General features: G+C 46.5%; 1 protein-coding gene across 2 annotated transcripts; it reads right to left on the minus strand.

Moving 5' to 3' along the window:
- Nucleotides 1-62620: 62620 nt before the first annotated feature.
- Nucleotides 62621-121226, minus strand: ICE1 (interactor of little elongation complex ELL subunit 1). 2 transcript variants are annotated; one of them, XM_072807377.1, is made up of 19 exons: nucleotides 120912-121226; nucleotides 108212-108270; nucleotides 107520-107554; nucleotides 104903-104921; nucleotides 104053-104164; nucleotides 102498-102574; nucleotides 101343-101380; nucleotides 99089-99171; nucleotides 98852-98891; nucleotides 98714-98770; nucleotides 91462-91548; nucleotides 88092-88501; nucleotides 80957-85750; nucleotides 79549-79717; nucleotides 76662-76822; nucleotides 72696-72886; nucleotides 70505-70611; nucleotides 64557-64655; nucleotides 62621-63688 (listed from the first exon to the last, which is right to left on the minus strand). In XM_072807377.1, the coding sequence occupies exons 1-19, from the start codon at nucleotides 120993-120995 to the stop codon at nucleotides 63507-63509; spliced, it is 6804 nt and encodes a 2267-aa protein (XP_072663478.1). In that variant the 5' UTR covers nucleotides 120996-121226; the 3' UTR covers nucleotides 62621-63506. The 2 variants fall into 2 exon arrangements, with proteins under 2 accessions (XP_072663478.1, XP_072663477.1); XM_072807376.1 differs by lacking the exons at nucleotides 107520-107554; nucleotides 108212-108270; nucleotides 120912-121226 and having other exon boundaries at nucleotides 88137-88501; nucleotides 104903-105016.
- Between the last annotated feature and the right edge of the window lie 6016 nt (nucleotides 121227-127242).

Below are 127242 nucleotides of genomic sequence, written 5' to 3' on the forward strand. Positions count from 1 at the left end.
CAAATTAGTTGCAAACTTCCACTCCAGTTCACATTGTCTTTGCAAAGATGCTCAGAGCTATAAGTTCACTATGCTCATTAAACCAAATGTCAAAATTTTCTTCTTTTAAATGCTAATTAAGTCCCTGCAATTCCCCAACTTCCTATAATTAAGGGGACTATTTGGTAACAGACAATAATGAAAACTGTAGCCACAGAGTTCCAGAAAAGATGTGGATGGGAAATAAGCCTGAGGAGGTACAGTCAAGATGGGAAGGAAAAATCTGAAGAGTCCATGGTGTGGAAACCAACAATGAGATAATTGTATCAAGAAGGGGGCACTGACTTCTCAAATGCTGCACAGAGATTGAAGCCGGTGATAGCTGAGAGGAGGTTCACAGCGGCCATTTCTCTTAAGTCAGACCAAGCCCACAGTGAATTTTGGAACATTTATTGTTTCTATAGTTAAGTCATAACAAATATATGGGAACAATAAACAAATATAAAAATTTGACCTATGGGGTATACTTTCCTACCTGTGAGAGGCTAGAAAAGTAAAAGCGTGATCCATTGACTATTCCTTTGTCAAGAAATTCCTTTGGCCAGAGCAACGTCTCTTATTTAGCCAAGGGGACCTGTTGCGTGAAAAACAAACAAAAAACAACCCAAAAACCAAAAAACAAGTGAGTGCTTTGGGATTCTATACATGTCAGTTCTTTCCCCTTAGAGTGAAATCCCCTGGAGGATCACAAAGGTGACTGGGGTTTTTGCAGAGAACGTTTTACAAGATGATTCTTACAAACTCATTGATTATCTTGCCTGTGCCGACATGTTGCCTCTTGTTCATGTGACCACAAATTAAGGATGTGATTATTTAGCACAAGTGGAAAGAAGGGAAAATCTATTTTCACTTTACTATCTTCGTTTAAAAGCTGTACCTCGGGGATCCCTGGGTGGCGCAGTGGTTTGGCGCCTGCCTTTGGCCCAGGGCGCGATCCTGGAGACCCAGGATCGAATCCCACGTCGGGCTCCCGGTGCATGGAGCCTGCTTCTCCCTCTGCCGGTGTCTCTGCCTCTCTCTCTCTGTGTGACTATCATAAATAAATAAAAATTAAAAATAAATAAATAAATAAAATAAAACTGTACCTAATGAGGCTTAAACCAACAGGGAAATGGATTTTGTCAGATTTCTATTTGCAGCCCTATTTCTTAATCTCCTACTTGCTGCCATCCCCACCCACCATATTAAGGCTATCCTCTGGGGTCAGCTTCACCAACAACCATTAGTATTTCCAAACTTTCGGTGCCATTCAGATGTTGTTTTGTTTTTGCTTAATGAAAGAAATAGCCTCACCTTGCACATAGTAGACTGAATTCCATTTTAAGAAAAGAGAAAAAGCATGGGATATAATGAACACTGGGTATTACATAAGACTGATGAGAGATGCCTGGGTGGCTCAGTGGTTGAGCATCTGCCTTCGGCTCAGGTCATGATACTGGGATCCTAGGATCAAGTCCCACATCGGGTTCCCCGCAGGGAGCCTGCTTCTCCCTCTCCCTGTACCTCTGCCTCTCTCTGTGTGTCTTTCATGAATAAATAAATAAAATCTTTTTTTTAATGTGCAAAAAGCTAGGAATGTAAGGACCAACTCCTATCCAGCTCTCTGGGTGGCTGGCGCCTGTGCTGTCCAACCTGCTCCTCCCACCTTCAGTCTGGTGACAACACTCAACACAAATAACCTTAAAACTGGGGCTATATATTTATATATAAAAATGTGAACAGTAATCTCTCTCAATAAAGTTCCAATCCTCAACTGCCGGTTTTGGAATCTGATGTTGAGTTAATGTTAATATATGTTTTAAACAATTTTTTCTAATGGGAAAATTAATACGTATTTTCATCGTAGAAAAATTGGAAACTGGGGATCCCTGGGTGGCGCCTGCCTTTGGCCCAGGGCGTGATCCTGGAGACCCGGGATCGAATCCCACGTCGGGCTCCCAGTGCATGGAGCCTGCTTCTCCCTCTGCCTGTGTCTCTGCCTCTCTCTCTCTCTCTGTGTGACTATCATAAATAAAGAAAAAAATATATTTAAAAAAATTGGAAACTATAGCAAATAGAAAGATGAAATTTAAAATCACTTTTATTTTTAATATCTAAAATGAACCACTGCTAACAGTGTATATATATATATATATATATATATGCACACACATAGCATATATGTGTACATATACATATGTACATGTATACACATGTAGATATATACATATAATACACAAAATATGTAATAATACATACTTTACATATGTACATGTATATACATAAATATGTGCAATAAAATATGCAATACATACATATATACACTATAAATATATGTATGGAAATAAAACAATAAATGTTAGCAGGAAGTCTCTTTATATACATAATACATATAGTAGATATCTACAGATATCCATTATTAAATATTATCGCATGCATATGTGCACACCCATACATTTGTCTGAAAATAAAATCGTGTGTTACTTACCAAACTAAAATAACCTCTTTCCCCATGACTGTGAACATGTTGCCATTCCACAAAGCCCCCACATCGCCTCAATGACAATTCTGCTTTGCTGAGCCCACCTCCCTCCAAACAATTGTATCATAGCAATAATAACACCTAGCTGCACTAGAGCTTCTGTGGGCTGACATTGTTCTCAGCAATTCACATGCATCGGTTCATTTAAAGCTCAAAGCAACCCTGCGAAAATGTAAGTGGGGAAACCAAGGCACAAAGCCCAAAGGTACACAGATAAAATGTGTTAGGCCGTTGAGACGTTGTGATAAAATCTGACGCATATACTGGTCTTCTTCTCCAGTCTCCTGCACAGAGCTCCTACAACCCTTGCATTTCATGGATGGTAAGAGCATCTCTTGTTCTAACGTGGTGACTCTTGACGGCCTCCAGGTAGCTTCCAGGTGGAGACGGTCATCAGAAAGACCAAACTGATTAGACGCTGGGAACGTTCAGCCCCACCCACCTTTTTCAGGGGGAAGGAAGAAGGACTGGATTTTGGATTAATAATCATTCATCATTCATGTGATGAAATCAAAACATCCCTGAAAGGGAGACAGAACATGAGAGACTCCTAACTCTGGGAAACGAACTAGGGGTGGTAGAAAGGGAGGTGGGCAGGGGGTGGGGGTGACTGGGTGACGGGCACTGAGGGGGGCATTTGATGGGATGAGCACTGCGTGTTATTCTATATGTTGGCAAATTGAACACCAATAAAAAATAAATTTATATAAAAAAAATCCCTGAAAGACAGGGTTCAGAGGGCTTCTGGGTGGGTGAGCCCATCCCTGTGCCTGGAGGGGGCCGCACTGCAGCTCCACAGAGACAGACCCTCCTGGACCTCGCCTTGCATACCTCTTCATCTAGCTGTTCATGCGAATCCTCAATGACATCCTTCCTAATAAACCCATGAAAATAAAGTATTTCCCTGAGTTCTGTGAGCCTTCACAGCAAATTGTCAATCTTGAGGCAAGGGGAGTGGGGGCCTCTTCCTTAGAGCCAGTTGATCAGAGCCTGGGTGAGAAAGTGAGATCTACAGTTGGCTCCTGAAGTGGGGACAGTCTCATGGGACCGAGCCCTCCACCTGTGGGCTCTGCGCTAACTCTGAGCAGTCTTGTGCCGGAATTGAATTAAATTGTAGGTTGCCATCCACAGAGAATTTCAGAATTGCTTGGTGTGGGAAACCTGTACATTTGGTAGGTTTTCCTATCAAAAGTCATAAACTCATAGCTGTCTCCAATTTTATTATGAAAAATGATACAATGAACATCTTTATGGCCAAATATTCACATATATCTGTGAGTCTTTCTCTAGGGTAACATTTTTTTATAAGCACAATTGCTGAGCTTAAGTATATATTTATTTTAAAGACTTACCGTGTGCATCTCCCTGAATTGGGCTCCATTGTGTTTCTTAATTTGTGGGCTGGTGAGGGGGACAGGTTACATATTATTATGTGCCACAGTGAACTCCTCTCCAAACAAGTGCTCCCTGCCAGGGATGTGAGGTTCCTTCTCTTCCTGAGCTTCTCAGGGTAGGTCAAGCTGAGTCAGCAATGTTGCTCATCAACAGCACAGGGCACTGTGCCCTCTGCAGCCCGGGACTGGCCCTTGACCAGCATCGTGTGCAAATGCACCAGCCTAGAAGCTCCGCCAGCTTGTTGGGAGGACCCGCCATCGAGGTCTATCAAGGGCTTTATTGGAAGAGAGCCCCTTGCTCGGAGCGCCTGTGGATGGCGGCTATGAATGCAGATCGATATGTGAACGGACACCAAGTCTATTTTCATCCAAGCTCCAGCATTCAGGCACCTGTTCAATTTATGGTCCTGCTCAGCAACCCTTTTCTTTCATTTCCCATTTACCAGAAGCTTCCAAGTATAATGTGCTCTGCACTGAATTCAATCAATATCCACATTAACATCCTTTCAAAAGCAACAGCCCATCAGACAAAGTTCTCACTTCCTGTGACCTTGGTCTGCATGCGGGCTGGGCACGTGCTCAGAGCCGTCCTTATGACTCCCCCTGCCAGCATGGAGTGGGCATCATCTCGCAGATAACACCCAGGTTAATTAACCTTTAGGTGAAAATGCCGAGGATCCCTGTGATACTTACTTCCTTCTCGCTCATTACATTCAGCCCGAAAAGCAGCAAGGAGCTGCAATAAATGCATTAATTAGGAAAATGATTAAATGCAGTTGCCTCTATTACCTTGGCAGTTACTCTTCTCTGCAAGGTGCTTGAAAAGTCACCCTCATTGGGGGGGCGTCCATGCAGGGGAGAGGCAGCTGTGAGAAGCCCGGGGTCCTTCACTCTCTCACTAAAAGATGAGCTCAAGATCCTACCAGTCTCGCAAAAGCCCAGCCCAACACCCAAAGAGCATATTCATCTGCTCTTCTCCCAAGCCGCCCTGTTGAGAACGTCTCAGAAGAGGGCATGGACCTTCATCACTTTGCACAAAGTACGGACCATGTCACCCACAGGTGAGAACGCTCACTGGCTGTCTAGCACCCCAGGAGGATGGATAGAGACTTCCGTGTGTGGCTTGAGTGGAAGTTAATAACAATTGGTAATTTAGGGCAACGTTTCCAAGCTGACAGATCTCCTTACCAGGAAGACACGGTCAAAGCTCAACAGCATTCTTCCAGAATGATCCTGCCTTGTGGCCCCAGATGGTGTGTTGGAAGCCAGTCTACGTTGCCCAATCAGGAACCCTCGCCAGGATCCAGCTCATTGCACCCAGCGGACAAACCGTCCAGGGTACCACTTTCCCTCTCTGGGTGATCCTAGGGGGCCCCTGGGATGGTCTTCCTCCCCTTGTTCCCCTTCCAAACCAAGCCTGGCACCTCCCACCTTTCCTGACACCACCGAACTCCCTCCTCTCAACACAGACATCCTTCACCTTCCCACCCACCACCTGCTGAACTTCCTACAAATCGCACTGCGACGCTCTGCCCCTGAGCCAACATTCACCTGCATGCATGCCCACATCATCCCCCAGAAGGTGTCTACTGCATAGTAGGTGCTCAGCAAATGTTCATAGAACCTGAATTAGGGACGCCCAGGTGGCTCAGTGGTGGAGCATCTGCCTTTAGCTCAGGTCGTGATCCTGGGGTCCTGGGATTGAGTCCAGCATCGGGCTCCCTGCAAGGAGCCTGCTTCTCCCTCTGCCTGTGTCTGCCTCTCTGTCTGTGTCTCTCATGAATAAATAAATAAAATCTTAAAATCTTAAAAAGAAAAAAAAAAAAGAACCTGAATCAGAAGCATCATGTATAGCATCTTCTATAAAGATTTAAGGACAAAGAATCGCTGTGCTTCGGATTCCAGGTGAAGATCCTAACTAATGTGTGTAAGCAGAGCTGATTGTGTCAACGAGCTGACATAGGTCAGAGGTGGGGGGGGCAGAGAAGCAGCCGCTGCCGCACCTCCAGGACGATGCTCCTCGGGGAGGGCCAGCAAACCCCCTCACAACACCCCCCTCTGCCTTTGCCTCCCTCCCGGGGACCCCTGGCTTCCTGCCACTCCACCCTGTCCTCCCGGGGCCTTATTGAAAAATACAACTGAATCTAATTAAAGGTAAAGTCTGAGACTCAAGGATTTTGACTTTTACCACTTTCTATGGGGAAAAACAATACAAAATTGTTAAAAATTAAAATCATTACCAGCAGTGACTGAACATCTCTCCCCCTGACTTCAGTTCTAGGCATTTGCTGTTGACAGAAGCGCCGCAAGCCCGTCTGCATCCTGCTCCCTCCTGCCCCTCATCCTGCACCCACGCCTTGGCTGGGGGGACCGGGCAGTGTCCAGCCACATACTCGCACCTGTATCTCTCCAGGACCCCTGTGAGGGAGCTCCAGCTCCAGAAGACTGGCCTTCTCCTCTGTCTGAGTGGGGAAGGCACCGACTCACTTACCTAGCTCCAGAGTGGTTTGCTACTGTATTTGGGGAACAGCACCAAGGGCCCCAAATCCTTGGAACAGCTCTGAGAAAGCCGCAGTTACTTCACAGCCAGAAAGCTCACTGGCTTCGGGCCTCACGTTCACAGAAATTACAAGGGAAGCCAGTTCTCCGCCACGAGGCCAGTCCACCCAGGACAGAGCAGCCCTGGTGCTGGCAGCGTGGGGAGCACCGAGGCCTCAAAGCCAACCTTGGCCCTGTCGGGGTTGAAGGGGTGCGGGCACATTGCACTGCCTTGTCCCAGAAATTCACTGCCGTCCCAGGCGCCAGGACCTCAGAATGTGACCTTGTTTAGAAACAAAGTCCTTGTGGATACAGTAAAACTGAGATGAGGCCACAGTGTGCCAGGGTGGGCCCTGATGCGAGATGGCTTGCGTCCCCTGAAAAGGGTAATTTTGGACACAGACACACACACACAGTGAGAACGCCATGTGAACATGAAGGCAGAGATTGGGGTGATGCTTCTACAGGCCAAAGGACACCACAGCTGGCCAGCAAAGCAGGGAACCCTGGGGTGAGGTCTGGACGCCCCCTGCTCACAGCTGCCCAAGGACCCCCCTGCCCACACCTTGGCCATGGACTCCAGCCTCTAGAAGCAGGTGATGAAGAGCTGCTGCTTCTGCTGACCCATCTGTGTGTATGGTCACTGCGGCCCCAGTGAGCTAACCCGGGGCTCTGCGTGAGGCTCCTACCCCGGCTTCTCCCGCACTCCGGCCCCGAGCTCCCAGAACAGGCTGGAGGCTGTTGCTGCCACTCGGCTGCGTCTCTGGAGCACAGCCGTCCTGTGAACCTGGCCTGAGGGGTCCCTGCAGCTCAAACTGCCATCCTGGGGGCTTGGACAGAAAGGGCAGTGGGGGCCCCGAGAAGGGAGATAGCATGACCCCAGGAGTGCTGAGAAGCCAGCCCGTCCCTGCCACCTCTCCGGGACAGGGGGATCGTCCTGTTCCAGGTCGCAGAGCGGCTGCAGGCGGCAGACTCCTTGGTCTCGTCTCCATCCCCCCCCTGCAGCTCAGCCCCGCCTGCCCCGACTGCACCCCCAGTGCTCCCGCCTTGTCCTAGCTGCACCTAGTGGACATCTCCTCCAGGAGTTGGGGCACCAGGCCAGGCAGCTGCTCAGATCCGGGCACTGCCCACAACCAGGAGCCTCCATGCGGCCAGGGGGATGCTGGGTCTGAAAGGCAGGAGGTGAGGACGGCCCTCTGGCCCTGCCTTGGAGCCCCGGGGCCCTGAGGAGGAGGTTCAGCGGGTCTGTGGTGGGGGGTGCAACAGCCTCCCACCCCGTCAGAGCAGCCAGGGGCTGCAGCTGGACCCCAGGCCAGGCTAGCGGGCCTGCTCCCTCTCAACAGGGCCCACTGCAACCTCAGAGGCCCTTCTCTCCCCCAGGGCCAGCTCTTCAGCCACAGGAGGCCCTCAGGACTGTGGCCTCCGGGAGTTCCACTTGGACAGCGAGTGCAGGCTGAAGCAGCAGGAGCATGGCACCGTGGGCGTGTGGGAGGAAAAGGGGCAAAGCTGGCAGGGACCCCGGGGATGTCCCCACAGAGCCCCCTGCAGGCCCTGGGGCCCCCTGGATCCTGCTCTCCAGCCCAGCTGTGGCTCAGAGCCAGTCGAGGACACGCTTCTGCTTGGGACCTTCACTTACCAGGTCCCTAAATTCATTGCCTGGGCATCCTCTTGGGAAATATTTCCACCCCAGGACTCACCCCAGCAGGAACATCCCAGGCTCCACCTCACCTGGCGCTGGGTCGACAGAGCTATTTCCCAAAAGTGTTAATTTTTTTAATGTGTACACACATTCAAAGTGCACTCCTGCAGCCGCTGAGTGGCGGTGTGGCCACCACCAGGCCCTGGCAGGAGTCCCCACTGGGCCATGGAGCAGGTATGCGCTGAGTCTGCTGAAAGGGGCGCAGACCTTTAGCCCCCAGCCCAGGGAGCTGGAGTCGCCCCTTTCTGCCTCCTCAACCCCAGGGGGCCCCCAGCCCGGCGGTGAGGTCTAGCTGGGCTCACTGAGCTGGGGAGACAGCTAGACGGGGTGCGTGGCTGCGTGGCTGCGGACTTCTGGGGCCCTGCACCCCATCTCTGTGTCCTGGAAGGGGTGTGCTCCCAGTGAGCACCTGTCTTAAGACGACCTGGGCTCGGAAATGAGCTCTTTATCACTCATGTGAGCCAGTGTCACTGCGCGGCGGCTCTGACCTTCCCAAGGCGCTGACCTTGACACTGCGCCATCTGGGCATCAGTCACCCCCCACGTCCCTGTGCCTTCCACACTGGGGGAGGCTGTTTGCAGCAGACCCGCCTGAAGGCAGCCTTACTTCTTCCTGGGAGTCACACCTATGTATTTTTGACATTCTAATGACTCTTAAATATGCATAATCATTTTCAAGAAAGGCATTCCACACTTTATAGTCACTTGCATAAACCAACCAATTTTGAGAGCTCGCCCCTGAAAAGGGGGCACAAGTGAGCTGGAAATTTAATTTGCTCTCACATCTGCTGTCATTACGCCGGGGCCTCCTGGGCTCGATGACTGTCCAGGACTCATATGTTCTAACGCCTCGTTTTTGTTGTGACTGTTTTTAATTATCAGCGCTTCCACCAGAATGAATCACCGCTCAAAATTCCAGCGGGGGAATCATTTCTTTCCGCTGAGCTGAACGGAACCGAAGCACATCGGGCAAGAAACGCAGATGCTCAGACCGAATCCATGACACGAGCGGTCCCTGCCTGCTGCCGGGTGTCTGGTCCCGCACGGGGACGCCGGCCCAGCTCTGGGACTCCGACCGGCCCGTGCTGCCCAAGTCTTCCGAGAGCGGCTGTCAAAGCTCGAGGAGCAGGGCGGTTCCAGGGATCCAAACGTCCCCTAGGTTTACACGGGCCACCTCTCTGCTTGGAGGCCACGCCTTTCCCTGTCTTTGCTCTGCAATGAGTTGCAATCGACAAGTCAGTGTCCTTAAGACAGGTGCCCACTGGGAGCACACCCCCTTCCAGGACACAGAGACGGGGTGCAGGGCCCCAGAAGTCCACAGCCACGCAGCCACGCGCCCCATCTAGCTCTCTCCCCAGCTCAGTGAGCCCAGCTAGACCTCACCGCCGGGCTGGGGTCCCAGCCAGAGGATCAGGTACGGGAGCACAGCCCCATGGACTAGGTAGGGAGCACCCACCCCTGGGGCGGTGGGGCGGGGCTGAGGTGGGCTTGCAGCCTGGAGCCCCTCTCCCCATCCTGGGGGGTCTGAGAACCCAGACTCCTACTGGCCTTCCCCAGGTCCTTAGAAAGCACAGTGGCCGAGGCTGAGGGAGAGGGTGTGTTTTGCTCAGCAGCTGTAACCCCACCTGCCCTGGATTATAACCTGCTCTGACTGTGAACCTCTGCAGGGGGCCTTGCCAGGTGCCCAGAGCCCCATGGCTGCCCCGCCCTGGCTCCTCCCAGCAAGGCCTTCTCACAGGGCTTGTGTGAAGTCTGCAAAGAAACAAGAGCTCCGGGGGATGCCTGGGTGGCTCCGTGGTTGAGCATCTGCCTCTGGCTCAGGGTGAGATCCCGGGGTCCTGGGATTGAGTCCCATATCAGGCTCCGCACAGGAACCCGGTTCTCCCTCTGCCTGTGTCTCTACCTCTCTCTCTGTGTCTCTCATGAATAAATAAATAAAATCTTTAAAAAAAACAAACAAACAAACAAACAAAAGAGCCCTGGATCGTAAAAAAATAGACTGAAAATAAATTCTTGTTTAAGAAAAAAAATTTAAAAATAAAAAGCACCAGAGTGACCCCAGTGTGTTTTATATGACTGAGGGGGGTGTCACTGTTTTCTTTGACAATACAACGTCGAGGGTTAGTAAGGATAAAAGGTGCTGTTTGGCTTTTGAGGGATAGTTTGAGGCTCCCACAGAGCCGGAGTCCTGAGAGGAGATGGCAACCCTGCTCTGCTTCGGCCCCTTTGACATTTATATCGTTCATTCCTTATTCCTGCACACGGTCTGGCAGCCCTCCTGGGCTCACTGGGTGCTGAGGGCATGCAGACAGCAGCAGGTTCCCTGGGAGCTCCTGGAGAGGAAACAAGGTGTGGCCGCAGGAGCAGCAGCAGCAGCAGCAGCCATGGGCTGGAAGGGCCATGAGGCCGGTGGCAGAGAACAGAGTTGAAATGGAGTTATGGTGGAGGGTTTGGTCGTGTGGCTCGGTGGAAGATGAGAAGCTTCCAGAGGCAGCTCCTGGTAACAAGAGCTGAGAAGAAGGGACAGGCCACAGGTGAGCACAGACACAGCATCTAATCCAGGATGTCGTGGATAGAAGAGGTACAGCTGGAAGTCAGGATGGAGACAAATTGCGATGGCTGTGGCTAGCTCACGGAGGATTTTGGAGCCTCTGAGGCTGCAGGCAAGGGCACGGTGTGAGGGAGGTGGTGGTCTCTGTGATCAGTTCTACAGGCCGTGGCCGATGAGGAGCTGGAGCAAGGAAGGGAGGCCGTGGCCACCAGGAGGGCCCAGCATGGGCCAAGCCACTGCCCAGCAGCCCAGCACGCCCTCACGTGAGGTGGCCACCATGTCCTCACACTTCCGAAAGTGTGCGATGCCCATGTTAGAGACAAGCACGCAGCACACCAGCATTTACCCTTGGGACGTTCTTCCCCAAAGACCATTTCCACCAGTTACTTCACAGTGAGGTGTTAGAAATTAAGAATACTTGGGATCCCTGGGTAACTTAGCGGTTGAGCGCCTGCCTTCAGCCCAGGGCCTGATCCTGGAGACCAAGGATTGAGTCCCGCGTTGGGCTCCCTGCATGGAGCCTGCTTCTCCCTCTGCCTGTGTCTCTCTCTCTCTCTCTGTGTGTCTCTCATAAATAAATAAATAATTTTTTTAAAAAAAGAAATTAAAAATACAGGTGTATTCCTTCCTGTAGGACTAGGTGATGTGTTAATCTGGCAGGTAGGAGAAAGAAAGAAAATAAAACATAACTGAAGCTTGAATGTCACTCGTTGCATGACACATGGAGGTTCAGGGCAGGGATTTATTTGGGGAAAAAAAACGAAAGCTCAGTTATTAGGCTTATGAGCTTTATGATTCAAAATTTAAAAAGAGCATCCAGGATGCTCAGGAAATAAATTATGTGGCACAAGGGGCCAAGGCTTGGAGATGAGGGCATAGAGGTTATGGGTGTAGGTCTGTGCAGAAAAGTGCTGCCAAGGTCAAGAACCTCAGGAATCAGTTTCCAGAAAGAGGGAGCAGTTCATTTTATCAAATGCCTTAGAGATCTGGAACGTTAAAAAATAAAAATAAAAAATAAAAAATATTTACTTTGGTGATTTTGCTTTAACCCAAGTAGAAAGAATCCATGCCTCCCCCCCTCCCACCCCCACAGGTTTATTAGGACCCTGTTGGATACCATGGAGGAAACCAAGCAAGCAAAGGGCTGCCGGTCAGAGTTCTCTCCTTCCAGGAGCCAGTGCAGCCTGGCCCCCTCCTGGGCCTGGGCTGGATTCAGTGACTCACCTCCGAAGAGTCGGGAGGGGACCCAGGTGTGAAGGGCCCTGCGCACCACCCCCCGCCCCCAATCCCCAGGGCATCTCCCATCAGCAGGGGACAGGAGTGGCCAGCTTGCTGTGTGAGCAAGGCCGAGGGGCGCATGGCCTGGGATCCCCTGCAGGGTCTCCCCTCCCTGCCCGCCCCCTGCTGCACCCATGCCAGGGGTCCCTGGAGAGCGGCGCCGGGGGACAGCAGTCTCCTCTGGTTCCCTGAGCCAGCACCACCACACACACGCTCCTGTGCAGACACAGGTGACCAGAAAGTGGGGCCCACCCAGCTGCAGGCGACATTCTGCAACCAGGTAGGACCTGGGCCACTCAGGGCACTTCCTCCGCCTCAGTCCCTGCAGGAAGCTAGAGGGCGGCGATGCCTGGCGCGTCTCCTCCCTCGCCCCTCGCTGTCATCCCCAGCTGTTCACTGACGGTGCTGGGTTCAGCGAACCTTCTATAGAGGGCTCCAAAGACCCCGCCCACAGGGGCACCCAATCCTGCGCTTCTGTGCCCATGTCACCTGAGCGTCCTGGATGTTGTCACCGCCTGCTTTTCTCAGGCCGTTTCTCTTGGCCCAGGGAAAGCCTGGGCGCCGAGGCTTCGGGCGAGCCCATCACGCGGAGGGCTTGGGTGCGCAGCTTTGCTGGGCCTGCACCCCTGAGCCGCCCCCCTCCGATGACATGGCCTCCCCACGCGTGTGCATCTCACTGAAAGCTGACAGTGACTTGCCTGGTCACAAAGCCGAGAAGTGACCAGGCCACTGCGGACCCCTGTGGACCAGGCCCAAGCTGTGACTTCCCGCCTGTCCCCCCGGAACCCCGCCTCCCGGAGGTAACCACTGTCCGCACTTTTATAAACGAGTCGTGGCCCAGACTCTCTCCCCTATGACTATGTGCACACACTTTCAACGAAAATACCATACTGCACAGATTGTGTTTAAAAAAATAATTTATTGAGGTGAAATTCACATAACACAATTAGCCATTTTCACGTGAAGGATTTGGTGGCCGGTTCGAAGATTCATTGTTGTGCGGCCACCACCTCTGTGTGGTTCCAGAACATCTTCATCCTCCACAGGAAAAGCCACTGGTCATTAAGCATTCTTCTCCTGCTTTCTGACAACTAGGCTACCTTCTGTCTCCGCAGATCATCTGTATCTTCTGGACACGTCATACAAGCAGAGTCATGTCACATGCGACCTTTTATAGCTTTCTGCCTTCAGCTGGCACTACACTTGAGAGCCTTCGTCCACTTTACAGCATGGACCAGCACCTCATCCCCTTCTATAGCAGAATAAGATACCATCATGCGAGTCTACTGCCTTTTATTCAGTCGTCTGTCGGTGGACATTTGGGCTATTTCTATCTTTTGGCTTTGTACATGTCCTGATGGCCACAAACACGCACTTGTCATTTTCAATCTTTTTGAGTCTATCTCCAGGCAGGGAGAGGAGGGGTCACGGGATAGCTCTATGTTTGACTTTTTGAGGAACTGCCAAACTGTTTTCGACAGAGGCCGACTTATTTTCTCCCCCCGGCAATGTGCAAAGGCTTTAATTTCTCTACACCTTCACCAAAGCATGTTATTTGCTTTTTCTTTTCTTCTTTTCTTTTCTTTTTTTTTTTTTTATAATTACTACAGGCATACTGGAGGGTGTGACATGGTATCTCATGGTTTTCATTTTCATTTGGTAACTACTGATGTGTTTCTTCACATGCTCAGCCATTTGTATGTCTTCTTTGGATAAATATGTTTTCACATTCTTATGTTTTCACTTTCCTAATTAGGTTCTTTGTCTTTTTTGTTGAATTCTAAATGCTCTTTACATATTTTGATGTATATATCAATGATCAATGTGTAATTTATAACCATTTTTTCCAGCCTGTATATTGCCTTTCCTCTTCTCCATGTTGTTCTTTCATGCACGGAGTTTTTATTTTGATGAACTTCAAATCTTCTGGGATTTTTTGTTGTTCAATTCTTTTGGTGTCATACCTAAGAATCAATCCATTGCTAACCCCAAGGTCCTTAAGATGTACCCTGATGTTTTCTTCTAATAATTTTATGATTTTAGCTCTTACATTTAGATGATTGGTCCATTTTGTGTTAGTACCTGTATGTGGTGTAGGTAGAGGTCCAACTGTTTCTGCATGTGGAAATCTAGTCATCCCAACATCACTTCTTCAAGAGCTGATCCTCTCCCCGCAAAGAGGTGACTATTGAACGGTCTTGGCAACCTTGCTGAAAATCAGTTGACCGCAGGTGTATGTATGGGTTTATTGTACACTCAGTTTCATTCCATTGGTCTGTCTACCTCTATGCCATTTTTATTACGGTAGCTGCATATGCTGCTTTTTAAACTTTTTTGGCTTTACTTAATAAATAGAATAAGTTCTGCAAGGAGATAACTGTAAATATTCTCCTATAATGTCATCAACCAACCTTTTATGTGTAAGTTGTCCACATGTCTTTATTATCAAGATCAACATCATAAACATGCCTGCAGTTGCAGAAATGAGATAATCCGCAATTATTCCTCAGGATAACTTTCTCCTAGTGGGATCCCTGGGGCCAAGAGTTTGCAAGGCTCCCAGAGCTTGAGTAGCTGTTGCTGCATTCCCTTCCCAAGAAGCTCTGCTAACTTGTCCTCTGTCTCTGGACTGAAGCCACCAGCTTGAGCCCTGTGTCTTGCTTTCTCTTTGCCCCAGCCAGACTCCAAGGATAATTGTCCCCTCTTTCCTTTTATTTCCAAATCTGTTCCATATCATCTCTTCTTTTCATTTTTAAAACTAATCACATGTTGGAAACTGTAGCACTTTCTTCATACTTCTTTAACCCAGAGATTGAAAAAGTCAGCTCTCTGGAAAAATCCCGAAAGCCCCATTCCAAATGCAATGGCTCAGCAAGGATGGTGCTTCGTCACGAGTGCCAATTGGCTGTTGTGAAGCCACTGGGCGCAACAGGAATGATGGGTCCTCGCCTCCCTATCAAGCAATATCAGCTCCCAGTAATTGCCTTTAGAATGGAGACGATGGATTAGGGACCAATGGTGGAAACCATCTGGCATGAATAGTTACTAGTCTCAACTGAATTACGCCTGCTAATAAGCCCTCGGGAGCCCACTGGGCAGGGATGACTCAACAGAGAGAAAGAACGCCTCCTTCAACACCAGAGATTCTCCTTCCTCTGTGTCCCTGGAAAAAAAAACCACAATTCTGAAAACTGTTGTTCTGTGGCTGACACCTTGTCCAAGCCACATGGGCTGTGAAGTTTCGCCAGAAGGGACATGTTCTTTGTGACAAAGTCTGAGCAGGGGTTGCTGGATGGCAGGGGATAGAGAGATTACGAGAGACATTCGAGTGCCTCTGCTCTCAATGCTCGGTGTGCTCGGCGGCTACATCACCAGTGTCCTTTACTGACCACAAACACCAAAATACTCCTCTGTTCAGCATCGACGTGCAGAAGGGGTCACCATGCCAGGAGGCTCCTCACACAGCTGAGTCATGAACAACCACAAAGAAGAGAGTAACCCCAGCTGGACCACCTCTGCCTGGCCGGACACCTGTACAGACCTCACCAGCAGATCGGCCGACCCCTTGCTCACCGTGTCCTCCCCACGGCACTGCAGGACGCCACCATGGCCACAGCCGGCCCACACACCGAGGAGTGCAGGTGGCATGTGCTGGCTAGATGCTGCCCCTCTGGGCTGTACAGGATCACATCTCTCCTCCCCCTGTCTCTCTCCTCTTATCCCTTTCCCCAAAGGGACACGTGAGGAGAGAGGGGACAGCAAGGGGAGAGCGGTAGATCTTAGTACGTTTTCTTGGCCTGATTGTCCACAGGAGACAGAGACGAGGATGGGCTCGTAGGCAGCTCTGAAGGGAAGCTTTCCTGTCTGGAAGGAGACCATCCACTTGGATCAAGCGGGCACTTTTGCCCAAGACCAGGCTCTTTAAAGGCTATTACACAGAATAAATAAGAAATTGGAAGTAAGGGGAAATGGGAAAGCAGCTAGGAGTAAGTAGGGTAAGGAGAATGTGCTAGACGGCAGGATAGAGGCGTGGGCTGCGATGAACTCAGGAAACGAGTAAATATAGACACAGTTTCCGTTTATAGGTTCACCTCACAACACACTCTAAAAACTATCATCTCATCATCTGCTAACTACAGCTCCGAGGCAGAAGGCATCGGGCCTCTCCTCCAGAAGAGCCAGTGAGGGGAGCCCCCCGTGGCCCGAGCAAGGTCACCCAGCTCATTAGCGGCAGGCGGTAGCTGCCACAGGCCTCCCGACTCTTGTTGGCATAGCAGTTAATGCCAAAAAGACAAAAGCAGAAGGAAGAACACCTTTAAGAGCTGGGATATAAAGTAGAAGGGATTTAGCAGAATGATGTGGAGCAGGGGCCCCGTTTATGCACACCGAGGAGAAGCGCTCTGAGCAGAGGAAGAGAAGCGTGGGGTGGGCCACGCACGAACAGGGCCGGAGGACGCAGCCATCCATCCGCACGGCCTCTGCAGTTGAAAGCACGGAAGCCAAGTCCAGAGAGCAGCACACAGCAGGCAAAGAGAAACCTCCAGATGGAGCAAAGAAAGGACAGAGCTCCACAGACGACCGTGCCAGGGTCCTGGGCGGGCTCAACGTGGGAAACTTCGTGGGGCTGGGGGGCCACTGAGGCAGAGGTGACCCACCTCTGAGACTCTGATCACAACTTTATGACCCTTTGGGCCAAAGGAGTCTGCTGGTGTGCCCTGTTTAAAAGTCCCTTGAGAGAAGAATGTGAAAGTCCACCCGAGGATTTCCACAGGAACCCTCTGATGGGGGAGCACCTGCCACGGCCAGTGTTTTCATTTTAGGGCCTTGCATTCAGAAAACATGGTGATTTGTTTCCCTTGGAGAAAGATCAGAACAGAGTGGCTTTTAGGAGCCATTAATCTCCGAAACCTCATTCACTATTCTGTTCAAAGAGGGCAAAAACCAGAAACAGATTTCAAAGGAAGGCTCTTCTAATGAGCGGAGACAGAGAGGCAGCCAGGGAGCAATAAGCCCTGAGCCCGTCATCAGCCACAGTGTTAAAAAGTGTCCCCAGATAAGTAAACGCTCTGAGTCTAAGCATGCACGCACCTTCCCTGGTGCGGCTCCCTCTCTCCAGAGAACCCCCGTCCCACCTGTAATTTCTTGTTGTTTTCTGTCCCTCCCTCCCACTAAGACCCAAACAAGAGGTTCTGGGAATACGAGGTCTGTTTATTTTATCTCACCCCGTGTTTCTCAAGCAGAGATGGCCCCACACACATACCACTCAGGGGACATTTGGAGTGTCCAGAGATGTTTTTGATGGTTGTGCCTGGGCAGAGGTGGAGTGGTTCTATGAGGTCCGGTGGCGGGAGGCCGGGAATGCAGCTCACCATCCTACAATGTCCAGGACGGCCCCTAGGACAATAACCCAGGCCAAAATGTCCACAGAGCCGAGATGGTGCCAACTGAAAAAACACGAATACACCGGAGCTAACCACTGCCACCTCTGATGTCAGAACTGGTCACACTCAAGCCCTGGGGTCTGTCTTCTTTCTGCCAAGTACAGGATTCCAATATTCACACGTCCAAACAGGGACGCGTGTAGGTGTTCGTCTACAGCTGAAGCATCATCTTCCTGCTCAAGGTGTCCCTGGTGGATAAGGTAGGCCTTCATCACGCTGTGATCTGGGTGGGGACAGTTCCAGAACATGTGAATGCCTGGGGGAGGGATGTGCTGTAGAGAACTAACTTCGGCAGAGCCCACACATCAGCTTTTTGGACAAGAGTCCCGGAGGCCTACATTCCTCCCTGCCTCGTGCGCTGCCCTGCTTTACCAAAGTCAGCTATCTTCTGGAAGCCTTATCCTGTCCTGATTGGCAACAGGATCCCAAGAAAACAAAGGCTTTTCTTTAACTCCAGGCAAGAAGCTACAGGGAAGTTGGAGTCCAGGATGTGTCTACAAGAAGAATGAGTTGTGTATTTTTTAAAAAATCACAGTGAAAACAACAAAATAAAGAGCTGCTAAAAATAAATAGGAATGTAACAAAAGGCTAAAGGTAGAAAGCACCCAAATATTCATCAGGGATGGATGAGTGAGCAAAAGCAGCCTGTCCACATCACTTCCTGACAGAGAGGAACTAACCCCTGACGTAGGCTGCAGCATAGACAAACCTTGAAAATCGGACACTAAGTGAAAGAAACCAGACACAGAGGCCACGTGTCATAGGATTCAACTTATATGAAATGTCCAGAGTAGGCAAAGCAGTTGAGACAGAAATGGATTAGTGATTGCCAGGGCCTGGGTGAGCAGGGGTTGGGGAGTGAGCATGAACTGGTAAGGGTTTCCCTTTGGGGCAATGAAAATATTCCCCAACCGGGTAGAGGTGATGATGGCACAGCATCGTCAGCATACTCAAAACCACTAAAATATAGACCTTCAAGTTGTTAAATGGTGGATTTTATATTTTATTCACTTACCTCAATTTTTAAAAATGAAACATGTTTTGGGACCCTTCATTTGGGAAAATCTGATGCAATGAGTTCTCCTGAATGGGAGGCAAGGTAAGTATGAAAAACCATTCAGAAGCTGTTGACTTGTGAAAAATAAAGCCAAATAAATAGCAAAAATGATCACAATGCCAGGTGTTTGTGGATGGTAAATTCCATCGTCCAGTCTTGGCACTGGTTTTCCCAGTCCTGGGACAGTATAAATGAATACATGCCAATGAACATAAGTCAGTCCCTGATGACTGGCCCGGTGTATTGTTCTGTCATTTTCATCTTTAATTGCTCCATGCAGCTTTATTTCACTGTGACTCAGAATTGAGTGTAATGACGGTCTATGTCAACCCTCGGCACAGGTTGCAGGCCTATCCACTGGGACCCGGAGACCTCCCTCCCCAGCCCTGTCTCCATCACTGGCATCAATGAGTGTCCAACCCTGGAGTCGAAACCTTGTCTGCAGATGGTCCCGGAGAGGATACACAGTGCGGTGAGATGTCCCCTGTTAAGCCACCGTGACCCTCAGCAAAGTGAATAGCATATGGGGCAGGTAGCCAGCAGCTGAGGTACCTAATCCATACTGTGCTTCCTACAAAAGCCTGGGTCAAGCTGGAGACCTCAAGAGCCTGCATAGAAAGAAAACAAGAAGGAAAGTCATAGCCATTCTGAAAACTAGGTGGTTTTCAACAAAAGAAAGTAGGAATGGGCTAGGAGGCATTCCGAGTGGGAGGTGATGAAGCCCTGAAAGCCCGACCTGGAACTCAGTCTCCTGTCATCCTGTGGTTAGACCTGAACTTTGTCTACACACCCTAGCACCTCCCATTTTTGCTAATGCTGCCAGGAACATTCAGAGTTCCAGAATGTTCTAGCAAATTGTCAATCCCACAATCAAATTCACAGGGTCAGTCATGGCAGAAATGTGGAAACTATTTCGACCAAGATGTTCTCTGCAAAGGAGGACAGGTGTGTCCAGACAGTCAGACTTTAGGCAGAGTCCTTGCTCATTTTTATATCTCAGTTGTATGTGAATGTGTTTTTGGCATTTGGCAATGTTAGAAGATTAACTGAGGCCTATTAAAATGTTTAAGAGTTTATTAGAGCAAAAATCCATTCAAATCGGCAGCATCCAATCTAGCAGCTAGAAAGGAGTTCCAAGGTCCTATATAAAATATTTTTATAAGCAGAGGGGAGCAGAAACAAGAAAGTTATACTGACAGGAAAAAAAAAAAAAACGGGTTGGTTATTGCAGCGTTGCTTTCCTTTAGGGGATGGAAGGGGTTGTAGAAAAGGGAAAAAAAATCTCTTCTGCCCTCCAAAATTCTTCTAGCTGGTCTAATAATGAGATTGACATGACACAGATTAACAAGAGAAAAAAGCCCCAAAGTTTTATTACATGCACTCAGACACCCAATAATGAAACTGAGACACAAAGAACTGACCAAGGCAGATAGTTTCTAAACTTTGTAGATGGACAATAAATCTGTGAAGAATTGAGAAGGCAAAAATAACAACTTTGGGAGCTTCAATTAGTAAGGAATTCTAAACAGAATCTCAGCTTTTACTTTTAGCCAAATGTAACAAAGGGTGTTTTATACAGTCTTCGGGGATCAGAGTTCCAATATCTCTGGAACTGGTTAAGGGTGTCTCTTTATTCCTTCTACCTTGCACACGGGAAGTTTATTTCCTGCTTTCTGAGGGCAAAGTGAGGGTTAGAGTATTCTTTTTATACTAGCTGTTCTTAAGTATCTTAATTCAAAACAAATAATCAGTATGTCAAAGTGGTGCAGCTTGGGGCAGGGTCTTGGACCCTACAGGGTGTATTGCGCCCATCGCCTACCGAATGCCAAGGCACTGACTTCTGATTGACTCACTTAAGCTTCCTCTTCTGGGAGAGCCCAAACTAAGTAAGTTAGTTCTTGGTTTGGGGATGTGGGGCTTAGCATCAGCAACTCCATTTTGCGCTATTGTCTTGTTTTCAACAACAGGCTAGGTTATTTTTTCTGGTCTGGAGCAGGGTTTAAAAATTACCATAGCCAACTGGAAGTTATCCAACCATAAGAAAAAAGTTTCTATCTTATGATTGTCTTAAATGCTAAAATAGGTTTTGTTTTAAATGTTCAAACCACAGCAGAAGGCTCTAATGAAACGGAAAAGGGAAGCAAACTAATATATAAGAGTTCAAAAATCAGAAACTGTTCTAGGCTCCTCAGGTGTGGGCCCCCATGCTTGTCTGAAAAAACACCTGGGGGGGAAACAGAGGGCCGGCCACATGCTGCATCCAGCTGCTTCAGTGATTCGCTGTCTCATAAACACAGGCAAACACCTTGCTTTGGGAAATGCCCAGACCCGTGTGCTGAGAGAACACAGCAGGGGGCATTCACACTGCATTCACCCTCCTGCCTGTGTTCACACTGACCTGAAACCCCTCACTGTCTCCTTAACTTCCTCCTTAAGAAGGAAGACTGGGATCAAACATTCAGTTGTGCACTGGAGCCAGGGTCAGAAGACTTCCTCCAGGTACAGAGGACAGGACAGTGTCAGTGTCCAAGCCCAGGCCCTTTGCTAAGGGGTGAGGTCACCTGCCACAGGGCCCCGCTCTGTGATGGGAGGACCTTGGCCTCTAGAGCCGAGACCGGAAGGGAAGGGGGTAGGCTAGTGTGTAAGCTGCAGTTGACAGGTTGACGTGGATCCCAGGCTGCTCCCTGCCCCCTGAGGAAGGGGAGAGGAAGGCCAACCTAGACTTTGGGGTGTAGGTGGGAGCATGTAGGGACTCCTTTATATATCTGGAAGATGTGCGTGTGCACGGTGCCCCTGTGTGCACATGTTTACATACATATATAAGCACATAACTAAGGTGGATATACTACTTAGAATCAGCAAGAGCTGTTGTGCAAAGTACCACGGACCAGATGGCATAAACAAGAGAATTGGATTTTCTCCCCATTCTGGAGGCCAGAAGTGCAAGATCAAAGTGCTGGCAGGTTGGCTCCTCCTGAGGCCTCAAGGAGACTCTGTCTCGTACTTTTCCCCTGACTTTTGGTCTGCAGGCCATCTTTGGCCTTTCTTGGCTTGTGAGCACATCACCCCAACCTCTGCCTTCATCCCCCCTGTGGGCATGCCTCCCTTCCTTTTTCAACATCTGTCACCATACAAGGGTACAAAGTTTATTCTGTGATGAGAATTTTAAGATCCACCCAACAGTAACTTTCAAATATGCAATACAGGATTGTTAATTATAGTGACCTTACTGAAAATTACATCCCTATCACTAATTTATGCTGTAACTGACCCTCTTCAGACAGTCTGTGCACTCCCCACCTTCCCATAGGTATTTAATGCTTCAAAATATACTCTGACAGTAGCTTTACCTAGATTCGGAGATGTTGTATTTTCATTATCACAATCCTCATCAAAATCGACAATTTTAATCTATATTTCCATTTGGACCCAAGATTTCTTTAACAGCCTCAGATAGAACAATTTTCCAAAGCCCCCCCTCCCATTTTTACAAGGAGGGGTCAGGAGCCCATCTACTCCAGGACGACCTCATCTTAACTAAATATACCTGCAAGGACTCTATTCTTCAATAAGATCACATTTTGAGGTGCTAGGGGTTACTATGTAGAGAGATGAATTTGGGGGAGGGGCACAATCAACCCATAACACCTCCCAACACAAACCCATTCATTCACAAGCACAAACACACATAGTCAGCCATATACTCTCCTCATGCTGTCTGGTTTTATTCTAAGAAACATGTATTCCCACCATGGGCACGTATCTTTTCTTGACCCTTCGGAGATCCCTGTGCTCTGGGGCTACAAGCTGCAAATGTCTCCGAGAAGGACAAACTTGGATTAATCCAGAAGACCACAACTCACTTCTGGCTTTCTTTTCCATTGCCATATGTCAGTGTATAACTGTCCCCACGCCATCCAAGCACCAGTCCCTGGGGTTTCTTCAAACCCAACAATCCTGGGTCCCCTGGAGATGGGGGTGAGGAGATGGATGGTCCGGCCTCTGAGGTCCTGGATGCACACCCTTACTCTACTATGAATTAATGGAAAGAGAGTCATGGTCTAACTGTGTGCTGTGATTTCTTCTAAAACTTTACTTGTGCCTTGAATGGAATCCATCACTCCTGCATGCATTTGAAATGCTCTAATATGCGCCTTGTGGGCCAGTTACCACACAGAGAACAGGGCTCGCAGAGACCCACAGGAAGCAGCCCTGGGTCCTCAGTCTTCCATGTTCCTTCTGCCTCTGGGACTCAGTTATTCTAAACCGGCTGACAACACAGCTCATCGTGTTTCTGACAATCCTGCCACGTGGAGGACACGGCCATAGGCATGCATGCTTTAAGGCCTGCAGAGATGTCTCTCCATGCAGAGACAGACACATACATACCAGCCCACACCCACAGCCCGTGCAGAGGTTGGACTCGTTGGGGTGCACAGAGGCAGGACAAAGGCCGAGGGTGCTACACCTCCAGCCCACTGGGCACTTACTACGCAGGCCTTCAGTTGCCTGCTGTCCGTCGGCCTCCCCACCACACCTTGTGAGCTGTAGCCACAGGGCCCCCTGGTAAGCAGCTTCCCTCTGGTCTCAGCACCAGGAAGCACTGGCGGGAGACGAGATGCAGGAAAGAGGGGTTGTGTTTTCTCCATTTCCTGTGTTAGACCGTGTTTCTGCAGGGACTGGGGTCCCTTCTTCACAGCTCCCACTCCTGCTCAGCTCAGATAAAACCCTTTTCTCCTTTTTTATTGATGGGGAAAATGATTCATGATACTTGTGAAGATGGTAAGGTGGGCTTCACTCGGAGGGACTCTTGTAATAGCCTCCAGGAACCCCCACAGTGGGTTTTTGTAGTAGGAGAGGGAGTTTGGGCTCAACTCCGAATACGAGAAGGAAACGTGGGAGTCTACAGCCTAGGAGGGATTCCAGCTCACCTAGACTGACAGGACTTTTTCTGGAGGCAGGCCAGGGGGTCTGACGTCACTGGGACAGTGCAAGTAAGGAACCAGAGCAGATATTGGGGGTGACCAGACATGCACAGTGGACATCTGACTAAACCAACTAACAGGACTTTTGCTAAAATTATGTGATGCAGACGGACACGGAGGTCCGCAAATTGGGGTCCAGTTGGGAAGAGGGCTCAGAGAGCCCTGACTGGAGTGTAGTCAAGGAGGGACACTTCACCACCTTGGGCCTCCGGGCCTGGGGAGTAGCGGTGATCTTCCCTCATTGTTTCCTTCAAAGAAGCCCACACATCTGAGAACAGATCTCTCCTCAAGGTTTTCCGAACCATCTGACTTGGATTTTTTCCTCTGCCAGGACCTCAACTGATCCATGTCTGGGAGCCAGTCCTGTTGGCATCCACCATGGGCATCGTCACTGGCACCCAACATGAGTCACTGTTTTGTGTCTTGTGTTACCCTTCAACAGAAATCTGAAGCTGTCCCAACAGCAGACAGATCTCTCCTTCAGAATGGAGGCCCGTGAAACGTAGATGCTCCCCCTCAACCACGGGGTTGCCCGTGTGCACTCAAGGCCTCCAAAATCAGTGGCTTGTGGATAGGAAAGATTCATCACTGTCATCCCTGCTTTTGAAAACAAGTCTGCACATCATATCCGAGCATTCCAGCTGTGGAGAGCAAAGTCAGACGAAATCAGACCCTGAAGACAGCTGGGAAGAGGCTGCCCGGCCTTCAGAGCCAGGCTCGCGCTCATTCTTTCCCTCATGAACACAGATGGTCTTCAAAGGCGATCGCTCCGCTCTGGCCGGGGGTGCCCACACTTCCATCCTGAGCCTCCTTTTGTCACTGACAACAGCACAAGCACATGGGCCCAGTGCGCAGAGTGACCCATCTGGTCTTGCTGAGAAAAACCGCCGTGACACACAGGTTAAGTAAATCAGAACTGGGTAAAACATGGAGGTGGATGCTTGCTGCTCTTCTCACAGTCAAGGAGTAAAATGATATCTTTCTTCTGCTAATCTTTCTTCATTGACTCCAGAGATCAACAATAGCCAAACTAAGTTAAGTACTTTATACCCTGGTTGTTCTACAGCCAGAGACATAATCCATAGCCAAGAGCTCGGTAGGGCCCTTCCTTCTCCACCCAACCTTAAAAGATACTTTTCCAAAGGATGTGACAAGGACCGAGGGCTTTCTCCGTCCCCCCGGTCATTCCAGCCCCATCAGTCTTGTCCCCTGGGTGGCCTGTCTAGTTTTGCTGCACTTCCTGTAACTCAAGAGCCCAGCATCTCCCTGCTCCGTGATGACAGCCACCCTGGTTGCCAGTTGAAAAAGCACTTAGCCCCCCACCCTCTGTCCTTGTGCAACACGGAATGAGAAGTTGGCCTGCAGAATTCATGCTGAGCATCTGAAAGACAAACCACCTTGAAAATGAAGACACTTGGAACCTCCCGAGGTTCCTCTGTGATCTAGAAATCCAACACAAAGCTGAAAGATGCCTGCTCTAGAGGAAGAAAAAAAATGTGTTTAGTGGAAGGCTTACATGAATAAAAGCCTCAGGTTCTCAGCTGGAGCAGAGTGCTGGCAAGACACAAAATAATATCCTCACCCACGCGCTGGAGCTGATCCAGCACCCACGTGTCCACGGCACATCTGCACACCAGACAGTGTGACCAGGTGACAGACCAGAACCGTAGCGAACCATGGCCCGTGAGCCAAACCCATGCTGCCTCCTATCGTTGCTGGTTGTCCATTGAGTATTTTCAACCATTTAAGATAATATCAGGCTTTGGTCTTTTGGAAAACTGGTCTAGCATTCAATAGGGGTCATGAGAACACTGTTTCTAGATGAAACCAAGTTCCACTTACAAAACTTTTCCCCTCTATTAAATGTGAGGATGTCTGTGGAGGCTTGGGATTAACTCAGTGATCTATTTACAAATAAAATGTTTTTTCATATATACTATATTAGGCAGGTTCTCCAGAGGAACAGAACTGTAGGAGGTATGTATAGACAGAGAAAGAGAGAGAGATTTATTTAAGTAATCGGCTCATGTAATTGTAAGGCCTAGCCAGCCTGAAATCCTCAGAGAAGGCTGGAAGGCTGGAGACCCAGGGAAGAGTTCACACTGCAGCTCAAGCCTGAAAGCCATCTGCATTCCTTCTTCAATCTTTCCTCCTACAGCATTCACCTGATTAGATGAGGCCCACCCACATTAAGTAAGAAAATATACTTTAACCAAAGTCTAATGATTTAAGTGTTAATTACTTCTGAAAAGTACCTTAATAGGGACATCTAGACTGGTATTTAAGCAAACATTGGATATCATGGCACAGCCAAGCTGACACATTAAATTACCAATTACAGGACGCCTGGATGGCTCAGTGGTTGAGCGTCTGCCTTCGGCTCAGGGTGTGATCCTGGAGTCCTGGGATGGAGTCCTGCATCAGGTTCCCCTTGGGGAGCCTGCTTCTCCTTCTGCCTATGTCTCTGCTTCTCTCTGTCTCTCATGAATAAATAAAATAAATCTTTAAAATAAATAAACAAATAACCAATTACACATACACACATGTACATAGGTAAAATCTAAGTAGTAAAAAATGTCCATAGACTGTGACACTTGTCTACTTGCAGCTGGTAACATATTTGAGTTTTCTGGGCTAAAGTCCTATTAAATAAAATCAAAGTCAATAACATTAGACATTCTTCATTCATAAGAATAAATACTTCTATGTACCCAAGTTGTCCTTTCTGGAAATTGAGGTGATTCAGTTTGCACAAGATGCTTTAACCAAGTGGTGTAGTGCAAACGGAGGGCACAGGCTTTAGAGCCAGCCTAATCTGAGTTCACACCTTGGGTCCTTTATAGACTCCCTATATGATCTTATACAACCAACTTAATCTCTTTGGACTAGTTTCCTAATCTGTCAGGTAAGCACAGAAGCATATAACTCCCAGAGCAATGTGAAGAGGAATGCCTGATATCCACAAGGGAGCACAAGGGAGCCCATGACTGTGGCTCAGCAAACAGTAGCTCTAAAAGTGAGCCGGAAAGGGTTTCAAACCTTTGTCTACTGTGTGCAGTGTAACAAAGGTAGACTCAGGTGAAGGATATAAGGATATCTGAGCAGTAAAAGTATCTGAGCTTCAAGGAGGAAGGATGGAGCAGTGGTGGCCAAGACTCTGCAGTGTTTCTAGGCAGGTGGAGACATGAAAAATGCAGCCAGATGGTCCAGTGCCAAGTTTAAGGGGATGACCATCCCCATGCTGATTTCATAGGCAGTTAATAGCAGAAAACACAATCAAGTTGGCACAGTATCTGAGTGTCATGAACATTCTAGAGCAAAAATACTGCAATGCTGTCATGAGAGCTGTCTTTTTTAGCATGATCATAGCTGCACAGAAGGCAATTGGCAGGTAGGTTCAATTGCTTTCCCATGTATTATATGCAAAATTTCTATGAAATAGATTTATCTCATAAATGATTAAGATACTGCTATACAGGTGAGTTCCAGCTCTAATAATACCAGACTAATCCTTCTCAATGAGAACAACCATAAAATCTGAGAAAATATTGTTGAAATGTATTTAAAGTTGTCATAAAACTAATACAGCAATAAAAAATTACAGAATTGAAGCATCTGGGTGGCTCAGTGGTTGAGCATGATGCCTTTGACTCAGGGCGTGATCCCAGGGTCCTGGATCAAGTCCTGCATAAGGCTCCCCATGGGGAGCCTCCTTCTCCCTCTGCCTGTGTCTCTGATTCTCTCTCTGTGTCTCTCATGAATAAATGAATAAAACCCTTTTTAAAAATCATAAAACCAATGTTTGAGAGAAAAATTAAACAGATGAGTCTAGCATTTGGGGACATTTACCCTAGAAGCTTCTATGAGCAGCAGAACACGTAGTGATGACCAGAGCCTTTGACAGATTCTCAGGGATCAAGATAGAAACTGGAATTCAAGGCACTCCAGGCACAGAAGATGGCTCTGTAAACACCTAGGTATCATGTTGAAACATCGAAGACTTAATACCTAGGAATATAAGTGGGGCTCCTGTGTGGCTCAGTCAGTTAAACATCCAACTCTTGGTTTTGGCTCATGTCATGATCTCAGGGTCCTGGGATTGAGCCCAGTGTTGGGCTTTGCACTCAGGGGGTGAGTCTGCTTTAAGGATTCTCTCCCTTTCCCTCTGCCTCTCCCCCTGCTCACATGCTCTGTCTCTTTTTTCTCTCTAAAATAAAAATAAATTTAAAAAATACTAGGAGTAAGGGTAAATTAGAAGTAGACTGACCCTCAAAAAAAGACAGTAGTCAAGCCTTTATCTATTCATGCCTCTGAGAGTCAAGGTAACCCTAGCTTTGAATCCCCTTCCCTAGTTATGGTCCTCTGTGTAGGAAGAAAGCATCATACAGAGACTCAAATTATCTCTACTACTTTTCAAATACAATGCCTACACCCAGTCAAAAATTACTACGCATGAGGAGATAAGGAAACATTATTTAAAACACAGAGAAATTCAACCCACAAGGGATCCAGACAATGGTATTGTCAGACACAGGCTGGAAAGTAACAAGACTTAATGTGCTTAAGGAATGAAAGAACAGGCTGAGAATTTTTGCACGGACCTAGAAACTATTTTGAGAATTTTGTAAAGAGACACAAACCATTTTAAAAGCCCAAGTGGATCTTCAAGGACCAAAAAATTACAACGACACCATGTTGATGAGTTTAATAGAAAATTATGAAGAGCTGAAAATGGAATTAGCAAACTGACAAGTTGGTCAGAAGAAATCACTCAGGCAGCATGATGAAGATGATGGAAAGAACATAAGAGGGGCAGGGATATGACAAGAAAGTCTCCATTACCTGCAATTGAAGATCCAGACACAAAGAGAAAAATAAAGAGGCAGAGGAAATTATTATAGTTTTCCAAAACTAATGAAAGACCTAAAGCCACATATTCAATCAGCTCTACAAACCCAAACAGAGTAATTGCAAATACCCCTCACCTAACCACAACGTAGGAAAAGGTAGAAAACTGAGAGAGAAATCAGGTGGAGAAAAAAGACAAATGACTTTTAGAATGGTGGCAGTAAGAGCTACAGCTGACTGGTTTCTAGAAATGATGGAAGCCAGGAGAAAATCAAGTTCTCAACAACAACAAAACCAAAAATTTATTTATTTATTTATTTATTTATTTATTTATTTATTCATTCATTCATTCATTCATTCATTTATTTATTTATGATAGAGAGAGAGAGAGGGAGAGAGAGGCAGAGACACAGGAGGAGGGAGAAGCAGGCTCCATGCCGGGAGCCCGATGCGGAACTCGATCCCGGGACTCCAGGATCGTGCCCTGGGCCAAAGGCAGGCGCTAAACCGCTGAGCCACCCAGGGATCCCCCCTCACTGATATTTTCACTCATTTTCTCTTCCTTCTCTTTATTCGCTTTCATTAATTTTTATATTCCCCAAATGAATGAGACCATATAATGTTTGTCCTTCTCCGATGGACTTATGTCACCCTCCAGTTCCATCCACGTCAAAGCAAATGGTGGGTATTTGTCGTTTCTAATGGCTGAGTAATATTCCATTGTGTACATAGACCACATCTTCCATACCCATTCATCTTTCGATGGACACTGAGGCTCCTTCCACAGTTTGGTTATTGTGGATATTGCTGCTATGAACATTGGGGTGCAGGTGTTCCGGCGCAAAAACAAAAATTTAAATTAAAGTTCTAGGAAAAATATATCCCAAGAATGAAAGTAAAATTAAAACGTGTTGGGACAAAAATGGACAGAATCTATCAGCATGAGAACCACCCTGATGGCAAGGCTGAAGGAAGTCCTCCCAGTGGGAGAGAATGACTCCAAGTAAGACCTGAGATAAGCAAGAGGAGGGTAAACTTCAAACAAGTGAACAAATCTAAACAGAAGTGTCCATGCCAAGTGTGAATAATATACAAAGTAAGTGACAACAATAAGACAGGTGGGGCAAGGCTACATGCTGTCAGGGCTTCCTACCTTTTCTGCTGTGGCTGGAAACAAGTAAAAGCACTAATTTATATTAGACGTGGTAAGTCACGGTGACTGTTGCATTCTCAAGGGTAATCACTGGTTTAAAAAGAGTACATAATGATGAAGGTAATGAGGACAGGGGAAGGAACAACTTAAAAAATACTTAACCAGTTTAATAACAAAAAAAGAGGCAATCTTAGAAAGAAAAACATCTCTTCCAGATATCCAGGAAATCATTCACCAATGAACTGCCAAACATTGATTATAGAGCAGGCGTGTCATTGGCCCAGAAACCAGTACCTGGTAAGAGGACACCAGGTTCCCTCAACAGTTGGACTCTGTCTCTTGACCAGTACCAGAGAAAGGTCACATAGAACTGATAATGATATGAGATAATGATATGTATATCTCTGCCATACTATAAATGCGGGTCTCAGGAAGTAGACAAAAGAACATGGAACTTGAAATCACAATGATCATTTAGACCCAGTGCAACCATTAAATTACATTGTTTTAGAAGGCATTTTAACAAGAAAGATCAGGAAGAGATAATATGAAAATGATATATTCGTCATTTTTAAAAGATTCTATTTATTTATTTATTCATGGGATAGAGAGAGAGAGAGGCAGAGACACAAGCAGAGGGAGAAGCAGGCTCCATGCAAGGAGACCGACGTGGGTCCCCAGGATCAGGCGCTGGGCTGAGGAGGCGCTAAACTGCTGAGTCACCCAGGCTGCCCCAGTATTTATCATTTTTTAAAGTCGCAGGAAACATTACAATTTTATGGTCTTATTCATATAGATTTTAAATGAAATGTAGATGGTTGTATAGTCAGAAATCCCATCAGGGGTGGGAGTGGATGAACCACAGAAAAACAAAAATCTGGTAAGAAATCGGGTGGGTCAAATTCTCCCCGAGAACCTGTCCTAGCTTTGGAATTTCTGAGATTTTGAGGGACTGAGAGTGTCCTCAGAGAGACAACATAAGGATTCCCAAAATATCCCGTGGCTTTAGGCTTAGAGAGTAAGTATGTAAAGTTGGCCCTACTGGTGTCTACTCAGGAATCACTGCCCTGGGCTCTTTCGCTCTGGTCCGTCAGAAGAAGCTCTGTTCAGTTCAGGAAAGAGCAAAGCCATGATCACCAATATTTTTGCCTCAACCCACTCTTTCCTCAGGAACTCTTAGAGAGTCCATCTAACCTCAGATAGTGTAAAGCACTGGGATACTCCTGGTGGAGACTTGCCTGTTAAGCTCCCTTCATCTTCTCTCATCCTCCTCTGTGCATTTTGTCTCTCAGTCTCAACCTCTCATCTCAAGAGGCCATCAGACAGGGATGGATGGCATCCTGACTTCTACCCCACACATGTGAAGATAGTCCATGAGAGGGCCCTTCCAAGAGTCCGTGTTATAGCTTTTCCGAAAGAACTATCTCAAACAGGAATAAGACTGCATTAAGGGATTTCCAAGTCTACTAACCAGGCTCATAATAGTGACTAAATCCTAGGGCTTGAGGCTTAAATTTGAGTAAGTTCTACAAACAATGACGATCACCATCATTATCTGTCCTTATCCTCATCACCATTGACACCATCATCATTACCATCACATCATCATCAATACCATCATTACCATCATCGTCACCATCAGCACTATCACCATCACCATCATCATAACCACCATCATCACGTCACCATCAACACCATCATCGCCATCACCACCATCATCATCATGTCACCATCAATACTGTCATCATCATTCTGGAGCCGGTACACTATTTCTTCCTTCTTTGTTTTTTCAACCTCCCACATTCCTGAGTGCTCCCCCTCAGACCTCCGGAATCCAGTGTGCCCGACCATGCCCATCCCAGAGGCACTGGCAAAGTGGTATGCTTCCCATCCCTGGCCACGTGAAAATGGCAGGGATGCACGTCAACAGCCACTGTGTGAGCCAGACACACCATGGACAAGCCTGAATACATGGCTTTGAGCTCGGTGGACACCGAGCAGGAGGACCCCAGTCCCAGGAAGCAGTGTGACCAGATGGCTAAGAATAAAGATATTAAGAAACTGGCTGCCTGTGATCTTGAAAGTGCAACTGACTCATGGCCATGGGGAGCCTTTTTCCAGACTTTCGCCTTGATGTTTTGAATGGAGCTCATTGTGATGCATGGCTGCTCTGCTTATTTATAGTGATGAGATAAAACCCAGGTGAGTTATTTGGCAGCAGGGAATGCTGCTGTTTTTAATCAAAGCAAATAAAAAGACAATCTCTTTATTGGAAAGATGTAACCTCAAGGCCTTTTACAGACTGCAGATGTGTGCACCTTAATCTTACATTCCTTTGAAAAGAGAATGCTCTTGAAAAGCAATCTATATATTCCTAATTTCACAAGGAAATACTTGAATAGTTCTGTCTTTCTGAATCAGAAAAGAGAAGAAAGGGGAAAAAATAAGCTGGCTGTGACATAGGAACCGTCTCATGTCACCAGCTGGAAAGCCACATGCTGGGGGAAAACCAAGTTCAAGGCCACCAAGCCTCAGGCTGCTAAGAGGCAAATTCGATTTTGCAATATAAACATGACAAGTCAAGACAATGACTGAAATGTGGCGATGCAAAGGATGGACAGACCAGCAGAACCCAGAGTGTCTGGGGCGATAGCTGCAGAGATGCATACTGTCCGGAGACCTCACTCCCACGATGAAAGGTGAGGTTGCACACCACCCGGTATCTGCTGCGCATCGTCAGTGGGTGATGGAGGCATGTGGGTAATCATGCTGGAAAGCAATAAAAAGCACATCAACTTCCGTGTGTGCTCCCAGGGAGATATGTGAAAGGACAAGTGCCCCGGCTGAGCAGACAGGAGCAGCACAGTCTCCTGCCAAGCAGGGCAGAGGGATGAGCTGTCTGGTGGTGTTGCTAAGGAAAAGCTTTTACTCTAAATTGCTCACTTCTCATGGCTTTCTCGATGACAGTGTAGAGAAAGCATATCTTGTCGCTGGGTTTCTAGTGTGATTTCTTCATCCAACCAGGCTAGAAAAAAAAAATAGTATTTCTAAATTTCTCTTTATTTTTTAAGAAACTGGTATCTGTGAGTGTAGATATAATTTTCCCATTCTTCTTTGGTCTTTTTACTATTCTTGCATGACTCTTACCACCAAACCCAGTGATACCTCAAGGAAGTTTTAATTATGGAAAGAATGTCAGCCCAGCAAGATGAGCATAGCTGAGGGGCACCAGGACTCAGAGTCTGAGCCTGAGAAGATAGGTGGGCATGTATTTATAAAGTATGTACTGGGCAAGAGAGTGTCTCCCCAAAATCCACATCTACGCTGAACCTCACAATGTGACTTCATTTGAAAATAAGGTCTTTGCAGAGGTGCCATTATTCAGAATGAAATCATTCTGGATTGGGCTGGGTTCTACCCCAATGACTGGTATCCTGACCAAAAGACAACAGCCACAGAGACACATGGGGAAGAAGCCATGTGACGACAGGCAGAGAATGAAGTAACATGTCTACCAGCCCAGGAACACGGAGGATGGATGGCCACCACCAGAAGGTGGAAGAGGCCAGAAAGATCCTCCCCTTGAGCCTTCGGAGGGAACAGGGCCCACCAAACACCTGGGTTTCAGCCTTGTGGCCTCCAGCAATGAACAGAATACATCTGTGTGGTTTGAAGCCATCCAGTCAGTGGTACTTTGTTACCGCAGCCGTAGGAAGCTCATACCTGGGCCCTCAGCCATCTGGAAAATGGAGTCCACACAACAGCAACTTCCAAGGACTCCTACACACTGAGCATTCAGGTGCTCTCTCAATCTGTGAAGGGAAGAAACTGCTGGAGTCGACTAGGAATCACCATCTTGAGTGACTCCGCCAGCGCCTGGAGTCCTGACAGATGCCCTGACCTCTACTTCGTGCCACCATCTGCCGGGCCTCTGCGGGGGCCGCATCCCGTCCAGTCTTGCGCAGGCTGGTGGAAAACGATTCTCTAATCATTTAACCTGCAATTCCAAAAGCCTGGAATGGCTTTTGTTCCACAGTCAATGGCCTTGAGCTCGGATTCTGGAATTTTCAGCTAGTGTTTCAGGCAGCCTCTGCATCTACTGTTACTTCCATGCTGTCTCTCCTTCCCTCTCTCCTCTCCCACCCCGGCCCCTTCTGCTCCACTCAACCTAGCCAGGCCCCTCGCTCTGTCCGCAAGGCTTCCTCCGTCCCCCTTCTCCCCTCACACCTGCTCTGTCCCATCACAGCCTGGAGCAGGGTTCGTTTCCTAGGACTGCTGCAACACAGCGCCCAAAACTGGGACCTTAAACCAACACAGTTCTACTCCCCCACAGCTCTGGAGGCCACACGTGTGCAGTTGGGGTGTCGCAGGTCCCTGAAGGCCCCAGGGAAGGATCGCAGGCCTCTTCCTGGTTTCTGGCATTGCTAGCCATCCTCGGGGTTCCTTGGCTTGCGGTTGCACCACACTGGTCTCTGCCTCTGTCATCAAGTACCATCATCCCTGGTGTCTCTCTTTGTGTCCCCCTACAAAAGAACATCTGTCCAAGGAGTAGGGTCCAACCTATACCTGCATGGCCTCCTCTTAACTCAGTTACCTCCCCCAAAGACCTCATTGCCAAATAAATGCACATTCACTGTGCCCTAAGAGGGTAAGACTTGGACACCTCTTCCTGGGGACACAAGTCAGCTGACAGCCCCGAGCTGATTGACACGGGGGCCAGCTGGCCCTCTCCCACACTGCCACTCCTCTCATCACAGCTTCCCGTCTGCAGGTCTGCATCGAGCCCAGGGGTAGGGCCACTGAAAGCTCTGTTTTCAAACTGTGCTCTTGCTAGCACAGGGTCTAGCCCTGGCTACCTCTGGGCCCCCTCACTGCACCCCACCTGCCCTGCTGTTCCTGCGTGCTGACGCAGACCCCCACCTCCCCACCCACCCATAGGAGAGTCCCTGGCTGGCGCTTCTTCTGTGCTGTGAGTCTCACCGAGGAGAGTCCCAAGTCTTTGTGGTGATGACACGTCGATGCTAGCCAGGGCCTCCCTCGCCCAGAGCTGTCCCAGAGCCCGTGTGTCATGACTTGCTGACTTTGCTTGCCCAACTTGAGCAGGTGAGGCCAGGGAAAGAACTCCTGCCACCGCAGGGCTGCTCATTTGAGAACTAGGCTTGGTCCGCTCAGGGGCTGGGGTCAGCAGCTGCATCCTGCGTCCCTATCTTCAGAGTATTTGCAGTGTGTAGGGAGTTCCCTAGAGAGAAACAGGACCTGACGCATAATAATAAAAGCTAAAAATAGCCACTAGTTATGGAGGGTTCGTGAGGGCAGGGCAGCACTGTAATGACCTGAGCACATGCCTGCGCTACGCTGTTAAAACCTTGCTAGAGCCTGAAGGGGGGCTTCTGGATCTGATGAGGAAGCTGGGATCGAGGTGACGTGATCTGCTCAGGCTCACGTGAGTACTAAGGGGCCCACAGTGTCTGATCCTGCACCCTCAGCCACGGCGCCCCTGTGCCTGCATCCTCAGGCAATGGCCAGCTCTGGATGCTCCTATGTCTGCATCTGTCCCAGCTACGGGAAGAGCTTCCAGTTCAGCTGCATACCCCTTGCCTCTCCACCATGCTGGCAGCACTGGCCGCCGGCTCTCCCCGAGGCAGAGGCTGCAGCCAGACATGCCCCAGTGGATGGGGTCAGATCCAGGTGACAGCCAGAGCCAGAGCTGCAGACGGAGGCTCACTGGCAGCCAGCCCCATTGCTGACCCTCGTGCCAGTGGCTGTGTGGTTCTGGCATTCTGAGACTCCAGGCACCTGCTAGTCCAAGTGGGTGGACATGACCTCTGGGCTGCTGTGACTGAGCAGGTACTGGAGTTACCATCGTCCTCCTCAGGACCAGCAAATCACAGCACCCATTTTGACTTTGAAGAAGAGTTCTGGGATCCTCATGGTCCTGAATGAGCTTCTATCTCACCTTCTGGGCCTCAGTTTCCTTCTACGTAAAATAAAGAGACTGGATGATGTTATATTTAAGAAGCTTGCTGCTCTTTTCTGGTCTTTTGACTATAAAATCTCCATCAAGACCAAAGCTGACTTTGTCCCAAATAGGGATGAACAAATGCAAACCATGTGCAAGAGACTCTGGGCCAAACACATGCTGGCCTCCCCCAAACTCTGGCCTCCCTGCATGCTGGCCTCCCTGCTAGTCCTTAAATTTGCCAGCTCCACCTGAGCCTCGAGACCTTTGCCTCTGCTCCTCCCCCTGCCTGGAACAGACCGCCTTGCCCCTGGATGCAACATGCCTGGCCGCTGGCCCCTCCTCTTCCTTCAGGGCCAGGGGAGCTGGGCAGTCCTGGGGAGGAGTGGCTATAGTCAGGATATATGTCAAGGACACAGCTCTCAGGACCTGCTGAGGGACTGGGACGTGGAGGGTATGAGCAATCAGTGTGCAATTACTCTGAGTTCCCTGGGCCCGGGCAGTGGGCAGGATGGAGCTGCCGAGTTCCATGATATGGAGAGCAGGGGACAGGTAGCAAGGGCATGCTCAGGGGTTGTATCTGGACATTTCACATCTAGGATGCCACTTGGACTCTCTGGATAGCCACTTAAGAGCTGAAAGTCTGCAGTCAACATATATGTAATGGCTGGAGGTGCAAACTGGGACCCAAGAGTGAACGTGTGACATTTAAAACCAGGAGAATGAAGTGCCAGCAGAGAGAGGAAGAGGCAGGGAGAGGAAGCAAAGGCACAGAGGAGACTGGCCAGGTGGAGGGGACTGGAGCTCCAGCGAGCACGGGGCGTGCAGAAAGACAGGAGCTGGCAACTCATTTCACCACCCTCTGAAGTGCTTTTCCTTCTTTAATTTGAGGAAATAGGTTAAGTAGCTTGCCCAAGATCACTGAGCTGGTGAGACATTGATTGGGGATTCAAATCCAGGTTCTGTAGACTTGAGCAACACTGGCCTTTCCACCACAATATCCTTACTACTTAATAAAGGGTGGTGCATGTTATATGGTTATCACACCGTATCTCAGAGGCTTGGGCTTCCTAGGCCACTGTATCAGTCACAACACTTCAGCTGCACTGCTTTTGTGGATTTTCTTTGTTTTTTATAAAGTGCGTTGTGTTTTTTTTTTTTTAATCAAATATGGGAAAATGAGTCCTGACATGCACAGCTAGACAAACATCACAAAGTGATAATTACCAATGAGCTTCTTGTATCTGTGAGTCAATGTCCTTCATTGGGAGGACATTTGGGAAATGCTCAGCCATCACTTGTTTGAAGATTGTTTCTGATCTGATCCAATCTCTGTTTTCACCTTCAGGGGTATTGATTCTATCAACATCCAACCTTTTCATTATGCTGCTTTGTCCCTCTCCTCTTTGCTGTATTTTCCATTACTTACTCTTTCTATGATTCAGTCTGGATATTTTCCTTATCCTGTCTCCAGCTCTCCCACAATATTCTCCAACCCAACTTTTGATTCTCAAACAGGTTCATCACAATTATTTTAAAGTCTATGTCTGCTAATTCCAATATCTGGAACCCCTGTGGTTTGGTTCCTGCCACCTGGCTTATTTGTGTCACCCCTGTTTGTTTTCATTACACTATCATTCTGTGGGGAAGACAGCCTCTCACTTTGGCCCAGTGGCCAGGGTTGGGTGAATTTGAAGCGGGACTCCTTATTCAGGAGACCTGAATGGTTTCTGGTCTTAGCCCTACTTTTCCATGCTGTCCTGCAAGATTCTTACCTGGTAGCCTGGGGGTCATTCCAAGGACTTCTTCAGGATAGTCTCTGAGATCCCCGGCCCAGGAAACTGTTGAGAACACTACAGATGTTCAGATGTTTGGCTGCCAAGCATCTTGGTGGGAAAGTGGCACCTGACCTCAGGGTTTCCTCAACACCTGCCATCCTTCCAAGGTCCCAGCCCTCAAATCCTGCGGCTTTGGGAGCTCTACAATGGCCACAAACAGAGAGGCCTTTTTCCTTTTTATTGTGTTCAGTTTTCTTAGTGTTCTCAGTTGAAAGGTTGGTCTTCATTAACTAGACTTCCATTCCCAGATATAGAAGTCTCTTCTTCGCTGCTTACAGCAGGATCACAGAGGTCCTCCTATAGGCATTCATAGCCCATCAGCATGGCAGATGCCTAGAAAGACACAGCTCATGGTGCCATCCCCATAAGTAAAAACACAAATGACTACATGCAGTGCATTAAGTACATCCTTTCAAGTAACCTCCTTAATGAAGCTTTTTTTCCCCTGCTTCCTTTTGTGTCAGAAAGTGCCTAAAGATTTCATTTCTTATGAAACTAGTAGATCTCTCTTGGGTTTTGTCATGTTGAGTTCTTAGAAACTGTCCACCTCTCATTAAAACATGCTGATTATAAGTTTCTAAATAGCAGTTGGGGCAGGATATGGAGTTTCAAGATGGACAATCTAACCTCAAACTTAATGAATGTATTTTCAGGGGGAATAAAGAACTCTAATTAAGAAAGTGAAATGACAGATAAGAGAAATAGCATCAAGCAAGTCGATCCTTCATAGCCTAATTTACTACCCATTTCTTCTTGAGATGCAGTGTGGAGGATGAGAGCCAATAATTAGTTTGAGTCAAAGCCTTGTTCAGAGTCTCCCTGTGCACATTCCCCCCCACACCGGGCCTCATCACTCTCAGGACCGCACCCCCAGTCTGAGCATGAGTGCTGGGAAAGGAAACGCAGAAGGGGAGCGTGTTGTACAAAGTAGAGATGGGGCTGGGGGAGCTGTGTCTGTATAAACAAGCAAAGATATGCTCACAAATGCATGTGGGCAAGAAGGGGAGAAAAGCCTGCACACTTCCTGCCTAATGATTATTTTAGGTCACTTAGAAAACATACTCTCAAAAAAACATTTATCTCATGTTCCAAATCTTATCAACGAGCACTGTGTAGAGAAACATTCTGAGGCTGAATCAAGGTCAACGGCAAAGGACACTACGATAAGGAGTGACATCAGCTACAAGCTTGTAGTGCACAGGAATTTCTGTATTTGCCATTTCTCCCATTAAAATATGTGTACAATGACAATTATTCCAGACTTGCTGTGGTGTGTCAGGATGCATCATTATTTTTTTCACTTGTTTCTAGAGCAACCTCATGATGTAGGTAAGACAGGCATCATAAATCCTATTTACAAGTAAGAAAGCTGCAATATGGAATGCCATCGGATTTGACCCCAACACCCCCAGCTCCTTACTGACTGTTGCTCCCATTTCTATTCAACTTTCCCACAGTTGTAAGGAAGACAGCCGGTGCCTGATAACCAGGGCATCATGTAAAAAAAAAAAAAAAAAAAAAAAAAAAAAAAAGGACCAGGCAAAGATATTCACAGCATTGGTCTCAAAGAACACAATAAATATTCTCTAAAGAATAGCAAAGAATTCTTCCCATTCATGATTTTTTTGAAAGACGTATGCACTTACTTAAGAGAGGGAGCACATGAGCCAGGGGAGGGGCAGAGGTGAGAGGTATAGGGAGAGGGAGAAGCAGACTCCTTCTGACCAGAGAGCCCAACATGGGGCTCGACCTCACAACCCTGGGATCATGACGTGAGCAGTAATCAAGAGTCAGATGCTCAGCCGACTGAGCCACCCAGGCATCTCCTGTCCATTCATGTTAAAAAATTAAACATGTAATTCAAAATCTATTATAAAACATAATTAAAATATAAAAAATTATGAATGATCATGAATATAGCCTTTTTTCATATTGCTGATGGAATACCACAAATGGTTAATGCTCCAAACATATAAGAAAATATAAAAGGTGCCATCAGGATTGAAAACTTTAGCTGCTAATCATTGTGCATACCCAAAAGCAAGGCAGGAAAAAAGCAGTTCAACTCAGTAAAATAAATATTTAATTGACCATATGGAAAATGCATAGGATATAACCTATGCATAGAATATACTAGTATATAATCTAATATGGGTTCGATAAATGTACAAATAATTATAATCCAAGAAAAGACATGATACATGATGTTGGAGAGACACAGAGAAAATATCACAGGAGATCACTGAATCAGATTTTGAAATAAGCATTCAGAATGATGACTAAATAAATGAGCATGAATTTCACTTTTATAAATATTTAAAATTTACTTTCAAATTCAAGAAGGAAAAAGAGAGAGAAGTGTTTCTTTCAATTCTGTGGATTGAGTCTGTTCCTATTTTCTTTTTCTGGATTCCTTAGATGGATATGAACAAACCAGGTTGCTAATGTATTCACATCTACACCCAGGAACCTTTGTAGGACTGTATGTAACAAGCATTCAGTAATAAACCAATTTATCTCAAAACTCATGACATGGATTTTAATTTCTGCTTACGGATCTTCAGAGGTTAATAAATGGGACAAAGACTTCTAGAAATGACCTATAGAAACCAAGAATTGATATAATTCCTTCCACCTTAAATAGAAATATCTCTAGACTATTCAGCATGGACTATTATTATCCACCTTATTTTATAGCTGTCCTGGAAACAAGATATGAGAACCCCTTGCATCAAGCGTTTTGGCACTAAAGCTCCTTTGTGTTGTGAGCTCTACTTTTAAGGCTGAACACATGTGCACCAGACATATGGAGAGAAACTCTAGGGCCGCATTACTAACTTCTAAAGTTTCTGATCCATGGACTGTCTCGACAGTGGGATATCTGTTGTTGTGTCTCCCCTCAGACCTTCCCCTCAAGTCAGGCAGGCTGTGACTGCTTCAGTCAGGCAATACGGTGGAAGTGACACCACCTGACTCTTGGAGGAAGGTCATGTAAGTCATGCAGCTTCTGTGGGGCCTCATAGAACCCTCTCTTGGAATGCTCCTTCTCAGAGCTCGGTCCCATGCAGTGAGAAGCCCATGCCTCATGGAGAGGCACTATGCGGGCACTCTGCTCACCATCCCAGCAAAGCCCAGCCTTCAAGCCACCTCAGCCCAGGCACCAGACGTCTCAGTGAGGAAGCTTCTAGATGCTTCCAGTACCAAACTCAGGTCACCCCAGCCATTCAAGTCTCTCCAGATGAGACCCCTGACCTTCTGTACTCTGTACAATTTCCTGACCCATAGGATTTGTGAACATGATAAATGATTGTTGCTTTACGCCACTAAGCTTGGGCTTGTTTGTTACGCAGCACTCAGTAGCAAGAACACACACTAAGATTTTGGCCATGTCACTCCAACTTCTCTGGTGCCCATGTCACAACCCTTATCTATCCTGAGCTCATAGTCTCTGTCAATCCTTATTCAACTTTTCCACCTCACCACTCTCCCAGCCTGCACTATTTTTCAAAATATTGTCATATTCTGTTGTATTTATATTTTCATTTTTTAAAGATTTTATCTATTTCTTTATTTTAAAGAGGGAGAGAGAGCATGTATGAGAGCAGGGGGAGGGGCAGAGCGAGAATCTCAAGCAGACTCCGCACTGGGTGCGGAGGCCAACGCAGGGCTTGATCTCACAACCCTGAGATCATGACCTGAGCCAAAACCAAGAGTCAGACACTTAACCGACAGAGCCCCTCAGGTGCCCTTATTTTCATTTTAAAAACCATCCTATTATTACATTTAGATTATTTTCCATCAGATGCACTTAGGGGTGATGCCATCATGAATAGCTTTTTGTGTGATTTTGTGCTTGAGTTTGGGATTGGTTTTATAAGGCAGATTTTCAGAAGTTCAGTTACTAGGTTAAAGAGGATTAATGACTTAAGGCTCTGGAGGCACACTGTCAGATCTGTTTTCAAAGAGTTAGAACAATTTAGAGTGACACCAATAATACATGAGCATATCTGCATCACTGTACCCTCTCCAGCTAAATTAAGTTTTAAAATTAAGAAAAGTATTAATTTGAAGCATCAAATGCACAGATTAATTTATCTCTCCAACACAGTAGATGTGAAAAAACAACAAGAGCAGCTAGAAAAACAGGCACATTGCAGTGTGGGCTGAAAACCAGATGAAGTAGGAGTTAGAAGTGAAAAAATAAAAGCAAAAAATATAATGGTAATTGTCAGATCTGAGGGAGAGAGAGAAAACAAGAGGGAATAATGTAGCAGGAGAGAAACTCAGAGACCGTGGTGAGACCTCCGTGCATGGGGAGAGAGAAACAAAAATAGAGAACTCCCAGCAGCTGGGTGCATCACTGTGTCAAGTAGGATTCTGAGGCTCCATGAGAGCCCCTGGGGGCTGAGTACCGGGGCGTGCTAGACAAGACTCTGTGTTGGAGGGGTTTTCAGGATTGCTGTGTCTGAGGAGCAGCCCAGGTATTGGAGACACCCAGACAAGAGTCATTAACAGAAGAAGAGAAAAAAATGCCGATCAGTGGTGTCACTAGGATAGAATTCCCACCTTGTTGGTCATCCTATCGCTTCCTCGGAGGGTAGTTAGACATTAGAACACAGGCTTTAGACAAGTAGCATTAGGAGAAAAAAAATTACAAAAAAAGATTTGGAATGGGAGTGAATTTGGCCAAAACTTCTATTCAAATACCCTTACCATTGTTTTCCAACTAGCAGCTCATCTTCTTTCAGGTAAATTTAGCTCCTAGAATGAAGGAATTTATGAGAATATTCAAAATAGCATTTTAAAGAGTGTGTTCCTTGAAATCCCACTGTTTAATGGCCAGCGTGCTGCGCTGTCCTATTTTTTCCCGGATACCAAGGGTGTGTGATAAAAACATCTGGTCTATGTGAGCTGGGTTTTGGCAGTAGCACATTATGTAAATAAATATCTGCTTAAAATGCATCACACCATTGCAACTCATGTCATCAGCTACCCAGTTTCCCAGGAACAATATGAAATAAACCACCAATTAAGCCTTCTCAACAGGAAGAGAACAATAGATAGAATACAAGCCAGTCGTTCTGACTCTGTTCTGCGCTGGCATGCAGCACCCATGTAATTCAGGGCACTCGATGCTACTGGACTTGGAGAAAGAAATGCATCTTCCCTGGATCACATTCATGTCCTTGGCACGCACAACTCACATATACAAATGAATCAAAAATGTTTTTTCTGTATGGCCAAGAAATGGGTAAATTAAATATTCTAGTTTATAGTGTAAGCTCTATTTATATATCGGGTGTGTGTGCTTGGTCCATTATCGAAGATCATTTGTATTTGTACGCTGATCTATGGTATGCATGGCAATTTCCCACTTGTTATCCCATTTCGTTAGCACAATTCGACAAAAAAAACCCATTAATATCTCCGCCTTTCAAAACTCTGGTCCCGGATGTGTCCAACTGCTTGCTCACATGTGGGTAGCCAATGATGAGGGCAGAAATCATGCCAGCACCAAAGAATGTTCTTTCAAATCTATGTTCTCCCCATGTACCCAAGCCCTCAGCACCCCAGCCATACCTAAACCCCCAGGACCCCCACCACATCTGGCCTCCAAACCCCAGCCACCCTCTGGCCCCCAGCCCCCGTCACACCTGGTCCCCCAGACTCCACCACACTTGGGCCCCAAGACTCCAGCCACACATGGGCCCCCAGCCCCCCCCACCACACATGGGCCCCCAGACCACTGGCCCCAGCCCTTCCACACCTCCAGGCTCAGCGGAGATTCTGTGCTCTGCCCAAGAGCCCACTGGGTGGGCAGCCCTCACCCACCACTCCATTATGACCAGGTGTCCCTACAGGTTCTACCACCTGCAGTTCTCCTGGTGAACCTAACACAGGCTTGTGAAGAATAAAAGATCTCGTAAGGTCTCAGGGGGCGTGAGGCCAACCTTCAACATCATTTTCTGAAGAACTCTCTGGTTTACGTAGACCCTCCTAATGGAACAGAAAGGCCTCTCTCTCAGTCCAGAGCTCTTTGAAGAGATTATGGGTGTTCTCCAAAGAGCTTTCTTCTCAGGGGGAGGCATTCTCTGTTGGGGAAGCACAGGTTCTCCTCTGTGGGCCTTTGAGGAGAAGGAAAACAATATGGCGGCTTAACGCCACTCGGCTAGAACGTGTGGGAGGCACTGGCTGGTGCCAGGGGCCCGGGCTGGCCCCTCAAGCAGCCAGTTAGTGCACCTCTCTGGGCTCCTCAGCAGACCTCCACACGTGACCAGGTGTAGAAGGGACAGCAGGACAGAGAGCAGCAGAGCGGGGTCAGTTCCGGGCTCCCCTGCCTGGAGCTGGGCAGCCTTTGGTGATGTGTCCAGTCGGGTTCCCGAGAAGCCGAGCTGAGACAAGGAGTGATGTGCGTGTGATAAGGAGGAGGGCAAGTGGAAACTGGTGCCAGGGCCAAAGCTGGACATGGGCAGGAAGGAGGCCAAGCAGAGGGAGATGTCAGCACAGTCCCTGGAGGGCAGCTCAGCCGACCCCACAGGGAGCCAGGCGCCCGTACCCAGGGACACGGGTGACAGTCACCTTGGGTGCGGTGGCAGGACCTAAACTCCTGGCACTTCTACTCTGTGTAGAAGGAGGACAGGTCCAGCAGCCTGAGGCCAGAGGCTTGAGGGGGAACCCCGGGTGCTGGCCACTGAACGGACACTGAAGAGGGGACAGGGTAGCACCAGATGGCCCGGTGCCCCGATGACTCAGCCCGCGGCTTCTCTGTATCTGTCACATCTGTCACATGCCTTCCTCAGAGCCCTCTGCTGCCATGTCTCTGGACCCCTGAGCACTTGACTTTGCCTGAGCCACAAGGCACCTCCAGGTCCCCCGGGGGCTCCCAGGTTACTGCCCAGAGGCCGGGTCCTCTCCAACATCATGACCTGCCACCACTTCCAGAACTGGCTAAGATGCCAACATGTGGGATCTACACCCCAGCAGCTGCCCCAGAGTGCAATCTCATTAACTTGGGGGATGTTCGCCGATGTGAGCCAGGGTACAGGAGCACACATTTCTCTCCTCTTCTGCTGCCTGTGGTGATTTTGCCTGGCGCCATCCTGGAAGCAGGTTCACCTGTGCACACCTACCTGACCGGGGCTCTCCCTGGCACTGCTTCCCACCTGCTACGGACTGAATGTGTCCCCCTCCAATTCATATGTTGAAGCCTAACCCACAGTGAGATGGTAAATGGAGATGGAGTCTTCGAGAAGTAAATAGGTCTCCACGAGGTCATGAAGGTGGTGCAACCATGATGGGATTGGTGTCCTCATAAGAAGAGACACCAGAGAGCTTGCTTCCTCTGTGTTCTCTCTGACTCACAAGGATGCAGCAAGAAGACAGCCATCGGCAACCCTGGAGCAGACCTCCCTGAGTTTGCCAGAATCTTGATCTCCAAAATGATGAGAAACAAGTGTGTGTCATTCAAGCTGTCCGGTCTTTGGTGATTCGTCATGGTAGCCTGGGCAGATGAAGACAGAACCCCTGTGCTCACACCCCTGCTCCCTCACTCCCCAACACCCATAATCCAGCAGCATGTACTCCTTTCCTCAGGCTCTGTTTTCTGGAGAATACAGGTTTGGTTTCAAGTATTTTGCTTTTAAAATGGAGGCCAGAAGACTTGCTGTGAGGATGGAATCAAATGTGGAGAAGCCAACACCTACTGTGCGCTAGCTGTCTGCTGATACCGTACTAAGCATTGTACAATCAGGGTCTTCAGTCTTCGAACAATCCGTGACAGAGAATCCTGTTGCCATCCTGCTCACGGAGGAGGGAAGTGAGGCAGAGAGATTTGCAGAGATTTGGCCAAGGTCAAATTTTGAGGTCAGGGTTTCCACACTTGCTGTTCTGGCCTTGGGATGACACCTTTACCACTGTAGGTGATCTGTAAAGCCAGAGTGGTTAGTAGGTGATGGCTTCCCTTCCCTCTGTCCGTGTTTGCCATTATGTCAGAATATCAGCTCTCTTCAGTTCAACATAATTTTGTTACCTGATAATCCCCAAATGTGTGCTTCTAGCTCTGGGGACAGCCGTCCCCAGGACACCTCCAATGAGCACTGCTATCACATTGGGAATGGAGTCTCAGAAAAAAAACCAAAATGAATGGACTGTAGAAGGGATGCCATTAAATTATTCTGCAAGATCCTTAAACATGCACAAGTGCCCATCTTGATAAATATTTATTCTCAGAAGCTGGTGTTATTTCTGAAACCACTTGCAGCATATTGATTTTTATTATAGTACCGAAAAGTTATGCAATTTTATTCTATTTGGTTCTTTTTGACTTAACGATTTTGCAAATGACTTTTTGATCCGGGAAAATAGATGAATTAGAAATCGACTATAGGAACGGAGCCCCTTGCGTTCTTTCTCCATATTATCTGCTCGTGCACCGCACAAAGGTTGCACACTGTGCCTCTCCTCTCACTCCTTTTCCTTTCAACTGTAGAAGAAATGTGTTACCGCTCATGGGAAGCCGGCATGGTATGCTATTTCCAGACAATTGGAGAAATTGATGCCAGCTATTTTCTGTGGTTCTGGGACAGTCTTCAGGCACAAGCCTAGCCCCAGGCCCCCACTGGGAGAGAAGCAGGTAGAAGAAAGAAGCAGACAACGGTCTTCATGCCCGAACTGAAAGCAAGGGGCAGAGCTCCCTGGCCCCCCAGGCAGTGGGACAGGGAGGCAGCCTCCTAGGGAAGGCTGCACAGGGTGAGCCTTCCACTCTTGAGAAGCTTGGTACTTGTTGTCCAAGAGACTGAAGGGAAGGAAGTCCCAGATTCAGGTAACATGAACAGAGCCTTGGGAGATGGAAGTGCACCCAGGTGGGTGTTCACAATGCAGATGAATGTGAGAAGATGAGGCTGGAGAAGCAAGGAGCAAATAATGCTGGTCTCCTCGTGGGCCCACCAAACAGCCAGAGTGACAGGTAAGTGGGGGCAGATGACCCCTCAAAGGCAGTGGAGTTAGCATACTAGCAACCAGTGGGGAAACTGACCCAAGCCTGGAAGGAGACTGAAGGCTGGCTGTGTGTCATCTCCAAGGTGAGGGGAGCCAGAGGATGGACAGGCTTCCTGGCCCCACCTGGGCCCCATCTGTCTAATCTTTGAAAAGGAGGGAAGGAAAGAGGAAGTGGGGCACTGGCGACAGGAGTGCTTGCACCCCCTGGAGGACAGCAAGGTGGGGTCCATCAGGGTCTGCACTAGCTGGGTGATTTCATGTCCTTAAGAGGAGTCGGAGATCAGGTGTTGCTGCCTCATTTCTTTCTAAGCCCCCAGCCTTTACCTTCCTTTGGCTCTGGAACCTGTTGTCTATCCCAGTTTGGTTGCAATGGTCCTCTTCAGCTCTGCACTGATGACAACCCTGCACCACCAGATACTCTGAGGCTCGCGGGCTGCAGCTGGGCCCCATCCTGGGATTCCGCAGTCCACCTGGTGCACCCCGTATGAGACGGCATTTGGTGTGGCTCACAAGAGGCAGTGGTGTGACTATGGAAGGAACTGCTGATCTGAGATTAGAAGCCAAGGGCTTCATACACCCTGAGGGTGAGGGGATGGGGGAAGCCATGAGGGTGAGTGGAACATTGTGCGTGCCTTGGGTTGGCGTGGACCAGGGTGGCAGGGTGCAGGCAGAGTGGACAAAGCTCCCATACCCATTCACTCTGGGGTTCCAGTCACAGCCAAGCAACTAATCCTAGGATGGCTCTGAGAACTGACATTTCCCCCACCTGGTGTGTTCACACCAGAGGAACCAACTATGTGATTGCCCTCAGTAGACAGGAGCACATGGTGACTAAAACGCCCACAAACCCAAGATGGAGAGGTTACAGTTCCACAAGTCTGTGGCCAACCACTGCTTTTCATTGAGGAAAAGATGAACAGGTACATTGTGAAGGAGGATGTGATGAGCAATACAACACACTGCTTTAGGGGATCTGGATTCAGAAATAGGAATGTCCCTGTCTCCAAAAATGTCTACCTGAAGACCCCCTTATCGATCACTTCAAGAATGTATCCTTCCAAATAAATGACCTTTCATACCAGGCCACCTGCTTCCTCTGAATTGGGATGCTGTGCTGATGTGTCAGTATGGGTTCTCCAGAAACACAGACCAATAGGACTTATATTAGTAAGGAATATGTGGTTCTGTGTCTCTGAAGAATCCCTATATGATGGACGAATGGATGGATGGATGGATGGATGGATGGATAGATTAGATAAATGAGATAGATTAATATGGATAGATAGATCTTTATCTATAGATAGGTAGATAGATTCTATCTTTAATTCTATCTATCTATCTATCCATCTATCTATATTGTATCAGTTCAGTCTTTTTAGAGACACAGGACCAAGAGGACATATATTAGGAATACGTAGTTCTGCATCTCTGGAGAATCCTGACTAATGCACTATAGATAGACGATAAGTAGATGACAGATGGGTATGTATTAGCTTCAGATATATCTAGATATGATATCTCTATACATATCTCTGTATACTATACAGTTATTTACATAGATAAAGAGATTATGTCTCTCTATATACATACCTACACCTATATATCTATTGTGGAGCTTAATCGCATTTGGAAAGTAACCTTTACAGCAACATGTAAACAGGTATTTGGTCAAACAACTGGGACCCACAGCCCAGCCAAGTTGATGTATAGTTAACCATCCCAGCTGGCATGTATCTCCTTCCTTCTAGAACTTCCACGGGGCAAGAACAGCCACCCTTCCCCAGAGAACACACATGCTGCTGAGTCTATCAGCCCTGGGTCATTTAGCAAAGGGAGCTGAGGTGATAGGAAGCCAAGGAGGGTGGAGGGCCTGGGGGTTGAGGGGCAGGCAGAGTGGTGCTGCTGAGGGTATTCTCAAGATCTGCTCCTTTTTCCCCCCCATAAGAAATTTCCCTGAAGGCAACTTCACAATTCAGCTCTGCTCGCACAGCCTCAGGAGTAGCAAAAGTACCCAATTTCACACAAAGAAAATACATCTTTGGGGATCCCTGGGTGGCTCAGCAGTTTAGCACCTGCCTTTGGCCCAGGGCGCGATCCTGGAGTCCCGCGTCGGGCTCCCGGCATGAAGTCTGTTTCTCCCTCTGCCTGTGTCTCTGCCTCTCTCTCTCTCTCTCTCATGAATAAATAAATAAAATCTTAAAAAAAAAATAAAATACATCTTTAATGTGATTTACACACACTGAAATGCTCAGATCTCAAGTGGGTCATTCCGTGAGGTGCTGCAATATCCACTGAGACACACAGCACTTCCCTGAGCAGTTCACTCCTCCAGACAATCCATCCCTCTTTGAGGCATGCACTGATCTGATTTCTATGATCAAAGGTCCCTTTTGCTTATTCTAGAAATTTGTACCTACAGAATCACACAGGATGTACACTTCTGTGGTTTTCCACTCAGCCTAACACTTTTGAGACTTAAACATACTATGTGTGTATGTGTAGTTCATGTCTTCTCATTGCTGAGTAATAGTCAACTGTGTGAGCATGGTTTATCCATTCTGTTGATCATTAATCCAGGTGTGACTATTATAAATGTCTTATTAAAAGGTTTCCATAGACACATACATTTATTTTGGACAAATACCTAGAAGCAGGATTACTGTGTCATAGGACCTGACAGTTTGACAAAGTGTTTGTATTCCTGCTAACAACATGTGGGAGTTCTGGTGTCCCTTATCTCTTCCAGGCTTTGCTGTGGTCAACCTGTGCACCTTAGACATTCTAGCACATCATGGATATCATTAATATCATATCATAGGCAATATTGCATTGGGTTTCTAATGCACAATTTTCTCAATGATTAATAAAGCTGAATAGTTTTTCATGTGCTTATTAACCATTTATATGTTTTTTGTGTACTTGCTTTTATCACTTTTGAACTATGTTGCCCTATTATTGAATCTATGAGTTCTTTTTATATTCTAGATACAAATATTTTGTCTTCTGAATATATCCTCACAGTCTGTGACTTGCTTATTTATTTTATTGATAGTGTCTTGTGATGAAGAATTTTTTTTTATTTTCATGAAGTCCAATTTATCATTTTTTAAAGTTTTATGAGCATACCTTTTGTCTTGTAAAATATCTTTGCTTATCCTAAGCTGTCAAATTTGGTCTTCTATGTTTTCCTACTTTCTTGTTTGAGTTTTTACATTATGGTCTATCTCAAATAGGATTTTGTATGGAGTGAATTCATGATTGAGGTTCTTTTTTTAAAACATGGATCTCGTTCAGGGGTGCCTGGGTGGCTCAGTTGAGCATATAATTCTTGATTTCAGCTCAGGTCATGATCTCAGGATTATGAAATCTAGTCCTGCTTCACCTCCACATTCTGGAGCCTGCTTGAGATTTTTTCTCCCTCTTCCTCTGTCTCTCCTTCCTGCTCATACACACTCTCTCCCTCTTTAAAAAAAAAAAAAGGATCTTGTGCAAAACACATTTTAAAACCTGAATTATAAGGTATTATTATAGAGCAACTGTATACTCTTTCCTTAATTTGGCAATTAACAGATTTTGACCACTGGCTTTCATATACCTGGGGGCATTAGAGGACCCCGAGATCTGTGTGCTCTTCTTGCCTTTCCAGCTGCTCTCCATGGCTGCCTGGACCTCCCAGCCACACTCATCATCACAGTCAGTCTCCTTGCCATCAAAATAGCACTTTCTTCGCATCCCTGTGTTGTATAGCACATCATGTGTGTGGCCATCTCCAGATGGATTCACCTCCCTTGATTTGTCCATCTCCCTACTTTGAGTGCACACACACACACACACACACACACACTTATAACATCTTTTATATTTATACAAATATGTACCTTCTCTGGTGCTCTTCATTGCTTCCTACAGATTCAGAATTGGAGCTGACATATTTCTTTAGCCTGAAGAAATTATTTTTAGTGTTTCTTGTAGAGAAGATTTAATAGAGAGAAATGCCCTTAGCTTTATCTTCTCAGAATGTATTTATTTTGCCCCTATTTTTAAGTTAGTCTTTTTATTTTGAGATGTTAGATTCACATGTGATTTTTTTTACATGCGATTTTAAGAAACAGATTCCATGTACCCTTTACTCAGTGCCCTCCAATGATAACATGTTACCAAAACTGCCTATACTACAGCAGCCAGGATCCTGACACTGGTGCAGTCAAGATACAGAACGTCCATCCTACAAGGATCTACTGTGAGTAACACCTCACACTCTCTACCCGCCACCCCCTTCAGTGACCCATGGTAACCACTAATCTGTCTCTCCTTTCTGAAATGTTATTTCAAGAATGAAATTGTACAGGATTGTACAATTGAAATTGTAACAATTTGAGGTTGCCTTAGCTTCATTTTTTTAAGCTATTTTTCAGGATATGGAATTCTGGGTTGACAATTGTGTACATGTGTGTGTGCACACATGCATGCATCCTTTGTATTTTTCCTGATTGGCTTTTTCTGAGCATTTTAGAATTGTGAGTTGACATATATCATCTATTTTAGACTATTCAGAGCAAATATTTCATTAAACATTGGGCATCCCCAGTGGCATAGCAGTTTAGCACACCTACAGCCCAGGGCATGATCCTGGAGACCCGGGATCGAGTCCCACGTCAGGCTCCTTGCATGGAGGCCGCTTCTCCCTCTGCCTGTGTCTCTGCCTCTCTTTCTCTCTCTCTCTCTCTCTCTCTCTCTCTCTGTGCCTCTATGAATGAATAAATAAGATTTTTTTTTTAAAAAAAGAACTAATTAATTAAACATTTATTCTTTCTCATTCTCCTTTCTCCTTTTTAGATTACGATTACACACCTGCTGGACCATTTGATATTGTACCACAAATTAAGATACACTCTTATCTATTCTGCTTTTTGGTTTTGTTTTGCGTATTTTTAAAATGTTTTTCCTCTTTGTATTTCAGTTTGGATACTTCCAATTAACCTATCCTCAAGTTTACTGATTATTTCCTTTGCTGAATCACTCTACTATTAAACTTCCCAAAATATTTCTCTTATTTCTAGCATTTCTACTTGATTTTTTATAGTTTCTGTGTCTGCTAAAAATCACCATCTCTTCATATCTACTGCATACTTTTTCCAGTAGATCATTTAGCATATTTCTAGTTATTTTGAAGTTTTTGTCAATTCCAACATCTAGACCATTTATGGATCTACTTCTATTTACTGTTTCCTTTCTTCATCATGATATCTGAAAACAGTAGAGACTGAAGTAAATAATAACTCCCTCTAGACAAGGGTACTTCCCTTCTGGTTCAGGCCACTGGTTTGGAGCGACCAAGTAAATGTGTGGGTTTTTTTTTTTTTTAAGATTTTATTTATTTATTCATGAGAGACAGAGAGAGAGAGAGAGGCAGAAACACAGGCAAGCAGAAGGAGAAGCAGGCTCCATGCAGGGAGCCCCATGCAGGACTTGATCCAGCGACTCCAGAATCATGCCCTGGGCCAAAGGCAGGCGCTAAACCGCTGAGCCACCCAGGGATCCCCATAAATGTGTTTTACAGTTAGGCTAGCTCTGAGCTTTTTGGTAAGTGTAGTTAATTCAGTACTATCTTCAAATATCTTGAGCATGGGTTTAGGATTTTCCATTCTGCAGTGCTTGGGGTCTGGGCAGTAGCAAGATTTCCTAAATTTCTTCATGTTACTCCAACCACCACTTTCCCACACCATGAGATCTTTCTGATTTATAAGTCAACCAATAGCTTTGTACATAGTTGGAAGCTCTTTTTGCTTTCTGGTGCAGCCACAGGCCTTGGGATATGTGCAAAGATGTTGTTGCACCTGGAGTGCATGGATGGGCTTCTTCAGCTCTCCTACCCCACCTGCAGTTAATGTCCATGGAGACAATCCCCAGGTGTCTTGCTCACACCCAGCCCTTGGCAGCTGAAAATCCAGAGCGCCTCTGACTCATCTACATCAGTTCTCATGCTCAGCTTCTCCTCTCCTTTTGCAGGTGGTTGTCTTGAAGTTAGAGGAGGCACCATGACCTTCAGGGGACATTATCCAGCTTTCTGTCCAACCTTGATCCTGAACACTTGATTAAGGCCTGTGGGAAAGACTTGCTCTGTGACTGGGGTTCCTCAGAGTTCTCATCTGCCAGCCTGGTGTGGCCACTAAAAGATTGATAAAATTCATGCCCACTTATTCGCATCCCCATCCATGGAAGAACACGTTTTCTCTTATTATCCATATCAACAATGAGAATAGCTATGGGTCTCTTCTAACCTCTGAAAAAAAACCTGCCATTTTCTGGAGTTCAGTGCCTTATGGGATTTTTTTACATCCTAAGGTCTCTGATTGGCTTAGAAAGACTAGGATTTGGGGGTTTCTACATCTTGTTTGGGTTACTGAGAGCAAGAGTCTCTTGCGAGACATCTTCCGTGTCTCTTACCTTCCATTTTCTACCATTTTGTGGGTTCCTTTCTGTGATTATTTGCAGAGCAATCTTAAGCCAATATCTCATCATTTGTAACTAATCTGCTTATATCCTACCTCCTGGCTTTATACTTTGAAAATATATACATGTGTGTCTGTATCTTTTCATTTTTAGAAGTTCTATTTTGTTCTTCACATCTGTTGTCTGATGAATCTCCATAATCTCGTTTTCCTGTTATACTTTCATATTCCCATCCAATTTCTTTAAGATATGAAGTATCCTTATTGTATGTAGCCTAAATCTGGGAAATAAGACATATACAAACTCCATAAATCTGACTAAAAGACCTGGTTTGTTGTTTCTGGAAGTTCCCATTCATGGGATGGGTTTTATTTTTGCATTTATTTAGTAATTTCATGGGTATGAGTATGAATTCATGTTCCTTGAAACTTTACCTATGGGAACTCTTTAAGGCCTGGGCTTAAAAAAAAAAAATCTTTCCTCTGACAAGAATTTGCATCTGACTCTTCCAAGTGCTCTAAGTACAACTCAATTGGGATCACTGTGCAGAATCTGGAGGGACGAGGGCCATATCAATAGTGTTCATTCCTGTCCATGTTCACATGAGGGCTGGACTCAGGGTAGAAATTCTGCAAGAGTGTGTCTGTGTGTGTGTGTGTGTGTGTGTGTGTGTGTGTGTTTCTCCTTGTTCCACCCATAGCCAGGATGGAGAGGGCTTCTGTCCCTCCTCTTTCTTGGCTTGACCCAGAGTTTCATCCCTACCTGCGTCCTGGCTTCATGGGATGTGGTTATTGCCAATGGACTTTCTGTTCTTCTGGCCCAGGCCTTGTCACATTTACCCTCTTCTGTGGCCTGTAAACCTATTTGCCATCCCAGACTGGTTGACTCCATCCCTTCCTCACCCAGGCACATGCTGCAGTCCATCCCTCCCTTGTGGATTTCTGCTGCCTTGTCCTGTCTCACCTTCAGCACATTTTCTGGTTACCACTTCGACTGTGCATTTGATTTTAAATGTTTTCTTCAACATTTTGTAGTTGTGCTATACTCATCTACAATTCTACAGGATTCTCTTTTACTTCTACTGGGCTTTCCTGACAACTAGCGGCAAGTCTGTGGTTCCAGGGGCCCTCAGCAGCCATATTTTTATTTATTTATGTTAGAGAAGGTGGGAGGGGTAGAGAGAGTGTGAGAATTTCAAGTAGGCTCCACACCAAGCATGGAGCCCAATGCAGGGCTTGCACTCATGACTCTGAGATCAAGACCTGAGCAGAAACCAAGAGTCAGACACTTAACTGACTGAGCCACCCAGGGCCTCCAGGAGCCATAATTTTAAGGCACACTTCAGGATTTCGGTAAGCACAGGGTAGTTGTGAGTACCTCTCAGACAAAGTAGCCACACACTCATCTGCTGCCCACCTTGCGGAGCTTGAGGGGAAAGCCTGCTTCTTCCTCAGGCCACTGGCCCATTTCAACTTGAAAAACATTGGGTTAAAGTGACTTTTATATTAGTCTTTGTTTTGGCAGCTGTAAATGTTGAAATGAATGCAGATATTACTAAGTTGAATTGTAAATGTATGATTACCACAAACTTACTTTCAGCCAAATTAAATTTCAACAATCCCTTATGATTTAAAAAAAATGCATAATGATAATTTCTAATTTTAAATTAATCACTGGGCAGAAACACGTACTTCTAAATGAGGACTGCAAATCGTCCAGCGTTAATTGCTCTTAGAGATTTTTCTGAGTGAAAGGTGGAATAAGAGTCTGTGCGAGCTCAACAAAGGGAAGTACATAATCAAATCTGGAATGACACAGAAATGCCATGAGTCAGTCCAGGGTAAAGTGGAAGCAATCTTGCGATTCTCAGCATGCACTGCTTTTCTTTCTGCAAAGAAGAAACACCTCACGTGTGGACACACGCGCTGAGTACAGACAGCGGGCCCAGGCATCAGAAACAGCAGGTTCTAGACGGAAGCCATGGAGACTAGCCTGCAAGTCATCTCTGCCGCTGTGTGGCCGGGTCTGGGGGCAGCGGGGCTGAGAGCGCTCTTGCCTCCCTGGTCGTCTGGCTCATGCGGCCCTGGCCTTCCTGCTCTGCTGGCCAGGGCACACCCGCATCCCCCTTCTTCCAAGAGGCATCAAGAGACAATGGGAGTGGCTAAAACTAGGTCTGATCTTTCTGACACCTTCCGTCGTCATGCTTTCCTTCAGTCCACCTGGTGAAACCCAGGATGCAGGAAACACCTTGTCCATGACCATGGACCTTCATGAGGCTGCCAGAACCAGCAACGAGTTCCTGTCATTGTGCCCAGTGCTCTTCCCAGCCCACATCATCACTGAGGTTGGGTCCCCTTGCCTGCCTCCCTCCCCCGGCTCTGGGAGCAGCTTCGGTGATGGCCAAAGCTGAGTTCCATGCAGCCTCTAAGGAAGACAGAGATATCTGATATTCCTCCATTTTTTTTTTTTTTTTTAAAGTTTTTATTTATTTATGATAGTCACACAGAGAGAGAGAGAGAGAGAGAGAGAGAGAGAGAGGCAGAGACACAGGCAGAGGGAGAAGCAGGCTCCATGCACTGGGAGCCCGACGTGGGATTTGATCCTGGGTCTTCAGGATCGTGCCCTGGGCCAAAGGCAGGCACTAAACCACTGCGCCACCCAGGGATCCCTATTCCTCCATTTTTAAAAAGATTTTATTTATTCATGACAGAGAGAGGGAGAGGGAGAGATAGAAAGAAAGAGGCAGAGACACAGGCAGAGGGAGAAGCAGGCTCCATGCAGGGAGCCCCACGTGGGACTCGATCCCAGGGACTCGATCCCAGGGACTCCAGGATCACACCCCGGGGCTGAAGGCGGCACTAAACCGCAGGGCCACCAGGCTGCCCATATTCCTCCATTTTAATAAAAGTAGTTTTTCTTGAAAAACTCTCTACCAAAGCAAACATTTAAAAAATTCAATCAAATGCAATTAGTGGCACTTAATTATTTCAATGGTTAACAAAGAATACTCTATTTGGGTCTACACTTGAACACTTAAAGCTAATCTTCCATCCCACTCCCCCCCCCCTCCCCGCCCCGCAAACAAAAACAAAAACAAAACCAGAATCAACGTGATCAACAAGGAAGGCAAAAGAAAGCGATGAAAATAATTCTATTCCGATGGTGAAAGATTACTAGCTGCCAATTACTAATGCACAGGATCTGGCAGAAAGCTGTCGGAGGATCAGGGACCTTTGCTAGTGAAAGCGATGTTTCCTGGGTGAGATGCCTCCTGAGCTCAAACCCTCAAAACCCGAAGGGGCATTTTTCAGGGGCGCCGTCTTTTCCTCAGAACAAGTTTGAAGGCCCACCAACATTTCTCAGGGGACTATTGTAAAGATGCGCCTGGCGGCATGCATCGCTCATGACAGCAGAGTGCAGGGCCGCCCTGGGCCTCGGGAAGTCACAAAGGAATAGAGGCAGCGCGGATTCCCCGCCCGGGGCTCCAGGGCAGCTGCCTCGGGATGGGCTTAGCAGGGAAGGGCCGACTCCCAGCCCCTGCTCCCAAGCTCCGCAGACGCACGCCTGGGCTCACCTGCAATGTGCCCTAGGTCTGGCTGTGTCTCTGCTCTCCCGAGCCCCAATCTGCGGCTGGGCTGGTGTCCGGCGTGGGGGGCCTGCAGGCTGCTGGCGGGGGCAGCGCGCCCCGTCCCGGGCAGGCCGGGCACTGCGCTTCCCACCACGCCACCTGCGCTGGTCTGTTACTAAACCCTCAGCACAAGGGTCTTCTTACTTGAAGATTTTTCTTCTCCCTGCTCGGCCACACCGTGGAATCTGAGTGACCGGGAATTCCCAGGTAAAGGGCCAGAGGTAAAAACAAACCATTCACCCCAACATCTCCCTTTTCCAGAGTGCGCCACGACAATGGGGGTGCGCCGCTAAGAAAGCCAGAAATAAAGCCACGGGAAGGGACACGTCCTCAGGTTGTAGTGATCTTCCTTTATTTTGTTTCCAATGCCAGCGTTTCTATTTAGAAATCAAAGTTACACATTTCCAAACTGCATCAGAATCCAGAAAACTAATTGCCTCATCCCTAAACAAACAGGCTTTATGAACAGAACGACGCACGGAGATCTTGCTCAGGAGGATCGCCACCGAGGATAGCACTGGAACCAGTTCCAGTCTCCTCAAAAACAAACTGGGAAAGGTCTGGAGTGAGCGCTTAAATACCTGTTTTCTGCTCCAGTGCCAAGGTAACAAACAGACTTGCAGTATTTGAACCAATGCTGGCCCCGTGCGGTGTAGACTGTGCGACTCCCCGCTGGGGCTGTCACACCCCCCTCCCGCCCAAAGGCTGCCCCCGGGGTCTCTGCGGGAAGGTGACTAGAACAATGGCATTCTGGAGATTGCCGGCTCATTTTATAAAGCATTTCCTTTGCATGGGGGGGGGGGGGGGGCAGGATCCTGTTTGCTTTTCTCCATTGGTCTCTCCTTGGACATCTCCAGAAGAGACGAACTCTCAGCAACTTGCTGCCAACAAAAAGGACCCCAACTCTGCTTCTCTAGATGTTTCCACAGGAAGGAGACTCTGGAGGAAGTAAACACCCTACAACTGGCATGTCCTCCCCCCGGGGGGTCTCTCTGCTCTTCCCCCCAGAAAGCAAATGCTGCAGATGAAATCATGAGAACCCTTGAATTACTGAAGGGGGTCCCCCCCCCCGCCCCGCTCTGCAGGCACAGGGCTGTGCAGGCATCCCCCCTGACCTTCCTCTGCCCAGGGCAGGTATGGGGGCTGGCAGAGGCTCCCCTGTACTCTAAATGCCCTTTTTTTTTTTTTTTTTTTAAAGATTCCACACTCTTGGTCCACAAACTCATTTTCTTCCCCAAAGGAGAAGCACTGTTGAAAAAGTATATACAGGTCAGGAGACCTTCCTGCCTGCATTAGCAACAGCAAGCCCTTACCAAGGCTTCTCATGAAGGAAGTTTCTGCAGGTCACATGTGGGTCGTCCAAACATTTGCAAACACAACTGCTGTTTTCGATTAAAGTAGGAGTCCTGGATTTTATCTGCTAGGGTCTGATGGGCAGGCGGGAGCAGGTTCCTGGGCCCCTGGGGTCATGAATATGGAGAGGGCCTGGACAGGTCACAGGGCACAGGCCCTGGCATGTGCGGTCTGGGCCACGCTGTCCCCTAAGCTCCCGCCCCCCGCCCCCCGCCCCTCAGTCTCCACAATCAAGATGGCCTTAGGCACAGTGTGGAAGAGACACTCATCTGGTTCACTCAGCATCCAACACACCTATTGCCTCCAGACTCCAACCCCCAAAACATCACTAGGGTTTTATTTTAGAGGATTGTCACCACACCTCAAATACGACAATTCCTCAGAAGTCAGAATGGTTCCTTCATTTGGGGGGTGCCGCCTATTTTTTAGGGTCATTTGTAAGAATCTTGTGTTGGCTTGGATGTCAGGGATCCTAAAACAGGATCCACCCGAGTGAGGGGTTCAGGGGTTAAGTGTCGCCTGGGTGAGAGCCAGGTTCAGAGCCCCCACATGCCCCTGCTCACCGGCCCTCCCCTCCAGCCAGTGCCCCCCCACACCACCTCCAGGGAGCTCCTGTACCCACAACCCTGAGGCCCTCCAGGCCTGACCCTTGGCACCTTCAGCATGGGGTGGGGGCTCTCCTATAGGCTAAACCTGACTGAGCTCTCCCAGTTGCCCCAGGCCCTCCTGCCTTCCACCAGGGGAACAGCTTTGGGGGGAGAGGGGGACATGTGGCACCTGATGTTGGCCTCAGGACATCTGCCTGCAGATGTGGAAGGCAGCCCCGGAGCCTGGTCACAGAGCTGTCACCCCGAAAGCAGGGCCAGAGGAACGGGGCCAGAGGAAGACCGATGGGCCAGTGTGTAACCTTTCATTTTTAATTTACTACATGCATATACTACAAAATCAACATGGAAAATTAAATGAAAACTACACTGGATCACAATTTAAACTATTCAAAGTAGTTACATAGTAATACACATCACCAGACAGGAACATGACAATCTCCCGAGCAGCCTGTGCCTGGGAAGGAGCCCTGGGCTCCGCGTTTATACGTTCGACCCCTTGTTTTCCTCCTCTTTCATCAGCTGTACCCTCGATTTAGGGTGACGTTATCCCAGAGCAGCACTTCAGGACAATTTGAGAAGGAAAACATTAACATTCTTAGAGAGGAGGTGAGCGATTTTACAAAGAACGAGGGTTCTGGATGGTGGGGGGAGGGTAAACAGGCTCCCCTCCTCTTTCTTTCTCATTTCCCCCCAAAACAGATGAAGAGGTGACGGTAGGGGGCTGGGAGGGCAGAGGCAGAGCCTGGCCCGGGGCAGCAGCAGCGTTCAGGTCCCCCAGATCCCTGCCCCCCCCACTGCTGCTGGGGGCCCGCACTTCACTGGAGGATCACTATACACAAGCCCAGACAGCCGCCCTCTAGCACTCAGTGGGTGCGGGGTGAAGCTGTGCCCTCCAGGAGCCAGGGGTCCCCCTTACTGCCGCCCCCTGCATGGAACCTCTGGACGGGCTGGGCAGCACCAGCTTTCCCAGCAGCAGAGTCAGAGGCCCCCCGGGGGGAGGCTGGGCTCCAGTGTGGACACCAGGGCGCTGGGGCACGAGCGTCAGGGAGCCTGGGTCCTGGTGTGGTTCACAAAACCCAAGTCCTCCACAAAAGGCAAACCTGTCGTTTTAGTACAACTGGCAAGTCACACACACAGCTCCACCTCTGCCCACACTGTCCCCGCTATGTAACCGTGCCCAGGGCACGGGCTCAGTGATCTGCTCTGTGATCTGCAAAAAATAACCCAGCACACAGAGACAGAAACGTCGCGCCGCACAAATAGGTCTGCTCGGAGTTCTCGGGGCAGGAGAAGGATCGGTTTGTGTGTCACAGCCACGCACTCATTTCTCTGGGAAAACACCAGGAAGTGGAAGGAGGCAAGGGAGGAAGGCTTTTAGTGGCTGTTGTCTTCCTTTTGCAGCACTTCCCCTACGTTTCTAGAACATTCCACATGGAACCCTCTGTGGCATCTTCATGAGACAGCTTGGTTAGACTTCCTTTTCTGGGCCCTGCGCACGCCGCAGCCTCCTGACAACATGGTTCTACGCGGGAGGACGGGTGGGGAATGTTACCTGGGGGAACTGGGCACGCTTGGCGCGGGCAGGCTAACATCACCACCATTCACACGTCTGGCTAAGCAGGCAAGCACTCCGGGCCTCCCCACCCACCAGCACCACCGCTGGCCCACCTGGCTGCCTTATTCAGCTGCCTGTTTTTGCCAAAGCATTCTGCTCCAGGATCATCACCAGAAAATATCCAGGAAAGAGCCCAATGCACAGGCCAGCTCCAGACATTTGTTGTTGGCAGGGAGGGGGAGGAGCGCTCTCAACCCCTCGGATGGACAGTTACCCTGTCCACGCATCCTCCCCATTCACTGCGGGGAGGAGGGGTCTACGCGCAAAGACCCACTCCGCTCAAGGTCCCGCATCTGACAGCAAGCGGGTATCCCTGGGTGACTGTACCTCGGCCACAAGCCAGTGAACATGTCCTCCGTGGCCCAGACCGTGTGGCTCACGGGTGAGGCTACAGCGCCCCCTAATGGCTACAGTGCAATTCTTTCCATTCCCAAGTCCAAAATCCTCTCCGGTTCTCAAAATTGATTTGTGAGTTACCTCATCACAAAGTGAGCAGTGACTGGGGTCTCTCAGGGTGTAAAATGATAGCCCCAAGCACCACCTGCAAGTGGATCTGTGCTTGGGATGAAACGCAGGGACGTCCTCGGGGGAGTCCATGGGGACAGCACTCAGAAGTGAGCAAAGACGATGCCACACTGCTCACTGCCCACTGCCCCCGTCCCAGGAACTGCTCCCCAGGCTCCTGCGCCCTTAGCACCCAGCAGGCCAGGCCAGAGCGTGGGGCTTGCATGAGCATCACCGCAGGTGCAGGCCTGTCCCAGGCTGCTTAGTAAGCTGTGCAGGAGCCAGCTTGGGCTGCCCAGAACCTGTGTATTTCCTGGGTGTGGAGGACCCAGCACTAGTCTAACGCCCCATCCAACTCCAGGTTCAAATATTCATTCACTTGGCTGTTTACTCACTTGTGTTAAATGATAAAACCCACAGCAGTGTTCTGCTTGGGTACCGGAAATTAAATCCAACAACAGCTTAAACCAGCCTCACCCCTGAAGGTGACAGCGCTCCCGGGGAGCTCACGTCTGCTTTTATCAGGCCACACCAAAGGGAGGCCAAGTCAACTCCACCCACCTAGTGGCCAGAGGACTGCAACCAGCAGAAAATGGCTGGTGCTACCTATTCTCTGCCAATTACAAAACACATAAACCTACCGAGGTTAAAAAATGGTTTCAAAGCCTACGACCAAGACACTCACCAGGCAAACTGTCCCACAAGCTCATCTGTAAGCCTAATCTTCTCTTTCCATTAACGGCTTTCCCTATGGGAAGGCCACCGAGGTCACCTACAGGAGGCACAAGGCAACCATCATCTCCCCTGACCTCGAGGCTCCAGCACGGAGGGCCACCTGCCAGGGCCAGGAGACAGGCTACGAACCACCCTGCTGCCTCCAGCCCACCCACTGTCAGGTATAGGAGGTAGTGGCCGGCAAGGTCTCATTCCCCGTGACCATATTCTGAGCGTTAAACGCCTCCCCACACCGTCATCTCCCCGTCTGCCTGATGTAGTCTCCACCTCCAGACTTGCCTGGAAAGGCTGCCACCTCCATGTGGATGTTCGAGGTTCCCATATCCTGAAAGCAGACTGAAGATTTGTGATTCCAGCCACCAAACGTGTGTACCTGACCCCAAGTCCAGGTACCAACTCAGAAAGCCAGGAACCTCGACTCCTACGTGTCCCTCTACCTCAGTGCATGACTGCAGCTGTGATCCCACCTCGGAGACATATCTGAAACCCACGTGCCCTTGACCTTCTGGCCTGCTCTCTTGTGTTCTCCGCAGACCTCCTGACAGGTCTTGGCTTGCCCTTTTGCCCTCCTCCCATCCTTTTGCCTCAGAAAAGTTCCCCCAGTAAAAATATGACCTCTTATGACACCCCTGTCAGACCTGCTTCCAAGCATAAGCAAGCCCGGGGCTGGCTGCCCAGACCCCAGTGACAGGCAGTCACCCGAATGACTGAACACTCACCCCTCAGACTGTGTGTTCAGGCCACCCCAGCCTCCTTCCCGCACACAGTGGGCTCTTCCTTCCCAGAGCCAGTCCACCTGCCCAGGACAGTCACTTGTCTTGTCTCAGGGTTGGCTCCCTCCTCCCAGGTCCTAGTTCACCTGCTACCTCTTCAGAGGGACCCTCCTTGACCAATACTCAGAAAGATAGGAGTTGCCCCTGTTATTCCAGGGTGAACCTCCACGTTATGACATAGCACTTACTGCAACTTGACTGCAGATTTCCTGGATGGGTGGTTTTCTTTCCCAGCGAGGTCCCTATCATGGAGCGCACGCTCAGCAAATACTGGTAGAAAGAACACCATGCCAACAGAAAGCTTCCGAAGGGCAATGCAGAGTTATTTATAAATCTCAATTATGATTGTTATAATTGCTTTAAAAACATGAGGCAGGAGTAACAAAATAGCTGTCAAATGTAATTTTTAAAGGGCGGCAATATTTGTAGGTATACAAACACATCCAATCATGAGGGTCAATCAGTACACGTAATTATCTGGTATCCGATGTCACTAAGAGCATCTCAGAGAAACCGGCTAGACAATGGCAACGTCACATTATTTCTAACTCTTGGAACGGCCGTTTCATCTTTGGTTAGAGTGAAGAACTTTCCATCTTTGGTTGGAGTAGAAGTAACACCCAGTGTCATTCTTCACTGATCAGAACAATCATGTGCATGGCTTACTTTTATTTTTTATTATAAAAAACACATACAAGAGTTTTAAGAAATGATGAATATAAGACAAATCAGACCCACGGTGAGTTATTAAACCCATTTTCTATGTACAAATACTAAAATTCCGAAAGTGGAATATCATCAAATGTGAAACACATTATAGCACTGTCCATATGTACACGGCACACACAGAGACGAGCCTGCGCGCATCTCTGAATCGTCTATATACATGTCGCTGACACAAACCCTGCAAGTGAACTTCTACTCTTCGGCTCCCCTTGTCCTGATACAGTGACACTTTTAAGGAACTGCAGAGACAGGAAGAAGATGCACTAGAATGGGTCTCTAAGGCTCTGCCGGGTTTTCCTCTGACTAGGTGCAAGCCGCTACACCATGAGAAACAATTTTGTAGCCCATTTCCAGCTAAGACAGTGGAAGTCTTCTAGCTCTTTCTTAGCCAATTTACTTTTTCCTAAGTCAATCATTTCAGCGCAAAGTCCAAAATTAGCTCAGGAATCAAATCAATGCTTTTATATTAAATTCATTATAAAATGCCACTCCATTTTAAAAAGCGACTAAAAGGACACTTTCTGCAGCAAAAAGGGCTAAGTTCAAGTTTTTTGTTGTTTGACCAAGGACACAATACTACAACCCACATGTCATGGAATCACAACAGCCTTAAGTGAAATGTATGCGGTTTGGGCAAAGGCAGCCCTGCCACGGCTGGCTTCTGTCCCTCGCCACAGTGAGAGGAGAGCCTCTGGGCACTGTCTCTCTTCGATGTCTTTCCTTTTGGAACCTGTTTGTGCTCTGCGAGCAGACTCATCTATTTGTACTCAAGATATGTAAAGGCACTTCTCTAGACGCAGTGGCACGCCGCGGCTTAGCCGATCTCCTCTGCGCACAGTGAGCTGACTTCCTCCAGGCAGCTGAGCACCGCGGAGGGCACGCTGTGCGCGGTCTCTTTGCGCCAGGCTTCCAGGATCTTGGATATCTCCGCTGGGTTGCTGGGACTCAAATCACAGAGAGCGTACACAGCCGCCAGCTGGATGCCCCATGGTATATCTGGAAAGAATTTTCATATCAGTCATTCCACAAGAAAATGCCTGTTACTCAAAATTTTCATCATCTTCCACTGAGTTACTAGTCAAATACAAGGCACTCTCTGCCGGCAATGGAAAATATAAAAGAAAAAACCCACAATAAAAAAATTAATTAAAGATCCATCTGCAAATGGAAAGAGACAAAAGAGCAGAAGAGTCGTGTGCAGGCCCAGCTGCCAGGCTGACCTCAAGCACTGCCAGTTAGCACAGGACACGCGGCCACAAAGATCCAGGCCTCACAGCTTTAGAAGGATCATGCTCCATATTTAAGTTTCAATAAAATGTGGATCCCAAAGCAGTTGTCAAGTAAGTAACTCCATTAGCTATTCACTGAAGTGTTCTGAACACGAAGAATGCAGAAATGAGGTGAGACGGGGCCCATCCTCCCACCTGCTGCAGCACAAAGCACAATGCACGACCAGAGGGCCAGTGGGTGCCAACAGGCCACGGTAAGGTCCAACATTCTGGTAGGTGAGCCTTCTCATTTAGCAAGGTTATTTATAAGTTATTTAATTAAAATATAGTAAGTTAAATTTTAGTCAAATCATCATTCAAACAACACAAAACACAACCTGTTTTCTTGCTGAAAACGGGCAAAGCGGCAGCTATCTATTTATTTATTCATTCATTCATTATTGGAGTTCAATTTGCCAACATATAGCATAACACCCAGTGCTCATCCCATCACTGCAGCTTTTCAAATGCCCTACCTCCCCCTAGCATGAGGCACTAAGCGACACAGAGAGCCCGGCCTGCAGTAAACACTCAAACAGAGTTTAATAGGAGAACGCAAGGGACTTAAAAATAATTTCAGTTAACAAAGGTTTTACCTTCATCCTGGGCGTGCTGTATGAACATACCAATCACAGAACTAATATTCTTCACAGCAGATGGGAAGCCTTCCTTCAAGCCCAGCTGGCCTAAACGACCTAGGGGACATAAGGGAACCAGAATGCAAACAATCCTCAGTGAAATGTGAACTTTCTGTAAGACTTGAAAATTTCTGCTCTCTTTCCTAGAACACTGTGTTCATTAAGCTTAACGATCCTGAAGTTAAAATAGATACTTCTTCCAAGAAAGCAAGTAAAAAGGGTGAGGCACCAGGACCCCACCAAGCACCGTCTGTCTTACTGGGGGGTAGGGGTGGTGCTGAGCAAGACCACCAATCACCCCACGTTCACTCACACTCGGGGGACGGGCAGTGCACAGCTTTCTCGGGGAAGCTTATGGTACATAAGGAGTGCAATTAGGAGAAGGAATGGTTTCAGCAGGCGCAACGTGAAGTGGAAGATTTCTGTGAGGTTCTGAGACAACCCCCAACCCCGTCCTGAAAGGCTGTCCATCAGGCCTGGTTTGGACCCAATACTTGGCTGTTCTAAGTAAGCAGAGCAGCACCCCAGCTCTCAGGTGTGATTTGCAGACCCCCACGGTACTCAGGGTCAAAATGATTTTCACAACAACACAACTTTCACTTAGCGGCAACCTGCCTTCTCCCCAGGGCTGGGACCAGACAGACGGCACAAAGGCCAAGGGCCCTTGGTACCTATAGGGTGGCAGCTGCAGGCAGTCCCCCTTACAAGCCAGAAATTCCCAGTGCAAAAAGTGAATTGCACTTACAAATGTCCTCTGTGAAGCAATAACAATTCTTATTAAATCCAGATCCCTAAACTACAGAAGTCTGCAAAGTTCGGGGGAAGGGGATTGGGGGGGGGTGGGGAGGGCAAGAGCCCATATGCCACACACCCAGGCACGCTGGCTGTCCCGAGGACATGCACTGGTGTAAGCTGCTTGAACTGGGAAGGGAAGGGAACTGGTGCTTCTCCATGCAACACCCACATTTCACTGAACAGATAACTGACAAACTATAGCTATTCAGACCGAGAGACATTTTCTCAAAAATGAATAAAGTGAACCTGTCACTGAAAGGAATTTATCACTGTTGTCAGAGATAAATTGTGAGCTCTTACGCAAAATTAGAATTCTGGAAAAACTTCCATCAGCCACCCTAAGCTTGACAGCTTCAAAAATTTAAGACTTCTCTGATGAGATCAGTGATGATATTAATGTCTGTTTTCTCGATATTGTTGACATTTGGAAGATCTATGCAAATCGATATTTTTCAAGTGAGCAGTGCATGTCACAGAATCATGAATGGGCAGACAGCCTCTTCAACGTGCACCGGAGACCAACTGGCAGTGAAGCAGGAAGGCCCCCTGGTAAGGGTCACACCTCACACTACACATTCAGCCTTCAAGAAGCTACCCCTTGGGGAATTTTAATGCAACATCAAAGAGGAATAGCCACAATGATCTGAAAAAGCTATTAAAATACTCCTCTCCTTTTACCAGTCCCATATAAAACTGGATTTCCTTCATACACTTCAACTGAACAACACTGCAAGAGCCTGAGTGCAGATCAGACAGGGCCATGAATCCAGACAGGAAAGAGGTCTGCAACAAGGTAACGTGCCCATCCTCTGGTTACTGTGGTTGGGGAAATATCTTTCACTGAGAATGTCCTTTATGTTAATGTTGGTTATTACTGATTTTAAATGAAAAGCTAAATGTTATTTTAAATTTTGAATATGTTAACACCTCACAGATACAACGTGGAGGGACAGAAGCAGCTGGGGAGGTAACTCCAACTGAAGGCTGCAGCAAACCACATTCTGCCCCCTGGCTAGCCTCCACTCACCCGGATACTTCCTTTCTTCCAAGGGTCTCTGGATACAAACTTGCTTCAAAGCAGAGGCCCCCATCCCTCCCTCAAGACGAGGCCTCATACCCCTCATCTCTTATACAGAGAGGACTCTGGGACATACCCAGATGCACTCTTATCCAGATTCTTTTCCTGGGTTCTTACGATATGCCCTGCAATCTCCTTTCTGTGTCCACATTTTTCTCAATATCGCACATGTCCTCGGGGTTGTATGTGAACCTAGGCCACTGGGCTCCCTCTTAGTATCCCCGAGAAAAACCCACTCAGGGCTGGTTCTGTGCAACCAGAATGTTGCTAGAGACTTGGTCAATTCCCACTGATGGATGAATCCCTGGAAAATTTCAATCCCAGGATGAAAATATAAACACCTGGGTAATTTCCTGGGAAATCCTTCATTGAGGCTGAAAAGTAATGTCCTTCAGAGATCAGGAATTTCACTTATTGATCAATTATCTGCTTCTAATTCTATCAAACTGTTAGCCAGATCTGTCCTCCGACACAGTCTACTAGGGTGTTCAATATGTAACGGATAGTACAGACAGGGATGGGGTGTGTGCCAAACACAGAAATGGGCTTCTTTCAGCCCTGGGATGTGTATTCCCAGATAATAGAGAACCCTGTTATAATGGCTCCTGTTCTTTCAATTAAAAATGCATAACAAATTGGATTTTACAAGCTATTTAAATTAATGGAGCTATCCGGAGTAAAGTAAGAGGAAATCACAACATGGAGATGGGGGGGGGGGGGGGCTTACATATATGATGACGAAGATGATAGACAAATTTGCTCCATACATGGGAAGAAAAGTCCTCCTACAGAAGGCATGTGACTCCAGGTGGCTCAGCCATATTAAAATACAAGTAAGAAACATGCACCTCATCTCCATGTCAGAAACAACATTTCACAGCACCCAGGAAGTGTGAGGGCAGCTGGGGGCCTGCAGAGAAGGTGACCTGGGGCCACTCAGGGATTTCATTCAGATCACAGGTGCAGAGTAAGGGAAAAATGAGTTGAGATCATTTCAGAACAAAGGCGACAGGCCTCGGAAGAGACTGGGTACAAACTGACAATGGCTACTTCAGCTAGCCCTGCAAAACCCTGCTGTGGGAAACCGCGTTATCCTAGCTTCTAGGCTCCGGGCAATACCAGGTGGGCCATAGTGGGGGTTAATAGGCTCTCCGAGGGCACTGAACTCAATTTAGCAGCATGCAAACTTTGGTCTCAGCTCTGCTGCCACCCCAGGGGGTGACCTCAGACAAGGGCTGAACCTCCCAAGCCTCACGTCGGCCCCGAAACAAGCAGAGTGAAGCAGGTTGCATCACTTCTCTGAGGCCCCCAAATCTAGAGCAATGCAAACAGTCTACAGAATGCTCTAACACATCATCGTTCAAGGATGTGAGAAGAACCCCATCTAATAATCATACATGGCCCCCCACTAACAGCAATATTCACATCCCTATCCAACATCAGAAACACTGAACTGTTCTGACAGAAAGCATCTTTTATTTCCCTTGGAGTGAAAATCCAGTTAGGGTTTTGCGAATCTGGAAATCAGAATAAACACAACACCTTTATTTTGTAAATGATGACTTCGGTCATTATTATTAAATCCTGTCCTAGCAATTTACTTACTAAATTCTTCAGTGAGTATTAGCTTTGGAAGCTGCAAGAAGGTTCTCTACAGGGTTTCTTCTTACAAACAGTTCAAACTCCAAATCGGACAGGTGTGCAGAAGGGGCCATGTACACCTGACCCTGAAGGGATTCCTTAGAACTGCCAGCAGGTCTCACCTGTGTCTGCTTACCACCCTTGGCACCCCATCACCCAGCAATAATGCTTCAGCCAGCCAGAGCAGGCAAAGTTGTGCCACCAGTGACTCACAGGAGCCCTCTCCACACAGAGCTCAGTCATACATGTTAGCTCAGCCTCCCAGGCACATCTGCAGACCAAAAAGGGCTCGCCAGGCCTGGTTCTGCTCTTACTTTCACCATCACCATCTCCTCTGGATCACATTCAGTATTTACATATTATCATTTTAACCTGCAATACTATTAACTATATGTTATCAATTATTCCCATAATATACAAATTATCATATATGACTAATTATGTGTGTAGCCACACTTATTTTCTAAAAAGCTTCTCAGGCCATTTGCATGACCAGCCAAAATGCGGAAGAATTCTGAAAGCCAACTGCAGGGGAGAATGACACATGAGGCTGACCTTCCACCACAGATGCAAAGGACTGTGTGGAAGTCACCAGCAGCTCAGCTTTCCACTCTCCCACACCCGTCTCCTCCTATTATGACCAGTACATATGTAAACAGACACGTTTGCAAACAACAGCAGCAAAAATCACACCATATTTTATAAGTGTTCTTCAATACTTCAAAAGTTTTGAAGAGCTCTTCAAGACTTCAAGAAGTTTCATGTTTTCAAAATTCCGATGATATTTTATCTAGGTCAATAAATGTATTTATGAATTTAACATTACCCAATTTTTTAAATTTTCAAGAAGGTTTTGTAATTTAAAATGTCAGTTCCAAGTATGAACATTTTTCTTTAATCTGTGAGAGAAGATGCTATTAAAAGCAGACCGCAGACATCCAGATGCCAGTGGATGTTGAAAATGTGTCCCTGCCCCTGAGGGGTCCTTAGTGCTTCTGGATTAGGGCTAAAATTGTTCAAGGCATCACAAAATAAGGAATTCTGCAAACTATAGTTTGAGATGGTCCCCCACAGAGCAGTTCACTCACTTCCACTTCTACCCCCCTATCTTTGCGGGCATCTCTTCTAATTCCCCCACCGTCTCTACCAATCATTTGGCACACACACTCTCCATTTGGTAACTTCACTCCAAGCGTATTTCTGGTTATATCCAGTGAAATCAGAGGTCTTCCTTGAGAGTAGGAGTACCTATTTAATGATACAGTAACAAAACTAGCCCGGATATACAAGTCATAACAAACCTATTTATGGGACTGACTTACATAATTTAGTATTTGGAAGCCTAATTTCAAGTGGTGCTATCTTGAAGTTCTAATTAATTAAACTCCAAGATATTCAAAACTCATGGTGAGAACTTCCTAGGACCTGAGGGGCTTACAACACAGGTCTCAGAGGAGCCTCGATCTCGATGCTGTGTCCCAGGGGCAAGGAATACATGCTGCAGATAGAGAAGTCAGTTCAAAGTAAGGAAAGTCTTCCAAAAATTAATAGATCACTGATAATTCTGCAGAGCCTAGAGAGCAACTTGTCAGAAATTAGGCAAGGAGGAAAAAAGAAGTAAAAATAAAAAATAAAAATATGCAGGTGATGGGGAGCAGACTCAAAAAGCCATTGCGGTCCTGCTCATCAAGGATAGAAAAGAATCTACGCCTCATTTAAATAAGGACTTTAGGGCAGCCCAGGTGGCTCAGCAGTTTAGGGCCGCCTTCAGCCCAGTGCCTGATCCTGGAGACCTGGGATCGAGTCCCACATCAGGCTTCCTGCATGGAGCCTGCTTCTCCCTCTGTCCGTGTCTCTGCCTCTCTGTGTGTGTGTGTGTGTCTCTCATGAATAAATAAATAAAATCTTTAAAAAAATAAAAATTAAAAAAAAATAAATGAGAATTTTAATCTCTGTATATGGGCTTGGAGGAAAACAGAGCCAGGGCCCAGTCATGAAGTTACAGAATGTGAACCTGCCTGGGCCAATAGAGAAGCAGCTGTGAGGCGGAGGTGGTGGGCCTCAGAAACCCAACGAGACTCGAGTGTCACTGACCACAGTTCTGCCTGGGTGTGTGCATCACCCTCATGTCAGGGTGTTCACGGTGTGTGTGAGTGGCAGGAACTGAGCAGCGCACATGTAATCACACGTATAGTGTCCCAGCATGAAGACTTCATCTCTGACAAAGTGGGAGAAAACATTAATTTATAAAGAAAGATCAAGTGAGGAGAAGGAAGCGACAAAGCATCTACTCTAGTGGTGTCAGATCAGTGATTCCAGTGACGTTTCATAGCTTTGTTCCCCCACCAGGACATGGTCAAGAAGAAAACACTTCATAAAACAGACAACTCACCAATCAGCCTCAGTATCGATGCTATAATAATATCAGGAGTATATGCGATGTTCGCGTGTCCTTTCCTGTATTTTATCCACTTATCCATTACAGGCCACAGCTCTTTACTAGAAAACAACAGCATATATATATATATATATGTTTATTTATGTACATGAACATGAAAAGTATGCACATCCACCATCAGTCCAATATTAACAACTTATAAATGGTCCATAAGAGACAATTAATAAAGAAGAGGGACTTCTAAAAATTTATTTACTTATTTTTAAGTAGGCTCCATGCCCAATGTGGGGCTTGAACTGACAACCCTGGGATTAAGAATTGTCTGCTCTACTGAGCCAGCCAGGTGCCCAAAAAAGGGTCTTCTGAAGATGTAACTTCTTAGGGTAAAATGAGAACAGACACTGGAAGCTTATACACTCTCCAACTATTCCAGATATTTGGGCCCACACTGGCTTAAATGAGGCTATAGATACTCATGCTTGCATCTTGATTCTATTTTCACCCTTTATACAAGGCTCCGAGTAGAGATGCCAAACACTGTCCCCAAGTCACAGAACTGGAAGAAGTGGCAGTCAGGATCTTCACTGAGACCTCCAGAGACCTCTATAGCTCGGAGGAGCAGAGCAAGGAGCTCAGAGGAAACAACCACACTGTAGACTCGCTACTGACTGCAAACACTGCTGGCCCCTCTTTGCTTTCTCTTCTTTCAAAAGTGTATTTACTTCTTATATGGTATTTATAGTATTAGAAATGTTAAAATGCCAGGGCGCCTGGGGTTGAGCATCTGCCTTTGGCTCAGGTCATGATCCTGGGGTCCTGGGATGAAGTCCCGCATCAGGGTCCCCGCAGGGAGCCTTCTTCTCCCTCTGCCTGTGTCTCTGCCTCTCTCTCTATGTGTCTCTCATGAATAAATAAATACAATCTTTAAAAAATAAAGAAAAGTTAAATGCTAACACACAGAAGAAAAAGGTAAATTAAAAGCACCCCAAATACATTTTCAGATATTACTCAACTAATCCTGGATTTGTCTTTCCATGTGCTTCTCTACATGCGTGTATGTAAACACGTGGTGAAGGTGACCACAGTGCTGCACGATCTGGGCCTGGAGCTGCTTAGGCAGAGATCCTGACCCAGCCGGGGGACCTGGGCAGAGCACCTCTACCAAGAACCACTCCTGGTGGGCTGATTAGTCATCCTACCTGCTGGGCCCCACGAATGAAGAGTCAGGGACAAGGCCCACAGGAGGCACTCATACCTTACATACACGCGACAGACCGCCCCACCACTCCCCGGTGAGCGAAGGAAGAAGCACTGAGAGACCCTCACGCGTTGTCAATGCTTAAACATCCACTTACAGCTAGTTACTTTAATATGGCAGTATTTCATTATACAGAAGAACCATAATTCAATTCCCTATCGCTTGACATTTAGAGAAGTAATATGTCCCTAGTGTTAAAGAGGAAAGAAAGAGAGCAGAGTTTCCCACAGAACACATTCAAGTATCTCCAGGATATGGACCATCAATCCTTTGTGAATCCTTTTTAATGCCATAAACTCCTTTCAACCAGCCTTTCTCAGTCGAGGTCCCAAGAAAACTAAGATCTGTGGAAGTCATGTGTGTGATCATTTTCTCCATTCTCCCAAAGATGGTACATAGCTAGTGAAGAATTCCCATGCACAGAGGAAAGCGGACTCATTACATAAAACAGATGCCCGACACTTAGTTCTCTCCTGAAACCCAGGTGAGAAAAGCTGCTAACCTGGAGCTCTTAATATGTCTGCTCACATGGGTTTCCCAGAGTATTTGAATGTGAAGATATGATCATGATGCTTCCTCCTACACTACTTCCCTTTGTGGGCACTGCTCTGTGAGCTGGTGATGTGCCAGTGAATCCAAACCCCTCCTTCACCAGTGTCATGCTCCTTAAGGGAGAGACAGCACCAGCAGAATACAATGAAAAGAAGTTACAGCCACCACAAACACATAAATTAGCAAGGGGACATGATAATAATACAAATCCTTTAATTGGAGTTTTACCAACTCTTACCCAAATCAAAATGTCACTTGTACATGTTTCAGTGGCCTTCAACAGCAGTAACTATTCAAACCACAAGTCAGCAACCATTCGACCAGCTACCATCCAATTCAAGAACCCAACTTTCAGTTAGCAAAACAGCCCTGTACCTTATAATGTTATCATGTGTCCAAATCCACTTCTGATGGCAACAAAGCAGATCAATGGCAAATATGTACTCCCAAGTGTTATCACTTAAGTCTTCACCAAATTTTTCACTGGACTGAAACTCTGTTTTTGGACACAACTGTATGGTCAAAAGCAGCTTAGAAACCATGAAACCCACATCCACAGGAGCATTCTAGCAAATGAAAAAAGGAAAAAAACAAAATATAATTCAGAGTTTCAAATGTTACAGATCTTGTGTTAGTAATCTCAGAGCGTTACAAGCATCAGATGAATAACCATTTAATTTTAAACACTTTTTTTTTTTTTTTAAGATATTACTTATTTATTCATGAGACACACACAAAGAGAGGTAGAGACACAGGTAGAGGGAGAAGCAGGCTCCATGCAGGGAGCCCAATGCAGGATTCGATCCCAGAATCCTGGGATCATGACCTGAGCCAAAGGCAGACAATCAACTGCTAGGCCACCCAGGTGCCTCAAAAGACACTTTTTAAAAGTTGTATTTGAATAAGGAACTATGTTTATCTTAATCATAACACTTGTCCTAAAACGATTATAAGCACAGAGGTTGGTAGGCCAGATAAAAAAAGCTCCAAGCCTGGAGTCAACTTAAACAGCCAACTCTTGGGTTGGGCTCAGGTCATGATCTCAAGGTCCTAAGGTCGAGCCCCCAGTTGGGTTTTGTAGTTGAGACTCTTTCTCCCTCTCACTTTGCCTGTGCTTCCACACTTGTGTGCTCTCTCTCAAATAAAATCTTAAAAAAAAAAAAAAAAAGGCTGCAGGCAGGATGCATAATCTAGTCAGGTAGAAAGGAGATTAGCTGCAATCCCGACAGAAACACAAGTTTTTATTATCTCAAATTAGAAAATTAAAGTTATAAAGTTATAATAACATTTTTTAAACTTTAAAAAAGTTCTTCAAATTCTATCATCCTCTGACTTTAGTTATCAGTCTTTTCGTAGAAATTCATACAATTGAATCAGCTACTACTAGACTCCTCTGTCTGGCTTCTTTCACAGTTGTAGATGTGTGCTGATAGGTACCTGCACTCTTATACCTACCAATCGATGAACACTCCTTCCTGTTGCTGAGGATTATCCTTTACATGATGGACCAATCCATTTATCTACTCACCTCCTGACAGACATCTGGGCTATTCCAGTCTCAGGCTACACGGGATAATGCTACTATGAACGTGCATGTAACATGTCTTTGTATGGACATTAATTGACTTCTCTTAAACAAAGAACTAGCAGTGGATTTATAATTTTTTCTTACTTGTGCAATTTTTTTAAATTGGGTTTTGTTATTAAAAATAAAGAGGGGTGCCTGGGTGGCTCAGTTGGGTGAATGTCCAAATTCTTGATCTTAGCTGAGGTCTTGAACTCAGGGTCTTGAGTTCAAGCCCCACACTAGGCTACACACTGGTCGTGGAGCCTACATAAGAAAGTAATAATAGTCAACAAATAAAAAATAAACAGAAAGCTTTTACTCTTTTCATATACTTGCCAAAGACTGGGAATTATTTGGTTCTTCAAAAGATTAGGTAAAATTCAGATGTAATCTACACATGCTTTTTATACAGTAAGTTTTTTATCAACATTTCCACTTCTTTCATGATAATCAAAACAACTGGTTTCAAGTGTTCCATCTCTGAAACCCAGTTTGATCATTTTTATTTTGCTAAGAAATCATCCTCAGCTTCCAATCCTGCACTAGAGTCGAGGGTGGTGGTCTTCTCAACCTTCCTCCTACATCTGGAGTCTGTTTTCTTTCTTGTTTTTGAAATCCTCAATAGTTTCTCTCTTTTTTTTTTTTCATTAGTCTGACCTAGGAGCTGTTTTGTTACTATTTCTTAGGCAATGGGTTTTTTTTCTATGTGTTTTTTGTTCTCTGCTTCATTAAACTCTATTCCTTTTCTCAGACATTTATTTTTTAAAATCTTTATCAGGCATTTTATTATTATTTATTTAATAATGAAAACATTGAAACTATCTTAATAAATCTTGCAAAAACTAGAGATCTTTAGTACGAAGGGTTTTCCTTTTCAATGACTTTATTATTTATTTATTTATTTATTTATTTATTTATTTAATTGATTTATTCATGAGACACACAGAAACAGAGGCAGATGAAGAAGCAGGCTCCATGCAGGAAGACCAACATGGGACTTGTTCCCGGGACTCCAGGATCACGCCCCAGGCCAAAGGCAGACACTAAACCCCTGAGCCACCCAGGGATCCCCTCAATAACTTTTAAAACACTGATTTTAATTTTGAGTTCCTTTTTATTCCCAGATTGTCCAGCAACATGTATGCCAACTTTCAAGTAATGTTTATGGAATCTGTTTCACTGAATTACTACCAGAGAATTTTGAGTATGGAATCTTTACTTTTTAAAAATTAAGGGTTTTTTTTGTGTGTGTGTGGCCAAGATCAGGACTGGTTTTGTAAATGTGATACAGACACACAAAGAAATACATACTCTTCAGGTTTACATTTTATATTATTGAATTCCACTGATTCTACTCATTTTATCTATTGGATCTACTGAATTCTGTGACAGAAGATCTGGAAGTCTTTTTCATTGTAACCCAGGTAATTTCTAGCCCAAGTATTACTCATTTTTTATACTTTGACTTTATATTTTTATTTGACATGATATAAAGCAAATACATTTATTAAAATTCTATTCTCTTTATAAAATCTTTTATCATCAAATTGTCATATCTGGTTTTATCCTCAGTGCACAAGCAGGACTAAGCAGATGCAAGTCCGCCTGCAGGAACCTGGGGGAGGAGCCCTGCAGGTAGTGGGAAGGGGTGGGACTGTGGCCAACAGTGACAGGAGGTGGAAGGGGTCTTCTAAGTGGCTGACTGGAATCGGACAGTGCTCCCAGGACTACACTCGGATTCGTATAGAGGAGTTGCTAAAGAGATGATTACAGACTTGGTTTTCAATATTTCCTTATTTTGTGTTCATCAAGAGTCCTTTCCTTTACTTTCTGTAAGAAATTAGAAGTCCGGGCACCTCTGTGGCTCAGTCAGTTGGGCATCTGACTCTTGATTTCAGCTCAGGTCAAGATCTCAAGGTCGTGGGATCATGTGGGATCAAGCCCCACATCAGAGTCAACTTGGGATTCTCTCTCCCTCTCCCCTGTGCCCCTCCTACATCTCGCTGGCTCAGTCTCTCTTTCTTAAAAAAAAAAAAAAAAAAAAAAAAATTCTCTCTCCCTCTCCTCCTGCACCCACATGCGCGCACGCACACACGCTCTCTCTTTCCAAATAAACAAATAAAAAATAAAAACCAATCAAGGTCAACCCCTCACTGAATTCAACATCTCTTCTTAGTGTGTACCCCTGTAGTGACAACAGTGGTTGCCAACTCAACCTCCAAAGATTCTCACTAGATAAACAGCCGTGATAGAAAAGAACACCAATCTAGACAGTAGGTATATCAGCACTTAGCAAAGAAAATAATAAAAAAAGGGAAAAGAACTCACAGGAACAAAATACTTAAATAAAAATGTCATCAACTAAAAAGAAAAGTAGAGAATATTACATTGAGAAAAATCAACCAGGAAGGAGTTGAAATGGCATTTCTCACCTTCGAGCCCTGCAGATGCACTACACACATACATACACATACATCATACATGGACCTCATCAGTTATAAACAGTGAACAAGATATACTCTTGTTAAATGAACACAACACCTACATCTGTAATTCTTCCCAAAGTGCCTCATGCATATTTTCCAAACTAAATGCTTGCACTTAGGCTAAAGTGGTATTTTTAAAGGATCTAATAATAAGAGTTGTATCTCTCAAATGTTCATAAACTAATTCAACAGTAAATACAAAACTGAATGCAAGAGCTACAAGCAAGGTCTGATGATTTAGAAATTAAAAAAAAACAAAAACAAAAACAAAAACAAAAAACACCTCACCTTTTCCCAGTTGAGAAAGGCTCTCAAACAGTTCCGAACCTCTCCTTTAGCACGTTGCCTGGCAACCAACTGCATTGCCTTATTAATCACCGATTGGGAAATAAATATATCATGCCACATGTTTGCAATGAACAAAGTCAATTTTTCAGACTCTGGAAAATCTATGAGAAAAAAGACAATAAACCTTTATGTCTGACCAAGTGAATAAATTACAAGCTAAGAATACATTTTAATAATTTCTTTTTTTTTTTTTTAAGATTTTATTTTATTTTATTCATGAGAGACACAGAGAGAGGCAGGCTCCTCAAAAGGAGGCCGACACAGGACCCGATCCCGGGACTGAGATCATGCCCTGAGCCAAAGGCAGACACCCAACCACTAAGCCACCCAGGCGTCCCCACATTTTAATAATTTCACTAGTGCCTTGTAAGGCCTCCTAACACTGAAGGGAGGTAGGTGCCTGATGAGGCCCTGCTTCTTTCTCCCACAACTCCTTCCCTTTAGCAAACCCTCTTTAATTAAAATTGAAACATAATACCCAGATATACCCCACTGTAGTATGAAAAGAGCCACAGAATTCAAAATGTGAAGTAAAGGCAAACTTAGCTCTTCAGACTTCCACAAACCTAGAACCTTCCCATTTGTGAAGTGTCAATTCAGTCTATTTTTTATGCATCTGTAAGAACTCACCTGTGAAACATAGAAAAGGCTTTTGATTTGAAGAGATGTTTGTATACATTATGGATGACAGTCTTCTACTGTAAATGTTCTTTCCTACATTTGGCTTTGTTTGATCGACCTAACCCACATGCAGCTCACATACAGTCTGATGAATTTTGATGAATGAATATGTCCATGTCACCCCCACCACAAGCAATACATAAAATATTTCCATCCTCCCAAATTCCCGTGGTCTAACCCACCCAGGGCATCACTTCACCCCAGATACAGACAACCCTGATCTGCTCACTGCCACCATAATTTAGCTGCCTTTCCTCAAATGCTTTCAGATAGCACGTGCTCTCTTTTGTCTGGCTCCGTGACTCAGCAGAGTGTTTCTACGACTCACCCATGTTGCCACACATATCTGGAGTCCCTCATGTTGTGTGGCTAACTAGTATTCAACTGACTGATAGCACATATCAATCAGTTGAATGTTCTCCTCTCACCCACTGACGGACGTCTATCTCCAGCTCTGGGCTGCTGCCAATGAAAATGCCGTGTCTCAGTACCAGTCTAGGTGAGAGTATGTCTCTACTTGGGTTAGCTAAGGGCCTACGAGGGGGATTTCTGGGTCATTCAATAAATGAATATTTTTATAAGAAACTGTCAGTGTTTTGCAACATGGCTGTGCCAGGCAAAACAGATTTTTACCCTGTTTGGCATGAAGTCAGGTCTTGTGTTTAAAGAATGGCTATGTCAAAGCAGTAGCTCACTGTGCAATTCTGAGCTGTGATTTCTGAGATCTGGGGTCTGTGTGGTACTATGTCCTCCCACCCCAGGGCCTCTCCACGTGCTGCTTCATTTGCCTGGCATCTTCTCTCTCACTTTCTTGTAGGCACTTATTGGCATCTTCATATCTCAAGTTCAGAAGCCACTGACAAGGAAAGCTTCTCTACCCCAGAGACTCACAAATCCCCTTCCACAGCACAGTCCCTCACACAACAGATCCTCAATGACTACATATAATGCATTTTTTTCTGGGGAGACGAGAGAACAAAATCTCTGCCCTTACAGAGCACACAGTTTAGTGGAGGAGAAACTGCAATAAGAAGGGTTCAGGATACAAGGTAAAGGGGCATTAGCACCATGAAGGAAAAGCCAGGAGGGTGCAGGATAAAACTGACTGTGGGAACCCATGAACTACTGTGAGCCCCGAAATGTGAAGGTCAGCTTCCCCATGGAGAGACCTGCGGCCCATAAGCCGGACAGGAGAGTGGGCTGGTGGCGTTTGACAAGAACAGAACCTCAGTGAGGGCCCAGCAGAGTCCATGCTGCTCACCTTGTTACTGCTCACCTCCAAGGAGCCCCACATGCACAGTGTCATGCGACCAGCAAACAAAGGCCCCGCTACACAGACGTGTCTGCATCTGGTTCTGGTCGCTGTCCAGGCCTTAATGCCCAGCGTGCACCCTGTGAACTACTATTGAGTCCACCAATGACCGAAAGAATAAACAAAGAAAAGAAGAGGGCAACAGACGGCAGCCCCATTCACAGGTCTGCACACAATGGGCACATTCCATTACATGCTTTACAAGCCCTGTGAATAACACACTATTAGGATGAAAGACCTTCATCAAGAGAAGACTTTCTGATGTGAAATTAAATGCATTTGTGTATCATTTCCCTGTTTACAAAGGTTTCTACTGAGGATGTGCTTTTACGAAGGATGACTCCCGATCTGACCCGTTAGTGGGGATGGAGAGAGGGGAAGGGAGATGGGGATCCCAGGAGAGCCCTCCATCCACCTCTCTCTGCTCCTCTTTTCGCTGTGGGCTCACTGCTCTATTTTAGGGTTTCTGCCTTTTCCAGCCAGTGACACCGCAGTGTGATCTGTCACTGACTTTACATTCAGTCCCTTACGCTGTGTGGCCTATCTCTGACTTTTCAGCAGCAGCACTAGAATGAGACAGGCAGTAATGAGAGATCCTCGATTATATACACAAGTGGAAACGTATGTGCTGATATGAGGAATTCTCCCATTGAAAACCAGGCACAGTTGGTACAGCTAGGCTCTTCATGTCCTCTAGTAAATGCACAAACATTAACACGATTTTAAAAGATACACAGTAATGACTTAGCTGCAAATACAGGTCTCCCAGTATAATAATGAGATAAAAAAGCAGTAGTACATTGACAATATAGAAACGTCACTATCTAAACGTACCTTCCTTAAGTAGGCTGTAGCAAAACAAGCGAGCTCTTTCCAAGTCCCCAAGTTGCCGACAAATACCCACATACACTCTGCAGAGGGCATGAATGTAATTACGCTCCATAGATATCTTCTGAATTTTTAGTTCTGAGAGAATCGAGTGAAGCAAGCACTCAGCTAAATGCTGGATTGGGAGAAAAAAAAAAAAGAAAAGAAAAGGCAATGTACACTGATTTCTTTTGCCTATTAGAGAATAGCTAAAAGCTACAAAATTAAGTATCTATTAGAACCATAAAACATGTACTGTATTAGCAAGTAGAGAGCAGTCACTGTGGCAAGCCATCTGCTTTACTCAGCCCAGTGAGCTTCCCCTCCCCTCCACTGTCCAGGTATGGGGGGGGGGGGGGGGCAAGAGGACCAAAGCAGGAGGCTGCCTGCAGGTGCCAGAGGCCATGTCCAAACACGCCTGCCTGCTTACAGTCGCTGCCACAACTCCAACCAAGTATACACTTTCTTAGTTTTAGCCAAAATAATTCTGTGTATGTGTATCACACCCACTCAGATTCTTCTCCCACTCTTGTTTTCTGAACTCCGATGTGCCCTATACACATTTATCCTGTTTAGATCTTAAAAATGGGCAACATTCTTCCTACTTAGAAAGAAGGGAATTAAATAATTTGATCCATTAGTTCATGTGAAAATAAGTATCTTTTCAAAGCAGTTTGTACTACTCTCTATTCTTTGCCAAAGTAGGTAATCTAAGAAAAATATACACTATTTCTACCATTATGACTCCAAGGATGTGCAGACAACCAATAGAGCAGGATCCGTGGGGCACTGAAAATAATCCACACAAGGTGTCGACATACTTGGAAAATAAAACCCTGTAGAAGTCCTAATAACCCATGTATGTGGACCTGCACAATCCTCCCACTTTAACTGTCCCTATCTTGAAGCCAGCATCTGTTCCGGTTTCATTGTGACATTCATTAAAGGAGGGACGGGGGAAACCCCAGGCTCTTTCTGGAAGACACTCAGACTCCCAAACGTGTATGCACTATTCATGGAAAACAAAGAATCTGTTATGGGAGAATAATTCCACGCTTTGAAGCAAATCATTTTGAGCCTTTAAACATGCCAGAATTGATGGGAAATATACAACTGTAGTCCTGACAGATACTTTTATGTCTTCAAATTTTAAGCTATTTGATGAATACAAATTATCAAATCGCCAATGTCTTATCACATCTAAAGCGTACAAGATGCTACCTAGAAACGAAGTATAGATCACATTTGTATGGATAACTGCTGATCTCTGAAATGAAATTTCTGTTCAGGGTAATCTACCACTTTGCTAAAAGCAGACATCCTGTGTCTCAGGACATGCAATTCCTAACGCACTTAAAGAAAAGCAGTCACATACCTTTTTGGTTGTGCTAAATTCATAAACAACTTCCTTTTCTTGATCTCTCATTACGGGCTTTTTGGAGATGTTTCCCACATAGACGTGACTCCGAATGACAGGTAAGAGATCAAAAGACGACTCTGCGATCTTCTTCAGCGCATCAGCTATGGCTTTGTCGTGAGACTCTACAGTTTCTTTTGGGTTTGGAGGCAACTGTGAAACCGTACTGACAGTCAATAGGGAACTTTCTTCCTCTGTTGTCATGCCTTCAGCTCGAGAGGGGTTCCTCCGAGGGGGCTTGCTGGCTCCTTCTGCAGGGGCACCCCCCATCTCTGGTTCTGGGGACCCACTGTCCAGCCGCAATCTTTTGGCACTCCTCGGTGTGGATGTGGACAACGTCCTTTTCACACCTGCATCCTGGCGAGTCCCCCCATCTCTGCACTTATCTTGATGACAGTCACTCCCAGCGCTGCCCCCCGTCTTAACAAAGGCGGTCGAGGTCGATGTGATTGCCTTGAATCCTGTTATGGCGCTGACTGGCCCTGGTAAGTTCTTAAGGTCCGCAGGTGTACCTCGAGTAAGCTGGATATTTCCTTTGAGGATGTTGAGGGTGCGGGCCCTAGCAGACAACTCTGGGTACATGGTGTCAAGGATTTTAACGGAGTTTTCCTGGGGTCCGGCCACAGCCGTGTGTGCAGATGCCAAGGTGGGGAGACGGCCAGGCACAGGGAGAGCGTGCTTTGGGGTCGCGGCACAAAACTGCAAGGGTGATGACAATATCCTCTCGCCCGCTGGTGCGGTGGATGGGGACGGGGATGTGCATGGGGGAGAGGGGCAGCCCGGCTCTTCCGGCAAAGGAGACATCATTGGAGGCACTGGGATTTCACATAAGGGGGACATCTGGCCAATAGGAGAAGTAGGTGAGGAGGGAGAGGAAGCTATCAGAGGAGAAACTGGTTGCGAAGTCCTTGGAGGTGTAGCGACCAAAGGAGCGAGCAAGGGTGGCAGGGGGGGGCCCACCTCTTGCCGGATTTTACTCAGAGTATCAGAACAGTCTGTAGGTGTCGACGTGTCAGCATTGGCTAGGATGGTCTGCGTCTGAGTTCTCGGAGTTTTGGTGTTCTCTCTTTCCCCTGAAAACGACTGAGAACCTTCACTCTGAGTAGTTTCAACTCGGCTTGATGCCAATGCCTTTGCTGGCTTGTTTGACGGCTCTTTGTTTGAAATCTTCGATCGATTCTTATTTTTGCTGAATGGCTCTAGTTTTGAGTTAAAGTATGTGTGATCAGATGCAACAGGCTGAGACTCAAAATTCTGATCGTAGATTTCAGAACTAATCCTCACACTAGGTTTGACAGGCCTGTTGCGCAAACGACTCTTATCAAAGTTGGTGCTCTGGCTGCTGCTAGAAATCTCCTCTTGGGCACAGGACAGGCTGCTACCGCACTGCGGCTCCTGAAATGGAGGGTCAGGGGGCTCGGTCTCTGGGGACTTCTCTATGGAAGTAATGGAAATGAAGCCAGATCCCAGGCCTCCCCGATCTGGGGAAACAGGGATGTCTTCGGGAGTGTCACACAGTATGACCTGGTCCACATTTGGCATGAGAGCTACCCCATTTATGATGGTCCAGTGGTCCCCCTTCTCAATGACAAGATTCTGATCCTTATTGATCAGAACGTTTATAACTTCGGAGGTCACTGTTGATATCTGACACTGAAATGTCGTTTCTGTCCCATCCTCAGCATTGCCCTCGGTGGTTGGCCCTGCCGCAGAGTCAGAACGCTGGGGTGAGGGCTCTGCTAGTTCTGACATAACCTCTGCCCCACCGCAAACTGGGCTGGTGACCTCGGGATCTCCTTTAGGACTGCCCAGAGTGACTTTGTTACTCGAGGTGCTGCTGGCAGGTGAACAGCCTTTGCTGGCCATGCCGGCTGGAGGCGATGTACCTGAAGGGTGTGGTGGGAAGCCAGTCGCCTCCTGAGGTGGGGCATGCTCTCTGACAGGGGTAGCCGTCACGCTGTCGTGCATATTTAAGAGCAGTAAACTACCAGCATCTTTGCCAGGAGAGCTCCCACAGCTGGTCTGAAGCTCCTGTCCAATCCTGGTGAGGACCTCGGACAGCGTATCCAGGGACTGCCGGGTGAGCTGACTCGTGCTCAAGGGACCGTCATCCTCCTCGGATTCAATCCACTCTTCGGAGGTTCCAAGTGTTTCTTCTTCGCAGAGCTGCTTTCTGTATTTTTCTCCTGATAGTTCACCTGTCTTTAAATCTTTGTTCATTTCTTTATTGAAGGTTCCTTTGCTAGAACATTCTGACACAGAGTCCCCTGAGCTATAATCTCTTAACTGACAACTTTCAAGAAACATCACGACCTCTGATGTGGAGAGTCCATCGATCTCTGACAGGGTACTGATGTTGAAATCCTGCAGCGCGGAGGTCAGACACCCCACCTCGACGGAAGGCCTGGGCTCGGCTGTACCAGCACCTGGACCTCCTAAACCTTTTCTGGAAGCAAAGGCCATCCTTTGTTGTCTGTCCCCCATTGCAGCCTCGGGCTCACTCTCCCCCTCACTGCAGCTAGGTGCCTCACTCTCCTCCACTTCTGTGTCGCCACCTCCTGTCTCCCGAATGCCAGTGTAACACAGGGCCCCGGCGAGGCCACCCAAGGGGACAGCACGTGTCTCTTCATCTTTTCTGAGAATTGTGCATGGAAGAACGGTCCCTGCAGCGCCTGCATCTTGAGAAGCACCACCAGGAGTCTGAGATGGCAGCTCCGGTGGCTCCTTCAGGCTCTGCCGGACACGAGGAGCATCCTCTGGGACGGCCAGGGCCTCCCCACTAGATCTGCCCGGGCCCCCATAGGCTACATTGTCAGCAGGAAAGCTTCCGGACACTGGCACTTCTGCAGCTGGAGGAGGTCCATCTGCATGTGGCCCAGATGAGTCCAGATCTGTGGCATGAAGGAGCAAACTTTGCTTCCGTGCTGCTTCCTGCGCTGAGGCTTCCATCATGATGCTTTGGCTTTGGACTGGGATGTTTTCAGAAGAGAAAGACAGTTTGCTATTTGTGGAACAGTGAGAAATTCCAACTGGTAAAGAATCACTAGGAAAACTGAATGCTAATTTTCTCCATGAGGCAGAAACTTGCGGTGAGGTCCCTTCAGTAGCAGTCACCCCCTGGGCACTCTGTGCCGTGTCCTCTCTTTCTCTGGCACATCCGGCAACAGAGGCTGTGGGAGCAGCCCCAGGACTGGCATGTGCTGCTGTGAAGACAGGCTCAGTCCTCTGCCGCCCCCAGGGCTCCCATCTAGTGCTGGACACCATCTCGGGCCTGGTCTGCTTGGTGATCACTGACACTTGGTTAGGCAACAGAGATGCAGTAGCTCTGAGCGTCACAGGGTTATTTTCTCCAGCATGTTCATGCCTGGGTGTGGATCCTCTACTTTCTAAGGATGGCACTGCCTTTTGTACCTGATGGTTAGTCTTCTGTTCATGTTCTGACTTAGCTCTCAGCCTTTCTTCCCCACCTCTCCTTAACAGATCAGGATGGTGCCACGAAGGGCTTTTAACAAAACCAAATCCACTCTTGGTCAGGCTGCACTGAGACTCTAGCAATGGTGTGGAATCCGCCCGAGTGAGGGGGAGCTCAGTTCTGGGGCCCTGACTTCCACACTGTGCTTCTTTCATAGCTTTTATAAATACTGACTGTGGAAGCGAACAGACTTTGGGCATGCCTTTCACAACGTTTGTGCACTCGGCCTCACTGCTACTCCGATTAAAATTTGATGTTCCCAACTCAGGGCTCAAAGCACACAAGCTATTCTCCAGATGGTTCTCTCTGGCAGGACACTCTGGGGGCTCAGGCTGCAGATCTAGCACATTCAAGGTTTCAGCTTGTAACTTTTGTTCAGAGTGATGCAGTTCCAGGGGGCTAACTTGGGCAGGAATGTGCAGATCATGAGCATACTTGACAGTAGAGGAAGACGGGGAGCCACTGCAGACAGACGATGTTCCCGAGGTAGAAGAGGAAGAAAGCCTGGCGTCAATGCCAAGCCCTGTGGCACCCGCCACGTCACCTGTATCGTCCTCTGGTTCAGGTGATGCTCCTAAAACAAACCCTGGAACATCCCTCTCCTTTCCCAGTACTCTACACATTCCCTGAAAATGGTCAGAAATGGACATATGATCCGATTCCAGAGGGATATCATTAGTTAGTGTCCACTTTGTAAATTGTGATTTGGGTGATCCTATCATTTCAGATAGTAGGGTTTCTCCTTCAGATTCTGTGAGCTCACTGAATGGCCTCTTGCCAAGTGGGGAAGAACACATGTCAGACTTCTGGGGGGCTGCTCCCCTGCCCTGTGCCCGGCTGCCAGACAACATCTCCACACACACGTTTCTGATAGGTTCGTGAAGTGTGTTCTCTGTCTGCACCGACTTATCCACCTCCTTAACCTCTCTCTGTCTCTGTGCTTCGTCTAAAATGCCTCTTCTCCCACCACTAGTGGATTCAGATGACACCATCCAATGTTTCTCATGAGCTAAGGAGTATGTGGCTGAAGGCTGAAGTGTTGCTGTAAATGTCCCGAACCCAACAGTTGTCACTTCGTTGACTTCCAATGTAGTTAGGGCTTGGCTGGCTTCATGTGATTTCGGCTTTTCCTCCCAGGTACCACTACTTCCTTTACTTTTTCTGGACGAACCAAAATACTGTGATCCAGACGTCTCATCTTCTGAAACAGACTCAGGAGAATTTCTATTATGGGACGATTCGTTATCACTGGAATCTGTATACTCTCCAAAGTAGGTTTCCTTAAAAATGAATAAATTATTCTTATTAGTTAAATATCAATCAAACCAACTAAACATACCCATCTATCAAACGCATTGAAAAAGTAATTCTTGTTAAATACTAATTGAACTGACTCCGCATAACCACCAATTAAATGCATTCCTAAAGAATCCTTTAAAATACATCTGAGGAGAGGGTAGCTCCCCGTCTGAAACCCACTGGGTAGGCAAGGTGCAGTCTGAGCACAAAGTTGCCTTGCCTTTGCCCTGAGTGGTCTGCCCGAGTTGCCGTCACTCCGACTGCTCGCTCCTCCCACAACAGACCTAGGACTATTCTCCAAAGGGCCAGACATTCCTACTCTCTCCAGCAATTCCTCCCCATTTCCTGGCATGAAAGGTGTCCAACTCTGGAGGCAGAGCCTCTAGTCCTCCTGCTTCCAGGCCACTCCTCTGCAGGTGTCCAGCTCCAGCCCAGCAGGACTGGCCACCACTTCGGGTGACATCCTGTAGATATCTTGTACCTACAGTTCCTCATGCCTAGGCTGCATCTGGGATGCTCCTACCAAGTGGACAGACTCTGCTTCTTTCAACAGTATGCACACAGACACTGCTCCTTCCCACACAGCCTGCTCTCCATCTCTGCTCCAGAAGGCCCCTGGGTAGCCCCTGCAGTCTTGGCAGAAATGCCCCCATTAAACAGCCCACCAAAAGTGCTGGCCTCTCCACTGTCTGGCCCTGTTCCATGAGGGAGACAGGGGACTGGTGAGTAACAGAGTTCATGTACACTTGCTCCTACTAACAAAATGCTTTCCTCCCCTGAGTTCTTGGGCTCCCTCCATTGTCCTGTCACTTGTTTTTGACCTCCTTTCCTCTCCTCCTATGTAGTCACATACAGGTTGACAGGTCCCCAGGATTCCATTTGGAACCTCATTCTCTTCTACACACCTGCACTCAACAACCTCAAGTCCCATGGCATCTGTTACACCCAAACGCTACAGTGCTCTTCTGTCTGGGCCCACCAGGGCCTCCTTCTGAGTGCCATGCCTGTGGGTCTACAATCCAACTGCGTGCCCCCTTGGAGGCCCTATGCATACCCTGGATCCACATCTGACACAGCACCTTCCCATCCACGCAGGGCTTCCTTTCTTTGCTACTTTCCAGCATCCCTGACTCCTCCACCCCCCTAACCATCACACTGAAAACCCTGTCAAATGCTGCTCATTCACCCTCAGCATTTCTCAGAAGAGCCCCACCTTCTGAACCCCAGTGCTGTTGCAGGAATGAGGTGTCAAGAACACTGGAAGCTGCTGATTAAGTCGGTGATTGTTCCCTCTATGCTCTCGCCTCTGCCAGACTATCCCCACTCCCTACTTGATCACACAGCAGCTAAATGGAAACTTGCAATTGAAAATCTATCATTAAGTCCCCTTCTCAGGATCCACCAAAGACTTCCCCCTGCCTTAGAATAAAATAGAAAGTCCTAAGGGACACAGACAGCCCTTGCAGACCTGGTAAGGGTGGACATTCTCTGGCACAAGCTCATGTCCAGTTGCATGACCCTGTGTAAAAAGCGTCTCCACCTGAAACAGCCCCGCCCTCTGAACACTGAGCTGGGTCCTGTCTTCCCAGAGCATCCCTGTTCTCCCTGGCCTCCCTCTAAACCCACCCTCTGGCGTGGGTCCTCTCCAGCAGGTGTGCTTCCCCAGCCTGGCAGTTTCTACCACGGCTGTGCAATCACCTGCTCCCTATCCTGCCCAAATGCCACACAAGATCCAGCCAAGTGGTAACCGTGGCCTATGTCAAGGATCTATGGAATAGAACAGCCATGTCCCCAGGCCCAGCACAGTCCCTGGAACAGAACAGACATGCACTGCTTCCTTAAAGGGAGTAACTCAAAAGAGCAATGCGTTTATCTGCTCCTTAAGCCAAAAAGCATACAAACTTGCTTCATCAAGACTAACTTCCTAAGAATTTACAATAAACCATTCTACAAACACACCAAAAGATGAATTCATCAAGTGAAAGTAGGGAGTTTGGTCAACATAGGTTAGTGGGCCTGCATGCTACATACATGGATTCCCCATCTCTAGAAAACTCCATGCCCACAAACATGCACTTAAATCATTCACTGGGTGAGGGGCCAGGCAGTCCTTCCACGGGGACTTAGAATTGGACTATGGATAAAGACATGCAGAATGCCACCATAACACAAAGTGAAAATGTCCTATGATCCACATTGATCCAAAGAGCGCTAGCAGGCCCCATTATATTCTCACATTCATCCCCAGTAAAATCTGGCCTGTGTATCACTGAGCAGCACCATTCCCTGGGTATGCCTAACATGTCAGGATTGCCAACTCACGGGTGCGAGCGAAGAAGGTAAAGTGCTCAGGGGTGGTAAGGATACCAGAGGGGGGGATGGCACGGGAGACAAGAGTGGAGGTGGGCGTCTGAAGAAGTCGACTGCAGCTTGGAGATCTTCATCGAAACAGGCATCCCGTTCAGAGAAGTCAGTAATGTCCTCGTCATTCTGGGGCACTGGAAGCTCCGGGTGCCGGCCCTCATTAGAAACGTGGTCATCATGGTGAGCGGGTCCACCAGGCCCCTCTTTCCCCACATGCCTACATGCAGAGAAGTCACCCTCTATCTCCATGGACAGTTCCGCCAGGCATGTCTGCAGAGGTGCGGCTTTCAGAGGCCTGCTGCCCGCTGGAGGGGGTGCACCATTGTCCTGGGACTCCGTGGGCCCGGGGGTCTCTTTGGCAGGTTTCTCTATAGAAGAGAAAAGTAAATACCAAACATCCAGAATATTGAGAAAACTTAAAAAAAATTATTCGAACTGTTCAATATGCTTGCTTTATTGAATAAATCCAAATAAGCAGAAACATTTTTGAAAAGGCAACCAATCCCTTCCTACAGATTATCCTGTAAGGCCTGAACACACTTCCTGTAGGCTCACCTCCCTCACAACAAGGACAGGAAGGCAGACAGGCAGATGGAGGTGAGGCCTGGGGCCCAGGGGCAGCAAGGCACTGGGGCAGAAAAGCATGGCGATGGTGGGAACAGGCTTGCACAGCATGCTCCTTCTGTCAGCAACTATCTGTCCATACAACCAGCAGCATTAGGAGACACAGCTTTGTGCAGAGCCTGACAGGGAACACAATTTCCTCTGTCTGAAAAGCAATCAAACATCAGTCAATGTTAAGCCTACCCAATAACCATACTCGTACAATGCTCAAATTATGGGACTCGACGCAAGTCACGCACAATCTTTGGATCACCAAGCAATACAAAAACTATTGGAAAAAGCCAGTGGTCAGGGGGCGGGGGGAGGGGGGTGTCTCAATTTTGGTGAACTGCAATGGTATGAATTGTCAGTGAAGATATTTGGGTCTTGGGGAATAACTGGAAATGACCATTTGTCATACCTGAAAACTTCAAAAATATGTTTTACATAAGGACTCAAGACTCCCTGGTGATGTGACTGACAACTGGGCCTGAAATATCTTGATGAGGCAGAAAGAAGTTCTCAAAACAGGTTGGGGTATGCCTCAAGGGCCCAGGAGTCAACCTGAAGACGGTGCCAATAACCAAAGCTGGACCAATCTAAACGATGAAATAAAGAATGGTAGTTATGAATTATAATGCACAAAAGAAAAAACTCCAATTAATTAATGTAGAAGGAATGAGAGAAATACAAAATCACTATTAGACTAAGTAGTAATCATGGCACACAGGCTTTGTCAGTGGCTGCTAAAATCAGTGGGCTAGATCAGGAGAGAGAGAGACTATGTGCAGTATCCAAGAGTCTCTCTCAAGATAATTCATGGTAATGTTAACGATGAAGCCACCAGGCAGACACCGCCTCGAACAAGCAGTCCCACCGCCACCTCGTGTCATCCGTCCCCCCAAACCGCTCCCAGAGCAGAGCACAAGGGCATTACTGTGAAGTTCTCGCTGTAAATACAGTCTTCACCTAAATGAGAAAACAGCACACAAGCCAAAACTGACAGGCTTCCTACAAAACTTCCTCTCTGCAAAGTGGGAAAGACATGGGACAAAGTGACACAGAGGAACTGCCAAACTGGGGGCGCGACATGCAACAGGGGGTCCAGGGAATAACACACAACTGGAGACAGCCACGTGAGTTTTGGCTTGGTTAACAGTCTTATGCCAAGGGTTAAATTCAGAGGAATCTGGATGAGAAGTCTAAGGGAATTCTCTGCACTGTTTTTGTAAAATTTCTCATATAAAAACAAAAAAAAATTTTTAAAAAGTATGTTTTAAGATTGAAGATTTCAAAGATGTCATGTTTTTTCCCTTTCTACTTGAAAAAGTTAACATTATGCAATACGCTTATCCCTCAAAATAGTTTGTTTTAAATAAAAACATGAAATTACTAAATGGAAAGCCTTTTTCACACCTTGAACAACATGAAGCGCTCAGGATAAATATGACTACTAAGGCACTGATGCGGGCTAAGAGGAGCCCAGGCTGCTTCTCCCTGAACAGACCAATACACAGGCTGTGAGCGCAGAGGCTGGCTCAGGAGACGCAGGCACCCCTTACCCCCTGCCTGGATCAACAGTGCCCCATGCAGCACGTGACAATTGACCCAACAGACCTCTCTCCACGTCACAAAACTTCATGAGCTCTCAGTCAAGCACAAGTGAGAATCAGCAACTTGCCTGGTAACAGTTTTCTGAGGAAACTCTGCCTTCAGAAGCCTATGGGAAAAACCGGTACAGGGATCCCTGGGTGGTGCAGCAGTTTGGCGCCTGCCTTTGGCCCAGGGCGCGATTCTGGAGACCCGGGATCGAATCCCACATCGGGCTCCCGGTGCATGGAGCCTGCTTCTCCCTCTGCCTGTGTCTCTGCCTCTCTCTCTCTCTCTGTGACTATCATAAATAAATAAAAATTAAAAAAAAATAAAAAAAAAAGAAAAACCGGTACACATCTCTACAGATTTAGATTCTTAATGATCTGTGAATTCAATGCAGCTCATCATAAGAAACCAGTTACGTGAAAAAAAGAAAAAAAAAGTAAGGAGCACTTTGATATCTTATGCAGGACAGCAGGACAGCAGGACAGCTACCTTTCCCTATCCACTCTGGGGGACTAACATCGATTTCCAAATCTTAAATTCCCAGTAGAGTATAACTGAGAGCACGACAGAAGGTGCCACAGCTCTGCCTACAGACCAAGAGAGCCCACAGATGAAGTCAAATCTGAAAATGTGTCAGCGGATGGTGCTGCAGAGTAATAACCTGACGTGACAGCATGAAAGGAAACTGTTTCTTATGGGACAACACCAGTGTTTTTCAGGAGACCGTGAACGTGCAGTAGATCGGCTGCCAACAGTTCAACCAAAGGAATGAGGAAGTTACAGAAGTAACTTCAGCCAGGATGGATGAATGATGGGTGGATGACACTCATGAAATGATTCAGAAAACATCAAAAGCCTCCCCATCCTCTGCGTGTTCCTGCCCCACACGCCCCACTGTGAGTCTCACCAGCTTCTTCACATGTCCTCTGATGAAAGCTGCACTTGCGGAAGAGACTAGAAGCCAGCTGAAGGGAAAGAAGCCCTGTAACTGAAAGTACTCGTTCTAGTTTACTTCACTCTTTCAACGTCAGATTCAGGACACAGGAGAAGCTAGAGGTATATAATGCCCCTGGTAAGCATTTCTACTTTCATGCATGAAATGTTCTTCTTGAAGCTTCTCTCTCACCTATGACACATCTGCTGCCTTCGCCAGGTAGTCTGTGTGTGGTATTGATGCAGAGCCAGAGTTCCTTCAGGAGTAGTTTTACCTTTCCTATGAAAGAGAGTAAGATATTAAAGACATGCCATTTAGCTTGATCTACACACAAGGACAAAACATACACCTGAGAAATCAAGACTTCTGAGGGGCTGGGCAGACAGCTAGGCACTAAGGCTTCTTCCCTAAATTCAAGCACCATCTGTAACTAGCTAAGCTGTGGACGGGAAGGCCTGAGAGGCTCCAGCTGAACACTCAAGGCTGAATATGGGCTTGTTTTTGTTTTGTTTTGTTTTGTTTTGTTTTTTTCCCAGGGGTGAGGGGACTAGGAGGGCCCAGGACTCAAAAGACCAAATCTACTTGCTGGTCAAGGTCTTTATCATCTTTCTGTATGTATGAACTAACACCCATCCTTGGCACTTTCTAAAGAAAGTGGTAAGAGATGAGGGACAGAAGCACCAATATAATGACCGATATAAAAGATGCTATGCTGGCTCTGTGTTTACAACGAACAACAGCAGAGAGGCACACTTCAGTAACATGAGGGTGTCAGAAAACCCATCAGAATTGACCATGCTGGGGTGCCTGGCTGGCTCAGCCAGTACAGCGTGCAACTAGTGATCTGGCGGTTGTAAGTTCAAGCCCCACAGTGGGTGCAGAGATAACTTTTAAAATCTTAAGGAAAAAAAAAATAAAAAGGAATTGGCCGTGCTGTAACTAACCTGGGGGTTTTGTGGATAATAGAAAATCCGTAATAGTCTTAAAGGGTAACAGGGAGGGAGACAAAAATATGGGTGTATAAACACTTAGAAAGGAAGAGACCATCACACAAATGAGCAGACATGGAGAAGCACATACTTTTAGAAGGAAAGTGAAAGCACTGGAATTTTTATAAATTTTCAAAGGGGTCAGGATTCCTACAATATTTAAGAATCATTGGTTCAGGTTGAAAGGTACACATTTCTACAGATCTGGATCCTCAATAATCTGTGAATTCAGATTGTTGTAACTAAGACAGACCTAATAAAGTTCATATAACATTAAGAATATGATACTATGGTTTTAAAGTGAGCTTAACATTTATATATATACTATATATATAATATACATATATATAATATATATAATATACATATATAATATATATATTCCCTAAAATCTCCCAGAATAAAAAAAATATTCATAAAAATTTAAGTATGACTAGCTGTGGTCAAATGTGCATGAAAAGACCAGCTATACTGATAAAAATTCAACTAAAAATAAGCTTTAAGTATTAGGTAATTTCAGGCCATCTCCAGTTCTATTACAGTTTCCTTGCCGTTCTACTTAGCCTGAAGCATTTGTTGAAAATACTGAAATCTTTAATCCAGTTCTAGAAAGGATAAAAGACCAACCTTTTAACCCAAAATATCTCTAGGAACTCAACTCTGAAATAGGTCAGCCCTATTTAGGCTGGCAAACTCATCACTACAAAGAGCGGACCAGGATAAATGGTGAGGAGGACATAGTAACAGGCAAGCTCTCCTGAGACCAATCACCTTCTGACTGTCGCTGTGTATGAGGCACATCCATTCTTGAGATCCAAAATTCTATGATCAAGTAACTTATCTACATTGTGATTTAACCTACCCAAAAGCCTGCTTCCAAATACTGTAATCCCCTTTGCTTAAATGACCTGACCAGGATCCCTGCTTATTACGTATACCCAAAGCAGCAAACAAGGAACCTTAAAAAAAAAGAGAGAAAGTTACTTTTCTATTCCTATGGAGGCTGTTAAGCAGAGCTATGCCTATTTTAACTGAGTACTCGTTCACTACTTCTAATCTGACAAATCAAAACAGAATTCTCCATTCCCAGTAGAGCTGGAAAAAACCCTTACAGGGGCTTCATTACTTGGCTGTGAAGAGAAAAGCTCATTAAGTCAAACTGCACGTCTTTCCCCAATCCTATAAAATCCTGTCTATATCAGAATCTTAGGCCTCCGCGTTTCTGTACTTGTGCTCCACTGATTTGTTAAGTGCCACACGAACAGTATGCTTTCACCATACCGTCACAATTACGTTTTACCATCTGTGTGGGCAGGAGCTTTGCTCAGGTTTTTCCTTTCCAAAAACTTGATTATTCTGAGTATCTATTCTATCCTGATAAGCTTTTGCCATCTGCTTGTCCTTTCCTGTATAAAACACCGGCAGGATTTGAGTAAGACTGAACTCCATAAATATATGTGGGGGAAACTCCCATCTTTTACACTACGAGCCTCTGATCCAGGAACAGTGTTCATTTACATGTTCTGGTCTTTCATGCTCTTCAGGAGCTTTACAGGCTTCCTCACAGAGGCCCAGCACACTGCTTGTAGCTTTTTTCTCTGCCTAGACATGATGGCTCTGTCACCTAATGGGCTGTTCTCACCCAGACCTTATTCTGATAGGTTAATGATGGCACACTGGGTGTACTCACAGTATGTAACACCACTCTACCAAACTCCTGTACCTATATTCCAGTTGAGTCTACAAAGACAGTCTCATCATTTGAAACTGGACAATTTTGACTCTTCCTTATCAGTATTTACAGCTCCTGCTATTTTGTGTTGGCTCTGCTGTACTGCGTAGGGCTCCCAGCGCATACAGAATGGAGGGAACAAAAAGCATGTGTGCCTGCTTCTGAGTCATGACTAGGCTTTTCAGCTTTCACCTTTCTCAATTTCAAAATGTGAAATAAATAAATAAACGTGTTTTTCTATTACCTCACCCAATATTTTGTTTTTTATGAGGCACTGGTGCTGAATTGAGATGATCACGTTTTTCTCTTAACCAGCGGTTGTGGTTTTCGTGAGCTAAATCCCTACATCATAATGTGTCTGTGTTCTCTATTACTACAAAACAGAGTTTTCCAAATTCCATTTGGTACCTTTGCAACTATATATTCCTAAGTGACAGCGCTCTGAGTCCTGAGGGTGTGCATGTGTCACATTTAGCTGGCTCTGGGGCCACTTGCACTTGAGACAATGACATGGAATTGTTCTAAGACAAAATAACAATAAAGACTTTAGTTTTATTCACCACAGCCCTTACAGAACTCATGTGTAAGTCCTTCAGATCTTATATGGTGTTAGATCTTTATTAAAATTTCTTCTGTGTTACTTTAATGTTCAGGATTCCAACAACTACCCCAAGCCAGTCTGAGCATGTTTTCCTTGAAAATGGTCCATTTCACAAACATGATCAGATCTGAACATGTGAATTCGGAAATTCTCGCACTGCGGCTTTTCCCTAAGCTTCCTCAGTCATGGTGCTTCTGTGCTTCTGTTCCTTCTTTCTTGATCAGACTTACTGAAAGGCTGTCGGTCGCAACAGCCCTGCAAAGATCCCGCTGTTTGTTTTAATGGGCCAAGATCAACTGCTTTGTCTATTTCATTAACTTAGATTTTCTTCTTCATCAACCCATTCTTTCCACTCTTCCCCAGTTTCTGTTGCATTTTCCTACTTTCCTGGCATTCCATTTCTATAGTTCTCCCTTTCTAAAATAATCACATAAGACCATTCATGCTTATGAATTCCATACTCTCAGAATCTCAGAGATTTCAATACTGCCCTACGGTATATTATTTCAGTTTTTATGTTCTCTGCTATCCAAGAGGAGTTGGTTTGTGTTAATGCATGATCACTTACCAGACGGGTTTGGAAAATTGTGAAGTTTTGGGGAAAGGGGAGAAGACAATCTTATTAATATCTTATTAAATATCAGAATATTAATAATGTATTAGGCTGGAGTTTCTGTTGTCTAGTAGAGAGGCAGCTTTCATATATGTCTGAAAGTATTTTAGAGAATTCTAGGTTTATGATTTCAAAGAGTTAGATGTAAATCATCAATCCTGAAATCACAAATCTAATTCTACCTATTTTATCTGCTTTTATAAATCGCGGCCTTTAAGAAACATACTAAAGTCTCTCATGGAAACAATAGGACTATTCTAGAATTTCTAGGCATTTTACCTGACAGTTTCATGCTTTATGTCTATGATAGTAGCATCTTTATAGTGAATCGTACCTTTAATCAACCTGAATATTTCCTTTTTAATTCATGTAAATTCACTTCTAGGCTTGCATTACTTTTTGCCTAGTTACCGCTTTCAAGTTAGCATTTGCTCAAAATTTCTCTATCCATCTCTCTACAATCTTTCCACTTCATTTAATTTTAAAAATGCTTCCTACTAACATGCCAGAAATGAAGATTGTACACAAAAACTATGTTCAACACCTGAAAGGCCTTTCTAATATAAATATTATGTGTGTGCCCTGCTCTGAGAAGTGTCCTTTACACATTTCTTGCTGATCTTCTCTTCTTAGGACTCTGTCCTAAGGGTGATCCTGATGGGTGATCACCGTGACATCTACGATTTTGTTTTTCATACTTGAGAACCCCACTGGGTCAATTTCATAGCAGGAGCTGATGCTCTAAGGACACTAACTCTATTCTTAGCACTTTCTTCCGTCCCATTCATGATTTAATACCATTTCCTCAGGGTTTTTCTCCTTGAGCTGGTGCCTTTCTTTCTCATGGCTGCTGCTTCTCAGTTTTCAACAAAAAGTTGAAGCAGGACACCTTTGAGAGCCATGTATACTTCTTTACCCTACATTCCTCTGACAATAAATGAAGGTTCTCATTTCATGGACCTATAGGACCCTGCCTATAGGGATGCAGAGTGAGGCAGTTTTGAGGATTTACACAGAGAATGTAGCATCTCATTTTCTTCAAACAGGAGTGGCTATCTTTCAAAGCAGCCGTAACTACCCAATTTTCTGATTTTCTTATATCCACGCTCATTCAGTGCCTCCTATGTTGTAAATGATACTTCACAGGACTAAATTTTGGGCCACAACATGTGGACAAATGCCATAAGCTGTTTCTGAAGGCTACACATTCTTCACTCCGAATCCGATACCTGGCAAACCACAAATGTCCTGCTCCATCTCCCACTCCCTATGCCTTTGATTTGAAAAAAATGTAGGCCTTCTACAATCAAACTTGCTTTCTGAGGCCTGCTATTTTCTCTGTAATTGTAGGTTTCATCACCAACTGATTCCAACTGCTTTACATGTTCTTCCACTGACAGTAAACTTTTTAACTCTAAAGGAGAATATTTCTTTTATTTACTGTCATCTCTCATGGAATTTAGAAGGAAAGGCAAGTGTGTCATTCAGGTGGCCTTTTGAAAAAGTGCAGTAAACCCAGCACACTTTCTAACTTGTTAATTTCTTTCAGAAGTACACATGAGCTTTGAACATGGGGTCAAGGGCACTGATGCCCTGCACCACTGAAAATCTAAATGCAACTGCGACTCCCTTAAAACCTAGTTACTAACAGCCCAGTGTGAACCAGAAGCTCTCCTGATAGGCAATAATATCTTATATACTATATGCATCATATATTATATTCTTACAACGAAGTAAGCTAGAAGAAAGGAAATGTTGTTAAAAAACGATAAGGAAGATACATTCACAGTACTGCACACTGTATTTATAAAAACAAACAAAAAAAAACCCATATAGAAGTGGATTTGCGTGCAGTTCAAACCAGTGCTGCTAAAGGGTCACCTGTATCATGAGAGAAAAGTGTTAAAGATATATCTAGGCATTAGGAATTAAATCCCCCAAGGACCACAGGTGAATAATTAACAAGTTCCCAGGGGATCCCTAGGTGGCTCAGCGGTTTAGCGCCTGCCTTTGGCACAGGGCTTGATCCTGGAGTCCCGGGATCGAGTCCCACATCGGGCTCTTGGCATGGAGCCTGCTTTTCCCTCTGCCTGTGTCTCTGCCTCTCTCTCTCATAAATAAATAAATAAATAAATAAATAAATAAATAAATAAATAAATAAATAAATAAATAAATCTATCTATCTATCTATCTATCTATCTATCTATCTATCTATCTATCTATCTATCATCTATCTTAAAAAAAAAAAATAAGTTCCCAAAGACTTCACACCCTTATCTGGAAGAAGTTAAATGTATGGGAGACACTATCCACCCACGCTAAGGGTAGATAAAACAGAATGCCAGGATAGAGAGCAACCATGGGGACGTGGTGGGAGGGTTCAGTTTTAAATAGTATGGTTTGAGAACAGTCAAATCCTAAAACAAATCCATCAGTCCAAAAGAGAAGATGATGAAAGCAGCAGCTGACTATGGCTGGGAGAGCCAGGCTGGGTGAGCCCTCCACTCCTCTGGGCAGCTACCTACAACTCAGAGCCTGGCTCTACACACGGGCGACTGAGAAGAGTGCTGAAGCACATGTAACTATGTGGTAGCCACAGTCCCAGGCAAGGGAAAGGTGGTAACTATTAAAGCCCTGAACCCAGGGAATAGTGATCTTGTGCTCAATTAAAAACCAAAGTAAAGGATGAAGAGACAAGGTAAAGGAAGCTTCTGAAAAGACACTATATTCTTGTGGGAAGGACGCAAGTGGTTTTAGTAGTCTCCATTTAGAGGAGAAATAATACATCAGTGACATGAAAATATCATTATTTACTTATTTATCATTTTAATTCCATCTCTACCAGGAAAGTGTGAGATATAAGTAGAGCAGAAATCCATAATATTCTTTTTAAGAATGAAGAACAAAACACAGAGAAGTAAACGGTCAAGGATCACACAACTAATAAAGAGAAATATTACAGGAAAAACTTCAATTTCTCGGCATCCGGTGTTATATCTCCTTACCTATGATAACACTCTGCTGATAAAATGAATACTGAAATGTCTGTGATTACCCTTGCTCCAAGACTACTGTCTTATTATCCCTTATAACGCTTAGCCGTCCCTAAATTCTTCTGTCCAAAAATACACTATAGGGTCTTGACTCCAGCTTTCCTGCCTGACCTTAATAATTTTTATATATTTCACACCTAAGAAATTTTACAGATTAATTTGGCAAATTGTAATCTAATAAAAAACTATACTTATTTATCTTAAAGTATGGAAATTATACCACAGGCTAGTCTTCCTTTCCCAAACAATACTGCTTTTCAATGCTTTCATTCACTGGATTATCTGATCAGAGAACACATACAATAGATCTGACAAAGACATAAAATGGGATAGGACTTCTCCAACACAAACATCTGCTAAACCCTAGAACTTCTGCAATTACAGGTAAGAGCGACAACTTCCCAAGCCCCTGAAAGCAATGCACAGAAATTAAAAAAGAATCTGTGATATACTCACTTTTATCTATGCTTCCGTAGGAATCACTTGAAATTTGTGTTCCAATATGTCTCAACTCTAAAACATGGGAAAAACAGTTAATAAAGAATATTACATGTCAAAACAGAATTTTTAAGTAACCAGTAAGTGAATACTCACCCTTTTCATTTTTCTGTTTAGAAAATTCGTCGAGTCGTTCCTGTGGAAACAAAGTGCTGATGGTATTTGTAAGGGGCAGGGAGGACAGATGCCCCATACACAGTAAGGGGGGGCAGCCCAGCGGTGGCGCAGACCACTGTCACCAGGTGGCCCCGTTCCTGACTCCTGCCTGAGGAGGATGCCAAAAGCCCCAAGGGGGCCAGGAGCGTCACCTGGGTGGACACTATTATCTATTACCTGGGTCTTCTTAAATTCCTTTTCAAGTATTTTCTTTTCATTCCTCAGCTGCTTGAAGTCCTGTGTTTGCTTGACAGCAGCCTCTTTAAAGAGCACAGTGAAGAAAGACAACAATTTACCAACTTTAGTTACCATGAATGAAATACTCCATAAATCATCTAAGGAGAGTTTTCTCATTTCATAAAACTTTGAAACAAATCTTGTAAAAAGTTACTGTTCCTTCAATACTTCCTCAGTCAGGGACAAATGCAGGAACACTTTGTTTAAACTGTTATCTATAAAACCACAGACTTGGCAGAGGATCCAAGATGCCTTTGCAATCCCTGCGTAGGGCAGCCTACGCCCTCTGGTCAGGCCAGAACCCAACACGCATGAACTTTCGAAAAGGAGGGGCACAGCTCCCCCTTGCTCTTCAGCAATAAGCAGTGTTCACGTTTCAGAGATTTCAGAACTCGGAATATAGTGAATACCATCCTCTGTACTGGGGAGGAGGGACAATCTTCTCCATGTTGATAATACTGTTACCTCTTCCTGGAATTCCCTTCCACAAGCTAATGATTCTAGCTGCTAATACCTTGGTTCTAAATCTACTTTAAAGGTACTGTCATTGGGATGCCTGGGTGGCTTAGTGATTTAGTGCCTGCCTTTGGCCCAGGGCATGATCCTGGGGTCCGGTCCCAGGATCAAGTCCCACATCAGGCTCCCTGCGTGGAGCCTGCTCCTCCCTCTGCCTATGTCTCTGCCTCTCTCTCTCTCTGTGTGTCTCTCATGAATAAATAAATAAAATCTTTAAAAAAAAAAAATAAGGTGTTGTCATAGCTCTTCCCGGATTTTCAGTAAATTCTTCAGTCTGGTTTTTGGTTCTGAAGCACAAAGTCCGAATATATTATTAAGAATCTAACCAGCACTGACTTTACCCAAGTATGTTCACACACAACTGCCATGAAAACTAAAATCCCATAAAACACCATAGTAACGATCCTTTCCTGACTCCTCTCATGAGCTTGAGTATTTCTTTACCTGGTTGTTATGGCACATCACTCACTAGGGAAAAAAATGTTTGCCACATGGGAAATAAAGGCCACACTTCTCTTCAGAGGAAATCTGTTCTAAAAGCTACATATAGGCCGAAGTGCACAGGCATCTCAGATCTCTCTAAAACATTTCCTTAGATAGACACTTCTCCACACACCAGCAAGAGAAAGCCATACTTAAAAATTCAAGAACAGATTCAGGTCATATTTACTGCCATATTGTCAGTGTTTGTGCAAAAACCAACTCAGAGGAAAAAGTGAAAATATTTACAGAGTTTAAATCTAAAAACCTGGGCTCAATCTAGGTAAAGTCATGGGTGAAAGTATTTTCATCAAATTCTCTTTTATATGCCCGATCCAACTAAATTTGAATTCTTATTTTACACTCTAAATGAAAAGTGAACCGTGGTCTGCAGCAGAGCACCATCAGCATGGTGAGAAAGCCAAGAGCAGGCTCAGTAAGATGTGGCAGGGAAGAGGCCCACTGCAGCCCCCGCGGGAATGAAAGGATGGATGTGCAGCACAGACGGCACCAGCAAAGCCCCATGGTCTCTCCCCAGTCTTGGTTATTTCCATGCCCCAATACCCAATGAAAAGGGGGAAAAAAAAAAAAAACCCAAGAAATGACCATGAGATCCATTCCCAGGAGGGCTATCAGCTGTCACATGAGGACATACCTGATCTTGTTGTGGTCTCACTGTTCTCTGCTTATTCAGTGCAGACCAGAGGCCCATATTCAAACAGTGGGGTGGGGAGGGTCAGGGACACAGGGGTCATCCTCAATGCAGGCAATTTCTCACCACCTTTCCATGGATGTGTCATCACTATCTAAAAATATCAAGTTTTCTGGTACTAAAAATGGTAACTTTTCTTACTATTAACCACTATTCTAGGAAAAAATGAGAATGCCCCATAATATCCAATTTTCAAAATTAAATCCTTTTACTGACTGCTACTTCTTAAGGTAAAAATATGGACTACAATTATTTTGAGTGTGCAACATTTCAACCACTTGCCACATGCCCTTCCCATATTCCTATCCAGGAACTGAGCCGAGTACTCAAACTCCTCCCTAAAGATGACCTTAGCAAGGTCATTCAGGGTGCACCCTCGAAAATACAATGACTCAGCTACCAATAAGCCCTATGACACTGTAGTTACCAATGATCTATGTGAAGACCAATGACTTCCATTAGCTCGACAACAATAGTGCCAATTACCTTCCAACTTTTTCACCTTGGCTTCTAATTTCTTCTTCCTAATAAGACAATTTATAAATTAAAAAAGTTAAAATATATATATATATATAAACACACACATATATGTAACAATCTGTGATACATCTTAATTAGTAAAATTTATATAAAATTTATATAACAAAAACTTATATAACAAATTTATATATACACCATTCAGTATGTAGTATTTCTAGAAAGAAATCTGTATTTTTCTGGCATGTCATATCTGGGAGTCTCCCTGAGCCACAGAAGCCTCATCTCTAGGCCAAGCTGAGTATCCAGGGGGTCTCCCAGAACCAGTCCACCATCTGTGTCAGCAATGTTACTTTTGGGAGCATGGCATGGTGGTACTGCTCACAATTCCATTTTATGGAATGGAATGGAGGCAGAGGCCGGAAAGCTGCACCAGTTTCCAGATAGATTTCTGGGTCAGAGAAGGTAAGTAACTGAGAAAAAGCCTCTGAGGTACCACTACATCATGCCTACATTAGGTTACTGTGTGTGTAGCTCACAAGCTCTATGAATCATAGGACTATAATCTCCTGGATGTTTTCAAACGGCTCTTTTTATTAATGGTGACAAAGACATTCATTCCACAGGAGACCTGTTAAAGTCCTAGTACAGAGGAAGGAGCTGACAATCATGTTTGAAAACACACAGAGACAAGTGTGTGCATGCACATGTACAAACACTTTTATGGAATTCTTTCTTCGTGCAGCAATTTAGCATATCGAGACTTATCCATTTTCTTTATAATCCCTCGGGGGAGGTATAATTTCCATTTTACAGACCTAGAGATTAAATATTGAGTGACTAACTAGTTTAAGATCATAGTTAGGGCAGCCCGGGTGGCTCAGTGGTTTAACGCCGCCTTCAGTCCAGGGTGTGATCCTGGAGACCCAGGATCGAGTCCCATGTTGGACTCCCTGCATGGAGCCTGCTTCTCCCTCTGCCTGTGTCTCTGCCTCTCTCTCTCCATGTCTCTCATGAATAAATAAATAAAATCTTTAAAAAAAAAAGATCATAGTTAGTTATAGCCCACAACCTAAAGACAGAGAGGAGAGAGACAGCACTGATTTAAGGACCAGCCATTTTCAGAAATGAAAATCGTATGTCCATAATCATTTTAGAACTTACTGAGCATCAGTTTTCAAGCATTCTTCTTTTACACGTGCATATTCCTGGTGAGTATCTTGGTACAACTTCAGAGAACTCTAAGAAAAAGATATCTATTGTCAATTTGAAAATCACTGACCATCAGTAAGAACTTACTTTGACCTTGATAAGTGAAATTACTACCACTTAACCCTAAGAAATCAACCAAATGAATACACATATTCGGCAGGAAACCAAAGAATCTTCTTTGAACGTTTGAACAGAGATAACCAGATCCCTAACAGATGTAATATGATTAATCTCATCAAACGAAGCTATGCAAATTAAAACATATTAATTTTAGGGCAACTCCAAATCTTTCTAAGAATAAACAGCCAGTATTTTTGCCCCAATCAGTTAAAATTCAACAAAATCTAAAAAAATTTTAGAGCTCAATAAATATAAGCTATCATTACTACTACAAAAAAATATAAAGCAGATCATCGTACGTAATAACTGGGAAAATGTGCTACCACCACTCAGCATACACATCCTGACGGCCACCATGGAATGGGAAAGAAGCTGTTGCTGAGTGCTGTATCCTATTACAATGTGTGCAAGATCGTATAGCTTGGAGATGGATTTTATGGCCCCCTTTCACAGATGAGGGGGTCTGAGGATCCACAAGCTGACTTATCTTTCTGAAGTCACAGAATGAGCATTTCTCTTTGGGTTCTGACTCTAGTGCTCACACTTCCTCTCAGATACAGCTGCCAAGATTGTTATATATTAGAGGCAGACAAAATTCGATGTTGCGGTTGTTTCTGTTTAACCTTCTTCGAGTAGTTCAATATATAATGGAGACTTCCAACAGAAGTAGGAACACAAAAAAAAATAAATAAATAAAAAGAGGTAGGAACACCAATCACTGCTGAAGTATATAAGACCCGCAATGGGTGCGTGGCATTCCTACAAGAGCACAAGTCCACGACGGACAGGCTACGCCGCATTGTGAAAAGAGTTCAGAGAACATGCTGAGAAGCAGGCACTGTTCCAGCCTGGACAGGACACGTGGCAGGCAAGCCAACTTTTACTGGCCTCTGATGTACGTTATCTGTAAAAGCCATGAATTCTCTCCTAAGAACCCTGAAGACTTAAACCAAAGTTTTACTGAAAAACAAGTTTATAGCATTTTTAAAAACTGTTTTACTGCAACCTGATTTTGAAACAGAAAACATGATCTATCTTTAAGTTTAAATTTTTGCAGGTTATTTTACACTGAAAGCAAGACCAATAAGAAAAGGCAAACAACACAGGACACACAGAGTGCTAAAGATTCACAGCTAGAAGGTTCCTCTGCAGAACCTCAAAGAACGCAGAGGCAGCCCACACAGCATCACAGAGCTAGTCATTACTGTGAGGATCAAGCCATTAACCAACTAGTTCAGTGTCTCTAAATAGAGGAATATACTTAACAATTTTTGAGTATCCCTTGTTTCCTCTGTAAGACAGAAAATACTCCCTCATGCCAATGACAGTGAATAGCAGATCTTAATTTATGGAAGATAAACCTTTGTAAGAAAATTCCTATAGGTACCTTCTTCTCTTCTAGCTCTGCTTTTAAAGATCCCAATTCTTCCTGACATTTCTGCAGAGGAGAAATTTTTTGAAGCATCTGTTCCACTTGGTGATGCAGAGTACTATTCTCTCTAAAAATGGACAACACATTAGCATTATTATACAAAAGTATCTATAAATATATTGACTATTTTTCTATTTTCTCTAACTTGGAAAAAAAGGAATAAAAGAATTTCTCTTTAAATGCATTCTATTTATACCAACATGATCTTCATACGGCTCTTTATTCTTTGACATTATAGTCTACTCTAATAAAACTATATGATAAACTACTTGAGAAGTAAGTAGATTCTCAATCTGATAGACAATATATGAAAGGACAATATGCCAAACAATTAGGTTTTTCCAACGTTGAACTCATCCCCATTTATTCAAATTAAATGACAGGCAATTTTGTGATCAGTTTATCACAATGTTTTGCCCTCTTCTAGGGGATGAATGTATTCAGAATATGAAACACTGCTAAATTTTCACTCCACTTTAAACTGTTTAAAATACACAAGATAACCACATTATTAAACAGTCCAATTCACATAGACAACAATCATTTGATTAACAGTAAGCTTCATTTCAATGGCAACATCATCAGTAAAAGTAGTGAAAATACCAGGCTGTAATTTAAGACCTTGGTAAGAAATTCATTTGGATAATTTAATAGTAAGGAAAATGTAAATCTTCTCTTATTATGACCATCAAAGTAACATTCTACATAATGAGTCAATCCTAAGTGGCACTATGATTGAGTCTGTTTCAAAACCTAGCCTGATAAATATCTACCCCCAAAACAGTTATGAAGACAGATAGCTTACCTTCTGGCAAACTGCAGCTGTAAAACTTGTTAAAGAAAACTCTCAGTTTTGTCTGATACTTGTCTGAAGATTAAACTCACTTTAAAATTACCTGTAATAATCTCTGTTCAACGTATATACATGCAAGATCACAATTCCTAGAAAACAATATTCCAAGGTCCATTTATAACATAGTGATAAAACTATCACTAAGTTACTCAATTTACCATAACATGTACCGAACGTCAAAATATCTACTTGTCTAAATTAAAATAGGTATTCAATTACCTCGATGATTAATACTGAATTCTAAGAATAAACACAAAGCAAAATCCAACAAATGAATACTACCTTGGATCCTATAAATAACAAAATCCCCAAACAACCTATCCTGAATTTCTCAAATAGTCCAGAGCATAATTCCAGCAAACAAGAGTTAGGTACCTATGAGAACCATATACCACTATGCTCAATGAATAACGGGAAAAGAAATATAGGGAGAACATTAAACCTAGACGACCTCTAGCTTTTACAGTTTACACAATATAACTTCATTTCTCAATTCATCATGCCAATGAAATGTTCTAGGACAGCAAAACAATGATCTCTTTAAGTGTCACCTCCTAGAAGTTTCTATGCTTATACCATGAGGTGGCAAATGTCTATAGCAACATGCCTCCATCCTCCCGTCAGAATACAGACTTCTCTCCACATTAAGGACTATATTCACCCTAAGTTATCAGTCTTTGCAAAAAAGATTGGTTCAAAAATACCTGATGAAATAAAATTACCTGTCCTTCCAAAAAAGGAAATAACAGAACAGTCAGAATTACACAAAAAGGTACCAAATCAAGGGGCCTGCCTGGCTCCATCAATTAAGCATCTGACTCTTGATTCGGCTCAGGTCATGTCAGGGTCTGGGATAGAGCCTTAGGTGGGGCTCCATGCTTAGTGGGGAGTCAGCCTGAGATTCTTCCTCTCCCTCTGCCCCTGCTTATGTGCGCTCACTCTCTCTCTCTCTAAAGTAATAAAATCTTGGGATGCCTGGGTGGCTCAGTGGTTAAGCGTCTGCCTTCCACCTAGAGTGTGATTCTGGAGAACCAGAATAGAGTCCCTACATCGGGCTCTCTGCTTCTCCCTCTGCCTATGTCTCTGCCTCTCTCTGTGTGTCTCTCATGAATAAATAAAATCTCAAATAAATAAAATAATAAAATCTTAAAAAAATAAAAACAAAAAAAAAAATCCACTTACATAACAAAGCCTTTTAAGCCTGCACCATTAGCACCCTGGGTTGTAAGAGCAAACCATTGTACACCTAAGGTACAAAAAATACGTACTGGGGGCAAATATCATATGTTTTGTTGTTGTTGTTTTTTAAAAGAATATTTACTTGTAGGTGAGGCTGAAGAAGATTACTATGTCACAGAATGGGTATTCCAGAAGAATCCCAAGGTTTACCAATTTTTAATAAACTATTCTAATAATTTTATAAATTTTTAAGAAGTAAATCACTTACCCCACTAGATTACATGTGTAATTACCTCAAAAAGTTTATCCCAAAAAGGAAAAGTATATTCTCCTAATACTGGAATTTACTGCCTATTTCCTATCTAGATAATTAAAGGTACTTAATTAACAACTATTTCTGTACAGTTTTCATAATCAAAGATATCACTCTTGTGATAATATACATTTATGGTTAAACAGAGTTTCAACAGATGAAGTACGAGGGGGGATTTTCACAGATGTACATTTTTTTAAATGTGGAAATTCAGTACTAAAAACAAATCTAGGCCTTATGCCTTGATTTTATTACTCTAATCACGCAACTTAGACATAACGGTTCCAACACAGACAAATCATCAGTGATCATGGGTAAGCTGAGGGAATGCCAGAAATACTACCAAAGCAGGCCTCGTGTTCCTGCCATAGTTGGAGAACAGCCTCTGTCCCAAGACCAAAGCTGAAGCTGCACTTCAGTGAATCCCTAAAAGTACACCTGAACTAATTTTCATGGGGGATTTCATTCATGGGCAGTGTTTTCACCAGGAAATGCAGAAAAGTCAATCACACACACAGTTTTCACACTACCAATAAAATATCTCAGCAAAGGCCAACTACACTACAGGTGCTCTGAATGGTTATTGGACAAATGCTGACCAAACTTGTCTTATAAATACAAAATCACTCTATGATTAAGGAGATATATATCCATTCTCTACAAATCATAAAGCTAATTAACAAGTCACTTTTCCTATGTTCTGAATATTCCCTACATTGCAGATCTTACAGAAATTCCGAAAAATTCTCATAGTATCATGTTCAGCTTCATTTTATTCCTAAACCTGCAGAACATATGTCACATCCTCAGTACAGATGAAAAAGACCTACCCCTTACAACATCAGGAGGCCCTAAAAAACCAAAACCAGTGATAAAAACAGAATATTCTAGAACAGAAACCAGCATTCTTCATCATTAAACACATACTCACAGGAAGAGACTCGCCCGCTGCACTGCTCAGGAGGGTTCCTTCCTCAGAGTCTGGAAACACTCCCTTCCTAACAATAACTGAACATTCCTACAGCTCTTTAAGAAGCTAAAGACAAGTACCTTTACAAACTCATAGTAAAAGGATATCATCACATTTCTTCTGATATTCTGTTAATAAATTACTGCAACAAAGAAAAGAATGACATTACTTTCTTGATCTAGAAAATACTGTTAAAATCACATTTCAAAATACGCTAGGCACCTGTCTTCCAAGGTTTCCTGCAACAAATTATGTTTAATTAATTAAATATGTATACACACATGTATGTATCACCTTCAATTCTTTAAAAGCACTGCAATGATGTATGAACTTTAGAAACACAAAAGAAGAGCTCGTACGATGGCTATGAAATACTGTGAAGGAATCTGAGGCCCAGTCCCAAAGCTCAGAAGGCTTTAAAGATAGAAAACAGCTTTAAAAAAATGTTTGCTCTACCAGAGTCACCACCCATCCCCTGGGCTTGCCGGAAGAGGCTCAACCACAACCCACAGTTCAGGGTCCCAGGTGAGGACCCGTTCTACACCAGAGTCACCACCCACCCCTTGGGCTTGCCATAACAGGCTCCACCGTGACCCACAGCCCAGGGTCCCCAGTGAGGACCCGCTCTACCAGAGTCACTTCCTACTCCTCAGGCTTGCCATAAGGGGCTCCACTGTGACCCACAGCCCAAGGCCCCGGGGAGGATGGAAACTCTCTGGGCCCAGGGACCCAGCACCACCTGCTCTGGCTTGTCTATCAGGTTCATGAAGTTCAACAAAACACATGAAAACATACTCACTCTGTATTAATAATTTTCTGCTTCAAGGTAATTAGTGCTTCAACATACTCGTTTAAATTCTGAAAGAAAAAAAAAGCTATAGTCAGCTACTTGTTTTTGTAATATGAATGACATTTTCTGTAATATGTGACTTACTATAAAACATGAACATATTTACTCTCATGTAAACACAGAAATACATAAAGATATTATTTATGTTACATAGAAACACTGACCTACTCTGTGTGATCTTGAACCCATGCTCTAACTCTGAATCTTTCTTTAGGTAGATGACCCTCTCTCTGACAGCAAGGGGGGTGTACAGACATTCTGACGAGTGCTCTTATTAATCAGTGAAAATCTGATACATATTCACTATTTTAGTTCACTAATTACTAGTAATCTTCAGTCTATGACTCACTCAAAATTGTCTCTGAAAGGATTTAAGACAATCAGAAAGTCACATAAATTATAAAAAGAGCAAAAAATAAAAATAACATGGGAAGAACAAATGGGAATACTAAAATAAGGATGAAATTCAATGAAAAGGGATCCCTGGGTGGCGCAGCGGTTTGGCGCCTGCCTTTGGCCCAGGGCGTGATCCTGGAGACCCGGGATCGAATCCCACATCAGGCTCCCAGTGCATGGAGCCTGCTTCTCCCTCTGCCTGTGTCTCTGCCTCTCTCTCTCTCTCTGTGACTATCATAAATAAATAAAAAAAAAAAAAAAAAAAAAAAAAAAAGAAATTCAATGAAAAATCTATTTTATATAGATCTTTATAAAGATCTATATATTTTAGAGACCTAAATATATAGATCTATAAGATACATAATATACATATATATACAAAATATATTTGTAGTTGGTCTTTATAAAGATCTATATGTTTTAGGGACCAACTACAAATCTGGCTTTAAATTACTGCTATCAATCCAACAGGCAAAACATCATTAATTACACTGCTCAAGATGTTCCTAAGACTTAAAAACAGGTATTTTTTAAGTGATTTTTTTACCCTAACATCTCCATATTTCATTAGTAAATACTTCAAAAGAACTTATTTTTCACATTGATTATTCCCAAACACCTTTTTCTAGATAATCCAAATGACAGAATTTTAGAAGTATTTCCCTATATAGTAGTCTGTGCATCTTCTTTGCAGTCATACATGTAACATGTTAAAATAAAAAAGGGTACACACTGAAATACATAAACAAAAAGTCTTAATTTGGGATGCCTGGGTGGCTCAGTTGTTTGAGTGCCCAACTCTTGGTTTCGACTGGTGTTTCTCATCTCAGGGTCATGGGACTGAGCCTGAGTCAGGCTCTGAGGTCAGCTCAGAGTCCCATCTCCTACATGTGTGCCCTCTTTCTCTCTCCAAAATATAAATGAAATCTTAAAAAAAAAAAAAAAAAAAGCCTTTGTTTTCTTATATTCCCACCACCAATCAGTATTCCTCTTTGAGTATCTCCTTCCAGAACTGTTCCTGCATAAGTAAAGGATATCTGGATGTGCTCATTCCACCAACTCACCACTGAAGGCCATTCAGGTTCTTTCTGATTCCAACAGCAACCCCATGACTATCCCTGCCCATTCCTGTGAGATCCTTCTATCTTTCCTTAGGATCAAGTCCAAATAGGCTTCCTGCATTGGTGATAGTTATGAGCTTTGAAAAATCTTAAAGGCCTATTTTTCCATTTAAATTTCTTTATGAGTATTACTGAGAAATCTCTTGCCATTCACAGTTTTTCTCTTATTAATAGCTCCTTAACACTGTGTGGTCCTTAACCACTGGTGTGGTGGCACTTTCTTATACCTGAGATATTTGAGCAAAAGTAACATTTCATTAAAAGTTACAAATACATACATACAGTATGTCAACTGATCACTAAAATATAACCACAGAGGCACGCAGAAGCTTTAAATATTCAGAGCTGAATCTGTCAGTTTTTTTAAAAAACAACAACTTTGGTTTCCTGATATATTTAGAAAATTCTATCCCACCCAAGATGCTAAAATAAAAGGATTCTTCTATACATTCTTTTAGTACTTTCATGCTTTCATTTTTTATATTTACATCTTTAATCATTCTGGTATAGTATATAGTAGAGACTCTGAACATTCTAAGTCAAAAGGGCAATGAGTGGACCATTCCATATTTGTGTTCAATGTATATTTTTGCTTTCCACATTAAAAAATAATCATCACGTACAAAATAAATTCCACATAACAATAGATTTCTGGGCACAGAGGGTAAATAATGCAACTGCTTTTCTTCCCTCCCTAAAAGCCACCTAATACTAAAGCCAAGGAACTTTTGCCCCAAAGGCAAAACCCACAAAGATGAGAGCAGAATAAAGGACAAATGGAAACTGGAAAGCAGATTTGAGAATACTGACTTAGGCTCAAGAAAGCAGGAGAGGTGGGAAAGGGGGGAATCTGTGACACCAGGTGCTCTGAGACAGGAAGAGAGCAGGGTGACACCAAAATGAGAACTAGTTGCAAGCTTTTTTAAAAGCATGAATTCCTCAACTTCCTACCTCTCTGCCATGCCACCATCCAGCAAAAGCTTTGCTGTCTGAAGAATCCTCTGCCTGGGACACTGCAAATATTGTGCCAAAAACAAAGGGACAAAGCACCTCCTACAATACTGACCTGACCCTGACCACCTGCTTGTCCCCACTGGCTCTCAGACTGTCACAGCCAGTCCATTGCCCTCCAAGCGGGAGACTAAAAGCGCTTTCTCAGAGGACATCTAACCAGCACTGGCACAAGACAGCCTTCAAATAAATGACCCACCAGACCTGCATGAAGCTCAGGGTCCAGAAACCCTGCACACTCAGCATTTCCAGCCAGCACAGTAGCCAACAGTTTTAATAGGAACAACCATGGATTTCCACACATCAGAGAGAAGCCTGTAACATGAAAGAGACACCAAAACAAGACATAGCAAGTTGGAGTAAACAAAAACTGAGAAGAAAACTTCAAAAATATTAGTATGATCAGAGATAAATGATGTTATGTTCATGAAACAACAGTACTTTTAAAAGGAATATACAGAGTTCCAAGAAATTTCTTTTTAAAGCTCTTAAAAATTAAAGACAGACCCATTAGGATGGCTGAAGTCACAACGACAGACAAGTGTCAGTGAGGATGGGAGAAACTGGAGCCTCGGGTTCTGTGTTGGAGTACGACATGTAGCAGCTGTTGTGGACAGCAGTTTGGCAATTCCTCCAAGTGTCAAACACAGTTCACCATGTTATCCAGCAATGCCACTCCTCGGTCTCTGCCCAAGAGACCTGAAAACACACGTCCATGCCAAATTCGAACTCTGCGATTTACGGCACTATCCACACTAGCCAAAAAGTAGAAATAAGCTAAACATGCACCAAATGATGCATGGATAAAGGAGATGTCACACAGCCATACCATTTGATCTCAGCAATGAAAACAAATAAATGACACCTGCATGACAAGGCTAAACCTGGGAAATATCACATACATGCAAGAGGCTGGTCACAAAAGGCTACATGCTGTATGAGTCCACTCATATGAATTGTCCATCACAGGCAAATCCAGAGACAGAGGAGGTTAGTGGTTGGTTGCCAGGGACGGGGCGGGGCGGAGGGGGGGTGGGGTGGGTGGATGGAAATGATGGCTAATGCCTAAGAGGGTTCTTGGCAGGGGCATGGGGGGGGGGGGGGCGGGATGAATGTGTCTTACAAAGTGATGACAGAGTTGCGTAACTGTGAACTAAAAACCACTGAATTGTACACATAAAAAGGATGAATTTTATGGTATGTGTATTACATCTCAATAAAACTGTCAGAACTAAATTAAAAACAGGAAAACAAAATAAAAACCTCAAAAGGTTTGATGATAAAACTGGGGAAAAAAAAGTTTCTCAAATAAAGCAAAACAGACATGAGAAAGAACAAAGAAAAATAAAAACAATTGGAGTATCAGTGCAAGATCTCACGTGCCCAGCAATAAGAGTTCCAGACAGAGAGCCATAGAAAAGACACACAGATAACCAAAGAAATTGTGATATTCAAGAAGAAATCTCAGAATTGAAACCAGAAGTTTCCAAACTAAAAGTCCCAGCACACAAACAGAAACAGACTCCAAACCACGGAATATCGGCACCAAATTTCAGAGCATCAGAGACAAGCAAAGATCCTACAGGAACCCCAAGAGAAAAATAAAACCGAGCAACTCATATACAAAGAATGTGGCATCAGAATGGCTTCAGCTTTCAACAATAACCTAGAGACCGAGAAAGCAAGTCTTCAAAATTTTCAAGCAAAGTAATTTCCAAGGTAAAATTCTGTACAAGGCACCAATCAACTGAGATGGTAAAACAGCCATTTTATCTCCAGAATTTCTATGAATTTACTTCCCAGACAGCCTTAATAGGAAAATCCTGGAGGATGTGAACATGTTTCACCAAAACCATGGAGTAAACCCAGACAAATGATATGGCACACAAGACAGAGGAAATGGGAATCCAGGAAGGCAGCTGTGCCCAGAACAGAGCAGGTCCAAAGGCTGAGGAGGAGGGAATTTCTTTTCCCTTAAGAAGAAACTGACAGAAATATCTGGTAGAATGAAAGCATTAAGATGACATTTCTGGGACACCTGGGTGGCTCAGTGGTTTGGCGCCTGCCGTTGGCCCAGGGCGTGATCCTGGAGTCCCGGAATAGAGTCCCGTATCGGGCTCCCTGCATGGAGCCTGCTTCTCCCTCTGCCTGTGTCTCTGCCATTCTCTCTGTCTCTCTCATGAATAAATAAAATATTAAAAAGAGAGAGAGAGAGAGAGAGAGAGAGAGAGAGATGATATTTCTGACAGAGAACTCCAAGTAAATGTAGTTGGTGTTCACCATGCATTTAAAATTATTTTTTAAATATAAGTGATTCTTCCCTTTTTTCCCCATCCTCTTTCCAGTTCTTTGCTAGTGGGCCTCATCTCCACCTTGCTTTCAGATGTCATTCTGTAACATAAAGTACTACACAAGAGACATTCCAGAAACCTGACTCTAGAGTCACACACAGTTGGATTCAAATTCTTGTCCCACCTCTTTCTGGCTGAGTGAAACTTGGGCATATGTTTAGCCTCCCCTTGCTTCAAGATCCTTTCCAATTCCACAGATAAAGAGACTGAAGCGCTGGGAGGGGCACAGCTGGTCAGCTATCAGGAGTAAATAAGATGAGCCACAGGAAGGGCTTGACCCAGTCCCTGGCATATGGTAAATAGTCCTTAATCTTTTCAAGATGAGCAAGTTGAATTACAGATATCATCATTCAACAGTGGAAAGAAGAAAACACATAAGGAAAAGTAAGTATAATTTATCCAGAGTATAGCTCTGAATAGCATATAGAGTCGGGACAATGTCCACTTTGAGGAATGACTTAATGCAAATCCTATGTAGGCCGAGAAGACTGAGGGAGCCATTAAGGGAGGCTCCAGACGGCTGGGGTTACAATGTAGGACAGCTCAGTTCACCTTCCAAAGTCAGAAATTGAACAATATGCCCTACATTGAAAAGCAAGAAGCAGCAACAGAAGTCTATTATTTAACGACATCAGAGTTCATTAAAAAACACAGAGTGCAAACCATTAAAAGTGGGAAGGGAGAAGTGGGGCTGGGGGCCAAGGGCTGGCTCACCACGTCCCGTACATCTAGCTACCTCTCTAAACTGTATTCATGTATGTCTGAGAAAGAATTCAAGACCACAAAACATAGCATTACGCAGGAAAAGCCAAAAGACTAAGTTCAGACGACGTCTTGGCTTCCTACAGCATTCAAGGCCCTGACTTCTTTCTCAGAGCTCAATTTCGGGCAAATACCACAGCATCCTAATAACTTGGCCTCTTGGTTTTCTCCAATCTGGTCTGAATGTTGCTTGCGGTGGTTGCAACCATCTTGAACGTACCTCGGAAGCATGAGCATGCAGCAGGCTGGGTCTCAGGGACCAATGTGCGTCTCTGGGTACACACTGTGCCCCAGTGCTGTCCAGCCTCCAGGAGGAAGCAAGGTGCAGGACACACCTGTCCAGAAGAGCTCCCAAGGACCTGCTTCCCCTGACTTCTCTCCCAGCAGTCACGCTCATCTGGAATGCCCACTGCTACCGCTACTGCCACGCTCAGGCCTCTTCCCAGCCCTCCCCACTCAACACCATCTCGCTTTTTCTCTGGCTCCTGGCATAGTCCCTCAACCTGTACTTTGTACTTGTTCATTTGTTCACTAATATATTCCCAGAGTAGTACGTTCTGCTACTTTTACATTTTACTCCGTTTGCTCCTTCTCCAAAGCACACCATTTTCATGTCATCCACACAACATCCTCCGAATGTCCCTGCCAACATTTAGCACTTGAGGAAAATAAAAGAAATCCAGTCTGTGCTTATCTCCCCTCCCTTCTCCAAGAGGTGGAATCAACACAGGGGCTGAGCACACAGGGCACCAAGGGGGCAGAGGGGCAAGCCAGTGCTCCCGGGGCGGAGGTGGGGAGACGGGATGACAGAGCATCTGGAGAAACAGCAATACTAAGGAGTCAGTACACCATGTACAATCACAGCAGATAAGTACAGGGCCCAAGTCAACCTCAACACTAACACTATGGGCTGGAGGATTGTTTGTGGTGGCTGTCCTAGGCACTGTGCAAATGTTTGGCAGTGTCTCTGGCCTCTACTCCTGAGGTGGCCAGAGCACTCCCTCAACCCTCAAGGTGCCCATACAGGTCTGAGATGCTGTGTCTGCCTGCTAGCAGAGTAGGCCCCTGGTGATGTCTGGGCACTTGCATTTCTGGAGGGTTCCCATCATTCTTTTAATGCCAAGAATGACTCCCTATGCTTAACTACACAATGTGGTTTATGCTCAAACTTGCTTTCCTTCTGAGCATCTGGAGTTTGGGTATGTGCTAGGTAGGCATATGCATGAGACCAGTGCCCCAGTAGACACTGTACCATGTCACAGCCGCTGCTGGAGAACTTCAGTGAGTCCAGTCACCCTCACTGGGTTTCCTCAGGGCACCACCACGTGGCCTTTGCTCCTGGCTGATTTTGCATGTATGCTCTTGCTGTGATAAGCCACCTGGAGAGTAGGATGACACTGAGGCTGGGGTGGGTTTTGGGCTCTTTGATACAGTGTGATCCCCAGAGTGTTTCCAGACCCTGCCAATGAGAAGCCAAAGCTGTGCTCTTTAAGCTTTCAGGTACGTGAAAGGCAAAGAGAGACTCAATTGGAGGAGGCTAGAAGTACTGACAGTGCTCTACAACACACTTCGTCAACTGGACCAGGAACCAGCAAAGCAAGTGGGATTCCTGAGCCTCTAAGCAAAATCTGAAGGGCCCAAGGATGGGAGGGACTGGCTGCACCAATGCTAACTAAGGTCCAGGCTGGAGCACTGCGGGCTCATTCTGTCAGATAATGGGTCAGATTTCGGGGAAACAAGCCCTGCAGTGTTGCAGGGCACAGAAAGTGTGTGGGTACCAATGACCACGCAAACGAGGAAACATCTGAACACCCAGTGAATGGGCTAAAGAGAATACCAGAGTTCTTGGTACTATTCTGGTGACTTTCTTTTAAGTCCTAAGTTCTTTCAAAAGAAATTATTTTTAAAGATCATGCTAATCCCATTAATTGCTCTGCTGGGGATGATCTGGCTCACTGTTCAGCTTGAATCCTCTTTGATATGCCACATTTCCTCCTCCTACTTAACTTTTTATTCAGTGCTCTTATGTAAAGTCTACACTGATCTGCATAAGAGCTGTGTCTCCTGAGCAGTAGCAAGGACCCCCATGTGATGTCCTCTGGCACAGAGTGGACTGGAACAAGGCAGGAAGGCAGGAATGCTCCCCCTACTCCAAGGCCAATCAGGGCACTTCCCCACCAAACAAGCTGAGTGGCTCTGCCTCCTGGGAAGGCAGGCCCCAGTCTCGCGCCTCATCTTCAGCTGCCCTGACCTCACACTTCGTGCTTCATCCATCACAAACCACCTTTTCCCACACTGATCTCCACACACGGTGCCCGCCGGTCCACTACACACTCCCTCCATCTCTTCCCTCTTACTCGACTAAGAATCATCCTTCAGACCTCAACTCATTCCCTGCTCCTCGTAGATGCTCTCCGCCTACCCTGTACACCCCCCAGCACAGTACTCACTGACAGGCTTCTTCTGTGGTAGCTTCCTCACTATCTGGAACCCCAACTAGAACAAGTGCACCAAGCCTTTCCTGACTATACTCCAAAACAAGCCATGGCATCCTAGACCCGGTGATGCTCAGAAAATGTCTGCTCACCGAATGGATTACAACTTTGTGAGCCTTCTTTTAATAGAATAATTTACAAGTCAGTTCATCTAGGAAAAATCACAGTTCAGGGTCCAAATGATGAAATTCCGACCCCTGGCAAGTAGCAGGGGGGAGGCCTACACGAGTTGAGTAGCAGGCTCAAGTCTGCACCAAGGATGGCCAAACACCACGTACCCTGAATCTACTCTAGTGGCACAAGGTCAAGGGTATAACCACGTGCTCTCAACTCTCACCAGGATGCCCAAAGGTTAAACTGTTGTGCTCTGCAGTGAAGCAAACTCATGAAGAAAAGGCCTCTCCTCCACCAGAATGGAGCAACTCATGCCAGCAGACTTAAAACAACCCAGCACAAGCAGCATGCAAGTGCACTCCGCCACCGCAGAAGAACCCACGCTGCTCTGCTGTGACTACTCAAGTCCAGCAGCCACAGGGACCCGGGGCTGGAGCTCAGGGACCAACCATCGCCACCATGTGGGTGGCTAACAACAGGTGAGCTGCGGGACAAAACAAAGGGTGCCTAGCATGGAGTTAATTCACATGCTTCCAAATGGAGTGACCATCATCACAGCAACACTGAAACAAAGAGGGCAGGGAAAAGGTTTCCAGCACAAGGAAAGGACGGCTCCGCTCGGGACAGAGCCAGCTTCCCGCTGTGGTTCAGAACCAGGCCCAGTGCAGCCGCAACAACTGGGAGACGCCTGCAGCGAGCCTGCCCGTTTCCAGCCAGATGCCAAGTGCCTGACAAAACCACCCAGGGGCCCACTGTCTCTGTGCAGGGCACCCCCTAGTCTCCCTGGCACCAGTGTCCCTCCAGGAGGGAACCTGGTAGCCTCTCCTAGGGGAGGGACGTACCCCGAATGACAGATCTCCACCTGCTCCCTGTTCTCGATCTTTCCCGCCCTCACTTCCTGGGGTTCTTGTTTATGTTTCCCTTTCTCACCCACCATTCCATGCCCGCCTTCCGTCAGCAGCCAGCAGCTTTTCCCTCACCGACTGCTAGTGCCAGCACCTAGTCTCAGGACGTGTCACAAAGCTTCTCAAAATCTCTTCAAGTGACAGATCGTGCTCCCTCATTCTCCTATCACCATCTATCTCCCCCCTCCAAAACAAACTTCTTACAAGGAACCCCGCTCCGACCTACCCTGGCCTGCTCTGTCTTCTCAGAGCAGGATATCAGGTGCTCTGGAAGCCTCGTGCTCCACAATGTGAAAGCAGCTCCCAAGTCCCAGTTCTGACCTCATTCTAGAACTTCAATCCCACATTTCCAACACCTCTTATGTCTTGGTTTCTATTTCTCTTTCCTCTACCAGTTCTCAGACACTCTGGTTTTAATCTCTGGATCTTTTCTTCCCCTGACCTGAAATCCGCTTTGTAGCTTCTCATATCTGGACCCTTTTGTTTTTTTATTCCCATTCCCAGGAAGCTTTGTTTCACCCAGACTTTTGTTATCACGAGCGTGCATTAATAAAATAAGGTTCCAGAGCTAGATGCACTCCTCTCATCCAACCTGTACACCGCCACCTGCTATTTTTACCAAAAACACCGCTGGTAATTGTGCAAAACCTTTCTCTACTCCTTCTGACAAAACTATAAAACTTGAAGGGGGTTACTATTCAAGATCTTCAATAATGTGCCACAAACCTATTTTTCCAGCATTCCTTTGCAAAATTAAAGACTTGTTCAAGACTCTACACCTAAGTAATTATTCTCTTCCCCTAAAAAACGTTCCAGGCAAAAGCCCAAATGCAGTGGAGTGTCCTGACCTAGGGAAGAGGTCTGCGAAGGCAGGCCCTGCTTTTGTAAATCCAGTTTCCCTGGATCACAGCCAGGCCCATTCCTCTACTGCTGCCTGCGCTGCTCGTGCCCTACAAGTGTAGAGGAAGACCTGTGAATAGACCACAAGCCCCCATCCTAATAATCTTGCCCCTCGTGGAACAAACCTACATACGCCTGGCCGAAGGATCTAACAGGATTCCTCCTACTGCTATTCTGAGAACCAATAGCAAGACTGCAGCAACGGTGGAAGAGAGGGGGAGTTCTCTGGAGGCTGAAGCATGAATCCCTAGGCCAGAGATCACACAGGTTCACACAAGGCTGGAAGCAGCGGGCAAGAGTGAGGAGGGGTGGATAGGGAAGGTGAAGTCAAGGGAATCAGCGGACAGACTGGACGCAGGATGTGAGAGAAAGACAGGCACCAAGGATGACACCTAGTTTCTGGCCTAAACAACCAGAGTTGCAGTGGCTACTTTTAGCGGAGATGAGGACTACCATGGGTAGGCCAGGTTTTCGGAGAAAGACCAGATTCCCAACTGAAAAGCATAATTCACGCCAGTTATTCTTCACAAAAGCCTCTGACAGCTCACACTCCTTTGCAGAGTAAAAGCCAAATCATTTGCAGTGGTCTCTAAGGGCCCACACCTCAGACCCTTCTCATTCTGATTTCTTCAGACTTCCTGACTGCTAGAAATTGTTTTTGTGCTCCCTCCCCAAATTTGTATATTTAAACCTAATCCCATGTGGGCGGCCAACAACAAAAGTGTGACACCTTTGGGAGGGGATTAGGTCATGAGGGCAGAGCCCTCATGAATGGGATTTGGGCTCTTTACAAAAGACCCCCCCCCCCCCCCAGAGCTCACTTTCCCCCTTCCACCAGGGGAGGACAGGGCCAGACAGTCACAAACTAGGAACCCGGCCCTCCTGAGATGCCAGATCTGCCTGTGCTTGGATCTAGGACTTCCCAGTCAACAGAACTAGGAGGAATAAGTTCCTAGGACTCATAAGCCACCCAGTCTATGACATTTTGTTACAGCAGCCCAGAAGAGACTAAGACATCTACACTGGCCACCGTGCTTTGCCCAAGCACACTCAGCAAGCCCATGTCAGGCTCCACACCTACTGTATGCGATGCTCTGCTCCCAAGGTATCTCCAGAGCTTATTCTCTCACCCCTTTTGCTCAAATATAACCTTTTCAGAAAGGCCTTCCCAGGACTTCCTACATAGATTCCACCAGCCGGTGGCCCCTTCCTTGCCCATTTGTTCTTGACACCTTATTCGGTCAATTTCTGACATATTTATCATCTTCTCATGTGACTTGTTTCCTCTGTCTCTTCCTCCCACCTCCTAAAATGGAAGCTCCAAGAGATCAAGGATGCTTGCCTCTTTTCCTGCTGCTATAATCACACTGCTTCAAACACAGCAGGTGACCTACAAATACTTGTTGGATGAGACTGGCACAAAGAATAATCTTATTACAGATTCAGGAGAACTTCACTCATGTTCCTGGGGTCTTGAGGGAAAAGAGTAAAAGCATATTACAGATGCATATACAGCGCAGCCCGGACAGTTCTACCACCAGTTCCCTTCCATCCAGGGTGCCGGTGCGTGACTCCCTTTCTATGTCCCCCGCTCTCAACACTGAGAACACCTGGGATCAGTTCACAGACAATGCACTTAAACAAAAGCCCGCCCAGCATATTTTGATGGTGTGTATGGCCTACATCCCTTCCTGGTCCCATCGAGGCAGCCACCCTCCCCTCTGCACCCTGCTCACACCAACCCCACACTGTTCTGCTTCTCCTCACCCCATAAGGGTCCCACCTGTTAATCCGTCCGTGGAGGGAGGTCCTCCCACACCTCTGGTGCTCAACATTCAGCTCTCCCCACCTCCCGTCCCCCCAGAATATCCCAAAAGCCAAGACCCCCATTCCAACTCCTCCTCTACTTTCTCTGGAATACTTAAAATCTTCTAAGGTCTTATTTGCACACGTGTCTGACTTTCAGGAGCAGATCATCCACTCTGTTCACCCCTGTGACCCTGCTGCCCGGACCACTGGGCAGAAAGGGCGATAACTGAATGCACTCCTGCAGGCAGGGCTGTGTCCCTCTTTGCCGTCAAAGGCACCGACCCTGGAGGTTAAGAGACTCCCGACGGCAACGAGACCCTGGGCCTATCCCCTCTACCTCGCAGGACCTGGAGCCAGACGGCAGCAACGCCTCTTCCGTGCTGCACACAACGGTCCATTCTGCGGCTAGAAACTTGCGGGAACCGCAAGCCTTTCATTGATGAGTGGCCCTCCCAGCCAACCTGCACTCGCGCCTCCAGGCAAATATCTCCGGATGAGCCAGGGCCCTAAAAAAGGTCGCAGAGAGGGGCAGCTTCCCCCGGCATTTGGCCCGTCACCCCGGGGAGCCCCGGGGCTGGGTACGTCAAGGAAGGGCCCCCAGCGCCCGCTCGCGCGCCCCCCCGCACCACTGCATCCCGGCAGAGGCTTCCCGGGCCGCACGCCCGAATAAAGCAGAGGAGGCGTTTCCCCAAACAGCCGCAGAAACGGGGAGCGGGAGCGGAGGAGGGGGCTTCCGCCGCGGCGCCGGACCCCCAGCCCCGCGCCCGGCCCGGGGAGGCCCGCACCTGCTGCAGGGACGCGCAGCCCTGACACCGCGACAGGTCCGCCGCCGTCCCGGGCGCCGCCGAGTGGGTCTCGCCCGGCATCATGGTGCCAACGCCGGGCCCCGTGGGCCCGCGCGCCTCAGGGACCCGCGGCCTCGGCCCTGTCCTCCCTCTGCTGACGCTGCCGGGGCCGCCGCCTGCCAGGCCGCTTCCCGCCGGGTCCGGGCGGGTCCATCCGTGCACAGAGGTCCCCGTGGAGGTGGCGAAAGGCTCTCCCGACCGGAGCCGCCTCGGGCACTGGAGAGAAACGCGACCCGGCGCGGCCCCCGAGCGCGACACCGCCCAGCCAGGACCCCGCCCCGCCCTAGCTCGCCCCGCCCCCCGCCGCGGCCCGGGGCTGCCCGCGGCGCCGCCTGAGCGGAATGGGCAGGGGAGCCGGGCCGGGACGGCCGGAGAGGCGCCCGCCCGGGACGAGTCCGGGAGCCCGACAGCCTCGAAGGTGCACCCCTTGTGCTGTCTGGGCGGCGACTCTTCCGTTGCCGGCTTGGGTGTGACAGACTTTCCATAGACACCCACAGCCGCCGGCCAGGGGGCGGGGACCTTGGGTGACGTCACTCGGGCGCCCGCCGGCCCGGAAGGACCCGCACCCGGCGGGCAGGTGTGCGACTTGTGACCGGAGGGAACCGCTCCGCGCCAGTCCGGCGGGTCCCGGAGGGGCCTGGAGACCGCGGCGCGCCGCCCCCGCGGTCCTTGCCGCGCGCCGTGGGGCGGCCGGACACCTCCAGGCCGCATGCGCGCCTCGGGACCGGGGAGGAAACCAGCGCCGCCGGGGCGGCTCGGGCGCGACCCCTCGGAGCGCGCGGGGCTTCTCCCGTCACCCGCCCCCGCCCCCCTCCGAGGACCGCTCGCCCGCCCGCCCTGCCCCGCGCCGCCGTGTAAGGTCCAGATCCCTGGCATCCCGCCCGCCGGCTCCTTCCAGAGCGCTGGGCTCGCGCTGCGGAGCGACGGGTCCGGGTCGGGGGACCGGGGGACCGGGGGACCCGGTACCGGCGGGGGCAAGGAGCGGCGTGTGCCTGGGCCGCGCGGGACCCTCTAGGAGGCCCGGCCACCCCCCGTCTCCGGATTCTGATCCCAAACACGTAGATTTCCAGGGGAACTGCCCTGTGATTCAAGGTTCCCCAAATAACTGGAGGTTTTGTCCAGATCAGTAGTTCGTCCCCGCCCCCCCCCCCCCCCCCCCCAGCACGGCTGGAGCCCTCCTCTGCCCTCCTCTGCCCTCCTCTGCCCTCCCGGCCTGGTCGCCGCCGCCTGCGCCCGCGTCTGGACGGCCTCCTCCCGGCTCCCTCCGCCGCCGCCCGCCGGCCGCCTCCACCCTACGTGACACCCGCCTTTTCCGCACTGATCGTTTGCGACCCCCACCTCTTGACTTGGATCACAGTGATGGTCACGTCTTCTTGGGCCTCTCCGTTTTCCTTTAAACCTTGTGAAGGGCCGTGCACAGTAGCTGCTCAGTGAATGCCCGAGTCAACCAAGTTTGCTGCGAGTAACTGAAGGTCAAGAAGAATCCGCGCCCACGTTCAAGGATGAAAGTGCATTTGTTTCTACCACGACCTTTCTCGAGCCAGTGCTGCAGACATTGAGAGAAAGAAGCAAAAATCTATGTGTAACGCAGGGCAAGCAAACTCTGTAAAGAGCCGCGTGGTGATGATTTTAGGATTTGGGGGCCCTACAGATCTCTGCGCATATTTGTCGATAGTTTTGGTTTGTGAAGAACCACTTTTAAGAACAAAACCTGCCCCCCCGCCCCCCCCCCCTCGGTCAGTGGAGCGGGTGACACTTGATCTGGAGGTCCTGAGTTCAAGCCCCAGGTTGGATGTAGAGGTTACTTGAAAAGTCTTAAAAAAAAAAAAAACAAAAAACGTGAAATTCATTCTTACGTTGCAGACTGTACAAAGACATACGTTATAGGTATAACGGGAGTTGAGGTGGGCCACTGATCAAGGAGCGCTGAAAACTAGGTTTCCCCCTTTCCCACGTGGGGAGCCACAGCTGTTCCTCATTGTGATGGAAACAAGCAGGTGTCTATACCGCAGACAGTGGTGAACGGTCCATTTGGAACCACACACCTGGCTTTAAAGTCCAGCAAGTGTCCAATTTGAGCTGCTGTTGTCTTACAGAGGATCAGCTGCCGTTCAAGTGAAAAGTGACCAGGACGGGGCCAGGTGCAAGGCACCTACTAGGCAGAGTAGTTAAGTAACAAGTTCTTGATGGCATCATCCATCTTGGAAAACAAATGTATCCTTAGCCTACTCACAAAAGTAGTTTGTGGTGTTTTGGTTTGGAGTTTTCAGTTTTTTCAAAAAAATCATTTTTCTCATCAGACTTCCAAGAAAAACGTTGCATTTTTCTGCCTGTGTCCTCACACCTGGAGAGAAGTCTAGATTCGGGCTTCTGATGTGGGGCCTCCCTGTGGAGTCCAGTCCACAGTTCAGAGATCAGACCCTAAAAATCTCAGGTTTTGCTTCAGGACCTCCCAGGTGCTCTCTCAGTAATTTCTCCAACCTAAAGCTTTAGGATGTCACATAACTAAGATGTGACATGAACTGATGATTTAATTTATTAATACGTGCTTCCACTGAAACAGTTAATAGATCTGGTCCAGAGGCCAAGGAGATTACCATCATACATACTCAGAATGGAAAACGATTTGTTGCCTAGAAGTTCCTGTGTTTTGCTTCATGAAGCGCCTTCCTCTCATTTGATGCACTTTCCATAATAAAAATAAACTATGTTGCATTATTTATTTTAAAACTCCTCTATACATTTTATGGAGTCAGAATCTGATGAAGTCCTGTGCGTTTCCAGACCTGCGATGTAATGTAACAAATGGCCACAGGATGCCAGTCTTTCCCTGTGTGTTGGACACAAATGGACTTTAGGGAGGATGGAGCTCACTCAGATAGCAGAAGAATCCATTTCCTACAACAAGCATGTGCAATAGAGCACAAAACCGGTGTGACTGTTAAGGATGAAGCACAATTTTAAAGGACTCTCACAGTTGTGTGACCCTCTTCGGGAGCACACGTTCACTTCCCTCGTAGGGTATTTTGTGATCACCAAGCAGCTGTAACAGCTTGTCGCGTGAAATGCTTCCTGTGGCTTCTGGGATCTGGAGAAGGGAGGTAGCAGTCTCGGAGAGGCGAGGGAGACAGGATTCTGTTAGGGAGCGTTGGTGTGCACGGTGCAGCCCACCCCTCCTAAAGAAGAGGGCAGGAGAGGGAGGAGGGGGAAGAAGTGTGGGGTGAGCGGCTCCAAGCTAGACATGTGCCCTGGCGTGACTCAGTGGGAACCCGGGAAGGCCAGTGGTGGGAGATGCCTGAGGCCGTGGGGAGTGGGGTGGGGCACACCAGAAGCAAGCCACATGTCGGCTTTGGACAAAAGTGAGGGTATTCTGTGCACTAGATCCTGCAGGCGTCCCGGTGGAAGCTGTCCGGGCCCCAAGAGGACGGCCAGGAGGCACGTAAGATGCCTAGCAGGTGTTCGAGATGCCCAGGGCCGAGGCAGAGTGGAAGCAGACAGCCGGAAGTAAAACGTGGCTCCCACACACCCCCCTCAGGAGAAGCTCAGCTGGAGAGGGGCTGCCCTCGCCCCATCCTGGGGTCCACTGCTCAGGGAAGTATTTCAGTTTCTCTGAGGGATTCGAGACCTCCCTGGCACCCCTGCAACTAGCTTGCAACTACATTCTGGTTGAGCGTCCGCAGCAGCGGCCTGGCTCCTAAGACCCGCCCAGGCTCTCCACCACCTGCCGGTGGGAACAGAGATGCACCCCAAGGCACTGAGCCTGTCCCCCCCCCTTGCATACCCTGCACTGTGATACTGGGACCGTGGAGCCACGTGGCCACCTTGCCCGCTGGGGTCCGGCAGGCCCTGTGGAGAGCAGGGCACTGGTCCGCCTCCGCCTCCCCTCTCCTCCCGTTGAATTCTGGGTCCTGTCCGGGTCTCTCATCCTTGCTGTGCCCCAGGCCACATCTGATTTTATCCCCAGTTTCTCTGACATTTGCAGAACCAGACTGACACGGGACCCCGCGTCCGAACGCAGAGACCCAGGCCAACCCAGCAGTCCCCCCTCCTCGGATGCCTGAGTTGGAGCTCGGGCGGCACGTCCTCCGAGTGTCCACAGTTTGCTCACCCCATCCTCTTCCCTTGTTACCTGCAGCCTGAGGAGCGGTAGGAGCTTCTCGCGGGATGGGAGGTCCCCGCAGGGCTGCAAGCAGGGACTCCCCTCAGTAGCCCGTCTGTGCAGCTCGTCCTCTGACCTGAGCAGGTCGTGAACCCGAGTCACAGCAGAACCAGCCACAAGCTGTCTCCTCATCGCCTCATTGCCTCTCCTCCCAGCCCAGCCCTGGAGCCTTTTCCGGGGGGGGGGGGGGGGGGGGGAGGGGTGGAGATGCTGGAGGCCAGAGCCCACCCGTGCCTCTATCTCCCCGACCCCTCCCGCTGGCATCTGAGAGGAGCTAAGCCACCGTAACTTGTGCTGCATTTTGTGTTGCTGGGAAGTGTCTGTGAGGCCCCCGGGCTCAGACGTGGTCCAGGGTGAGAGGCCCCAGGGAGCCGGAGTCACAGGAACTGGTGGCGGGACCCTCAGCAGGGCACCTTCATGAGGGCTGTGTCCAGTGGTGCCCTTGCACATCTGCCTTACATGCGCCGTGTGCCCCCCTCCGCGATGCCCTTCGCAGCAGGCTCCAGGTTCCTGGCCTGCACACCAGGCCGCTCTAGGCTGCCACCCTGCAGGGTGGCACTTGGCGTCCCAAGCTGCACATCCTGCAGTTCAAGGCTCGTGCCCGCGCACCTGCTCTGGGGACCTCCCTGGGATTCTTCCGCATGTCTCATTTTTCTTTTTTAAGATTTATTTACTTTGGAGTGAGAGACCAAGTGTGTGTGCAAGCAGAGGTGGGGGGAAGGGTGGGGATGGACAGAGAGGGAGGCAGCGAGAATCTTGAGCAGGCTTCACACTGAGCAGGGAGCCCAATGTGGGACTCAATCCCAAGACCCTGAGATCATGACCCGAGCGGAAGTCAAATGCTCAACCGACTGGCTACCCAGGCGCCCCTGCAAGTCTCATTTTATTGTCTTATTTTGATACCATTCCCACTCTTCCTTTTACCCTCCCACCCCTGCCACTCCGCGCAGCTGAGCATCATCAGGCTCTGCGGTCCCATCTCCACCTGCCCCCCCCCCTCGGCCCCACAGCTGCCACTACCCTCCAGGGACCTCCAGCTCCGATGGCCAGGGAACCCCTCACTGCGAGCTCTCCCCCCTTCACCACCAGCCATAAGTGGCATCCAGCTGCTCATGACAGTGATGCCGCAGAGAGGAGAGGTGGACAGGCTCCGGATTCAATGCACCGTCTCTGCTGCAGCAGAAACAAAGTCGGGACCCCCTTCCACAGCCCGCATGGCTCCCCTGGATCTGGCCCAGGCCACGCTTTGTCACGCACCCCCACTGTCCTCCAGATCTTCTGGGGCCGGCTCATTCCCCTGGTCCGGGCCTCATCCCACCTGCCCCTCACATACGGCTCTTGTATTTCCTTTGCAACACTACCCCACTTGTCCCAGAAAGTAGATAAACGTGAGCGATGTGAAGGGGCCGAACTCGAGCCAAGCCTTGCCTTGCCCCCTGTCCTCCTCCCCGGAATGTGAGCCGGGAGTGGCCACCTGCCCAGCTTGTGTTTCCCAAAGCTCAGAGCCACAGGCCGTGTGGGGTGCTGGGAGCACCTGCTCGGCAAGGGGACAAGTGTGCTCTTCGGCAGCTCTAAGTGGCTGTTAGTGTAGAAGCAAACGAGCGGAGAGTCAGAGTGATGAAGCGCTTGTCTCCCACATCACAGGGAGGAGGTGGCAGAGATGCGTCCCCAGAGCCACACCTGCCTCTGCGCCCATCGGGGCCTCCACCTGGCTCTTCCCCAAACTTGGCCTAACACCCCAGCACCTCCCGTCTGAGGGTTCCCTGGGCTCTCCCGCACCTCCACCCACCCGGTGCCCTCCTGCATCTCCCCACATCCACCTGAGAGCCGTCCAAGAGGTTTTTCCTGCCAGGTCCCTGTGCTGCGACTCCTTTAACGTGGGCCTGGTTCCTGCTCACCTGTGTTCACAGAGACCAGAGACAGGGGCCGTTCACCTTGTCTTCTCTTTCCCAGTGTTCATTCATCATGCAGCAAACATCACTGGATGAGAACATGTGCCGGAGATTGGAGCAGGCCCACAGCAAGCCTCAGGGAGGGGGCGCGGGACACACCTCCCTGCCCTCGTGCAGCTTGCTCCCTCCCTTCCTCTGTCAGCCTGGACCCTCACCACCA

This window comes from Canis lupus, chromosome 31 (genome assembly GCF_048164855.1).
Source record: "Canis lupus baileyi chromosome 31, mCanLup2.hap1, whole genome shotgun sequence".
Taxonomy (NCBI): Eukaryota; Metazoa; Chordata; class Mammalia; order Carnivora; family Canidae; genus Canis; species Canis lupus.

Excerpts from the sequence above, each read along its gene's own strand:
- ICE1 (XM_072807377.1), bottom strand. The coding sequence starts at position 120,995 with ATGATGCCGGGCGAGACCCACTCGGCGGCGCCCGGGACGGCGGCGGAC. Across the intron at positions 108,271-120,911 it reads GCTGCGCGTCCCTGCAGCAG|AATTTAAACGAGTATGTTGA; the intron begins GTGCGGGCCTCC and ends TTTTTCTTTCAG. Across the intron at positions 98,771-98,851 it reads TAAACAGAAAAATGAAAAGG|AGTTGAGACATATTGGAACA; the intron begins GTGAGTATTCAC and ends CCCATGTTTTAG.